Below are 114,860 nucleotides of genomic sequence, written 5' to 3'. Positions count from 1 at the left end.
GCTCCCTATTTATAGAAGAGTTTTGCCTCTCAACTTACAACATATACAACTTGTACAAGTTGCTTTACAACTTGGACACAACTAAGATACAACTTGCAACTACAAATTGTATTTATCACTTTAAGTCAAGTGGTACAATTTACACTTCTACTTATATAATCATTAATAATACATCCAAAATATAACTTGACAAAATGGTTTATAACAAATCCTTACTCTCTTTTTCCTTTTCCTTCTTTCAACTTCAACATGACCCATCTCTTGTATTCCATTGGTTCTATTTTTCTTTTTCTTTCACTTTTTATTCAATTTTGCTCCGAATCTATTCATCTTCACACCGTTTTATTTTTACTCAGTAAAAATATAATTTTAAGCACAAGGTAATGTAATTAATACTCAAAAGATGATAAAAAGTACTAAAATATGAGGCAACAATGGATAAATATATGTATGTTTGGCTGAACATCATGGTGGTAGTAATTTATATTGTGGTTCCGGCCACATGGGATGGTGTTGTCATGGTGGAGGCTCTAACGGCGTAGGGGTATGTTTGCACCCCAATTCTATGGTCGTTTGGTAGAAGGTATAAGTTAGGATATCCCAGCACTAATTTTTGTACCATATTTGGTAGAAGGTATAGGATAAATTTATACCTTGTACCAAATAAAGTATAAAATGCATCCCATGGTATAAGCTGGGATATACCTTCTTATACTACTTATCTTGGGACTATTTTATACTATCTCCTAAATGGTATAAAATAGTCCCAAGATATGGGATAAATTAGTCCCGGGATTATAGTCCCGGTATAATTTTGGCCATGCACCAAACGACCACTAGGGGGGAGCTAGAGTGTCTATTGCAGGATTCCGTCAAACCTAATAGCTTTGATTCAAACCATGTATTTAACTTTAAGGGGTCGTTTGGTTTAAGGACTCATTAGTCCCGGGATTATAATCCCGGGACTAATTTATCCCATCTATTGGGATTATTTTATACCATCTAAAAGATGGTATAAAATAATCCCAGTATAAGTGGGTTAAGAAGGTATAAGTTGGGTTATCCCAGCACTAATTTTTATACCATGTTTGGTACAAGGTATAAATTTATCCCAACACTAATTTATACTTTATACCAAACATGGTATAAAAATTAGTGCTGGGATAACCCACCTTATACCTTAAACCAAACGACCCCTAAAAGTGTATTGAATATGTACAGATTATAAATTTAGAATCTAGCAACTTATCAGAACTCATAAAATTCAAATCTCAAGCTCCGCCTCTAACAAGGTCGGGGTAGAAATTGATGGATAGTATAACGGAGGGTATAAATTATCACTGGCGCATGATATCGAGATATTCTTTTACCTTTCTGTTTATTAAAACAAATATCGAGATATTCTTTTACCTTTCTGTTTATTAAAACAAAAATCACTTGTACTTAATTATGTGGCATTCTTATCTTTATCTTTTGGTTAACAACCAGCCCGCATAGCTTTGACAAATATTTGACGTTGGAGTACTAAGGAACAAATTAAACGGTCGAAATCATTGATTTTCATTTAATGTCTTTCACGCAGAAAGAAAAACCTCTTACGTTAGAATCTCTCGAAAACACTGGAAGAAAAGACGTTTCCTTAATTATGTGGCATTATTTGTACCGACAATAATGAAAATTGAAAATGTGTATTTGATTGGACATCAAATTTAAGAAAGAAATGAATTATTTTAAAATTTGTAATTTGAAACAAATCATAAACATTTGGGTGAGCTATAAATCATTTTATTGAATATAAAATGAAAAACTTAAAGTTAAAATAATTTTTAAATAAGGATGTATAACTTTTCTCATAGATTTATTAAAAAGAAAAGTACGACACACAAAAAATAATAATACAGGCTAAACTCAAGTTGAACCGAACCAAATTTGCTACAATTAATAGAACCGAGTCTTGATCATCCTTGAACTGTCTCTTTAATGTTGTTTTAGCTTGTGAAGCTACACCTTTAGGATAACTATCAATTCTGCGATAAATATGCATATATAATTATTATTTTCAAATTTGATCATTTTAAAGTACTTTAGTAGTGTAGGGTCCAACTTTCTCATCACCACATTTTTGTTATATGGATATACTCAAATCACTTAGACGTTTGTATGTTGCATATTTGACACTATGTATCTAAATCCAAATGCTTACCAAGATTAAATATTTTCATTTCGATGTACATTTCATAAACCACTTTCATCATACACCACTCTTTCTTTTATCGAATAGCACGTAATTGACATACACTATGCTAATTTCAATAACACATCACAAGCCAAAATTAATAGTTCCCGCTATAGTGACACCTCGGGGTACTAAACATCTTTCTGACATAGATGATCAAGGGAGTCTTCGTTTCCAAATTCCGATAATAATGTTTTACAAATATAATTCTTCAATGAAAGGCAAAGATCCTGCAAAATTTATCAATGATGGATTGTCTAAAGCACTAGTGTTTTACTATCCATTAGCTGGTAGGCTCATCGAAGGGCCTAATAGGAAGCTTATGGTAAATTGCAATGGTGAAGGAATTTTGTTTGTTGAAGCTGATGCACATGTGGAGCTTGAGAAATTAGGTGACTCCATTAAACCACCATGTCCATACTTGGATTTACTACTGCACAATATTCCTGGTTCTGATGGAATCATTGGCTGCCCTCTTTTGTTAGTTCAGGTAAACAACTAATATATATCCATTACCCTTTTTCTTTCAAAAACTTCGGGAATCATTGAGAATTGTTTGATCATCTTTTTCTGAGGAAGTATCAAAATAGAATTGACTTGAACTGGAGCCTGTTATTCGAAATCTTAGAAAAACAAAGAGGGAAGAAGAAGGTGGAGTCAAACCCACACCTATATATGGTGTAGGATACTCATGCTCAGTAGCGGAGCCAGAGACTCAGTTGAACCTTCTTGATTAAAATTAGCTCCACGACTACTCCCAGTCCCCGAGATAAGAAAGGAAACAAAGTACATGGTACCTTTTTTTTTTTTTTTTTTTTTTTCAAGTTATTAGTCTTCCTCCTTTTATAAAGGGTTACTTGTAGTTATCTTTAAGTGAAATTTATACCATTAATGCATAAGAGTTAAATTCTTAAACTAATATATCTCTTTGCATAGGTGACCCGTTTTAGCTGCGGTGGATTTGCTATCGGATTCAGACTTAATCACACTATGATGGATGCCTATGGCTTGAATATGTTTCTAAATGCATTAAGTGAATTAATTCAAGGAGCATTTGCACCTACTATATTACCTGTATGGGAAAGGGATCTCCTAAGTGCTAGATCATCGCCATGCATTACATGTATTCACCATGAGTTTGATGAGCAAATTGAATCAAAAATTGCATGGGAATCTTTGGAAGACAAGTTGATCCAGAATTCATTTTTCTTTGGAAATAAGGAGATGGAAGCCATTAGAATTCAAGTTTCTCCAAATTGTGAAATAACAAAATTTGAGCTACTAGTGGCGTTTTTATGGAAGTGTCGTACAATTGCTCTTGATTTGCACCCTGAAGAAATTGTTCAGTTGACGTATCCTATTAACATACGTGGAAAATCACTAAAATTTGAACTTCCATCTGGATATTATGGGAATGCGTTCATTAGTCCATTTGCAGTATCAAAAGCAGGACTCTTATGTTCAAATCCACTGATGTATGCCGTTGAATTGATCAAGAAACTTAAAGATCATATGAATGAAGAATATATAAGATCAATAACAGATTTAATGGTGATTAAAGGGCGACCAGAGGTTACAAAATCATGGAATTTTATAATCGCAGATAATAGATCTGCTGGATTTGATGAATTTGATTTTGGATGGGGAAAGCCCATTTTTGGAGGGGTTCCTGATGCTATATCTCACATTAGTTTTGGTGTGCCAGTTAAAAATGACAAGGGAGAAAAGGGTACTTTGATAGCCATAAGTTTGCCTCCATTGGCCATGAAAAAATTTCAAGAGGTTGTCTACAAGATGACTTTAAAAAATGTGGAAGGAGTCGACATAATTTCAAAGATGTAAGTTTTGTTCTTCGTTTCTACCTCACCAATGCGTCTTTTGGTTTCATCCTTTTTATATTAGAAAGTACGTGTAAGTCATGTTTGATATTTTATGAATCAAAGTATCTGTTTCAATATATGTGATTGTATTCGATCGAGTACAGAATTTAAGCGACTTTTTTTTTTTTTTTTTGAAATTTGTAATTTCTAGTCATCTGATAATTGCCTGTCAAACGGGAATAGAAATCAGTGACTAATTCGTGAGTGTTTAGTAAGAAAGTTCAAGAATTTTTTTTATCTACTAATACTTCCATTCTTTAAAATAAATTGGGTTAACGGAGTAAGGGTAAATTTGAGCCACTTTTATACTTTAATGACATAAAAAAAATAGTACAACATCTATGGGTCGTCTGGTAAGATGTATAATGAAAATAATTATAATATATAATTTGGTATAATTTTATCCAATGTTTGGTTGTAATTTGAAGCATGTACTATAACGTAATCCTTGTATAACATAATACACCAATTGATGTATAATATTACACCAACAACATGGAATAATTAATCCATATATAACTTGGACATGGCTAAAGTACCAAAAGAACAAATTACCAATTTGGTTGAGTGATTTTATAAGAGAAACACCCTGAGTTGAGTGATTTTATTAATACAAAACAAAATTGAATGTTTTTGCTACATAATTCTTCATAATTGAATGATCTTTTGACATATTTACTCGATAAGTGTTTGGTTAATGATTGATGTTTGAATGTTGGTTCGCTCGACAAGAATGGATAGTCGAGTCAGTCTTGTATTTTCCCCTAAATTCGAAGCATGAGCCTAACCATAAAACCAATTGAATACATAATTGATACTCTCTGGTCCCAAATTATCTGTTGTAATTAAAAAAATAGTTATCTCAAATTATTTGTCCTTTTAGAAGTCCAAGACAAAATTAATCATGTTTTTCTTGTTTTACTCTCAGTAGCTATTGTTTTTTAAGACTACAAACACCTCAATTATGGATGATGTTATGATTTTTTAAATATCAAGTAAAATAGCTAAAATTCCTCCTAATTATTACTATTTTTTAAGGGACATGTAAAAAGGAATCATGACAAATAATTTGAGACGGAAGGAGTAATTAACACCATATACAGTCAAACCTCTCTATAATTACGATTCGTTATAACAACATTTCACTGTAGCAGCCAGATTTTCTCCATAACTAATTTTTCATGTTATATTTTACTTCTCTATAACAGCATTGTACCTATAACAACAGTGACATTCATTATTGTGGTACCTTCTTTGTAAAATTACCTCTCTATAATAGTCATACTCAAATATTGTGTAAGAAATATATTATGTATTAAAATAAAATATTAAAATATTTATGGTAATCATCGTTAGGTTCATGCACATAGTAACTATCAAGTACGTATATCTAAAAGAAAAAAAAATCAGAGTAATCTGATCTAGTCTTGCAAAAATTCAAATTCACCTATTTCCTATCTACCGATTTTGTACAATTTTATACTTATTTCCCTGATTTTGGTACGTAGTTAGTCTATTTTAAGTTTGAAAGTTTGCAAGACTAAATCAGATTACTATGATTTTTCTCCTTTTAATATATGCAAACAACAGAATCTTACAATTTAATGTAGTCTTAATAATGAATTGGTATGATAATATCTCTGATTTTGTATTTGCAGAACTTTAATTTCGCCATCTTCCTTTTATAATTTGAATTAATTTTGAATTTTGTAACTATGTATACTGTTATATTTCTAGTCAAAAATAACATTATTCATCACATATTCTTTATTCACGCAATTTGGGGTCGAGACTTGAAATATTTAATTTTCAACTAATTTTAAATGCATATGTTCCTTAGATTTTAATTCTTTATCGGTACGGTACATTTAGTTATGGATTTATTAGTGATTTATTAATCTTTTCAATTTTAATTAATGAAATATGAAAATCAATTGAGATTTTAAAATTAACAAGTATTTTGTTTTCTTTTATAACATAAAAAGTATAGGAAAATAATTTTTTGTGTACTTTTGTTTATAACAGCTAAATGAGATTTAAACATCAAATGTCATATATATACATAACAACACCTCACTATAGTAGCACTAAAATTTTGAGACAAACAATGCTATTATAGAAAGGTTTGCCTATATAATAGAGTTACCAAGTTGGACATTAATGAGAAACTATAAACTATTCAATAATAGAAATGCGGACTTCAGCGCCATGTCCTCATTTTCAAGAACTTTTCAAGTTTTTATTTCTATTTTCAAGTTTTATAATGTTAGACCTTTGCCTAATATTTTAGAAGTTCAAATCCAATTACTCAAATATCCAGATATGTTTAAAAGTTTTTTGCAATAAAAACCAAGGTTGTGTATTGAACGATATGTCTTAACATTTTCTAACTTAAAAGAACCGTTGGAGATGTTATTTGTCAAGCTCACCTATATTTATAATAATAACAATAAAATTTCTATTTTATATTACTTTTTCCATTTCAATATAAATAAATTTCTGACACTTTTTTTATGGTCCAATATGAATGAATTATTCAAAATCCAAAGATGTCTTAATTGGCTTCCATTATCTAATAAGTACCTGCCAAACGCGAATAGAAATCAAAGGCTAATTCGAGAGTGTTTATCTAAATTAAGAAACTTCCATGAATTCTTTATCTACATACTTCAAAATAGTTTTTGCACTTGTACATTCCTCAATTAAGGTCATGCATCCAACTTCTTCTCCAAGTTGCACATCCATTTATTTAGCGACATCACGAGATGTTTCCACTATCCCCCGTGGCTGGGTACATGCTGTCTTTCAACAAAGCAAAGCTTTCCAGGTATCATACAAGCATCATGCTCCCAAAAACCCTGACTTGAAATTTTGGTGTGGATCTTTTCTGTTACGATGGGTACCATTTTACTAGTATATTACAAATTGGTTCATCCACATGAACACAAGGCACTAGCAATTTGTCATGTCAAACATAGCCACTTAGATACCTAACCCCCACCCCCCTTCCCTACGCACACACTCTGTCTCTCTCAAATATGACCCAATTGGTCATAAAAATTACCTCATATTAATGTAATTGATATTCTACACTTTTATAGGAAAAAGTGGAACAGATGAAATGTGTGAAATTTGTCTACAGAGAGCGTTGTGCCAAAAAAAAGTGTTACAAAGATCCTTATCCTAATCACCAGGTTGGTTCACAAATTTGACTTTCTCATTTCAAACACACTATCCGGACTATTAAGCAAAATTGAAACAGTACATCCAACCAAAAAATTCCCTATTTTCTTTCTCACTAATTTCTTTACTTTTTCACCGTTTCAGAGGCTTAAGTTTCTAACATTCAAAATTTCAGTAAATTAAACTCAAAATCAAGATACATAGAATTAAATCAAGAATGGTGATTTAAGGCATCAAAATGATAACACAAAATAATGGATATAAATGGCATGGATTTTTCCGTTGATCATCATACCTTTGAGTTCACCGTGACTATTTGGAGCAGTGAGCTAGAATTTGAATTTTGAGAATGGATGATGTTGTTAAAAATTTGACTGACTATTCATATTTCCTTGCTAGTTAAATCTTGATACACTATCTTTGTAATGGCCAGTGATTATAGATTGTTGCTAAAAGAAAATGGCAGAAATATTTTTGTGAGGAAATGACCGGAAGTAACTGAAATATGTCTTTTGTTCAAGAAAAAGGAAAAATGAAGAAGAATTGATTTGAATATATGGATGAAGAAAGAGGCAGCAAAATATGAATTTGGAAGAACTAGAGGAAATAGAACAAAAATGGCTGCATATTATGTGTGTCGTGTGGGTCGGGGCTGGTCGGCGCCGGGTTTGAGTATCTATATCTATATCTATATATATTAGTATTAAAAAGAGGATAGTTTGTCATCGGATTGTGACAAGTGGCAGCGTAGGATAATGCCACGTGATAGTTTTAGGACAAAAAATAATTAATAGTTAGTAATTAGTTGTTAATTATTGTTTTTAATTTAAAAATAATTAAATATCAATATTTTCTAGGAAACATATACCTCTATATATTGGATTTAAGTTAAATTAACAAATAAATAATTTAGATTACAACATAAATTATTTGAATTTGATTTGAAAACTAACCCCAAGTGCACCTCACTTGCCCCATTTCCCCCACTAACTCACAAACACACGCATGCACGCAAGGTTAAATTTTTTAAAAGTTTAAAAAATTTTAAAACATGTTTTTTGGATTTTCTTTTTATAGTAAATTTTATTTTCAGTAAAATATAAGAATACTAAACCGTTTTTTGGGCTCCTTCTTTGTAGCAAGTAAAATACAAGTTTTTGTTTCCCTTTTTTATTTTATTAAATTTGTATTTATCCAAACCACTATCCTAAGCAGTTTAAGTTTTTGAATTTGGAATTACTTATAATTATTTTTCATAATTCAAATTTATCATTATCAAGACACAATCACTTTCAAAATATAATAAACTTCAACTAGGTACATGGAAACATTATTTTGAAATGAATTTTGCAAATATTTTTCATGAGTCACATTTTAGACCTTTATTACGTAAATTTTGTTTACATTTTTCAAAAAGAAAGAACATTTCCAAGAGTAACCCCATGTTTTCATTAGTTTTTTTAATTTAAAATTGATTACAACTGATGTTTTACAGTTAAAATATTTGTTGTCCGTGATCACAAGTTTTAAAAATATCTAAGTTTTTAAGGAAACATATACATCTATATATTGCAAATTACTTATTTTGAAACCTATTTTGCTTAAATGCCTATGTAGATTGTTCTTCTAAGATTATTACATGAGGAATTTAAGTTATTTGTATAGTAGTAACTTCAACAATCGAAGCCTTCCCGTTAAAATTTTATTTTCTTCTTTATACTATTTGAAATATACACATATAAAGAAATAAATCTCTTTATAGTAGCAAAATGGATTGTTGTCTATTGATTAAAAAAAAATTGTTTATAACCAATCAAGTCTTTAAAGCCCTTTTGACAATAACTGGTAAGTTTTAAGTGTAAAAATTGATATTATAATTATAAATAAGCAATCACATGTTGGATAGAAATGTTGAAATTGAGTTGAACTTATGTTCTATTATTTCACTTCAGATACTTTTTCGGGCAATTGTGCAACTAACATGTTAGTAAATTGATGTGTTTGGTAAAACAAATTCTAGTAAGTTGTTCTTTTATTAAATAACTAAAATATCCTTAAAATTTTATAAATATTATAAGTCTGGAAGTATCTTAATGAAGAAAATGAGGACCGATAGGTATGGAGTAAAGATGATTTTATTAACCTTTGCATTGTTATTTTGCAGGATTCCACTGACAACACTGATATATCTATTGCAAATACGCCTACCAAGATAGGTATATAAGATACTAGAACAGTAGTTGATAATGACCCAAATGCACTACTAGCCGGAAAGAAGATCAAGAGAGTATTGAAGAAGAAGAAAATTGCATAAGTTATTGTATGTGCAGGTCTTGGAGAATCATTATTTAGTCATGTTTATGGTTTTCTTTATCTTTTGTTCCTAGGAAATTTCTTTTGGTTATAAACAATATGGTACTCTATAATATCCAAGTTTCTGATAGGGGTCAATTTTTTGGATATACTCTAATTTATGCTACATTAAACTGGTGTTTCGATTGATATTTTGAAGCCTATTATACCTTATTTCTATTAAACGGCTAGCATGTTGTCACCTTGAAACTGAGGATGTTGGCGAAATGGAAGTGAGAAACATGTTGGTCTAAAAATAATAATAATGGAGTCATCAAATTGACAATGGTCTTTGTTGAATTGGATATTAGCAAACCAATTTGCAAGATTATTGTCCAGAAAACTTATAAAATGGTTATCTATTAATTGAATTTACAGGTATCTAGACTGAATTGGGATGCACATATAAAATTACAAATTCAGTGTCTTCAAGAATACATTTGTTAGATTTGGGGGATAGAAATGAGCAAGATTAACAGTATATTTTTGGAGAAAAAGGTTCACAGCAACATTGACCTGAATGCAAGTTATCAATGAGAGAAAGCAAAAAAGCTGAATTTGTAAAGATACAGGGCTGTCATGAAGATATCATATTTCATTAACAAGGCAACTAATACTTACTGTATTTTTTATTTTATTTTTGCCGTAAAGGACAACATTTGCTCCATCAATAATAGCTTTAGATGGTCCATAATAATCAAACAATTTCTGCAGCCATTAACATTTGTTTTACCCTAATTAGAGACACAAATGATCTCTATACTATTTAAAGAAATGGTCAGTAATGAAGCAATAACAACTACATATACCATAAAAAAAAATTAATATGTAATAAGATTGATAAAAAAAAGATGAGAATATAAAATCTGCAATATGTCACACATGGTGCATATATACATCTGTTTCTACTATCGATGTGCGGGTACATATACTAATTTTTATTTAAAATCGGATAATTTTATGGGAATTGGGGTTTTCCATCCAATTATGGGTGTATACTTATTAGACAGCATGGGGTATTTTTGTTCACTATCACTAACTGAAAATATGAATTTATTTTCCGTATTCAGTATGATTTGATATCACATGTTGATCCAGCCATTTGGTTTGCTCGGTCACATGCAGTCAGGCACCGTGTTCGGGACGTGACATTATATGAGGGTATTTGATTAGACACGAAGTTTAAGAACTTCTGAAACTTATGGCGTAAAATAAACCCTAAAAATTTGTATGACTAGAAATTATTTTATTAAGGGTAAAAAGATAAATTTAAAGTTGAATTGTTACTAAATATAGAAAGATGTTACATTCTTTTTTGGACTGACTAAAAAGGAAAGCGTGTCACATACATTGAGACGGAAAGAGTATAATATACACGAAAAAAATTGTATGAATCAAAGAAAAACTTGTTTGAATCTCAAAATCTATAAGCTAAGGTGCCACATAAACTGTGACGGAAGGAGTAAAACCATACTTTTTAAAATATTCATGAGGGCTAAATGGGAAATAATCAAATAAAAAGAGGAAACTACCAGATAATAAAACAAAAAAGAGATGAAAATATTAAACAAAAAGACACTTAGCTGCACCTGCATTTCGGTGGTCACCCCACCGTATGGATATGCACACGTGCATTTCTATGATGACGAGCAGCAACTATAGTATTTAAATTTAGTGGGAGTTTAATATATATATATATATATATATATATATATATATATATATATATATATATATATATATATATATATATATATATAAACACTTCAGCTTTCGTTAAAAGGATAAATTTGAGGTTATTTTTTGCAGAAATAAACTACTCTATTCAATTTATTTTTCATTCTAACTTGTCTAGATCACATTGCATGTAATTTTCATACTACACATCCATACTTGATATATGTAATTTGATTATGTTGTTATGCATGATCAAGAAAAATTTAATTACGATAAGTGTAACAAAAATCTCCTTAATTTTATACTAGCATAATCGATTATGGAAATTGTTTGGTGGTATTTTAGATTATGTTAGCAAATTGTTTAGAAATTTTGACACTGTTAAGAAGTTATTAAAAAGTATATCCCAAATATTATTAATTTGGTCTCTTTCCTCTCTTCCATAAACCAAAATATTCCGGTAATTTCTCTCTAGATACTTCCGGATTCGTCTTCTTATTAGGCCAAAGGGAGGGAGTTCTGTTTTGATTAGTTTTGATACTGAACTTGCCGCTTATTCGGATTGTTTATTATATTGTGGTGTTAGTTTAAATATAATATTTATTTGATTGTTATTTAAATTTTTTGTATCGTATTGTTAAATACATTTGTTTCTTAAATTTTACTGTATCGTATCGTTAAATTCATCGTAACGTAACGACGAAAAGTCTCATTTACGTAACAACCGATTTGGTGTAATCGCTTCTTTGCCTTATTTATTTTTTCTCATTTTGTCTTTACTTATTATCTACTAATCATATTTTATCAGTTATCATACCTTAGGTGATAAGCTCTACACCGTGCCCTACTTTTCTTATAGGTTATCCTTCAAATTATTGATGTCTAACATTATGTAGCGACAGTCAACGGGAAACGATACAAGCAATCCAAACATTGTATTCATCAAAACAATACAGTACAATACAACACAATACGATATAATATGATACATTATGAACATATGTAACAATCATCCAAACAAAGTGTTAATAGGATAGCCTATTTGGTTTTTTTCAAAAAAAGACTTATTTTAGAGAATTGAGGTATTTGACCAAGCTAAAAAAATTACTTTTAAGTATAGTAGCAAACACTATTTTTAGAATCTAAAAGGAGTAGCTTTGCCCAAAAACACTTACGGAATCTTTACTACTCTAATATTGATAAAAGGGCTTTTGAGATTGATCGTCAAACACAAACTGCTATTCTTCAAAGGTATTTTTTTCATAAAGCGCGTCTCATAAAAACATTTGTTAGAATAAGCAGATTTTGAAAACTTGGTGGTTGTTTTTTCTTTGGCCACCATATATATATAGTGCTAAAAATATGTCATGTTTTATTTATTGCATGATTATAAAAGAAATTCAATATTTTGAACTCATAATATAATCTACAATTATAAGGTTATATATAATGCATAATCCAAGTGGAGGTTGTGAGAAATTATGGACTTGCACATATTGTGTGTATCTATGCTGTCATTAAAAAGGTATACTAAGGTTTAAAATTGAATGGCCCTAAGATACCTCATAAAAATATGAGCTTTTATATGTAGATACATGTTGTAAATTCTAATTTGATGTTTAACAAATTAAATTTACAATACGTAACTGTATGCTATATAAAGAGGGTTTTGATGACGTAGGGTTTCTTTTCTTATATTGCTCTTTCTTGGTTTGGAAGAATAATAATCGCAAGATCCAGAATTTCATTCTCTCATGAATTCAAGCATACGTTTCCACATCTAGTTATTATCTTGTGATATAATTTGGCTTTCAAGATCCTGAAAATATGACGATTTTCATCTTAAAGATTTGTTCCAACATTGCATACATTTACCAAAATGTCCGTATTTTGTTTTTATTAAAAGTCGGCTAACGTAAAGATTCGGGAGGAAAATATACAAACACAACAAAAGCAATATATACACTAAAATAGGTACCCACTAATAGCAATATACAACAAAACATAGTGCGTGCGATCTCACAAGTGGGTTATACACTAAATAGCAATATATACACTAAATCATCAACACATATATTTACATGCTAAGAGACTTCTTTGTTCCTCAAGTTCAATAATTTGTGCAATATAGAAGGTGAAACGGCCATGACGTTTTGGTTATGTTCTTTAGCATGGAGCTCAGCATGAAGCCTACAAAGGGCTGAACCTGCAACTTTCCATGCAAAACCACATTTTTTGACGTCGCCTTTAGCTTTTGCATAATCATAAGTCACGCGATAAATAGCAAGCGCATCGTTAAATATGTCCAATTTACTCCTTACGCTCTCCTCCATATCCGGCGCTTCATATAGCAGCTGCACAAGAATTTACAAAAACAAGGTATAAATGAACACTCATGGTGAAAAAATCTGTTACATTGGGAATCACGAGAGAGGAAGGAGGAATGGGGACAGTGAGAATTGAATTCATAGTTATTGTCTTGAAAACTCCCATCGATACCAATAGATTGTAAGCCTTGGTGGTACTCATAATGACTTCTTACAAGGGAAAATGTCCAAATATTAACCTACTATACAGAATATCTAGTTTAACCCTCTGTACTTCGGGGTCTTGCCTTTATCGGAACATGAACTGAGTTACCCTCCATTATAATTTAGTTAGGATCCGTGCTAAAGCTCCGTTGGAGCCCAAGGGCAATTACGATCCCAAAGTATAACACAAGGTAACATTAAGATATTTCATATAGTAGAGGGTATTTTTCAACTTTTTCCCTTGATTGTTGAGTTTGTTATGGACCTTGCGCCTAACTCAATCCCAAAAACTAGCTCATGAGGGGAGGATTACCCAAGACCATATAAAGAGACCTCTCATCCCTCAGTGAGCCGATGTGGGACTCAACACCCCCAACATGTCCAGGATTGAATATCTGGAGTGTGGACAATATATGATGTGGGCCCAACATCGGGTGAATAATTATTGAGATGGGTCTAGCTTTGATACCGTGTGATGGACCTTGGGCCTAAGTCAACCCAAAAGCTAGCTCATGAGGTGAGCCGATGTGGGACTCAACAAAGGTAATTTCTCAAAGATTGATAGAAGGTGGTTTTACCTGTTTGTACTTTTTGATAACCTGGTCAGCTAAGTCATTTTTTGATTCACTGCCGGTGTTCAGCGCTTCCGTCATCTCACGTCTGTAACTGCTGTACCTTTCTTTCCATAACCTCCAGTATGTCTTGGGGATTTCGACCTCAAAAACCGAAAGTTTTTTAATTTCTGGACATACAAAAAGCAAGATATATCAAACCCATAACCAGTCAGCAATTGCAATATTCAATCGGTATATGGATCAAACACTTGCCTACAGCCGTTGGTTCTTCAGCTTTAAATTTATCAACCCGGTCATAAATTTCTCCTAAGACTGAGGTAGAGTGATAGCTTTCTTTCTTTTGCAAGAAATGTGGAAACTTGTCTACCTTCAACCTCTTTGGTACGGAGACCTGTGGATTGAAACAAGAGTGGTAAGTCAAGAATTTGATAAGTCAACAAGATTAAAAACATTAACAAAACGTTTATCTTTCAAGGGTGTGTTTGGTATGGAACATTTTCTCTAGGAAAACATGTTCCATTGTGGCATTATGCATTGATTGTCTCCTCCCCACACTTTCATTACATCCTACCCCCTCCTCCCATAGGCCTCCATCCCCACCATTCCTCATAGTGTTTGCCTAGAACTAGATTATGAGCCTGTTTGGATGGGCTTAAAATAAGCAGCTTATAAGCTGGAAACAGCTGAGCCCGGTTGGATTGACTTATAAGTTGCCTATAAGCTGTTTTCAGCTTTTTTGAGTGTATGGTTGGCCAGCTTAAAGCCATTTTGTGCTTAAAATAAGCCCAAAAAATTAATTGGGTTTGTTTGGTTTAACTTATCTAAAGCAGCTTATAAGCTGGAAACAGCTTATAAGCCAAAAAACAATAAGTTGGTTAAACAGCTTATAAGCCAAAAAAAAATAAGTTGAACTACACCAACTTATTTTTTTTTGGCTTATAAGTTGTTTCCAACTTATAAGCTGCTTTTTTTAAGCCCATCCAAACACGCTCATAAGCCAAAAAAAAAAAAGTTGGAGTAAGCTAATTTATTTTTTTTGGCTTATAAGCTGCTTTAGATAAGCTAAGCCAAAAGGGCCCAATTATTTTTTTGGGCTTATTTTATGCACAAAATGGCTTTAAGCTGGTCAGCCAAACACTCAAAAAAGCTGAAAACAGCTTATAGGCAACTTATAAGCCAATCCAAACGGGCTCTATATACAAATGTTTTGGGAAAATATATTTTTTTTTTGTTCAAGTAAAACGTCCACTTATTTTCTAGGAATACATTTTCCTTCATACCAAACACACCACAAATATCTAATCTAGCTTCGGAAGCTAGGTATATTGTGAAAAATCACTAACGGACTAGATATGCATATTTTTCTTCAAAACATGATAGTGAATCTGAGGTTATCAGGTAAGAGAGACATCAAACTGGTATTAAAAGATAGGGAACAGATAAGTAGAAAACACTCACATAAAGAACACAATGATTGAGTATAGAATTGTTAATAAGGGCTATCAAACAGAGATCAGGTTAGAGCAAGTAACCTTATTCCCACTTTTTGGGGCATCTATAGCGTCATAGTACAAATCAATCAACTCGGACAACTTTTCTGTCACAGACCTCGTCTCTTCATTCTCGGTGGTGTTATTTTTCCCCAATATCAGAAGTCTATCCATGAGCGCATACCAGTTAGCAGAAGCGTCAGCCATGCTATAGCTGAAAGAGTAAACTAACTCTCGTGAATAAAAGCGAAACATGAGCATTTAATTTAGTACACAGAAAGTTTAACTAGGTCAAAATGAAAATAACTTATCAACCACGATCTTTCAGAAAAGATTTTTCATTGTCATCTGCTGCTGATTATCTCGGGGACTTCCCGAGAATGAGCAACTTTTACCATTCAGACATACTAGAATTGTATGTCGCACTCTTCATGGAGCCGAGGAGACATATGTTTTGACAATATCAAAGAAACATATTCTTATTTTGCAAGTCAAAAAAGGGCATTCTAGACTGAGAAAGTACTATAATACATACTTCGATTAGTATATTATAATACATACTTTGGCATCCTAGTTTTTAGAAATGTCCGAAAGAGCTCGTGCTCCCTTTCCTCTGCAGAGAAGTTGTTGGGCTCCCTATGCGATGTCTTCGGCGTTGAATAGATTCGGCTCCACGGTGTACTCGCAGTGTAATATTTTAACAGCTGAAGACATACAACATAACATGCTCAAATTGGACGGAACTCATTGACTATTTTCATTTATTCAACAAATGAAATGACATCACAATACGTTCTTTTCTATTTTCATTTATCGATTTTCAATTATCAATTCTAATTGGACATGTAAAGTGCAAATGAAGGACCAATCTGAAGCAGTTCAATTAAATCATTAAGCAGAGAGATTAGAACAATGAGCTGGTAGTGGAGATAAAGTTGACCTGGGGGTTTTGAGAGACCCAATATGTATCTCCATCAAAATCGCCATTAGCAATTTCAGTGGCCGCGGATCTTGGACCTTTTGTCGAGAAAAATATTCCATATTTAGCATTTCCAACTATGTCTCCGAGGTTCTTCACAGGGACAGCACGTAGTCTGTGGATATCACCAAAATGAAGCCCAGGATTCCTGTATACTAGTACCTCTCCAAATATTTGCCCATGTTCACTGCATAAAATGGCGTAGCTTACTTGGTAAGTTTCCAGTTAAAAATACAGGCTCAGCAACCTTGTCATTAGACTAATGTTGCAAATGTTCATCGAAATTGACAGCGTCAAAACAAACAAAAAAAGTTTTTTTAGTGAATCATCAGCATATAATCCTTCCTACGGTTTGGACGACAAGGATCACATAAGATATATATATATATAAACAGTATACTTACAGAATAACACAGACTTCACGAGGATTTAAAGTATCAGTGGGATCAGCTGTGCCAATTAGATAGAAAGTATCAGAGATAGGAAGTCTTCCTGCTTTCAGCCCATTTCTTTCTTCCTTTGCCAGGGAAGATAAACAACACCAAAGATATGGTTCAGTGAGAGGTACTCCAGCCATTATCATACTTGTGGCAATAGAGGCATCATCACGATCTCTATGGTTCACTGTAACTGCATGGAGACAACCAATAAAAGTAAGAGTAAAGGTCTGATTAGATAAAGCAATACAGAGACTTAAAACCGAGTCATGCTACTAAGATCAGTGCAGGTAAAGGAATGGTTTGATTAAAACTTCTCTACCATATCCACAAAGACGGCTACAGGATGTTGATTTAAAATCGGTATTGACACCAGCATGTTCATTGTTCAAATAAACATGTAATGCTTTCAAAAGATTACACAAAAATGTTCACATACTGAAATTTAAGCCAAATTGCACATAAGTTTAAAGTTGTCATGTAACTGTATCTGAAGGTCAACACTTCTCCTGGCATATGCTAGATTATAAACCATAAACAGTTGCAGAGAAACTTTAGTTTTATTATATTCGTTTTGTAAAACTAGAGTTACCTTTTAGTGCTGTCACCTCATCTGAGTATAACCTTTGTGTCTCCTCCAAAGTATTCTTAAGTATATCAAAGAAATACTCCATGGGAACACCTCCATAAGTCAATAGAGCAATAAGAGTTCTTGATAGATAACTATTCCTAGGTTTAACACTGAAAGAACATAAAAGGTGTCAGTTTCAGGTAAGCCCACGCAGACATATCTACCTGCGATGTCTGTAGCTGAAGAAATTTTAACAGAAAATTCTGTAATACAGAGATAGCATACAAGAATTCCTTTTAAAAACTAATCATTGGAAGGGGGACGCGTCGATTTTTTAGAGCCAGTCATAATAGGCAAGTTGGTCCTTCAGTCTCCATCAAGGAATCCTACTGGTAAACCTTGCTGTAAACCTTGTTTTTCTTTTTCTATTTTATTAGGAGACCTTTTTGCTTTTTTTAATACTGTAAAAATCTCACAAAACAATTCACATCCCTCATTTAGGATCCGATCCTACAGCCACGGATATGATCAGATTAGCCAATTTCCCCTACGCAATAAAAAATGGATACTCGATTTTCGACCTTAATCTTGTGGTTTCTCCTACCTCTGGTATGATTTTAATTTGTTTCCAATTTTACTTAGCATCTATGAACTCTAATTACTGTTAGCATCCAAATTCTATGGTCTTACTTACTATTATTAACTAATTATGGAAATGCTTGCTACCAATTTTTCCTCATATATATGCACATGTACCTGCAGCTCTAAGTGTTCAAATTGAGTACGATATTTCTAAAATAAAGTGAAAGGGTGATAAAAGTAGAATTCCAACTTTCATGGTTAAAAGAAGATTCCTACATTGAATTAACTAAAAAGTCCGAATACCTGGGTGTATTTATTTCCAATGAGTTAAACGTTGGAACTCTTGACAGATTTGGATCTGCCTTGACCTTGATCATTGAGTCCCTCCTAATCTGAATTGTACGCTGTGGCAACTAATATTTAAGAACAGAGCATTGTATACTTCAGGAAGTTGATTTGGAGATCAGACAAACTAAGTAAATAACAGGGTAAAAAGCTGCTTTGATAATGCCATCACAGATAAGTTTAAGATATTTGGCCATTAAGATGGAACAGACTATGGTTTGGATTGACAGTGCTTAAAGGAAGAAAGTACCTTTCTATTGACTAGAAGGGTTCCCTTTACAGCAAGACCATTGTAGAATATACGGCACTGCATCAACAGAGGCTAGAAAGAGAAGCATGAAAACTAAACAGCTAAGAATCAAGCTGACCATGTTTAGTGAAAACAAAATCCAGCAATTTGGATACCGAATCAATCAGTAAACATCAAAAACATTTACCGGTTCCCCATTCTGAAACTCCACCTCTCCCAACTCAAATGGATTCCCCCCAAGTTCGACACCATTGGGATATTTCTGAAATGGTTAGTTCAAAATTTAACGGAAAGTTCTTCAAGAGAGACGAATGGAAACTGAGAACTGAACAATGGATCTGTCAGATAGTTTAAATCAGTACTAGCATGCAAGAGACAATTTCTTGTGCACTGCCTACAACTAAAGAAAATAAAGGAATCAAATGAATTTAGAAAAAAGAAGATAAAAAATATGAACTACCAACACATTTTTCCAAATTTCTGCTACTATATTTCATCTGTTTGCCTGCTCGGGAAGCTAGCTACAGTCCTCAATTGTTTATAAAATTAAATTGTTCGAAAAACTTCGCAGATGAGCACACTCTAAATTTATAGGTATTTCCAATAGCTATGTGACTGAGTGCTGGAAAAAGCAAAGATATGCTGATATGGTAAGTTCAACAAGAAATCATTTGTTTGATAATTTTTTAGGATTATTGTTCCTCGCTTAAGCATTTTTCTTTCTCTAAGACCTTCAAGAAGAAATCATTTGTTTGGTTCTTTTGAGATTAATGATCCCCTCGTTTAAGCATTTTTTTTTCCTTTAAGACCTTCAAGGAATTGTAAACTGCACCATTTATGATGTTATCAATGTTCTGCAAATTCTTGTTGGGGACAGGGAGTGGATTATGAACTGCTATACTACTAGTGCGGGATCAACTTGCATGTGCTCGGTTAATGAGATAAATTAGATGGATTGCATCTTTATTCCTCAGATGAAGGGGCACTGGAAGTACATACAAACAGACAACACATTTTGAAATTAAGCCAAATTATGTGCTTCTTGGACCTCTAGACTTGAAAGGAGAGCACTTACTTCATTGTTTACGTTTACTGGCTTTTAAAAAAAAAAAAAAGGCAAAATCAACCTCAAGAAAATGCTTAGTGAACTACGTCTAATGAGATTACCTCTAAGTTGGCATACTTATGCTTCACTTTAAAAAAATCTTGAGGGCACTTTCTTGCCAAGTCTTCTGAAATATATCCAGTCCCATCTGTGTGTACAAGGGGTTTCTTATCTTCATCATAGAGAATACATCCATTCTCATCCTACAATTTTTTTGTCCAAAAGAGGTGATTAAATGACGACAAGAGTTTATTATCTTGAGACCATAGAAAAAGAATAACTATCAGGAGATGGCATATCGAAGAGCACAAAGAAAAAGAAACAGCAATGATTATAGATACACGCATATTATATGTTTGATAAGTAACATACATGACAATATATATCTTCGATTTCTACAATATTCACTGAATTCAGATCAACTTGAAGCTTTACTGTCGTGGATAAAATTAGAGAGAACCTGCATTATCAGAGTAACTATGCAGTTCAGAAAGAAAGAAAGCAAGTATTCAATAATTATTAAAAAGTTAAAAGGGTTGGGAAAATAGCAAACCTGGCCATGTATTTAGCCATGCTAGAGACCGTGTGTACATGCATGAAATGGCACCTTGCTTCATGGACTGTCTTGTCGTGCAAAATGTAAGTTTCTTCTTCACAAGGATTAAGAGATTCCATCCGAACAAAGTAGCATTTGACAGAATCAATCTTTTCCTCTTTGTCCTTTGAACTTTTCTTCTTCCCCTCATTCTTGTAAACTGATCAAGTACCACAATGAAAACAAAGCCTCATTGGCATCATAAACACTTAAAAACAGAAACGTTCAGGCTAATGAGCCTTCTGCATAAAATGAAAGGCCAGGTACTTAGGTGATTAAGGACTTTAGGTTTTTCTATTCAATACTTTAAAAGTCACATAGCTATGATTTCTCCAACTACCAAGTTTACCCAAATTAGAAGGAAGCTGCCAAAGCTAGGCATATTTGAAACAAATGAACTAGATACTGTTAACAGGATAATATGCAACAGCCTTTGAGAGTCAATAGCCAGCTAAGAAGAAAGCATTACTTGAGTTAAAAGAAATATCAATCAAGCACAACATTAAATGGACTTGAGGAACCACTAAAGCAGCAGCACAAAAATAGAATAATGTCGTCACATGCATACTGAAATAAAATTCATAAAATGCACCGTCCATTGGCGAAACTATCTAAAACTACAGATAATAAGGGTGAATATTTCTTCTATATTTCAAAGACGAGAATGGAAGTTTGAAATACTTTCTTGGCACATAGTAAAGGTAATTACCAAAAAAGCGATAGCGCCTCAAACCAACAAGAATTCCATTCTGAACAATCTCTTCTGGACACCCTGGGGCGTTTTCCTCAAACTTGACAACCAATACATTCTCATCTCCTAATGACTGTTGCAGATGGGTTCTTTCTGCTTTCAGGTACGGACCCTGAGGAGGAGAGAAAGAAAACAAGTTAAGAAATGGATATTAATGCTTAGGCGATATGATGCACCGTCCAAAGTGAATGATTGCCGCCCTAAATCTTGTTTGGCCAGTTCAATCACAGGAGTAACTCTGGATACTTACATTGGTCAATGCATATATTCACAAACACTTCAAAGGCTAAAGGAGTTATCTTGGACATTTTTGATAATACCAAGTTTTGAACCAGAAGAAGAACAGACCTTAAAAGTGTAGCTTCCATCCGAATGAACATGGCAATGGTAGAGATGAGTCTTTCCTGAATCCCAATCAAGATACTGGAAGACACACATATAAGGCAATTATTTGATTAGTAATTCAATAGTTTAGTGACTATAATGTGAGTACCCAGACCAAGGTACTACTAGTCGCTCATCAGTGGACACTAACGATAAAAACACAGCAAAAGCAAAAGCAAAAAAAAAAAAAAAAAAAAAAAAAAAAAAAGGGGGAACGACAGAAATATAAAAGCAAAATGTAGAAGTCTTTAACTCTGGAAGAACAACATCAGTGGTTGGAACTAAGACTTTAACACCGAACTAACGGATAAAAATAAATTATACAAGAGTGGTAATTGAATAGCAAAATCACCTGCACTCGTTTATTATCTTCACAAAGATGACCATATTTATTCCAGATATATGACTCAAAATGAGACATAGGGTGATATATCAGATGCAAAATGTCATCAACATCATGGAGCATAATAACATCCTCCAACTTCCTCCTGCAATGGAATCAAGCAAGTACAAATTTTTGGCAATATAGAAGTCAAAATAAATATTTGATAAATGCTAACTTTTACCTCCCAATGTAGTTTAGGATCAAAAAGAATTTCCTGAATTCAAGCTTACTAAGTGCCAGCAACTGTTCACTTATTCCTCGTGTGTTGGCCCTCTCTCTAAATTCAGATGGCCTAGGATCGTACTGATATCTTTGAAAGCTAGTTGTTGCTGGACTCATTGGAGGTGATGGTATTCGTGAAGCTGATGTAGGAGAATCAAATGCATCACCTAAAATGTCTGCAGGCGATGGAAGACAGTCAATGGAAAACTAGAGTTCTTGAAAGGTCTGAGTATGTGTACATGTCGGAATCGTTTGGGAGAAGGTATTAGAGAAAATAATACATGTATTAGCTTTAGTTTAATCATTTGTTTGTTAGTGCTCTCAACCTATGCATAACTAATACATGTATTAGTTATACAACATATTCAGTACTATTCTTATACATAGTAAACCATGTGTAACTAATACCAGTACTATTCCTATTCTAGTACACCGTATTCATTTAATACAACAAACCAAACAGTCGATAAAAAATAAAGTCAACATGATTAATCCCAGCATTACTAATACATCCTATTTAGTACTATTCTTATACACCCTACCAAACGATCCGCTAGAGTTGTAACTATGCAAAAAAGAAGAAGAGATCGCAACAAATAAAAAATTTGAACAAGTTCTTCATTAAGCCTAATCTAATGTCCAGAAAAGTGTGCTACATGGAGGATTTTAGAGCTTGAAAAGTGGAGTAAGCATCCAAGAAGCACATGCTACTAAAAGATAGATGCTATGTACTGGTAGGGAAAAAATTTCAGTTCAAACTTGAGAAACTAAAACTAAATGGTGAGCTAGAAACAAAGAAATGGGAAGTCTTTAGAGAGAAAGTAACAACTTGATGAGTTCTAAAGGCCCACCTAGCCCCTTTTTTATTATCTTTAAATGGAAAAACTTACCACCTTGGTGATGAATAATTCATATTTGCACATGTTCACAATCCAAATGTTTCTAAAGCAGCAAAGATGAAATTCACATACTATGTTTATTAGCTTATTTGTAGTCCCTCTTATTTAACCAACTAATTGTTTGAAAAAGTTCTACTTAACTAAAAAATTTCAAGTACACCTTTAGTATAGAATCTGTTAATTCCCTTGCTTTTTATGACTAGATTATACTTCAAAACATGCATTGATTAATGGCCAAACCAATTCAAAAGACTCAATAATGACAATCAAAGTAAGCGGGCAATATATTACTACTGAATAAGGGATGGTACCTGAAGAATAATTTTTAAAATTCAACGGGAAAGGAAAAAGAAGATGCTATTATCTCAAATTACTTATTTTTTGTCTAGAAATGGCACCTTTCCAGACCTCATTTTTATGAAGTTAATATTATTTACACATCTATATAAAGGCAAACATAGAACAAATTACTCCAAACTTTCATGTATGAGCCAATTTTTGAATTGTGAGGAAAAGCAAAGGTGCACCTAGGACTTTTTGTGAACACTTATATGGGGATGGACACGTATGTTTCTACGAATTTGTCACTTTAAATTTTCTATTATGTGTAACAAAATAATCTTCTTTTTATTTTAATTCTTTATCAAAAAAGAAATTACATGCGCATTTTAGTTTTTCACGCCCTCAATGTTTTCAATAATGTTTGTGCACAAAAAAAGATAACCAAAAAAAAAAAATGAAAATTTAGTAACTACGAAATAATAAGCAAACTTTTTTTTCTTCCTTTGGTTAATGGAATCCTTAGTTTTAAGTGTGAAAATATTTTAAAAACTCCACTAGAGAGTAACGTATAGGCCAATCTAAAAATAAATACTCACAATCTAGACTCCAAACATAACCGCATAAAAATTACTCCTCTTATAAAACAAAAAAATTAACTTCTAACATGATATTTTCACATTATTTACCCGTTTCGAAGGGAAAAAAAGGTGGAAAATTTTTTTGGCCAAAAATAATTTCTGAAGTTTTGCCTCAACTAAAAGATGACTATAGGTTTATTAAAAAATGAGACTAATAACTTAAAAAAATAAGATAATTACCCGCTACTCGATAAAAAGCACAAAGCCACAAACAGTGCAAAAATTACTTTATGCTATCAGTGCATTGATCAAACAACATAGAAGTTCAATGAGAACATTATTGATCCTCCTTGCCAAAAAAAAAAGGCTAGAAAAAACATACATGCAATAGTCATATGAACTTAGAGCCCTTTTGGATTTGCTTATAAGTTGATCAAATCAGCTTATATAAGTTATTTTTAATTTATTTGAATGTTTGGTAAAACAAAAAACACCTTAAATTAAATTAAAATGTACTTAAAATTAACCAAAACCAAAAAATTATTCAACCCTAACTTTTTTTTTTCTTTTTCTTTTGCTTAAATGACATTTTGATTTAACTAATAACTTTAACCTTTTAACCCTCATATTTTTTATTAATTTTAAAACTACTCTTACTTTTAAAAAATAGCACTTTTATCCAAACACATAATTATTTATTTATAAAATAACTTTCAGCATTAAAAAATGCTTTAAGCAATTATGTTTAAAAGTCACATTTTTTCCGCTAATCCAAAAAGGCTCTTAAATTTATAAAGAATCAGTCTCCAGGTTCAAACTTTTAAACTTTGACAATCCGGACTAAAAACTTTAAATTTTTTGAAATAAAATTTATGTATTTAAAAACTACAATAAATCACAATAATTAACTACTTAAAATATTTAAAAGGAAAATAAAGAAAACTTGGTTAACTCTCGAAATTCTAATTATACCGGTATAAAACTAAAAATAAAAACCATAGATGCATGATGCAACAATCATATGTAACGAATTAATTTAAATACACTGTGCACGTAAGGAAAAAAAAAACACATTTGAAAAAATGGGAAACTTTTAACTTACCATTATTAAGACCAGTGCCCGGAAAAAGTGGCACATTTCTAGGAGAAAAATGAACTGAAGAACAAGAAGAATTTGGAGAAGAAATAGACATTCTTTGTATCTGAGGCGAATGATAAAAACTCTCAGCAGAACTGACTTGTTGTTGATCATAATTGTGTTGTTGAGTTTGAGATGGATAGTATTTTTTTACCATAAAAACAATAAATGCACTTAGTGTTTTTTTAATCTGACAATCTGATATTTGTCTCAAAATATCAAGTGAAGCTTCTTCTCCTATGGTGGAAAGGAGTTTTCGTACTTTGTTATCAGGTGGATTTTGTCTTTGTTTTTTACAGATTTGGTGTAACATTAGTTCTACTTTGAATGGAAGTGTAATACCTTCTTCTTCTTCTTCTTGTGCTTCTACTTCGTTGTTGTGACAGTAAAAATCTCCCATTTTTAACTTGTCTTTTGTTTGATAGAGAAATTGAGATTCTTTTCAGTGAGATTTTGAGGATTTATGGAAGTTTGGTTTGAATTTTTAAGGTGAGGTGTAGAGTGGGGAATGTTTTTATACAAGCACAAGTGAGCAAAGCAGAATCTTTTGTGAAATGACTGTGATGCCCTTGATCGTCCAAGTTCTTCACTTTCTGAATAGTAGAAAAAATTTGTGTTTGTTTTTTTTTTTTTCTATCCTTTTTGTTACTTATGTATCATTTTTGTGTACATCGATTAAAACAAATCTGAAGAGAATCTAAGAACGGAAGCTTTTGAGGGGAAAAAAAATTAAAAAGAAAGGATAAAGCCCAGTCTTTAAAAATAAAATAAAAGATGTGACCATACAAGATTACAAGCAAGGTGTGACAATTCAAAGTTACAGTGAAAGATCTCGTGTTCTAATTCTTCTGGACTTTTGAAGGTTGCAGACTTGCAGTGTCATAAACCTAATATTGGTAATCCAATGTCAAATCTAAAAGGAATATAATGGCCTCTGTTTATAAAAAGTTTGAAAAAAAAATCAAATTATTTTCAGCTGTTGTAATTTATTTTATTTTTTCAGGTTGTGCAAAACTTGAAAAAGAACCTCTACTTTTACCTGTTGCAAATTTTGGACCAATTTCTGATAGCAAAAGTGATGAGTAAAAATGAATCAATGGGAGAAACTTTCTTGATCTTAACTCTACTCCACACCATGAATTAGTTAATTATAGATATATCCATATGAAAAGCATGTACTATAGTAATTAAGATGAATGTAACTATAAATTACCAAAACTGCACCAACTAAAATTGTAAAAATGTTGGACAGACATGATCACACATTACAACAATTTTATCGTATATTGATGTGTATTAGAACACAAAAGGGTTTGTTTGGTTGTTGGTTAGAACCCAACTCACCCCCTACCCCTCATCGGCTCATCCCCTCCACCTCCACACCCAACCTACCTTCATAATATGTTATCTAAATTATAGCAACAAATATTTTTAGAATGATATTTTTATTTAGTATCAAATACTCCCTTCATTTCAATCTAGGCAAAAGGGTCAAAAACATCCCTCTACTTTCATAAATTAGCTACATTTACCCTCCGTTATAAGTTGGGGCCAAATCTACCCCTCCCATTACAAGTTGGAGCCAAATATACCCCTATCGTTAGCAAAGTATTCAAAAATACCCCTCATTTCATACATATTCCCACATAAGCAAGCCTAGTCATTAGAATTGAGTGGCATGGATGACACATGGCATTTAACTTATTATATGTGGTGCCGATGATAACGTCCAAATTCACTCCTCAAAGAGAAAGTGTACACGGTCGTATGCAATATAATTTACCCAACTATGAGTCGGGGTCGATCCCACAAGGAACAATATACTAGGCAATTTAAACAAGTAAGGAATTATCACTTTCTACGCTAAGCCAAACACTTCAATATTTGGGTTTTTGATTTAACAACTAAAAAAAGATAAAACTAATTAGAAAGCAAGTAAAATGATCAATGGCCACAAGCATGGATACAAGGGAATTTACTCTCAAGTAACGATTCAATGTATTTCATGATTTTACAACTAAGAGTGAGTTTATGCTAATTAGATAATGATCTCTAAAATCTCATCGAAAGTCTCTCGACCAAATAGATGAATTTCACTCTAAGCTTTCTCAAGCCTTAGAGTGTGATATTAAGCACAATCAATATAATCTCAAGTAACTTTTCTATCTCTAACTCAAGTTATTAGATGGGTTTAATGACCCAAATTCTTGTTAATTAATCTTTCTCAACCTAAATTTCCTCTTTCGAGCTCAATCAAAGTAAATGGGCGGGTCTTAGGGTTAGTTAATCCCTTAAGAAACATTAAAGAACAAGATCAATTAAAACAATAAAGACTCACTTCAATAGAAATAAAAATCATTCAATACATAAGCAAAACAAGAGGTTCAATCCAAACTTTAACAATGTATACATCCATAAACAAGGTTCAAGTATATAAATGAAATACTACACACTTAGATATGCAATACATAGCAAGGAATTGAAGAAATGAGTCAAGGGTTAAGAGATTCTTATCAAAACTTCAAATCTTCAATCCCCAAGTGTGGTGTAGGAACCCTAGTCTCCAAAACTTGTGTTTCTGTGCCAAAGATAATCTATTACAAAACCCTTGAAGAGTTTTTATAAATCCCAAAAACGTGCAAGACAACTGGACAAAAATACCCCTGCGTGCCTCCTCTGTGATTCGCGGGATGAGCCACGGGCACAGCGTGCGAGTCGCGCGCTTCACACATGTCTCGCGCGTTGCACGTTCAGCTTCTTAGTCTTCTGGCAGAGCGTGTGACAAGTTCATGATTCACGGGCAAGACGTGCAAGTCAATCGCGTGATTCACGGACGATGCTTTTCCTTTAAAGTTCCTATTCTCCTTTGCTGACAAGCCGTGCGTCAACTGTGCGAATCACATGACACTCCTGCGAGTCACACACCTTGCTATCCTGTGTCCTTAACTCATTTTTGCTAGTTTTCAGTTGGTTTGATTCCAATTCTCTTCATGATTCAATGCACCTGAAATAGTAGCAATACACACCAATAATAGCCTCATATCATAGATAAAGGACACACAAACCAAAGCAAAGAGGTTGTAATAAGTGGTAAAATCTCCACTTATCAACACCCCCAACTTAACGTCTTTGCTTGTCCTCAAGCAAATCAGAACCAAAATCTCAATGAGGATCCATCAATACAAGCTTAGGTTGTACTACTATTATTTCAAAACACATTCTTCAATTAAGCACAACTCTCATGGCTTTGGTTGGTACCAACAATTAGGCTCCAAGCTTGTGACCTTTAACCAAATAACTCCCTCATTTCAAAATACAATTTCAAGAATGCAATAGAGATTCAAAACAATCAAGCAACAACACTCAAGCCTCAATAAGTGACTCAGAACCACTAGCTTACTAGATATGCTCATTTGACTTAACTTAGAATTTTTCAACATCACCAATCTTTCACAATCCATATGCCCTCACAAGAAAGAAAATCCCAAAATCACTATATTCACAACAACAACAACAACAACAACAACAACAACATAAGGGAAATATACACAAAGTCACTCACACTCAATAAAGAAATTCTAGTGCTAAAAAATATCACACCATAAGCTTGCCCTTATTTTCATTCATCATTAACTCAAGAACATTTGGTTGGAGATCACATAGGGACTTTTTAAGCTTGTAATGTAGGCTTAGGAAAGGGTAGGATAAGTATTTGAGATACAAGTGACTACGCCCTCCTTGAACACTGCACAATACCTTTTGTCCACTTTCCTCTTCATTTCAAAACATCACTTCTTCCTTTGCTACTAGTTTCCCCAATTATTCCAACTTCTTTTTGTGCAACCATTTTCTTGATTTCTAATGTTTTTGTTCTTTTCCAATTCCTTTTTCACAAAGACATATTTTTTTTGCACAAAAATTTTGCAACCTATTTGTATTTTTCAAATTTTCTTCATTTCTTTTGACTTTTTCACAACACCAACCCTCACCACTTCTCAAGCGACACTAACACCCCCAACTTAGGATTTTGGCCTCAAATTCACAATTTCATGTTCAAGGAGGAAAAGGTTCAAAAGAGAGAGAGACTTTTCATCAAAAAAGTAAAGGCTTGTAATGTGGCAATCAAAGAAAAGGTCATAGGCTCAAATGAGGTCACTAGTGATATATTTATGCAATGGTAGGCTAGAAAGGCTAAAGAGGCTTTTTCAAAAATCACAAAGATAGCCCAAGGTCATCTCTCCAACCAACATAATCAAAATTAGCATTTAAAGACTAACCGGGAAAGTTCTAGATGAAAAACATAAGCACAAGAATTATTCAACAAACACTCACACACATGGCATATGAACTAGTCAAGATAGCTCAATTTCACTTCCTTAGCAAGAACAAATAGAACAATATCTCATAATCCAAAGTAAACCCAACTAGTAGGTAAAGTTGTCACAAAGATCATTCTTTCATATGCACCTTGCTTTTTAACTTTCACAAATAATTTGGAGGGGTATTCGCATTTCAACATTGCACATGCAAAAGACTAACTCTATTAGTAACAAACAAGACAAGAGTTTCCACATTTTTCCTTAAAGGAGCACCTACACTTAAAATTTTGAAAACGACTTAAAAATTTTAAAACGATGGGTTGCCTCCCACCAAGCGCTAAATTTAACGTCGCGGCACGACGGTTACCTTTACCATTTTTCCTTCCACTTGGAGGATATGAATTTTCACCCCAACTTTGAATCAAAGTTCCGGTGATGCTCGTGAGGCGGTGATAGGAAAGCAAAGAGGCCAACTCTCGAATGTCGCATTTTGCACTTCTTGGCTTTTAAGTGAGAAATGTCATTTTGTCTTCTTGGAATTACAAACTTCAAAATGAAAACACTTTGTTCTTCATCTCCAAAATTCTCCATAGGCTCGGTTAGTTCAACTTCCATTTCACTAACTAAGCATAATGTTGAAAAATGGTTGGAATGCGCTCTAAGTTGCTCCATTTTCAAATTCGCTCCATTTTTGACATCCTCACTCACAAATGAACTAGAGTCATAAAAAATTATTGTGTGAACCTTTTTATTCAACTCTAGTATCATTTCTTCAACTTTGGCATCTTGCATTATTTTTGGGTTGGTCGGTTGGCAATTCATCATTAGATCTTGAAAATCAATCTTGACCACTTTTTCATTGGAAACCAACTTAAAACTACTATCCATGACTATTTGATGTTGAGTATTGCATACCTCAACTTTTGCATTCAATTCGGCTTTCAAGTCACGGATAGCAATTTCAAGTTTCTTCAACTCTTGACTTTGCTCAACATGGATTTTTAAAAATTCTTCCATCATCTTCGAAATGCCTTCACAATGATCCCCATAGGCTCCAAGTTGTTGAGCTTGAGTCATAAGCCAATCTTGGCTCACAATTTCCACTTTGTCAAGGCTTTCTTCAAGTTGAGAGTCATTCAAAGCTTTTAAAAATCTACCCTTGGAGAAATTCATGTTTTGGCCACTTTCTTGTCTACTTTCAAAACCCTCAAGTTGGTGAGCATTATGAGTCTGAACCAATAATTTCATTTGATCCTCCAAGGTGTGAATAGCTTTGTCATTGCAATTAATTGCTTACCTTAAGTCATCAAGTGGTTGCCTCAATTCCTTAACCGCTAAGTCCTGTTTTTCCACTTTTTCAAGGATGGTCTCCAACATGAGCATTATCCTCTCATTTTGAGCATTTGAGGCTTCTTCCACTTCCATATCCCTACTATCATCAAAATCAAAACTAGAATAGTCATAGTGGGGGTTCGGGAAAGGGAAGGACAAATAAGCACAATTATCTCAATGGCCATTTTGGCCACCACACCTATCACAAATTCTCCACTCATAGGTTTGGGATTGTGCGCACAATCCGCCCCCCTGGAGAATTCAAACAATTTTACCATGAGTGTGGTCCTCCACAATAAAGACAAGAGTCATCAAAATATGAATAACTACCATCTGACCGATTTTCATTATAGGATGTCATTTACAAAAACTAAGAAAATAAACAAAGACAAAGAAAATAACTACACAAATATTCACATGTTTGGAACAAGGCAAGTAAGATTAAATCTCAAACTAACTCAAATACGCCAAATTGTTCCCCGGCAGCGGCGCCAAAATTGATAACGCCCAAATCCACTCCTCAAAGAGAAAGTGTACACGGTCGTATGCAATATAATTTACCCAACTATGAGTCGGGGTCCATCCCACAAGGAACAATATACTAGGAAATTTAAACAAGTAAGGATTATCACTTTCTACGCTAAGCCAAACACTTTTTCTTCAATATTTGGGTTTTTGATTTAACAACTAAAAAGAGATAAAACTAATTAGAAAGCAAGTAAAATGATCAATGGCCACAAGCATGGATACAAGGGAATTTACTCTCAAGTAACAAGCCAATGTAATTCATGATTTTACAACTAAGAGTGAGTTTATGCTAATTAGATAATGATCTCTAAAATCTCATCGAAAGTCTCTCGACCAAATAGATGAATTTTACTCTAAGCTTTCTCAAGCTTTAGAGTGTGATATTAAGCACAATCAATATAATCTCAAGTAACTTTCCTATCTCTAGCTCAAGTTATTAGATGGGTTTAATGACCCAAATTTTTGTTAATTAATCTTTCCCAACCTAGATTTCCTCTTCCGAGCTCAATCAGATTTTTCAAGGCACAATTTACAAAAGAGAAGGATCTTGAGAAGTTTGAAATGCTGGATCATGTGCCTACAATAATTTCTGAAGAACAAAATGAATACATTCATGCAATGCCAACTCATGAGGAGGTTAGAAAGGTAGTTTTCAGCTTAAATGGGGAAAGTACAGGAGGACCTGATTGTTTTACTGGTCTCTTTTTTCAAACATGCTGGGAAATTGTTGGGGAAGATATTACTAACATGGTGAAAGCTTTTTTTCTATGGGGCAGACCTTCCAAAGTTTATAACTCATACTAATTTGGTCTTATTACCAAAAAAGGATGTGGTAAATACCTTTTCTGATATGAGATCAATAAGTTTGAGTAATTTTGTGAACAAAATATTCTCAAGATTGTTGCATGAAAGACTGGCTGATGGTTTGGCAGATATTATCTCTTTAAATCAGGTTGGTTTTGTTAAAGGAAGAAGTATCGTGGAGAATGTGTTGCTGACTCAAGAAATCATTGCAGATATTAGACTTAGAACCAAGACTGCTAATGTAGTTCTGAAACTGGATATGGCTAAGGCCTATGACAAAGTGTCTTGGTTATTCTTAACTAAGGTGTTGAGGAAGATGGGCTTTTCAGAAAGAATAATTGATATGGTATTTAGAATAATCAGTAACAATTGGTATTCTATTCTTTTAAATGGTCAGCAACAAGGCTTTTTCCAATCACCAAGAGGGGTCAAGCAAGGAGACCCATTGTCCCCTACTCTTTTCATCTTGGCAGCTGAGGTATTAACAAGAAATTTGGATGCCTTATTGCATATAGCACAGTATAAAGGGTATGGGATGCCTAAATGGAGTCCTAAGATTACTCATTTAGCATATGTAGATGACATGATCATAGTTACTTCAGCTGATCTGTTTTCTCTAAGGTTGATTGTGGAGGTGTTAAAAAACTATGAGGTGACTTCAGGGCAGAAGATCAACAGGGAGAAAAGTTCTGTGTACATTCACCATAATGTTCCAGGTGATATAAAGATTATGGTAGAAGTGGCAACAGGAATAATCAAAAAGGATTTTCCATTTACATATTTGGGTTGTTCAATTTTTTATTGCAGAAGAAAGAAAGAGTTTTATAATCCTACTTTGATAAAGATAATGAACAGATTGCAATCTTGGAAGGGTAAGATGCTATCCTTTAGAGGTAGGGCTATATTGATTAAGCATGTCTTGCAGAGTTTACCTCTTCACATGCTTTCAGCAATGAATCCACCAAATTGTGTCATTAAGGAAATGCACAGAATGTTTGCTCAATTTTTTTGGAGCAATAATATTGGGGGAAAGAGCAAACATTGGTCAGCTTGTCACAATCTTTGTCTACCAGTGAAAGAAGGAGGATTAGGTTTTAGATCTATGCATGATGTATCTATGACCTTATATTGCAAACTTTGGTGGAATTTCAGAACTAAACCATCATTATGGAGTGTTTTCATGAGCAACAAATATAACAAGAAGGTGAATTCAGTTGTGGCACAATGAAAGTATGGATCACAAACATGGAAGAAGATGCTACGGGCAAGAGATTTGATAGAGCATCAAATTTGGTGGCAAACAAAAATGGGAAATTCCCAGTTCTGATTTGATAATTGGACAGGATTGGGGTCTCTATATTATGCTACCTCTGAGGAGTATTATGATGTGAGGATTCAAAATGTGAATGAAGTCAGTCAAGATGGGAGATGGAACACAGCTCTGCTTAATGAATTGTTACCCCAGAATATAGTTCAGCACATTACTGATACTATACTGCCACCATCCTGGGAGAAGGGCATGGATAGACCTTGGTGGCTCTTGGATACTAAAGGGGAATTTTCTGTAAAATTAGCCTGGGAGTACATAAGGTTGAGAGGGCAGCCAAATAAGACCTATAAGCATATGTGGATAAAGGGGCTTCCTTTTAAATTTTCCTTTTTCTTATGGAGATGTTGGAAATTCAAGTTGCCACTTGATGATGTTTTGAAGAAGATGCACTATAATATGGCTTCAAGATCCTGGTGTTGCTCAACTCCACATGAGGAAACAATACAACATCTTTTTGCCAAATCCTTTTCAGCTAACAGGACTTGGTCCTATTTTTGCTCTTTTGCAGGTATCAATGTGGAAGGATTACAACTACAACAAATAATATTGAAATGGTGGCAAGCCCCTGTGACTGGGAGGCTTAAACCAATTTTTCAAGCATTACTTGCTATAGTTGTATGGGAACTGTGGAAGAGAAGAAATTCAATCAAACACTGACGACATCAGTCTGTGGGTAGAGTCATTTATCAGGTGTACTTAACAATTCAAAGATTGGTGCAAGTTAGAAATCCTTCTATGAAACAGGTCCCATACAGATGGAGAGATATGATACAAGTACTAGAGGAAGGAACAGCTAGATTAAAGGTCACTAAGGTAATATGGAAATTCCCTCCGGAGGGATGGATTATGTGCAATACAGATGGGGCATCCAGAGGAAATCCTGGTAGGAGTTCTTATGGTTTTTGCTTAAGGAACAATTCAGGAGATCTAATGTATGCTCAGGCTGAAGAGATTGGTTACACTTCAAACACCGAGGCTGAAACTATAGCAATTTTGGAGGCAATCAAATATTGTAAAAGCAAACATTTAGATTGCATTATAATACAGACTGACTCCAAATTGTTAACACAGATTCTTTCAGATGAATGGAAACCACCTTGGAACATAGTTGAATGGGTAGAGGAAATTGTTGAAATGAGCAGAGATATACAAATTAGATATGAGCACATGTTAAGGGAAGGGAATAAACTTGCAGATTCCCTAGCAAACCAGGCCTTGGACAAGGGCAATTTGAGATACCACAGTTTTATGGAAATGGAGGTGGAACAAAGAAAGATCATTAACAGTGATAAATCCCAAATACCTTATCTAAGGATTAGAACTGTAAGTTAACAAGTACCATGGAGAACATTCATAAGGGGAGGACAGAAATGTCAACACAAATTACCACAAGGAAGAGAAAAGGAAAGTCACATAAAAACCACTCAAAGGGCATCAGAATACACAGGAAGCAGGAAGATTTACACATTGAGAAAAAGCAGAACACAGAAATGACTTTCAGATCTGGGTACAGACAAAAGTCATCAGTGAAGAATCAGAGAAATCACAGGGAAAATATCGAACAAACAAATACCAACATGAAAGGGGTTCTGCGAAATATACAAAAGAGATGAAAAAGAGCGTACCAGAGCGAATTCAAGAGGATTGGAGCAAAAGAACACTTGATTATTTGAAGGAGAGCTCCGATTTGGGCGTCAACCACAGTACCAACAAAAAGAGGAAATTCATGAAGAAGAGTGAGATATTGATATTTCAACCAGAACAACAGCACACAAACAAAAAGTGGAAGGTTATCTTACCTGAGGTGGAACGACAACGATGGTTGCAGATCGGAGGAGCTTCACTGTTGGAGCACACCTGAGATGGAGGAGACAACATAAAGCAAAACAGATACAAAGAGAAAGGAGAAGAGGAACATACCTGGAAGAAATGGAGAAGCATAGAAGAGTAGCAGAACCTGGATTTCACCGGAGATGGAGGTGGCATTTTCATGCCAACTTTGTTGAAGGAGAAATGCAGACAACAAGCTTCAAATTAGGGATTTACTTTCCTAATTCCCAAATGTGAATTTTATTTTGCTTTTTAGACCTTATTTCCATTTTTGTTGCACTTTGAACCTTTATTTTTTGGATAATTTACAAAATCAGTCCTTAACAGGACTATAATTTTAAAAAAAATGGTGAAGGACTACATTTAAAGATAATTTGAAAAACAAAAGTAAATAGGCGGGTCTTAGGGTTAGCTAATCCCTTAAAAAACATTAAAGAACAAGATTAATTAAAAAAACAAAGACCCACTGCAATAGAAATAAAAATCATTCAATACATAAGCAAAACAAGAGGTTCAATCCAAACTTTAACAATGTATACATCCATAAACAAGGTTCAAGTATATAAATGAAATACTACACACTTAGATATGCAATACATAGCAAGGAATTGAAGAAATGATTCAAGGGTTAAGAGATTCTTATCAAAACTTCAAATCTTCAATCCCCAAGTGTGGTGTAGGAACCCTAGTCTCCAAAACTTGTGTTTCTGTGCCAAAGATAATCTATTACAAAACCCTTGAAGAGTTTTTATAAATCTCAAAAACGTGCAAGACAACTGGACAAAAATACCCCTGCGTGCCTCCTCTGTGATTTACGAGATGAGCCACGGGCACAACGTGCGAGTCGCGCGCTTCACACATGTCTCGCGCGCTGCCCGTTCAGCTTCTTAGTCTTCTGGCAGAGCGCGTGACAAGTTCGTGATTCACGGGCAAGACGTGCAAGTCAATCGCGTGATTCACGGACGGTGTTTTTCCTTTAAAGTTCCTATTCTCCTTTGCTGACAAGCCGTGCGTCAACTGTGCGAATCACATGACACTCCTGCGAGTCACACACCTTGCTATCCTGTGTCCTTAGCTCATTTTTGCTAGTTTTCACTTGGTTTGATTCCAATTCTCTTCACGACTCAATGCACCTGAAATAGTAGCAATACACACCAAGAATAGCCTCATATCATAGATAAAGGACACACAAACCAAAGCAAAGAGGTTGTAATAAGTGGTAAAATCGCCACTTATCAGCCGACGTGGCAATTTTTTAAAAAGTAATCTGGAAAATTGATTTTTATAAAAACAAATCTGGATAAAATGATTTTTATTAAAAATCTGAAATTCTTTTGATTTTATAAAACTCGTTTCTTTTAAAAAAAATTGAAAATTTGGATTTTTTTTTTAATAAAAAAATCTAGAAAATGATTTTTTTTTTAAATCAGTTTTTCAGTTTTTTATTTATATTAATCCAGATTTAGAAAAAAAATTAGGACACTTTAAAAAAAATACTTTACAGTTTTCCAGATTAAAAAAATCATTCTTCAGATTTTTTAATTAAAAAATCCAATTTTCTAGAATATATTTTTATAAATGTCACATAGGAACCATATAGAATAAGTTAAATATCATGTGTCGTCCATGTCATCCAATTCCAATGACTAGGCTTGCTCTGCAGGAATATGTTAGAAATAAGGGGTATTTTTGAATACTTTGATCACGTTAGGGGTATATTTGGCCCCAGCTTGTAACAGAGGGTAAAAATAGTCAATTTATGAAAGTAGAGGAGTATTTTTTACCCTTTTCCCTTCAATCTATGTGAACTTATTGGGTGAAAATCATTTGCACCCCCCAACTATGCTTTAAAAATTAAACTCCCCCTTAACTTTGAATAATAGGCATCCTCCCCCTTTATCCTACTTGACTTTTTTAAATGCCTTTTTTACCTTTACATTATCAACTTTTGTCTTCTTTTTTTTACTTCTTTAAAATTGTGATATTTACTATTTTTTAGTTTATGTAACAAGTTTCTTTATAAAATAAATATTATCTTCTAGGTGAAGAAAAAAGTGAGAAATACTAACTAAGTATATAAATTAACAAAATAAACAAAAAAATAATTTTATTAGCAATAGTCAAAACTTTAATATAAATTCATACAAGTGAAAAATAACAAGTCATAATAGCTTTATAAATATATTTATATGCAAGCAATGCAAAAACAATTAAAAAATAGAGGCAAATTTTTAAAAATAATTTATTTATATTATAAATGAATTTTACTATTAGAAATATTCCATTAGCAACAACAAAACCTTGTTTATTTATATAAAAAATAGAGTATAAGAGAGAAGTGAAACTTAAATATACACACATGCATGTACATACCTATATAGATCTTACTGCATATAATATTGAAATAACAATCATAAAAAATTGCATTAGATTTTGTTACAAATTCATAAAAGTATTATTCTACTTATAATTCTAATGAACTTAAATAAGAATATATAAATACCTAAATTAATAAAATAAAATTATATATAATATAAAAATGCATTAAATAAATGGAGGATTAAAAAAATAAGGGTGAAATAGTCATTGAATAGGATAAATGGGTTTTGGGGGTGGGGGGTGGGCGGGTGGGGGGAGGGATGTCTATCATTCAAAGTTGATGGGGGAGTTTGATTTTTAAAGCAAAGTTGGGGTGAAAATTATTTTTACCCGAACCTATAAAAATTACCCATTTCTAAATAATAAATTCACCTTTTGAAATGATTTATCGCCATGCAACTATCTATGACTTGTTTTAAACTATAAATTTTAAAAGTCTTCCCTTTTTTCTTAAAATTTGTGCCAATTCAAGTTCACATAAACTAAAACAGGGGGAGTATAAAAGATACTCCCTTTGTCTCATAATACGTGTTACCTTAGCCAAAAAAATGTGTCCCATAATAAGTGTCACTTTAAGAAACCAAGACATAAATTGATTAGTTTTTTCCAGTTCTATCCTTAGACAATAAAGTAATATCTAAATGATGATTGAAAAAGTCATATAGTAACTTGGTATTGTTGGATTCTCAATGTCAAAAGGTTTACTTCTTGTGCATGCTCTAATTAAAAGGTAAAAGCAATTTATTTTATTATATAGGGGTAATTTGGTAAAATTCACAATACATTATTAGTTTCTTAATATGCGTGTTTCTGGCTAAGGTGACACTTATTATGGGATAGAGGGAGTAAATAAGAAATTATGTTTTTTTTTAAAATATATTACTCTTCGTAAAAAGTATTTTCTTCCGTACCAAACACACCCTAGATATCTATATCTTATAATATAAATCTAGGCATAGAAAAGGTGATGCGGCATATCTCTATGACCTAGAATACTATTTATCTTTTTTCTCTTTTTTTTTTGGCCTTTTCACTAATTATAAAATGAAAAATTATATCTTAATTATTGTGCTCAATAATGGACAACTAGAAAGACATTTAACAATTATTTCTTTAAGATTTTCACATTACCATCCATCAATTAACAAATTATAATTAGAGGTATATTTATAAATTAGGAGTTCTTTTTCCAAAAAAGGCTTGATAATGGAGGGGGGGGGGGGGGGGGGGGGGAATGAAGTTTTACAATGTTTTATGAAATGGAGCATATGAGATGAAGCAAGGGTGCAGGCCATGGAGGATTACGTAGGTGTGATAACGTCCAAATACACTCCTCAAAGAGAAAGTGTACATGGTCGTATGCAATATATTTACCCAACTATGAGTCGGGGTCGATCCCACAGAGAACAATATGCTAGGCGATTAAGAAAGTAAGGAACTTTCACCAACTAAGCTAAAGCCAAACGATGAATAATATTTTGGGTTTTTGAGAAAATTATGACTAATGCGGAAATGTAAAATTACCTAGAAAGCGAGTAAAATGATCAATGGCCACAAGCATGGATAATAGGAGATTACACTCAAGTAACGATCCAATGTATTTCACGATTTTACAACTAAGAACGGGTTTATGTCAATAGATAATGATTTCTAAAATCTCATTGAAAGTCTTCCAACCAAATCAATGAATTTCACTCTAAGCTTTTCCAAGCCTTAGAGTGTGATATTAGGCACAATCAATTTAACCTCAAGTAACTATCCTCTTCCGAGCTCAAGTTATTAGATGAGTTTAATGACCCAAATTCTTGTTAATTAATCTTTCCCAACCTAGATTTCCTTTCCCAAGCTCAATCTAAGTAAATGGGTGAGTCCTAGGGTTAGCTAATCCCTTTGGAAACATTCAAGAACGAGATTAATTAAATCAACAAAGACCCACTTCAATAGCAATAAGAATCATTCAATACATAAGCAAAACAAGAATTTCAATCCAAACTTTAATCAAGAATATTTTCATAAACAAGATTCAAGTCTAGAAATGAAATACTACACACTAAAATATTCAATACAAAACAAGGAATTGAAGAAAGGTTTAAGAATTATCTCATTAAAGTGCTCCAATCTTCTCCTCCAATGGTGTAGGTGAAAACCCTAGCCTCCAAAACTTGCAAAATGACCAAAGATGGAAAATGTTTTGCCCTAGCCTCTCTTTTGTAGCTCCCCCCAATTTTTTCAAGTCCAAAAAATGTCAAAATCTGCCCCCATATTTCTGTTTTTGCAATTCTGCCCGTTTTTGCAAAACTGTCCACTTTTGACAGTTTTGCAAATCTGTCCCGTTTTTACAAAACTGTCCAGTTTTGACAGTTTTGCAAAAATGTCCAGTTTGACCTCTTTTTGACTTTCTTTTCACTTGGTTTCTTCCGATCACTCATTTCAGCTACTTGGCTTGTTTTGCTCTATTTTGTTCCATTTTGGTCCATTTTGATCCATTTTGCTCTTTTATGCTCTCCGGGCATCTTTTCCTACAAAACAACATAAAAACACAAAAAGTAACAACAAAAGTGCTTAAGGAGTCACAAAAGCTTAAGGAATTAGCGTCGAATATCGCGTAATTTCACGACTCATCAAGGTGTCAGGCGATGACGAAGAGAAATTTGGATAAATGAGGTGAGGGGAAGCCTTTAGTTTGATTTTATTTACGCCTTTATAATTAACAAATTATGGCTAGAGATGTAGTTATAAATTAGTTCCTTTTTCCCCAAAAAAGCTTTGATAATGGAAAGAAAGAAAGTTTTCCAAGGTTGGATGAAATGGATTACATGAGATGAAGCAAGAGTGTAGACGGTGGAGGGTTACGTAGGTGCAGACGACAACGAAGAGTAATTTGGACAAATAAGGTGAGAGAGAGCCGTTATTTTGATTTTATTTACGTCTTCACAATTGAATAAACAATACTCAAGGAAGAGTGGAGTATGCAAGAGAGTGAAAATAAAGAATTGAAATAGATATGCTAAAAAACAAAAGTAAAGGAACAAATATGAGAGAAGTAAACAAATTGAGATCAGAATTAAGCGAGAGGATATAAAGGAGGCATCGGAAGAGGTTTTTGACAAGACCAACGATCATTAAACATATGAGGCGAATAAAGTACTTCCTCCTTTATCAAAGTTTGTTCTTTTAGCGTAGAAATGATACACTTTTTATAATTAGTAATTTGAAAATTGTTAGTGCACCAGAGTATCATGCTGACCAAGATTTTTATTTGTTAATTTTCCTTAATCTTCTCATACGAGTATTACATTTACATGATCATTTGATTCCAAATAAGAATGTGTAAGCTATAACTTTCACTTTCAAAAAAGGAACTAAAGAAAACCAAAGAAACAAGGAAAAGGAGTACTATAATGCTACGAAATATTATTAAAACGGGAAAAATGGAAAGAAAAATAAAAGCAAAAAGATGAAAAAAAAAAAAAGGTGAAGACGAGGAATAGCCAAAAGGTGCGGATTTATTTGGTTTGTATTTTTTATTATTATTTTCACATATCTTCTTTATTGTTCTTTTTAAAATATGAGAAACATCGAAAAATCTTTTAGGAAATAAAATCCAATAAGAATTTATTAAATATATCTTAGTCAAAGACATCATGATTTCTAAGAATAAGAAATTCATTATTATTTTTTTAAAAAAGAACGAGCTAATTAATTAATAAATGTTTATCAAGTTCACATAACAAGATTTTCCCATTTAGAGGAATTGTATGTATGGTGCTTGAAGTACTGAAATTACACTTATATTGATATGATAAAAAATATTTAAATTTTAATTTAATCAAATTTATAGAATTACACATATAGAAGATTTAGTTTATCATTTAAATTTGCAAAAAAAAAAAACATGTATATCAAGATTTTTGCGAGAAGGTCATATCATGAACTTACTATTGTGTCTTCGCGCGGATAAGTTTACTAGTATAATACTCTCTCCATTCCAAAATAAGTGTCTCTTTTAGCTCATGCACACCCCTTAAGAAATTACTCACTCCTAGAAAATTAGGAGTGTTTTTACCAACTTACCCCTAATTAATGTTTAGAAAAAAAATTATTTAATGATTCTTGATTATAAATAAGGGTAAGTTTGGAAGAATACGATTAATTTCCTCTTGAAATCCTAAAGCGACACTTATTTTGGAACAAAATAATAAGCCTAAAAGGACACTTATTTTGGAATGGAGGGAGTATAAAGTTAGACATAAATAAAGTGATATAACACCTCTCTGTGACCACTATTTCTATTTATTTATTATTATTTTTTGCCATTTTTCTTTATTTTCCCCTTATTTTCTAATTAAGGATTAATTATATTCTACCTATTTATTGAGTTTCATTAAATTTTGTAACAACCCCATTAATTTAAGGCCCCGTTTGTCCATAGAAATAAAAAAAAAAATCATTTTTTTTGGAATTTGGAGTTGGAGTTGTGTTTGGCCATAGTTTTTGGTGAAATGTAGTTGTAAAAAAGAAAAAAAAGAAAAAAAATTGAAAAATAAATTTTTAGAATTTTTAGTATTTCGGAATACAACTTCAAGTTATATTCAGAATTCTTATGACCAAATGCTAAAAAGTAAAAAGAGTGAAAAAAAAAATTCGAAATAAAGTAAATAATTCTTACGGCGAAACGCCAACAATTGTATAACTTTTACTATATTACTCACGTATCAAAACGTTTCTCCACTCTTGGCGAGTAATCACACACTTATTTCAACCTTTTACTATACCCACGTTCACTTTTCCTTTAAATCTCATTACTTTCATCATTGATAACGTAATCATAAGTGTAATTTGCATCAAACCTATAAAAGTTACTACTTTAGTAGCATCTTCTTTCAAGCACTGTTCTTTCAAAATCAACTTCGTTAAAGTTTTAGATTGCTGTCCCACCTCTTTTTCTTGTGACTATATCCTTTAAAGGATTAGTGAGAAGATGTGAAAAGGATCACATAAAGAGGATTTACCATTTTCCATTTCAAAACCAACTTCGCTATGACTTTAGATTTCTGTCCTGTCTTTTTTTTCTATGGCTCTGTCCTATAAAGAATTAGCAAGAATGTACGAAAAGAATCACATTAAGAGGATTCGTCACTGTTTCTGGAAAGCGTGCCTTCGCAGTAGATTGTGTCAACGTTAATTGATGAATATGAGGATGAACGAGACATGTTGATTAAAGGTTTGGATAGAAAAATGAGTTTGATATAATAGCGGAGGAGAGTGTATTTACGATTTTTTGGACAATTTTTTTAAATTTTGTTCTAAAGAATATATACGCTATAAGGTTAACAAAAGAGTAAATGAGAGTTTTATTCTCCTCCCGTTGTCCTCCTGCTGTTTTTGTTTTTAATTTGTTGGACTGTTATAAATTATAGTTATACTATTATACTATGTGTGATGAATTTATAGGATAAAAATGAAAGTTTTGGGATGGTAAATTAAATATAAAAGGAAGAAGAAGAAATGTGGGAATTTTACATCAAATTATTTGGAGTGAGATGTGAATTTTTCCGATTTTATGCGAAAATCAGAACTAACGAAATTAATAAATTACTAACAAAATATGAAGTTAAAATAACTGTAAGTGGCAATATAAGGAGGTTAAAGTGTTGTGATAAGTTATTTTAAGGAGAAAAAAGGGATTAAGAATGTAAAAATAAAAAGGACTAAGGAAAGAGAGGAAAAATAAAGAAGGAGAGACAAAAGATTTGCAGAATCTCCCCATCTTGATTGCATCATCTATGTCCATTTGTGACCTGTGCTTGTGCATTTCCTCAATTTGAGGGATTGATAAGTACTACTCGAAATTACTTTCTTTTGTTTCTCTTCATTTTACTTTTTTTTTTCTTCCTTTTATCTTAGATTAAAGAAATGTTTTAAAGAAAATTATATTTTAACTTGAGAAAGTTAAATTATTTCACTGAAGGTTTTCTTATTTACTTTGAGGTTTTATACATTTTTTTCAATTAAAAAATAATAAAAAAGTAGCATGCCTACATACCTTCTTTTGTGAATGGCAATGGCTACATACCTCTCAAGAAAATTGATGGCGAGGAATATTGTATCGTCTGAGGATCCGGAACAAAAATAACCCCAAAAAAGACCTTTTGAACTAAAATACCCCAACCATAAAAAAGGGGACATAAGTATCTTTAGCGCAGTAATTTACTGCTCCTAAAGAATTCTTTGAGTTGATTTTTAATGGGTACTCAAAAATCCCGTTGGATGGAATTAGAACAGGGACTAGGCCTGTTGTAATTGATTTTTTCATAAAAATAGAGATGAAATATCCTAAAGATTGATGGAAAAATATTTGTTAATATCTCCAAAAACAAAAAATTATATGTCTACAATTACAATTGTAATACTACTGATTCTATTTTTGAATAGTCTAATACTCCCTCCGTTCGCTTTTACTTGTCCATTATTTCAAAAATACAACAACAACAACAACAACAACAACCCAGTGAAATCCCACAACGTGGGGTCTGGGGAGGGTAGAGTGTACGCAGACCTTACTCCTACCAAGGTAGGACGGCTGTTTCCGAGAGACCCTCGGCTCAATAAAAATAATAAAAGGAGGTCAGATACGGATAAGAGATTCAAAGCGATATGGAAATGAAGTAACGCAAGCGACACAAATAACATAGAATAATCAAAGCACGGGAAATAACAGATAATAGCATAGTAGCATAAATCAGAGCACAAGAAATTATACTACGATAATGCGACTACTAATAAGACAGGATAATGAGACTATCTACTAGCCTTCTACCCTAATGTGGGTCCTCCAAACCCCTCTATCTAAGGTCATGTCCTCGGTAAGCTGTAATTGTGTCATGTCGTGTCTAATTACCTTTCCCCAATACTTCTTTGGCCTACCCCTACCTCGTCTGAAACCATCCATGGCCAACCTCTCATACCTCCGCACTGGGGCATCCGTGTCTCTCCTCTTCATATGCCCAAACCATCTCAATCTCGCTTCTCGCATCCTGTCTTCCACCGAGGCCACTCCCACCTTGTCCCGAATATCCTCATTCCTAATCCTGTCACTCTTGGTGTGGCCACACATCCATCTCAACATTCTCATCTCAACAACTTTCATCTTTTGAACGTGAGAAATCTTAACTGGCCAACACTCCGCCCCATACAACATAGTCGGTCTAACCACCACTTTGTAGAACTTGCCCTTAAGTTGTGGTGGCACCTTCTTGTCACATAGCACTCCGGAAGCAAGCCCCCATTTCATCTACCCTGCCCCAATACGATGTGTGACATAGATTTTCACTTTTACTTGTCTACTTTCGCATATCAAGAGAAAAATAATTTATTTTTTCTGTTTTACCCTTAGCATAAATTACTAATTCCAAATTATTTTTTAAATTCATTAAGAAGATTAATATGGATATCATGGTAAAATATGTCCTTCATTTATTACTTCATCCGTCCCATAATAAGTGTCACCTTAACCAAAAAAATTTATTCCATAATAAGTGTCACCTTAGGAAACCAAGACATAAATTGGCTAGTTTTTTTCAATTCTACCGTTAGATAAAAACTGATAAGTTAAAGTAACATCGATTGGAAAAGCCACATAGTAACTTGGTATTGTTGGATTCACGATGTCAAAAGGATTACTACTTATGTATGCTCTAATCAAGAGGAAAAGTAATTTATTTTTATTATATAGGGGTGATTTGCTAAACTTCACCTTGAATTATTATTTTCTTAATATACTTATTTTTGGCTAAGGTGACACTTATTATGAGACGGAGAAAGTATTTTTTAAAGGATGTGTAAAGTTTATAGTGGATAAATAAAAGCGAACGGAGGGAGTAGCTTACATTTATTTCCCCTCCTTGAATATTCTTGATTGGCCATCATTCTAATAATTAATTAATGCTCATAACGTCTAACTTTGGCTAATTGTAACCGATTCGTTACTAGCTATATACACACACTCACACATTTACTAAAAAACATATAATACTAATAACAATAACAAAGTAATTTATCCTAAAATTAAATATCTATTGATATATAATTTTTAAATGATGAAAATTAGTGAAAATATTTTCGAATTTTATTTTACAAAAATGATATAAAAGAAAAATTAGCTTGATCCTATTATGGTACTTCATGTTTTCATAAGATTGTGTTTGGTTTGAATTTTTGGCTTCGTTTTTTAATTATTGTATGAAATACCTTTGAGTTGAAACTATAAACCGTATCTAAATTAGGGGAAAGGGTCAAAAATGCCCCTCTACTTTGAAAAACGGGCTAAAAATATCCTCCAAAATAATTTTGGATAAAAAATATTCCTCCCGTTATTAAAGTTTTCAAATATATTCCTGTCTTAACAGAAATTCGCAACATAATTCGATTTTATTTTTAAACCCATATCGTTTAAAACCGATCCAATTATATAAAAAAATTCCTATGCGACTAACTTATTTTCGAATTCTATTTTCGGTGAATATTTTTAATTCTTTTTCCAAAATTATCTATTTTTACTAAATTTGAGGATATTTTTAGTTGTCGCACCGCGCGAAGTGCGGCCCAGTAACTTTACTTTAGTACTAGTAAATAATGTTCACTGACTCAAATTTCCACGTTTAAACAGTTCCAAGACAGGAAAGCTTTCTTTTTTTTATATAGGGGGTACAAGCTATTTTTTCCCACTTTTCGTCAGTTTCACATAGGTTTCAAAAGTAACAATAATGGAGCCATTAGTGCCTTATCTGAAATCAAATCCAAGCAAAGCAACTTTCAAAAAAGAAGGGGCAATTTCAGGATTTTGTACGTGTTGAGTTCTAGCCTCACCGCCATAATTATTATGAAGAGATTTTTACTGCATTAAAAAAAGCAAGCCTGCACGTGAGGATGAAAACGAAATTAGAGGATGCAAGGGGGTTTTATCCCTTCATCTGAAAATTACATTTTACATATAAGTTTAAAAGTTATTTTTATATTTCTAATATATATAAGTGTGAAGAGAGGACTAACATAGTAATACAAATTTGTATCACAAGTTATATAAATGGTACATTTTAACCAATTACTTTTTGTTTCACATGATGTCATAGTACTGAATATTTATCTCTTCTCATGTATACATGTATGCACTTCAAATTTATTTCTCTGACACATTTATTTCCTCTGTGCATTCATACTTGTTGACTTTTGACTTTTCAAGTTCTTTAAGAATTAATAAATGAAGTACTCCCTCCGTCTCATATTACTTGACCACATTACTAAATTACTTTTTTTTATCCCAATCATAGTACTGAATATTTAATCTCCTCATGTATACACGTATGTACTTCAATTTTAATTTTCCAACATATATTTATTTTCTACGTGCACTTTTACTTGTTCATAAATGAAGTACTCAACATTACTAAAAATATATGTCCAAATTACTTGTTAATTTACAAAACCAAGATAAAATTAATTAAATCTTTCCCATCTTATCGTCTCCGTCCCATATTACTTGGCCACATTACTAAAAATTTATGTCCAAATTACTTGTTCATTTAGAAAACTAAAATAAAATTAATTAAATCTTTTCCATCTTACCCTTAGTAATAAATGTTCTTGAAAATAGTTAATTTTGATTAGAATGTATTTATTGGAAAGAGATAGGGGTAAGATAGTAAAATACATCTATTATTTATGATTCTTAAGGGGCGTGCAAAAGGGAAAGTGACAAGTAATATGGGACGGAGGGAGTATATATTTTACCATAACATTCATATTTATTGGTGTAATAGCCTTAAAAAATGATTTGAAAATGAGTAATTAATGTAAAGAGTAAAATTAATAATAAGAACAAAAATTTCTTTCTCTTGATATGTTAACGTGGACAAGTAAAGTAAATAGAGGGAGTGACTTTTATCCCCGTTTTTCTTCTTTGTCAATACTTTAAATGTGAAGAGAGGACGAACAATAGCAATGCAAATTTGTACCAAAAGTTATGTAAATTATACACTTTAACCAACTACTTTTTTATCCCACTTGGACATATGTTATAGTGCTGAGTATTTATTCTCTTCTCATGTATATACGTATGCATTTCAATTTTAATTCTCCTACACATAACTTGTCAACTTTTGACTTTTCACGTTCTTTAAGAATTAATAAATGAAGTATATATTTTATCATAATATTCATATTTATTGGTGTATAGTCTCAATAGCCTCAGAAAATGATTTGAAAATGAGTAATTAATGTGAAGAGTCTAATAAGAAGAAGAAAAATTTCTTTCTCTTGATATGTTAACGTGAACAAGTAAAAGTGAAGGGAGAGAGTGACTTTTATCCCCGTTTTTATTCTTTGTCAATACTTTACTTATTTTACTCTCCCATGCAGTCTCTGATTATTGTTTCTTTACATTTATAAAATGTATTACTTTATATTTTCATTTCGGAATTAAAATTTGGTGATTTACGATATAACATATATCTTTTTAATTTTGATTTCTTTGTAACAATTTTTTTCTATCTATAACTGTTAATATAAAAAATTATAATATATTTTTTAATTAATTTAATAAAAATATTTTATTTGTTTTGCTTTTGAAAAAAAATCCAATATATACAACAATGGTTCTTATGTTTGGATCTGAACAGTTAGTTAATTGAAATGGATATCAACCTGTCGGTATACATATAAGATATTAAAAAATTTAAAAGAAAAAATCTAGAATCAAATTATTAATTTTCCCTCATATTCTTATTAATTATCTTTTTCACATCGATGAACAACTTTCATTGTCATGACAATGAGAAACAAGTCTGATTCTTTCCATCTCAAAGACTTAATTCCATCATATGTTTTAATTTTTAAACTCCATTTTTTAATTATAACTAAAGTGATGGTACATAAAATACATTTTGTATATGTTGCTATATAGAATAACAATTAAAATGTTTTTAAAGTTATTTTCAAAATACAAATCTTAAAGACTGGCTAATTAAAGTGAATAGGCATGCTCGATGCACGGGCATGTATTGCTAGTATATAACTATATATAGTAGATTCAATCCCCTTAGCTCTTTCGTTGAGTTTACTTTTATAAATATTTTGAATCCCCTTAATAAAAATTCTAATACCAAAACTGCGTGAAAGAGTATGTTGAAAACATAATTAAACAAATAAAAGTATACTCCCTTTGAGAGTTCAAGTTTTTAGATGAAATGATTACCTACTTTGATAATTATCCCCAAATTTTGATGAATGGAAGGGTTGGCTCCAGACTAGTTTCTCTATAAGAGTTCTGTCAAACAAGAAAATAACTTCATGGAAGAGCTCTCTTTGTATTGTTTGCTTTCTCAGTTGATTCATATAATGAGAATCCTATATAAACCACGAGTACCAATCAAAGAAGTGAAAACTCTTTATTAAAAAGATTCCTAGTCGTAGTATTAAAGAATATACCCTTCAAAAAAAATTACACCGTATATACATTCATAGCAATGATTGAAATCCTTTCCCTTCCTTACAAGTTGAAAAGACAATTTCTGGATCAAGTATTTGATAGCTTACACCAAGTGTTCATGTATTGACAATTCCAATCAATGGAGTGTCATATTTTGTCACAACCACTGAGTTTGTTGCGTAACTCCCCACCCAACAACAAAAAACAAATGAGTGTGTTGTATTTACTTGATGCTCTCCCCGTCAATTTTCAGCTGCAAACACGGGTACCAAACTGTAGATGCTTTAACGTTCGATTACTGAAGAAGAAGCAGTTGAAACCTAACTAGACTTTTGGTTGATGTTCAATTTCTTTTTTAATGGACTCATCACAGAAGAATAGACTGCAGATACAGTATAACTCACACTATCTTCCAAGGAAGCAAACCAAATGCAATCTTCCTCTTCACGCATTTTGTGAATTCGCGATGTTACTGATGCTCAAATGAGATTTGGCTTTATCAAGCAACTCAGCAGAGCAGAGAGAACCTGAATGGTCCTCTAGCAGGATGGCTCATGGTAAGGTTTGGTTGACGAGCCCCATTGATATTGCAACTTCTTTGGATGCAAAAGCATCAGCTTGTTCCTGCAATGTCACGGAAGCGATAAAATGAAACGTAATGAGATCATATTTGTTTCAATGTCCTCACACTACCAGTGAAAATAATAAAAGAAGTGGAGAAACACTAGAGCAGGTGCATCTCTGCTCAGATATTTATATATCAGAAGATAGATTGACTAAATGAATTCTATAAGAATCCGTAAAACATAAAATGGGCATGCGAACGTACATGCACTTCTGCCTATATGAGAATACAGAACATCATCCAAAGATAAAGATATTTGCTGTATAATGTCCAAACCCAGTCTAAAATGCAGGTTTTATATATATATATATATACACACACACACACAACAAGTAAATGGTAAGCGAAATGGATTAAGAAATGTGTCTTTTTCATACAACACCAACAACTATACCTCAATCCCAAGCAACTATCGGATCGACTATATGAAAACATAATATCCATTTCACCCTTCCTTCCATGTAATTCTCGGCCTATCTTATTCATTTTAACTCCCTCAATCAGCTAAGTTTTCATCAATTAACACAATATTATCCACAGAAATCGATGATTAAAAAAAGTCAACCACATAAATTGTGCACCATGAAACCTCATTAGCAGACTCTCAACTATCAAACTTGAGCGAAGCTCAAATAAGCATACCTGAAGGCGATGCAAGAGATACATCAAGAACAAATGGACAAATACCTGTCAACAGTAAAATATACCTCATTAAATAGAAGGTACAATTTTACATCAATTCGCTTTAAACATTCAACAGAAACTAAGGTTTTTTCAGAGTAAATTATCTGTTCTAACCAGATAAAAAAGCAAGATAACTCGAGCAGTTGGATATCGCCAGAGAAATCGTGTTGCCCTGACAGCCCCGGTATCCAGAAGCTTCGCCGCCTTCTGTAACTGCACAGGCAAGTTTATGTCATATACAAAAATAAGATAAATATATGGCTCTCCTTCCGGGTAAGTACAAAACTTGTACTCTTTTTTTCTTTTTTCGTGTTTCTTTTTACCCCCTAGGCGTGGGGATGTGGAAAAAATAAGAAAGAGCTTACCTGTATCGTCGCCGCTGTCATGTGGCGGTGATGCAAAGGGAGAGGCCTGTAATGTTAAATGTTACAGAAAAGCACGTCATGCTCAGAGGAACTTAAAAACTGGGAGTCTTACTTTGTTTTCTGATAAATAAACTGTGGAGGCTCGCTGAACTGCGTAATGAATTATGATCTCTTGTTTCAAACTATAGAAGTCTCATAAAGAAATAATTCTGAAGCAAATGAATTACCCATTATTGTGACATATTTTATATATAACATGACAGTTTCTGTTGTCCTTCATTTTAAATTAATGCTGGTAATAAATTTGAAATTTTCTTTTATTTTCCATTTCTTATTTTTGATAGTAGTGTATCCAACCAATTAACCCACCTCGACTATCGCACTTGGATACTTGGATCCTCACACCGTGCCAATTCGGCATATATATATCTAACAATTTATTTCTAGTTCTTTGAAAATTTAGATTGCACCAAGCAATTAGTAGATTCTTTACAACCACACAGTTCCTCCCTCACTCTTCCGTTCAACCAGGAAAGAGATGCAAATTTCTTCAACTTACTTTGTTCTTAAAAAGAAAGGCCTGAGCTGGAAAAGTAAGTTTAAGAACCAATTTCACATTTTCCTAGTGGACAACGGTGCTGAGGTTTAATGGGAAGCAGGGTCTTATAATAAAGGCAGAGATTCAAAAGTGTTTCCCAGAAGCATAAAGTAAATTCTTAATAGTAACATACTCAAGTGCTTTGATGTCAGTGTCTTCCTCCCATGAGGATGATGCTCGACGAGAAACTCTGTTTCTTTCAGCTTCTAACTGTTGTAAGAGAAATTCGTAAGTAACTTAAACTTCTTGATCAAACTGCAACTGTAAATACAAGGACTAGAATAAAATGCAATGCTAAAATTCTTATAAACTAAAGCACAAACCTGTACTTCCTGAAAGCGCTTTGCTTCCTTCTCCAACTGAAACTCAGCCGCAGCTTTTTCACTGGCCATGGCTTCAAGCTGTGTTTGCTTGTAATACTGAACTTGCAGGAAAGAAATACAGCTTATTAAGTTACTACAAGTTATAAAGGGAACTATATATAGCATGCATGAGTTAGTCAAAGTTTTACTTACCAATAGATCAGTTAATTCACGATACCGCTTTTCAAGTTCCACATGTTCCTGTTACCAGCAGCAATAGATTCCAGTATCAATATGGATTAAAAGATTGATAAACGAGGATATGCAAGTGGGTCAGTCACAGAAAGCCCAAAAGAAAAAGAGGCACAGCACGACACATTCCTGTGTTAATACCTAAAAGCACAGACTTGGCGATTTACCATATAGGGAAAAAAAAGAACATAGAAGGCACAGCACGACACAATTATTTTAAGATGATTGCTCAATCATTGACATATATAAGACCAAAAGAGCAGGGATGGGCACCAAAAATTGCATAGCTTCTATGCTGTTTTTGCTCAAGGAAAACACACTCTTTAAGTAACTTCATGTCGCTATTTCAAAGTTTGTAATAGAAAATGATACTGCGTGAATGACACAGTGATAAGATAATTAATGTCTTTCCAATATCTCTTCTTCTATTTCCGCCTTGCAGCTTAATATTAGCTATAGTTGTGGCCCTAATACCATGTTAAGAAAATGAACCTACGGCATGACTCAACTCTAAAGTCAGCGCAGTGGCGAGAATTCTCCAAAACTATATCAGGAGACTACAACCTATACACTTAACCGATATGGAATCTAACACTCTTAAGCACCTTATAATTCTTTCAGGCAACATGCATGGGTATTTCAATCATGAAAGAAACACCGTAAACACCCTCATAACTCTTTCAAGCTAAGTTGATTGGAATCTTCCAAAATACCGTTGGATGAGTCGGATCCTCCAAAAGCTATGCATTTTTGAAGGATCCAACAAGGGTGCAGCATAATTTTTGAAGTGTCTGAGCAACATAGCTTTCAGACAACATGCATTGACTATTTTGATCATGCTACTCTTCACTTTGGCATAGCTTAATTTACTACTACGCCACAAAAACTATATGAACTCTATATACTTCTTAAATTTTGAATTGACATTGGAAGCTCAGTTTTTCTTCATTTTTGTGGTATCCAAACATATAATCAAGTACGCTATTAAGATTTACTTTATATTTCTAGCTTTTGAGACCAACAAATGTCGGGACTACTAAATTAAGCTAAATGAAGGGTACTATTGGAACCAAAACTGATGATCCTTATCCAAAAAAGGGAACCAAAACTGATGATGATCTATTTGCATCTAACTGAATAAGTGATACCCGCTTAAAAGTTGAAAACAAAGTAGAAGGCGGGCTGTGTGGAAGATCAGGAGGTCCAAATCTTATTGAAAAGGGCAAAAGCAAGAGTTTAATCACCTGGCGAGAGTAATGTTCAGCATCCCTTTTCATGGCAGCCGTTTCAACTCTTAACTTTTGCATTTCAGCCTACAGTCAATAGAAAAATTACCCCTTAATGATCATCATTAAGGCATCAACTTAGAGCAATAGCTCATTTTGTTTACAAACAAAAACGAACAAGTACAATATTAGCACACACTAGTTAAGAGATTGAGCCAAACTATAGAGCAATAAACTTGCCTCCAAAGAAGCAAGCTTGCTTTCAGCCTCTCTCTGACCTTGGCGTGCACGCTCCACTTCTTCTTGCCATGCCTGGACCTGCATGTTCAGAAAATGAGGTTAAAACAGACATCTGGCGTGTGTCTGTTTTATCTAGCTGACTGTGACGTTTCAGTTTCAAACAGTCTCAGGCAGCAAATTAGAAAAGATCATGTTGTGCTGCAACTGAACAAACGAATATGAGGCTTGATGGAAACATCTATGGATATCACCGATCCATTGCATGTGTAAACTTTTTAACTGCAGCAACCATGGTTGATGATGTCAAACAAATGGTCCCTTGTCTTAGTTAAGAATTGTAAATTTCATATTTACGAGATGCCAAGACAGTTCTCCAAGCATAATATGTACAATAGGCATAAAAACACCTAATTTTGCATGCATTAAAACTTTAATATCAGGAGCATAACAATTTACTTAGTAAGATGAGAATATCAGGATCATAATCTTTTTCTAACTCAAATGTCTTGCAGACACCAACAATTTTAAGTTTACTTGTATTTTCAAATTCCTGATTCTCTCATGTTACTTCAAAATGCATTCAAGTGAATAACAATTATAAAACCTGAAGCACTTGATTTGCCTCTTCCGAGGACTTCTTTTGTCCACGTCGAGTGCGAGCTTCCATGTCTTGCAGTTCTTGATTTAGAGTTGCACATTCAACCTGCCAGATTCGGACACCCTTGGATAAGTTGACAAGTGCTGAAGAAATCTTTTCATTGTTCTTTTAAGGTGTCCTTCATTTCCAATTAAGCCAAAGAGTCGCATAAAGGATTTTCTTTTTTTGATAAGGAAAGAGTCACATAAAGGATGACATCAAAAAAATATTATTTACCTCAAGCAGTGCCACCTTCTGCTCAAGCTCTGTTGCCTTTGCAGTCCTTTCATCAGCTGTTCTCTAGTACCAATAGTCATACAAAAGTTTAAAGATATTTACTTAATTGAATAATGAAAATCACGCATGCATTAGTAATGAGAGATTATGTGCTGCCAAACAGAAGAAACTTATGATGTACAAGTACAAACAATAAACCAATTGCTAGTAACTAAAGAGAAGTGAATTTCACTTCAGTTCTTTTAGATTCCTGCTTAATACCAAGAGGACAAGTACTAGAATCTAGTCCAATTAAGCACGATGACTTAAGTGGTATGATCTAAAGTGCATCAGTTGGGGGAAAATGAAAGTAAAAGTCATCCCTCTTCTTTTCATAATTGACGACAATGTCTGAACAATGGGTGGTAAATCAGAAATGGCTACAACAAAATTAATGCTACTCGAATTACAACATAGACAATACGTTCACGCCACAATTCTAGCTCTTAGAGTCAGCTCAAAGTCTACCTCTTATTATCAACTTATCACTACCATAAATTCAATCCCTAGAAAATACAAATTCTCGAAGAGCAGGATACTGCATCACAACCCAAGCAAGGCATTACAAGAAAGCTAGAACTTTTCAGCAAAAGTTCACGTATTATTCTCTTCAGGCTAATACTGTTCTGGCTTGTCATTATATGTTGAAGCAAACAGCTAAATCCCTATGTTATAAAAGCAATAGCATGCAAGAACCAAAATACCATAAATGTATACTTCATTGCAATTCATGATGTAACAGCATAAGAGAATATACTTGCAGACGGAGAATACCTGTGCCCTAGCCAAGGCTGTGGATGCCTCTAAAGATCGGTGCTCCAGTTCTACCTCCCTTTCCATAAAAGCCTATTCTTACAGATGACATGAATTATTAAATTGCAAACAGCACATCTCCATTATCCACAGCTTCCCTATAGGTGGGGTAGCTGTGGATGCATTTTAGAATCAGAGAGGGAGCAGGAGAGGGGCGTTGCAAGCGCATCTATAAAGTTTAAAACAGAAACTCTATATCAGGGAGAAATGACAAGTTCTCTGCTATTGATCCACAGACGTGTGGTAAAGTTGTTGGCAGATTTCAGGAGATAAACTTGTTTGTTGCTAAAGACTTCAAATCATTTTTCAAAATCCTTGTACAAATATTGAACTACTTCTTTTTTAGAATGCTCAGCAAGTAAGTTTCAGTTATTAACCTTTTTGGTAGCATTATGAGCAGCACGCTCTTCTTCTGCTCTTCGCTCTGCAGCACCAAGCTCCTCTCTTAAAGCCTGAACACATAAAAGTTTCTCACCCCCGTCAGAAACTTAATAGTAGTAAAGGTGTTCGGTAGCAGCTAAACAAAGCAATAATATCCAGAAGTTGTTGTGAATAGAGATCCACATACTTGCATCATCCTTGTCTCTGTTAGTTCCCTGTTTCTCATTAAAGCCTCCATATTAGCCTGAAGAAAAGCAGACAAATTTCAGACTTCCTTTCCATTTAACATAATTGATTTCTGGGCGCTCAGTGATAAAAGTGCTGATAGTTCAACAAGATTAGAATGGTAAAACTATAGAGTCCTCGCGGAAGTCCTTTTAACTATAGAAGTTTCATTTGTATTGGCCCAGGTAACCACCAATAGACACATAATTCCAAGTACCAGAATTTTAAAGTGAAGTCATAACAAAGATCAGACTGACACAGATGATCCCAGAAACAAAAACAGATTCAACGAAATGCCACTTCGCAAGTGTGGTAGTGCAAGGCTGACAGGTTGTTTGAAATGAACCTGCAACGATGCCAGGTTTCCTTCGGAGAGTGCAGCTTGCTTCTTAAGTGCATCCGTAGAATTAACAAGAGCCTCAATTTCAGCATTCTTTGCCGCAAGAGCCTCAGCCATACCGGACTCCACCTTGGACACCTCTTTTTTGGCTACAGATAAGTCTTTCTGAAGCTGCTTTATCCGAGCCTCGCAAGATTTACTCAACTCCCTCTGTCACATCAGAGTAAACGGCATATAATCAACACTTGAATGCAGAGATTTTAAAAACCCAGTTACTCTCCAATCAAATGCTCATATTCACCTCTGCAACAAGAAGCTCCTCTAGCTGAGCATTTTCAGATTTATACTCCTGAAGACGTGATGAAAGTCCAGCACAAACCTGACATTTGAGTAAAAGCACAATAAGCTGTGAAACATAACTTTCTGCAGAACAAGAATCTCTTACACTGCAGCTGATTAAAAGATCAAAAAAGATAAAAATGTTAATTATTTTCTGATCATTAATGAATCTATTCAACCATTTACGCCGCTCACATATTTTATCAAGCAAAGCAGCCTCCCAACTTACCATATCAAGAGTTTAACTTGCTTTCATCTCTCATGACAGGTAAATTAGGATGTGATGAGATTTATTATGTTCATAAAATTTAACATATTAACACTTCAAAAAACAATATTACAGCATACTCAAATTAGCAAGGAATACTGCTCTCTCCATTTTTTTAGTGAACTGGAGGCCTTCAACTGATGATATTAATGCTCATTAATCTTTACAATATGAATATTACACGTACTTCGAACTTATAAGAAAGCAACATTGCTGAAATGACGTCTTTGAACAAACCATATTCATCAAAGTTTTTTTTGGGTTCACAAAGGTTCATTAAATTAAAATTTGAAGGGAAAGACAGCACAACATTTACATGTACTTAATCCAGCACCATTTCCCAAGTATTTGGTGGAAAAAACCAAAGCGAAGGTAAATTCAGAAACTAATTGCCAGATTAAATTCTAGTTCTCTGAGTTAACTAGCAGCTATTTCTTTGAAAAACACTGTAAAACCTTTTCTACAAAAAATAGTTTTTTGGAAATACTTTCTGGGAAAGCTTCTTTAAAAACTTTAAAAAATAGGAATGTTGAATTTCCTTTTTCATTAATTTGAGAAAAATATGCACAAATAAAGCACCTTAGCATTCTAAATCAGAGGATAATGAAGTAATGAACTCTTACACGGGCTAACCGTGCTTCTTTTGACTGACCGGTAGAAGTTGCATTCTTAAGCAATCCCTGAGCCTGAAGAAATACATGTAGTCAAAAGAGCTTATCAAAAGACCTAGAAATACACCATAAAGTTAGCTTATAAAACAGACTCTACCTCTTCAAGTTGCTCCTGTACTTTCGTGGAAGAATTAACAGTTTTACGTTCCGGAAGCTGCTTCTCGCCTGGATTAACAGTTTTCTGTTCTGGAAGCTGCTTCTGGTCTGAATTAGGTTCAGCATTGGTTTTAACATCCTTCATCTGCCTGTCCGTTATACCAGGTTCATCTGCAGTTACAGAGTTGGATCTTTCCTGCTGAAAGTTCGCAGGAGATCCTGCATCAAGAACTGTGTTTTGACTAGAATCCACTGGAGATTTGTCCTGCAAAGTATCAACCACCTGTGCAGCAGGCAACAGAGGAGTCTCTCCAGGAATATCTGAGGTGTTTCCACCTGTATGCTCACCAGTAGATTCTGAACTCACGGCTTTTACATCAACTGGTTCTGCTGCTTCCAAGTGATCAGCATGATGATTTAACTCATTGTTAGAGGCTGTTTCAGACATAGGAGCATCCAACGAGGCACCATCTTCAGAAACTATTAGCTTATCTTCAGTGCTAGTTTTGCTGCTAGGACTACCTGGATTAGTCCTATTGTTTTCAGTAAGTACGGTAGCTTTATCTTTATCAGAGGCCCAATCTGACTGTGACGTCCCTTGGCTAGCTTTTTCCCTTTCAAAATTGACAGTTTCTGAAGGTTCATTAGAAGAGAGTTGTTTTTGAGCCTGCAGCGAACCTCATTGTTAAAATTCTGAAAACTCTCAGTAGATAAAATATAGCATTGTGTTGGGAATGAAAAACACTACCTTCTTTTTTTGCCTTGACCTTTTTGTTTGAGATCCTTTCTCATTCGGAACTAAGCCAAAGAAAAGAAAAAAAAAAAGAGATGATTTATTCCCCATCCGCAGAGGCTACTTTAAAAATAATAATGTAAAAATATGAAAAGTTATAGGACACTTAAATGAACACTTTTCTTTTCCAATCAGCATGATCACAAATAGAAACAAAAATATGCATCTTGAAATATCCTACTGTTTTCAATTAGTGTAGCTTTATCTTTTCTTTATTAGAGATAAGATTTGATTGTGATATCCCTTGGTTAGCTTGTTGCCTTTTCAGAATTGACTGTTTCTAAATGTTCATTAGAAGAGAGTCATTTCTGAAGGTAACTATAAGAAGTCTTATTTCTTAAACAGGAATGTCCTAAGCCAGTCAAAAGCAGAAACCAAGAGGTGCATTTTGAGATTGAAAATTTTATAATCATCGAAGCAACCTTATAAAAGTTATACCTGGACTCTGAGCATTGGGCGGTTCATCAGAATTCTCGCCGACTACACTCTTTGCCCTCTTATCTACAACTTCAAACAAATCTGATGCAACAAAGTACATTTCAGCTTGTTAGGAAATTGTACAAGATCTGGAAAGATCTTCCATGTTGATGAGTCAGAAATCAACATAGTTCAAATGTGCTCCATTCATCCATCCAATAAAACATGACTCTGAATAAGACTTACAAGTCAATGGGGTACATTGCTAATAGCGGAAGCTGGTTGTGAATTAATAATTTCTCATTTTTCTAATCAGATTGGAACAACAAGAAGTAGGAAAACTTTGAGAATTCATAATAGCAGGGTGTATTTAAAACAGCGCTTTGGTAGTGAGAGGAAACTCGCTTTTTGTATGGTATCAAGTTCCATTTACGACTACGAGAAGCATGCACGCCAATAAACTTGCAATGCAGTAATCAAGCTAAAGGAAAAGAAAATTTTTGAGCAACTTATAATTTATCAACATTAAAAGGTAAATGGTCAAATTTCATCTAACATCCCGCTATCAGGAAAAGGTCTCTTTTTTCCTTGATCCCTAACAGAGCTCCAAACTTAGGATAATTTTCAACAATAGTCAAAAGTTAAGGGGTAAATCTAGACCTTTTTTCTCGAAGACTTTGGACATGTAGCTTTCATTTCGAGATCCATTAAAGGTAAGGGAAAACATAAGAAAATTTGTTAACGACAAGGTCTGAAAGTGAAATGGAGGAAAAAAATTGAGCACTTCCGGATAGTACATGGGCAAATTTGGCCATTTTACCACATTAAAATAGCCGGAGCTGTCTATTTCACATCTCATAACTCAATTTCAACACGTTAAGTGAACTCAAACTTTATGCATCCCAGCTCGAACTACTGAGTTGGAAGCAGAAATTGCATTCACTAAAGAAGATACGCCTTATGTCATGTATGCAAAAAAGCATTATCCTTGAATTCATTGTCAAAATGAAAATTTAACACCTAAACAAACACTACAAGCAGTTCGAAATTCAGATCAAACTACACATACAGACGCACTAAAATTCCAATCAAATACACTCGCTAGTCCATGTCAGGTAAGTGCATTTCTACGAAATCATCTTAAATGTATACTATACCAGCACATTTACCTCCTACTTCGGGCTCGGACTACACACACACACACACACACATATATAAGAATTTATCAAAAAAAAAAATTGAGGTATCTGTATACACACATATATACATCTAAGACATCCAGCATAGAGACTAAGCTCACATGCACCTACCTTGGGCTCGGACTACACACACACACACATATATATAACAGTTCATCAATAAATTCGAGAAACCTACATACATTAAACAGCGCATCCACTGATCTCTGCATTCTGGATCAGCCTAAGAGCCTGTTTGGATGGGCTTATGCCTATAAGCTGCAAACAGCTTATAAGGCTAAAACAAATAAGTTGGGGTAGTCTAACTTATTTTTTTTGGAGCTTATAAGCTGCTTTAGATAAGCTAAGTCAAACCCAATTATTTTTTTGAGCTTATTTTAAGCACAAAATGACTTTAAGCTGGCTAGCCAAACACTCAAAAAAACTGAAAACAGCTTATAAGCCAATCCAAACGGGCTCTAAATAATGTCACTTCTATAAAGATCGAACAACTCATACCTTCACCAGCTTGGACTATCTACACACACACACACACACACACACATATATATATATAACAATTCAGCAAAAAAATAGGGAAACCTATATACATTAAATAGACATACATCTGTCAGGTAAGAGCATTTCTAAAATGTATATATACCAGAGACTAGGCTCACATGCTCCTACAATCTCTAGCTCGGACTATATATATATAAGAATTTATCAAAAAAATAAGAAACATATATAAATTAAACAGTTATCCACTGATTTCAACATTCTGGATCAGCCTAAATAATGTCACTTCTATAAATACACAAACATATATGAAACAATTTATCAAAAAAAACTGAGATATTTATATATAAATTAAACAGTACATCCACTGATCTCCACATTCTGTATCAGCTTAAACAATGTCACTTCTATAAAATAAAAATCGGAAAAAAAAAATTACCTTCAGCGGCTCTAAACCACGAAGCCATTGGTGGAATAACTGAAACAGTATATATAATAAGCTTCCTATAAATCAATCATCAAAAATACATATAATTCGTAATTTTTTTAGGAAAAAATGTAATTTTGAGAATTTTAACAAATGAAAATGGAATTTTAAGATTTGTTTTTGTTTTTGTTTTTTTGGGAGATCGTTAGTTAGGGGGTCTCTGTTAACAAGCAAAAGAGGAAGAAGGAAAGAGGTATGATTCGGTGTGGTCGCGTGTATTGTAATGAGGTAGGGAGCTGTATCTGAGCCGTTAGATAGATTTGGGTAGACCCGAGCCCAAGAAGAAATAAATGGGTCGTTGTGAGCCCAGATAATTGGGCCTTGATTTTGTATAAATAACCCAATTACACTTGTTCGTTGAGCTTATGTTATTATAGTTAGAAGGAATTAACTTAAATAGCGGGTCGCATAAAATATCCGGTGGATGTATAATATATAGAGAAAATTTCATAAATAGCTATAGTTTTATATCTTACTTACGAAATGTAGCTACAACTTTATTTCAGAATGTAGTGATACAGTGTAACCGCACATGTGGAAGAGTTGTATCAGTCATACAGTTGCGTTAGATTAGCTGAAATCACATGTGTCAACTGAAAATCGCGTGACAAAATTGTATCAGTGCATATAGTTAGAGGCATGTATTGTGTATTTGCTATAACGCCCAAACTGTAGCTACATTTCTTAATTTTGTTAAACTATAGCTATACATCGTAAATACAGTCTAAATGTTTGTCAAGTCACATAATTCCGGCCTAACTTTTTGTGTAGAGATCCCTTTCCTTTTTGTGTTTGCTTATTAGAAATAGGAATAGCAACAAACTAATAGCTAACAAGTTGGGATTATACAAGGACATCAAGAAAAAAAATAAGTGTCTACTCTAATTTGAGAATGAATTTAATCAAGTTCTATGCATGATTATGGTAGTCAGATTACTTATCATTTTTTCTAAGCTAATAATTAATGTCAATTGCATAGAATTATCAGAAATTACCTTTTAGATGAGTTGATTGTTACAATCAGTGCATAGAAACCTAAAGTCATTTCCGAATTAGAGTAAGGCAACTAGGCAAGACACTATTTTTCTTCTTCTTAACGTCTTCAAATTAAGAGGAAGAAAGAAGGAAGGGCATTCCTTGTACTTAGCTACTTCCACTTGGTAAAACTAGCTTCAATTGTTACATCATTTCTTGGTTTATCTTATATTAAAATTGACCAATGAAATGAAACTTGGGACATTATCAGCCCAATCTGTTTCCAGGTGGGCTTGACCACATTGTGGGATCAGTAAGACATCACCAATGGACTGGTGTTTTAATCATTTTTTTGCGCGGATTGCCCTTCTTTTGGGGTGGTCTTTAAATTTTGTCCCTCATATTTGTGGTCTTTAAATTATGCCCCTCATATTGCTGGTCTTTAATTTTTGCCCTTCACATTGCAACTCTGAGCGTTCACGCAGAAATCATGAGGTTCTGAGTTCGAACCCTTGCTCAAGCATAAATTAAAAAAAATTGCAAGGCAAGGTTTAGGTCGCGTGCATGCCGGACCCGGCATACTCAAGCCTTATGGGCAGACTTGGCATAAATATGCCGGGTCCGGCATAACTTTGGTAATTCCTTAACAAGTTTATGCCGGTGGGGGCATACTTATGGGCAAACTTTTAATGGGCAAACTTTATGCCGAACCCGGCATAAACTTGTGAAGGAATTACCAGAGTTATGTCGGACCCGACATACTTATGCCAAGTCTGCTCATAAGGCATAAGTATACCGGGTCCGGCATAACTTTGGTAATTCCTTAACAAGTGTATGTCAGTGGGGGCATAGTGAAATTTAAACTCTACCTTTCGAATTTTTTTAAAAATTTTGATTGTATGGGGGTTCGAACCTGGAACCCATGAGTTTTAGCCGAAGGGCAAAATTTAAAGATTTCAAATATGAGGGGCAAAATTTAAAGATCACCCCAAAGAAGGGCAATTCTGCGAATTGCCAGGCTAGTCTTTAATTTTTGTCCTTTAAAATTAAATTTATGTCTAATGGAGCGTAATTATTTTAAGGACACGGGATATGACCTCGTGAATATTACAATGCGAAAATATAAAATTTAGCCCGGCAAAAAAAGTTATTTGTCTTGAGGGGTTAAAACTAAAGACTGGCACGAAACAGGGGCAAATAGGCACTCGACCACAGACCACTAATTAGCTAGTGTTTCAAATTATTTAACATATTGCCGCTTTTTAATATAGCAATAAAATCTAGACACAATATTTATGAAGTTTGTTCTTTTCTCAAACTTCAGGGCAATGTAAAAATTAGTTCGAATGACCAGTCTTTAAAATAGCAATGACGAATTTAAAATTTTAAGTTAATAAGTACAATAAACTCTCAGCTTCATTACTCTTATAAGGAAGCTAGTATGAACTTCGCATTGGTATATATTAATTTAAATAGTGAATTATATAGAGTAAGATTTTATTCATATTGGGTGTTTCTTTTACACCAAACCAATTAAGTGCAAAACGTGTATTTTTAAATATATTTATTACTTAATCATGATAGAGTGACGAGCATGCTTGATTTGAATTTTAATTGTTATTATTTAATTTTGTGTAAACACTTGTTGCCAATAAGTATTTACCAACTTATGTAAAGCTAAATTATTTTTGACTCTCATCTTGTTGCTCGGAGCTTCGATATATCCAAAATCAATTGAGTCACGAAGAAGAGAAAAATACCGACAATACATGTCAATTCAAAAGTAAAAGGAGAAGGGAAAAAAAGGTGATTAAAGTCAAGACGACAATACACTAAACAAAATAAAGGCGAATTACAATTGGTACGACAATTAACAGCCATTGAACATTATCTTTTTGCCTTTTTCATTTATTAGCCATTGTCTCTCTTTACTACCAAAGTTATAAAATGGTCCTATATGTTTGATCAAAGGAAAACAGCTTTGAAGCTTTATAAAATACTCATATAAAAGTACATTGGTCAATGTGATGGGATGGTCGAATTATTATTATTATTATTATTATTATTATTATTTGTGGATCGCCCTTCAAAAGCACTTGTCTTTAATTTTGTTTTCCCTCAAATTTAAATTTTTTAGTTTTTGCTCGTTGTCTAAAAACTCATGAGTTTCGGATTCGAACCCCCGCTCAGATAGGCAAACTATGCCTGATGGCTTGCAAAACTATGTCTGAGGCCTAACTTTGCTACAAAACCCTGTCATGCGATTTTTTTTTTTTGACTAAGCCGAGGTTCGAACCCCAAGTCTCATGGTATTAGGCGAGGAGAAAAAAATTAAAGACCACCCCAAAATAAGGGCATTCCTGCGAATTGCCCAAATTAATTCAACAACGAATTCAGAATTTAAAATTTGTACTGGTGACCTCAAGTTAATATATAGTAATAAAAATTGGGTTTGCAGTCAATATTTAAATATTTAGTAAAAATTTTAATGCAAATACATGATTTGGTCAAAAGCTACGTAATTCACGTGAATCCAGTGCTTTGAGTTTAGATCTGCATCTATGAGAATATCTCTATCAACCTTAACAAGAGGTTTTAGGTTTGATAAGCTCTGAAAATGAAGAATTTTTTGATAGAAAGTGTTTTACCCATAATGAAACTATTCAATGTGAATCTAGATTGACGGGCTCCAAATACCGAATGATTTTAAAAAACTACTCCGTAATAGTATTACACTTATCAATCAACACTCCAAAGACAATAATGGAGGAGCCATGCAGAAAGGGACGCTCTTTTGTGTAGTTGAGTTGCATGTTTCTTTTATTTAACCAAAAATCACGTAGAATATTCTCTGTATTAAAGGTAATTGATAGCATGCACTAGTAAAAGTCCAAGAAAAAAGCACTTTATTTTGTTTCAACCCTTTTTTGTTAAAGAAAAGTGAACTATAGTGCATTTGATTCAGATATCCACATGTAGATCTATGGAATCCAAGACCAACAAAAAAAAAGGATGTATGTTATCAATTTGGAAGCAAACAGTTGCATCATGCATGCTGCATATTTCGAATATGCTTCTAATTAAATTCTAATGAAGAAATTTATAATTTTCTATCAAAGATGAGGTCCAAATCGGGTCCCCTCAAAAGTATATAAGGTTTTCATCAAGAGTCAAAATATTTATTTCCACTGATTATTCTTCTTTTCGAACAATATTATAATGTGATCTATATTAGCGGTACCAAATTGATGCTCGAAATAACACTAAAAATTACTATTAGAAACAAGAAATACTCGATCAATATGAAAATTCCATTATTTTCTAAAACTACTCACAATATCTTTACTAATATGATTATATTGTAGTAATTCGAGGTATATGACAAATTAGCTTGAACCTTTTATCTATTTTTGTGTCGTTAGTAGCTCGTAGTCTTTCCGGCAATTGCAGTGATTCTTTATTTCATCATGTTAAATAAACTAAGATTGTTTAGTTTTTTTTTTTTCTCAATGGATTCTACTGTTTTTAATTACACAAATATCGTCATTGCTTCTTTGCTATTGTTATTATTCTTCTAATAATCCGAACCTCAACTTTAGAAAAACAAAAACCAAAAAAGAAATATCATTTTCAAAAAGCATGATTGCATACAACTTGAAAGTGAATCTTTGATGTAGAAATGTAGGCTAATCAATTGGATGAACATTGATTACAAGAGTAGATGAGGGATTCATAATGTGGGAGAGTATAATAAGTGTGCATCCATGACACATGCCACTTCACCATATTAATTCAATTATGAAATGCTAGATAGAAAGAAGCCTATACTACAACCAACACCACAAAAAATATCATAATAAATATGAGCATTTGGAAATTAAATCTTAGCATACTGAAGTTGAACTGTGTAGTGGATAAACATCAAAAAAGCTAATCAACTTTGAGGAAGAGAGAATGAGTATATAGCACTTAAGAGAAAAAGACCATCTTTAAATGCATGAGATAGACTCTTTATTAATCATAGAGAATCACAACCACAATTTCTCATTTGCTCAACCTACCACTCTCTAGTCTCTCCTAAATCTCTGGTTGTGGTTTGTATGCTATTCTCTCCATCCCAATTTACAGTGGCGGAGCCAGGATTAATGCCAAGGGGGTTCAAAAATATAAAGAAGCCATAAATGAAGAAGCTAAGGGGGTTCAACGTCTACTATATATACATAAAAAAAAAAATCACCTTGTATATATAGTGCAATTTTTCGCCAAAGGGGGTTCGGCCCCTGGGCTCTTACTAGGTCCGCCACTGCCAATTTACATGGTACAGTTCGAATTTTGAGAGTCAAACTTTTTAATGTTGACTTTGAATTCAGACATAGAAAAATAAAAGTAACATATTCAAAAACTATGTAAAAAGTACTATAAGTCACAACTCACAATTCAAAATGTTGTAAGACATATGAAACTGCAATAAAAAAAAAAATGATTTCCAAAATCCAAAAGATGCCACGTAAAGGGACAAATGGAATAGTTGATTGAGGTTCACTTTGTAATGAGCCATCTTTTCTTTTTCTTCCCACTAAAGGGAAGGTTACGTTATTGTAATAGAGTTTCATTTTTATACATTTATAGCGCACAATAATTTATATAATCAGGTCATCTAATTTTTTTTTTTTTAACAGATGACTGCCCATAAAAGATGGAGCTAGTAACATGAAAAAAGGACGTATCATTTGTTGTAATACACTGATAGTATAATATTTTTTTTTACTCCGTCAATATATATGTGTGTGTGTTAATCCCTTGCCGAGGATCTATTGGAAACAATCACTCTAGCTCTCAAGATAGAGGTAAGGTCAATACATATTGTGTCTAAAGTTTTTTTTACTCAATCAATATATATTTGTTTATACGATATTTACCTATAATTACCTGTTAAGTGACCTAATTGGTTAAAAATATTTTGCTATATAAAACGTAAACTTTTTTGAATTACCAAGCTGATTTCGTACTTTTGGCATTCCCGTATTTTCTTGCAAATAATTTGGATATGCTGCACAGGAACAAGCACTTAAGCATATGTAATTATTTTAATTTTCACCTAATGACAAATAAATTAATAGGAAAAGGTAGGTCTCCCACGTAAACTTAGAAAATAAAGAAATATCTGCACGACTCGTACGGTGGGTACATTTACCAAAGTGTTTTTTCCTTACAATTCCTTTTTATTGTTTTTATAGAAGTATTGCATGATTGATCCGACAACATTACTCCAATATTCAAATGAAGTCGTTTTCAATAATTTTCAAATAAGTTGATAGGACTAAATTATTTGGCTTTTTCAGGACTTAGGGTGCATATAATGTGTGTATCATGACTGACTTTGATTTTTCCAGTTGTAAATGAGATATATAGCAAGATATTTTGATGTAATTGCTAGCATGAACTTAGAGCCTGTTTGGATTAGCTTATTTTAGGTGCTTTAAGCGAAAAACACTTTTAAGCACTTTTGTAGTGTTTTGATAAAATAAAAATATCTGTTTTTAAGTCAAAATAACAAAAATAAACTAAAAGTTATAAGTTAGAATTCCAAACTTATGACTTTTAATTATAAGCGTAAGTCATAAGCCCATCCAAACTGGCTTAAACCACCTCAAGAAGATATTAAGTTCATTCTAGTAGGATTCGTATAGAAGTAGTAGCAATCGTAAAGTGGAGAATTTTCATCTATTTGTTGTATCGTTCGCTACCGCTCTCTGGGATCAACATTAGGAAATTTGCCAAATCCAGTTATGACTATAGCTGCAATCCTAGATTATTGCGAATGAAAATTTTCAATCTAGAAAATGTTTTATTTCTTCATTAGCGAATTTAAATCAGTCAAACTAGTAAATTTCGCATAGTGGACGAGAAAACTCCAAAAAATATTCACTTCAAAATGTATTCACACGGAATTTCACATACTTAAAAGTTTTCTGAAGTGATGATTACATTTGACATGTCCAGAAGATTGTTTCCTCTTTTGTAAGGTTACCAATTAATATTTATATACAAAATTGAGTTCTAATACCATGTATCGTTGGTATAAAATTTTCTTACACAATCAGGTGACTAATAATATAATTACATGAAATATTTTGATAAGCACTAATTGGTGACAAATATGGTAACTAGACGGTCTTCAAAGATTAAAATCCACTGGTAGTGTGAACAAAATTAAGAGGCTAGTATAGCTGTGAATTGTGATTCTTTAATTCATTGCTTTGGTGATTAATAAAGAATATTAGTTACAAAAAAATTACGTTATCAATATATATAACTGAAACTTTATAAATTATCTGTAATTACAGTAACCTAATTACTCCAATTTATATATAGAATTATACTCTTACCTAATTGGCCGTCAACCCTATATATGTCGCTTCACTATGAAACTATCCACAAATTAATTCAGCTACAATTTATTTCTTTAACATTTACTAGAAAATGACTGAATATCTCACATTCAGTGTTACATAATAATAATGGCAAGGTCCTGCTCCAACTAATAATTAATTGATGAATGCCATATAACCACATATAAGTTTGGTTGGCTGACATTTACAAAAAAATCGTTTTTCCACTGGTTTTTTCTCGCAACTTGTCAGAAATTTAATAAACCTACATTCTTGCACACAAACTTCAAATAAATACACACACGAGTTCAAATGTTCAACAACATGTACTATCAGTATCAGATATTCAATCCGCTTTATTTTGTGTGTTTTAATTTGAGTACCGGACACAAAATTTAAGGTACTACAGATATTTGACTATGAATTAACTTATTGTTATAATATTAGTTTTAAGTTTTCGCCATAAAAAATCATAAACTTTAAATTTGAATGCGTCTATGATCATATGAGATGCTAGAATTAAAGTACTAAATATAAAAAGTAATATTCCTTAAAAATATTTACGTATGAAGTAAAATATATATTAAAATGAAATTTTAATTTTGTTCAAATAAGGATTTTTATACGGTATACATTGGACTATTTTGAGCTTATTTCTTTGTTTTCTTTCTTTCTCATTTTGTGTTTGATCTCAAATGACATGTTCGATACGTGTCAACACATCTCATTTAGATAAACTTAATTAAAAAAAGGTTAATTTACTGCTTAAAAAAAGGATATATTACTTGTGAAGTGCATGTGAGATTTCTAGATCAGTACCACTAACACTGATTGAGGTGAAGTGGAAAGTACTCTTTCATTCTAAATTATTGGTTTCGGGTTCGAGTTTTCTTGGATACATAGTCGCTTTTGTTAGGGAGCACTTTACTCCCAAATGTGAGATTTTCTAACGTAAATTCGGATTTAGTCGGGCCCCAGATCATTATGTTGATGAATTTAAGTCTTAAAGTTCAACTAGAATTGCTCCTCATTATGATTTTATGTTCCTTTCACTAAGTGAATGCCTATGACAATGTCAAGTACAGTTAACACAAAAAACGAATTTTATTTCAAATTCAATATGATTAATTCATGTTCTTTTCACCAATTGAATGTCACAACTCACAATTAACACTGATCACAAAACATTTTTAGCGGCCGGGGACACCGCATAGATGATAGAACCCATATTTTTCTACGAAATTAGTCCATATTCTGCATATGAATACATTTTACCACTATAAAATAAGGCACAAAAAGACAACTCGAATAATGTATTTTGTATATATACATTAGGGACATTTGCCAGTACATTTGTATTTTCTTCTCTTTTTTCTACTTATCCTTTTTTCTTTTTTTGGTTGGCCAATATAAACGGAGTAGAGATTTGAAGTTTATAAGTTCTGAACCTGCCACCATTCGTTGCTCGTTTTAGTTACTGCGTTCTCAATTAAGTATTTATATATATGTAATGGATTTTCTAATATAAATAGAGGGTCTAGGCAAAAGTTATTGAATTCGTTGGAACCCGTACCTAATAATGTAGCTCTGCCCCTGATGGGGAGCATGAAAGTCTAGATGTGAATCCATGATCTAGAATCTGCGCGTTTAAAATAAGTGTGATTTTTTATATACACTCCCTCAATTCCAGTTTATGTGACACTATTTCCTTATTAATTCATTTAAAAAAGAATGACACATATCTACGTTTGAGAACAATTAACTTTGCAAGTCTCATTTTACCCTTAATGAGAAGCTATTGTAGCCACATAAATATTATAACATGCTTTAGGCTATGAGTCTCAATATTGTTTATATCCACACAAATGCTATGACATATATTTAGGGTCACGAGTCTGAAAAGTTTTCATCTGTTTCTTACGTCGATTCAAGCTATGTCGCTAATTTTGTGAGTTTAATAAGTTCAGTTAAACGCACATAATTCCCCTTAAATTTGGGTCCGGTTGCGATGATGGGGACAATGATATCTCACCAAATTATTACTTTTTTTTTTTTAAAAGTACCCCAGATCAACTTGTGATTACCTCGATTAATTTCATGGGTTACCTGTTAGCTTTTGTCAATATAGACATCGAAAAACTTTGTCTAACACGAAAAAGGTCTCACCAAATTATTAGTTTTTATTTTTTATTTTATAATTGTGATGTACAACTACGCGCACTTCAATTAATTTTACAAAATATCTGCTATCTCTCAACATCATAAATATCGAGTAACTATGTCAGATAGAAGAAGTCTTTTCAAATTTTTAGTGCGTGTGGGTATATTGACAAGCTGGACGCACCAAAAACTGACAACCTGACCAATAAGAAGACTTGTTAACCTTCTAATTATAAGCTGTACATAGGACCAAACACAGATTCTTTACAACCTATATGCCACTAAGAAAGGGTATCCTACTTACCCCATAAAAGGTCTCTTATCAAGTTACTTACCCAACAAACATGGATATAATAAATTGATAGTATTTTGTTTGGTAAAGTGTTTTTTTATAATATTATCTAAAATCCTTGTCTTTATTTTTTTTTTCTTTTTGGAAACTGACTTGTTCCTATAGCACTTAGTAATGATTTTTAGATCAATTCTTTCACGCGTTTGTGGACACATTAATACCAACAAATTTGTACTTCCTTAACACTTTTCTGGATTTAATTTTATATTTGAGGGAAATGACAATCATTGCGAAAATAGTACCCTACTAGTATAAGTGAAGAAAAGGGGAGAAAAGGACCAAAATCATCCATAATGTTTGGGTTTGGATCAAAATCATACATATTCTTTCACATGGTGCACTAATAGTACATTATGTTTGCATAAGTGGTGCACTTTTAGTCAAAATCCCAAATAAATTTAACGGAAAAGAACAAAAATGCCCCTGAACTTTTAGAAAAGGTATAAAAATACCCTTTATTCATCTATTTTGCTAAAACTACCCCTCAATTCAACTTTTTGGCTCATTTATTCCCCTTGACTAACGGACAACACTAATTTTTTTAAAAAAATAAATAAAATAAATTGCACATGACATTTTATTACTGAAAAATTGATTTATTCTTTTAAAAAGAAATCTGAAAAATCGTTATTTGTAGAATAAGGAAAAATAATTTTTCAACATCCATTTCTTTAAAAAAACAAATGTAGTAAGCCTTTTATATATATATATATAAAAAAAAAACAGAATTGGATTTTCATTTAAACATGTGGAATTTTTAAGTTTGGAAAAAAAAAATTAACGGGTGGAAACCCCATTTTTTTTTTTTAGAAAATTCAATTTTTAAATCTGAAAAACTGATTGTTTTTTTAAGTAAAATGTGCAAAACTAATACTCCATAATTTTCTTCTAGATTTAAAAAAAGATAGTTTTCTGGTTTTTTTTTTAAACACAGTTTTTCCATAAAAAATTTAATTTTTTCAGATTTTTATAAAAATCCAATGTTTCACATTTTGAAAAGAAAAAAAATTAGTGTTGTCCGTTAGTCAAGGTTTTACTCGTTAAAAAAAAGTTTTCCAAATTTAAAAAAATTCCAAGGTTTCAGATTTCTTTTTAAAAGAATAAATCAATTTTTCAGTAATAAAATGTCATGTGCAATTTATTTATTTTTTTTTTAAAAAAAATTAGTGTTGTCCGTTAGTCAAGGGGAATAAATGAGCCAAAATGTTGAATTGAGGGGTAGTTTTAGCAAAATAGATGAATAAAGGGTATTTTTATACCTTTTCTAAAAGTTCAGGGGCATTTTTGTTCTTTTCCGTTAAATTTATTTGGGATTGTGACTAAAAGTGCACCACTTATGCAAACATAATGTACTATTAGTGCACCATGTGAAAGAATATGTATGATTTTGATCCAAACCCAAACATTATGGATGATTTTGGTCCTTTTCTCGACTTTCTGGATTTAATTTTATATTTGAGGGAAATGACAATCATTGCGAAAATAGTACCCTACTAGTATAAGTGAAGAAAAGGGAGCAACAGGGGTGGGTTCGTACATATTATAGTCATGAGAGAATTAATAATTCAATTTAGAGGAAATTGTCATTTACAACTTTGAATAGAAAAAAAGGCCAAAGTCATAGATGGACCCTGAATTTATCATGATTTTTCATTTAGACCCCTTAACTGAAACGTTGATCATCTGGATCCTCGAACATAAGATAAAATGTGTCATTTGAACCCCTCGTGCCAGCTGGGCACACGCGTGCAGTGCACTGCTTTAAACAGAGCGTGAGTTACCAAATTTTTTCTTTTTTTAAATTTTTAATCATTGAAAATTAATTTTAACAAAAACTCTATTTTAAAATCTATTTAAATAATTAAAAAAAATTGAAAAACCCAACCCATCCTCTCCGATAGCTCACTTCGCCGCTGCCACTGCCTCCGCCATCGCCACTGCCGCCACCGCCTCCGCCGCTACTCCACTTCAAAATCTATTTAAATAAATCTCCGACAAAAAACGACACGACAAAAAACGACATCATTTTTTTTAATTATTTAAATAGATTTTGAAGCGGCGGCGGAGGCAGCAGCGGCAGTGGCGGCAGTGAAGTGGGCTATCGGAGAGGATGGGTTGGGTTTTTTAGATTTTTTAAAATTATTTAAATAGATTTTAAAATTAATTTTTCTTAAATTAATTTTTTTTGTTGACATGACTTACATGTCACTGGTCTATTTTTCCATGTCACTAGTCTATTTTTTCATGTCACTGCAAGTGGACTGCACGCGTATACCTAGCTGGCACGAGGGGTTCAAATGACACACTTTATCTTATGTTCGAGGGTCCAGATGGTCAACGTTTCAGTTAAGGGGTCTAAATGAAAAATCAAGACAAGTTCAGGGGTCCATTTATGACTTTGGCCTAGAAAAAAAAATGATCTTTTAAGACATTGTATGTAAAAATAAAAAATCTCTAGTAAAAAGGACATAAAACTAAATAAAATTGTAATAGATTAAAAAATCAATTATTAATTGCAAGGCTTATGGATGTTATAGTATTTCTATGTTATGTTATTTATGTGTCACCCTATTTTTTTTAATTTTTGAAAAGCACATCAAAATTCTTTTTGAAAATGCGTGGCAATGAGATTCGATCGCTAAGACATATGACTGTTCAGATACCATGATGGAGTGTGTGACTATATCATCTAAAAGTTTAAGTTATTAGAGAAAGCACACTTTTATTTGCTTGATAATATTCTCAACAATTTAGAGGGTTTAACAATAAGTTTAATTTAGGAAAATATCATCATCCTAATGATTTTTCCCACCCATTGTTTGATAGCCACTTTGAAACCAAGCAATTAAAATTTGTGCCGGAAATTTCACTTTGAGGATAAAACGCTTCAGTGCTCGAACCGGAAATTTCTAATTAAGATGAAGTCTTACTTAATACTTACCGAGCCTCCACAAAATTAACCTTTCGTGGTCATCAACCTAATTCTTAATTATCCCTTTAATGATCATTTCAAAGAGGATAACGCCACAAATTAAAAGAGAGCTAACAGTTATGTATGAGCCCTTATGTCTAATTAATGAGATAATTTAAGTAAAATTGGCTGAAACAGAAACGATTTCTCTTTTAATACACCAATAAGTACACTATAGATGTAGTTATCTTTCTCATATTTGTCTATTGAATTCCCACTAAAAACGCATCCATCATATTATGACTTCTTTGAAAGCTTAGGGGTTGTTTGGTTCAAAAATAAATTATGCTGGGATTAATTACGTTGAGATAAGTTAGGCTGGAATTAGTTATTCTAGAGTTATTTTTTATTGATTGTTTAGTATGTTGGACTAAAAATATTATACATTGGATAATTTTAAAAAAGAAGAGGTTTCTTCCTTATCCCGGGATAACTTATTCGGGAATAACTTATTCCACCCTATGGCAGGTATAAGTTGTCCCAGCACTATTTTTACTCCTGCGATAACTTATCCCATGATTAATAACCAAACAAGGGATAAGAAATTGCTAAATTCTTATCCCAGGACTATTTATGTTTATCCTTCATACCAAACGAACCCTTAGTGGTCGTTTGGTTTGAGGTATAAAATGGGTTATGTCAGTACTAGTTTTTATACCACGTTTGGTATAAGGTATAGATTTATCCCGGGATTATTTTATACCTTGTACCAAACGTGGTATAAAAATTAGTGCTGGAATAACTCAACTTATACCTTCTTAACCCACTTATACTGGGATTATTTTATACCATCTTTCAGATGGTATAAAATAATACCAACTGATGGGATAAATTAGTCCCGAAATTGTAATCCCGGGACTATTTTGACTAGCAACCAAACGACCACTTAGTGTATATCAATCATAAGTGCTAGTAGTAATTAATATTATTACTATTGCTTTCTATGCATGACAGGTGACCTTCTAACTACTCAAATTGACTACCACTAGAGGCACAAATTAATCATTAATTGACCGTTACCAATGCAGAAAGCAGAAAAAAGTCACAAAATTTTCATGATTAATTCCAAAGCTATAGTTTCTTCTTATAGGTTAATTAATTTTTTTCAAATGTTCTCCTCTTAGCAACAAGAATAATATAATATAAATTTCCTAACCTTAATCAGAAGTCTCGAGTTGGAGTTCTGAGGATGGAAAATCCCGACTGGAAATCCATCTCCCTTAATGGGCCTTACACGACACTAATCCGAATTAGATGGGATTCTAATAAGGGCACTAACACCGGATTGGAAACAAGAATAATATAAGTAAAATTAAAAAGTTTAAGAAAATAAAAGCATTAAGGAGAACAAAATATTACTTCTTTTATTACCACCATGTTCATTTAGCTAGACAAAGAAAACACACTTGAACTACACAAAAGAACCCCACCCAAATTTGAGAAACAAAACGTGTATCCCTATCCAGTATCCACCACACCAACCAGAGGCTCAATGTCATAATTATTGTGTAGGAGGACATTAAAGAGTTGGCCATTGTTGGTTTAATATTCAAGCATATACATCTCTTTAAGCAAACTAATGTCCCACCTTCAACTTCTAACCGAAAAAAAAAAAAACTTGAAAAGAAAGAAATGAATAATTAGTACTTCATCCATTTTACTTTATACATATTAGTTTGAATGAGCACAAAATTTAACCATATAAAGAGAGTTTGTTAATCTATGATCTTAAAATTAAATATATGCATAACATATCAAAATTATCTTTTGAATCTTGTGTTTTTTAACATATCATTCATGTTATTCCTATAATTTAGAAAGTGTCATTCAATGTAAATTAAGAATGTAATAACTGTCATTCAATGTAAAATAAAAATGTAAGAAATAAAAATTTACTTAATATAAAACGTGACATTCTCTTTTTAACAGATTTCAAAAGAAGATCATAAAAAACACATAAATTAAAACGAAAGAAATTATATTAAAGAGTTGGCCTTTTTGGTTTACATACATCTCTTCAAGCAAACTAACGCCCCACCTTCAACTTCATAACACAGAAAAAAAAAACTTGAAAAAGTGAAAAAATAATAGTAATATACTACTTTTTTATTTTTCATCCAGTATCTTGTAGATTCGACTAATCCAATTTCGTGCCAAAAAGTTCATTTTGAAGGTCCGTACCAAATGCTGACTTTGTGAGACGTTGAAGGTAGTCAATTGTTGCAGGCCATGGAACCACTAGTCCCAAAAACTTAAAAAAAAAAAAAAAAAAAAAAAAAACTAATTTCTTCATCTAGCACAAACATGATAAGGAGATGGAGATTCAAGAGCTGCTATCTTCTTTTGTTGCTTTAAATCCTTGTAAAAATTCTTAATAAACTCTTCAGCATCCTTATCAACTTGTGAATTATTATTCTCCTCTGAATCTTTTAAAGGAAATGGTGAATCAGTCACTCTTAATTGTCTAACATTTGGAGTTTTTCCAAATCCAGGCAATGCCAAAGGTGAGGCAACAGCAGCATCATAATTTGTAGTATTAGTAGTAGTATTTAACATCTCAAATACTTTTTGCATAACGGCAATTTCCTCTGATTTGTACCTATGATTTCTTCTACGTTTGTTGGCAAAATACAGAGGAAAAGCAGGGCTATTGCTACAACTGAACTCATATTCACGACGTGTGACAAATGACATGGCAACATCGTTGTTAGATTTACATGTGAAGGAAGATGATGAATAGTGAGGGTGTAACATGATGTTGCTAATGGCCTTTCCAGCAATTTTTCCTCTTTTTAACATGTCTTGAAGAGCAATATGTATGCTCTTTGACATTCCTTTCCTCAACATATAGAACACAATTCTCACTATGTTCCATAATTTTTTTACCACTAATTGAGGTACACTCAACTCAATTTCCATTATTATCCGGGTTGGATCGTACGTAACAATATACGTTTGTCTAATTGTGAGTAACGAAGGTATGAAAAGACAAACTCAAAGTTAAAGTTCTGTTCGTGAATATAATGATATAGGTCTGTCTGAATGTGAAACCGACCGGTTTCTACGAGGGGAGAGAAAGAAAAGAAAGGAGAAGAGAAGAGGAGAGAGAGAAGTGTTTGTTTGGTTGTGAAGAGAGAAAGGGATTAAAGAGGTATATATAGGACTATAAAAATGAAGGTGAGAGGCCACAATAAATTATTTTTTATTAATATTGGTTTTCTTTCTTTTTTTTTTTGAGAAAAAACAAATTGTTATTGCACTCTCTTTCAATGATAGTGAGTGGGTTAAAAATAATATTTTAAAAAGAGAAAAAGGTCGTAAACTGATTAAATTAAATCAGTCCAAGATATGCTGCAAGTTCTCCCGAACTTAGAGGTATCTTCCTACTCCCTTCATCCCTTTTTGGGAAACAAAATCTGTTTGAGGAATAGCACTTTTGATCCTTCAATTACTAATACATTTTGTTTTTGGTTCCTTGTAATATATGATTTTATATATTTAACCTTCAATTAGCTAAAATATATTATTTTTCACTTCATGATGAAAATAGGTTATATTTGACAATTTATAGAACTATATAATTGTAGTCACATATGGAATAACAGTAAAAACTTAACATAAAGCATGAGTAATTAAGTCGTGAAACAACTAACAATTATGGTAAATCTGTGGATATTCATAAGCAGAGAGATCAAAAGTGCACAATGCAACTAATTGCAAGGTTTGAGGTGCAAAAAAAAAAGGGTTTATAATATGCTTCGCATATGTCATAATTTATAGGGACTAAAATTATAATTAACAATAATTGAAGGATCAAAATTGCTATTTACCCGAACTACTATTAGAATGCAAATAAATGTCTCTCATTTTTTTCTTTGATTTTCTTGTGACTTTATGTATGCCAAAGAGAGTGAGTATGTTCCATTTTTAGTGCAATTTTTTTTTCCTGAAAAGGACTTTGCATAGTTGCTTTTGGAGAAATAAAAAGAAGTGACAAGGATGGGAAACACACACACACGTAATTTTTTCCCCCTCAATATAACTTGTTTATAATTGTAAATATAGGAAATTCCAATCCAAAATATTATTAGTCTTTGAAAATTAGTTTGTCCTTGTACATTAAATTCGCTGTCCCTTGTTGCATATTAATGTTTAAAATAAATAAATAAATGAAACCCATTATTTAGATTAATTTTAGATGAATAAGACACATGTTCTTGCTACTTTCAATTTTGGCTAATTTCCCAAAATTAAACAAATGTGTAAATAGTTTAGACTATAAACCAAGAGGAAAAACATTATACAAAGACATGATTGTGATATACATATAACATCACACACACACACATGAAAGCAGAAGTGGGCCAGAAACATATCATATGTGCCTGTGTGGAATTGTGGTGAAAACATCTTTAATTTGAGTTTTTGTAACATTAATTATTTGAAAGTTGTTTAAGATTACTACACTACTATGTACAAATGCAGATCTTGAGTTTTTAGTCATCATCACAGGGGTAGGATAGTAATTTTGTTTGATTTTTGATGCAATGAAGTGGCTACACACGGCTGCTGAAGTTGTCTTTTCTAAACTTATGGCAGTGGATCCCAATAGCCAATTTGTTTGTCCTCTTTCTTCTTTCACGGTAAATCCTAAAAAAGCACACCACCTCCAAGCAAGACATTCACCTTCATCTTTTTATTTTCTTAAAAACCCAATGGCCCTGGAAAAAAAAAATTGGCTTGAAACCCATTAGAAAAATCACATACGTAACTTCTCATCTAATTTTAATGGTGTTACCTTAATTTACTATAAAAAATAATAATTTAATATATCGATAGCCTCTTAAAATTGTTGTAAAATTTCATTTAAACATTTGAACTACAACTTATTCCAACTGAACATCTGAATATGTGATAACGTCAAATTTTGAAAAATACTTTTTTGCGCGTTTTCAAATGTCAATATGTCACCTCTTTTAATAATACACATTAGCCTCAACAAATCATAAAATGTTAGGCATGTCCTGATTTAGGTTGTTGTGTTTAATAAAGGAGATGTCATATTTTATGTAGTTAATTACCTAACAAATGCTAGCACACGCAAAAGTTTTTAAAAAATTTGAATCGAATGTGTCTAATAAGATCACTTTATAAGGTGATGTGCTCAATTGGAACAAGTTATAATTCAGATGTCCAAATGAAATTTACTGACAAATATAATGAACTATTGATATATTGAGTCGGGAGAGATGTTTACGGCCATTTTGTGCAAGTTATCTTGCCAATTTGGCTAATGGGTACATGTACACCAATCATTTAATACTCGCTTCTTCTCAATTTATGTATAACACTGTTTGACTATGGATAAAGTTTAGAAGAAATTAAGACTTTTAAATTTTGATGTCTAAAATATTTGTATGACTACAACTTATTTTATTAAGGGCAAAGGAAAATTTTATAATAAGTTATTTTTATTTAAACATTTGAAGTTAAATTTAGGTCCGGATTTAGCACGGACGCACTGTCCTAAAGCCACTAGTATTATTACAAGCTGTCTTCCAGCTTCAAGGATATCTCAAATAAACAATGCCAAAATTGCCTCCCCCAACCAACACACACCCAAAAAAAAAAAAAAGGTGGGGGGAGGGATGGTGGGGTTAATCATTAAAAATACTTAGAGTTGTCTAAAAATAAAAAAAGAATTAGCATATGACTGCAACACTAAAAATGACTAGTAACATAGAGGAAGCTGCTAGGTTTCAATGATTGAAAGTAAGTCACTGCTCAAACATTTTTTTCTCGAAATTGCACAAATTTTGGGTCTGATTTCTTTTTTTTCCAATTTTTTTGGACGGGGGAGCTTGGGCAAGGAAAGAAACAACTTACTTCCTCGAGTTATTATTGGGAAATTTTAAGAAAGCACTATACTCTGGTAGCTAATCACTCCTTGTAGCTACAATTTGGATATTTACCATTCATAGCTAGTATTTGATTACCAGTCGGGTGTATTCATTGTACTCATGATAGCAATTCGGCTGTATCCATGAATATAGTTCATGAAAAAAGCATTCAGTGTATTCATGATAGCAATTTAGTTATATCCATGAATACAGTCCAAAGGCGAAATACAGTGTATACAGGGATACAAATAACAAAATATACAGGGATTTGCCGAAAATTTTCTCCTTCGAAATGCAGAAATATGTGTGAAAATACAAAATACATTGTATTTACACTAAAAAAAATGAAGAAGACACTCAAATTCAGCCAGATTTGAGAAATACAATTACAAAATCCGGTGAAAATGCAAAAATACACTTATTTACACTCATCTTGTTCACATTCAGATCCCATCACCGGAGAATACAGTCAGATCTGAGATATGCACTAAGCTCGCATCACTAGAGAAGATTGCGTCACCGGAAAAATTTGATAAATGCACTCTTAACGCGTCACCAGATAATACAAGAATCGATATCGCGTCACCAGATACTATAAGAACCGTTCTTTCTTCTTCTCCTTGGCTGACAACCCCCAGTCAACTCTCTTGGCTTCCAAGCTCCGGCACCATCAGATCACCGGCGGTGACACAACGATCGTGCCGATCAGATTAAAATCAAATACAACGACCACGCCAATCAGATTTGAAACAGAAGAAACAAAGATCGCTGGTGCTCCACAACGACAAAAAAACAAGTTTGGGGGGGGGGGGGGGGTTGGGAGTCAGCGGTTTTGGAGAAATGAGGGAGAAGAGAGAAGCAGTGAAGTTTAAATGTGAACTTGCTATGAAATACACAGTATAGTTACTTATTGTAATTATTTTAAATTATAGTTGTGAATGGTAAATACCTAGTACATGTTAGTTACACCATGTAAATTTTTCTTTATTTAATATATTACTCACTAAAAAAATTGGTAATTTGTGGAGGTTGAAAGTTGCAATTCGCGGGGGTTTTACCCTTCGCTATTTGCTAAAAGAGGCTAAACCTCTGCGAATTGCAACTTTCAACCTCTGCAAATTATCCATTTTTTTTGTAGTGATTCTTCTATTTTTTATTAGCATATATTTATAAAATTGATATTTTTTTTATATTTAACAATAAATATACTTTAAATTTCTCATTTGACGACATACTTTTATAACCAAATAAATGCAATGACATATGCAAGACTATGCTTTCAATTTTTTAAACAAAAATCGTGTTGAGTCATACACTATAAGAAACGGAGGAAAAATTAGACCGAAAAGAAATTAAATCATGTTATAAACTGCTTGTACATATTGTCCGCTTTGGCGCACCTCACGGCTTTAAAACGCGTATACAAGTAAAGGCTTCAGGCCCAGCTTATAAGCACGCACACAATCCCGTGTGCGAGCGATGTGGGAACTTCAAGTTCACAACACACCCCCTCATCGCGAGCATCGTGCTGATAACGTGTTATAAACTGCTTGTACATATTGTCCGCTTTGGCGCACCTCACGGCTTTAAAACGCGTATACAAGTAAAGGCTTCAGGCCCAGCTTATAAGCACGCACACAATCCCGTGTGCGAGCGATGTGGGAACTTCAAGTTCACAACAAATCATCATTTTTTCGTTTTATTTGTCGAGAAATATAGACTCAAACTGTTGGAAAACATGCTTTAGTACGTTTTCATTTTTAGAAATTTTTAAAAAAGAATGTTGTTCGAATGACATCATAGTACGGATGTCTTCAAGTATGTATGTTGTATGTTTTGTATAGTGGAGTAAATGTTTTATCTGTCAGTGGGTTTTAAAAAGCATTTCATGTAGGTCATATAAAACAGTAGTGGCAATTGATTAATGTACCGTGATAATTAAGTTGTGTAGAGTACTTTTCATTTTTAAATACACAATTTAATTACTAAATTCTATTTGTTTTTTGACTTTTTATTTGAGGAGGAAACTGGGATCGATGATTTAGTAAAAATAAATTTAAAAAGAAAAAGAGTACATTATTGGTGATTAAAAAAAGAGCACCTTAAATGTTCCCAAAAGTTAAACCATGTATATTCTTATTATGCATCTTTTAATGTATCGAGGTAATTTCTTCTTTTCTTATACTTATAACTGCCTAAATGAAAGACAGAATATTTTAAATAATTGGTTGGTGTTCCATAAATAACTAATTAATTCAGAATTCGTTGCTATTAAGAAGGATTTATTATTTTTTAATTCAACGTTGATCAACTTAACGAGAAAACATTATCATAATCAATTCAGATAGTATTAATTAAACTCAACCCAAAGATTTCAGGATAAATGTTTTTGAACAATGTCAACATATATATATAAAAAAAAAATGAATTTAAAAGTGATTATCTTCATAAACTCACTTACTAGCTTACGGTGCATCAGGAAAAACTATAATCATATGTGCTTAGACTAAGTACAATATATAGATAAGATATTAATACTTCAAAATATAATTCAGTTTACGTGGAACTAGTTCAGATTTTGTTTCAATGAACGTTGTAAGAGATATATAAAAAAGTTCACCTAATGAACAATCGAGATATGTCCTAAGCAACTCGAGAAAAATTGGAAAATATTATTTCTCAAGTTGTCCTATATGAATATATTCACCAATATATGGACAATCATTTATGATAGTAATAAAACTAATTTAATTCACAAAAAAATACATTACGCCTTCAAAGAGCCCGTTTGGATTGACTTATAAGCTGTTTTCATTTTTTTTAGTGTTTGGCTGACCAGCTTAAAGTCATTTTGTGCTTAAAATAAGCTCGAAAAAATAATTGGATCCGTTTGACTAGTTTATCTAAAACATCTTATAAGCTGAAAACAGCTTATAAGCCAAAATAAATAAGTTGGGCTACCCCAATTTTTTTTTTTTAGCTTATAAGCTACTTAAAATAAGCCCATTCAAACAGGCTCAAAGTCAAAGACGGTTGGAATCTAGAAAATCAAGAGGAAAAAGATTTGAAAAATATTCCCTCGGTCGATTTTACTTGTCATGTTTTTTTGCACGCCCTTGAGAAACATTAACTAAAAGAGTAATTTAGCCAAATTATTTTTATTTATTCTTTACTGTAATACTAGTATACTACTCTCTATTCACCACATTAATCTCTCTCCATATTAGTTAAGTAATGTTAAGGTGAAAAATAATAAGAGTAGTTAATTATAACTTAATTTTCTAAAATGACAACTCTATTGGATTATATTTTTTTCGTAAGGATGATAAATAAAGTGGATCGAGGGAGTACCTTTCAATCCACGTAAGCGTCTGGACATACTACCCAGATGGTATTTGCAAATAGTGAAATACTACTATTTACAAATCAAAGTCGAAACTAAAATTGCTTGAACAACTTAAATGAAATATGAATAAAACTGACAAGACAAACATTCACTATCTTTTTAAACTCTATATTTTCCTTTTCAAGTGAATTTTACATTATGAACTAAATTATAAAACAGACACTCATCTGAGAATAATTTTCAAATATTATAAATTCATGGGGAACAAATGCGGAGTTTGCATTTGAAGTTTATAGGCTCGAACTTCTTATTTTCTTAAATTATCGCGTTCTAAATTAATAATTTATACGTATTTAATAAATATTTTAAGATAAATATAAAATTTAAAATAAAATTACTGTGTTCGGTCGAATTTGTCAAACAGGAAGTTGCTTGCCACTTGCCAACCTAAAGCAGTTGGCAGGAAAACGAATGGCGGCAGCTAGTTTCGACACGTCGTACGGCATTAGAAATTCTGTGGCCCAAAAATTTGACAATATGATTTGTTTATAAGTTATAATCACATAAACTTGTTGGTTTTTAAATATTTAAAGAAGATATTTTCAAGAAATTTGACATGATTTGTTTGATTTCAAACAAGCTTGATCCTGAATAGCAACTCAAAAAATTTCCTCATCAGAAAAATGATAACCCGGTTCATTATTTTTGAGTATTTGCGTTTCAAATTATGTTTTATGATTGTTATTATCATTTTTCCTTTTTTTCAGATTGTTTATCATGGTATTTGATCTTGCACTATTTCATTTTCATACTGCTTTGAATTGCTTGTTCTTATATGACATTTTTTGCCATGCTTTCTCTTGAACCGAAGATCTTTCGGAAACAGCCTCCCTCCATTGTAAGTGTAAAGTCTGCGTACACTTTACCCTCCCCAGACCCTACACTGTGGAATTTCACTGTATACGTCGCTGTTGTTGTTGATTGTTATTATCATTTATAAGGTGGTTTGGGTTGAGGTCAGAAGAAAGTGAATTGTGATTAATGAGGAGAGTTGACTGGGAAAGCATTGACTTCCTCTCGCAGTAGTAGTGATTCAAATTCGATCATTCAAAAGTTGGAGAAGGTCGAATAAATAGATATTCAAAATCTTTCCAGTTAGCGCTAGCTAAGCTTATAATAGTTGTAACTTCTTAAAACCTTGTCTGACCTAAAGATAGGACATATCTTATAAAAAGTCACTATCATTAATAATAAAAAAAATTATAACTTCAAGACATCGTGAATGTAAAGCAACTGTTTAAAAATTGTCCCGATCAGTTTTATTTATCATAAGAAGAAATTTTAGAGATAATTAAGATTACCATATTAATGGGATCTCTAATAGTATGCCAAAATCCGGAAGATAAGTGAGTCTGATGGAAAAAATCTCTCCAAAATCCAATATCTCAAATAAAAAGAAATTTTGGAGAAAAATCTTTGTTTATAGAAAGATTACAATATTAAGGAGCAAATAAGGAAAAGTTAATGGTCATTCGCTGCATCTTTCCATTGTGGTACCTTTTTCTTTATTACTTTTGCTCTTTTCTTTTGCCATCGTGGTCTTGACCTGTTGTGGATGTGTTTGCGGGAAAGACGTATGTTTCCTAGCTTTAAGGATTAGGTTTAGCTATTGTTGTTATTTTAGAATAGGATTTATGTTTCCTAGCTTTAAGGATTAGGTTTAGCTATAGTTATTATTCTATAATAGGATTTATGTTTTCTAGTTTCATAAGGATTAGACTTTCTATTGCTGTAATAAGACTCTCTATTTAAAGGGGGATTTGGGGAATAAAACAGCAAGCGTATTTTAACCAAAAATAAGAGATCGGAGTTTTCTCTTCCATCGATTTCCCTTTAACGAGCTGAATTTATATTCAAAATAGGTTGATTTAGGAATTCGAGCAAAGGCAAGGGAAAGTCTAAGTTAATTGATTTAGATTTTCTTGTTCATCGTCATGTGACTCGATCCTTCACTAAAAGTCTTAACAATTCTTTCCTGAAAAAATATAACCGGGCCATAATCCAAAAAAAAAAGTTTAAATAAACGAATTAAAAATATAATAATTTGAAATCTTTATTTAACAGATACACCAAAGCTAGTAATTTAAATATTTTCCAACCATAATAGAGACCAGGTATGGTTATAGATTTTATGCTATCAGTGGGAACGATGCTAGGGACGTAAGTAGAGACGGATTCAAGATTTAAGTTTTATTAAAATTATAGGTTCAAACCTAATTACTATCATAAATTTGTCCCTACAGCGAAAGTACTGAATTCAGCTGAACTGGTGCCGCAACGCTACATGACTGCATTTGTCTCTTTGTGTGCTTACGTTTTTATATTTTGAATCCCCTTAATTAGTAAAAATTCTAACTCTACAAATGCTATCACGATAAGTTAACCTACAATAACTAGTATTTTTTGGGAGCCTAATAAGTAAGAGTAAATATCTCAAAAGGTTACTCAATTTTGAGTAATTATGTGGCAAAATCACTAAACTTTGCTATATGTTAATAAAATCACTCAACTTTGGCCTTTACTCTCATAAAATCACTCAACTAAATGTGTCATAAGAGAAATTTGACATGACAATATTAATCAATTTTTTATGTCATGTAGACATGGACCCCACAAATAAAATAAAATAAATTCATATTTCAATTTTGGATATACATTTCAGTTTTTGCTAAAATTTAATGTATAAAAATTAATCTACTACTTTAGATACTTTATGTGAGAGCTAAGTTGTTAAATTTCAATTGACTCACTGAAAACACTAATGTCAACGGATTTATTTTTAAACTTAGTTTCAATGTATATTAACCAAAAAAATTGTTGTTGTTTTTTTTGGTAAAAAAAAAAAATGTTGTTGCTTACAAAGGAAAGGATCCAACCGGTCTTATGTGGCCTCTTCCTTTCAGCCAGACCAATAATAACATTCACGTGTTTCTATATATTCTTTTTAATTATGATTAATTAATATGTATTTTTATTTTATTTATTTCTTAATTATAATAAAAATCATACATATTGATTTGGTGTAAATATCTTGTATGAGTAAGTCTTATTATTAAATAGATATACGTAAACAACGTAGAAAGATAAGACAATAAAGACGAAAAGAAAGATTGTAGAAGCTAAAAAGAAGGACAGTGCAATAAATAAATAAATAAGAAAATAATTTTAAGAAAAATAATAAGAGGAAACATAAAAATAAGGTAGAAACAACAAAGAAAATGAGTTTTAAATGAAGGGTTGGTGGGTGGATGTTGAGGTATTAAAATATAATTTTTTCTTTTTAAATTTGTGGGGTCTATTTCTAAATCGCATAAAAAATTAATTAATGTTGTCATGTCATATTTTTTTTATGACATATTTAGTTGAGTGATTTTATGAAAGTAAAGGCCAAAATCGAATGATTTTATTGATATGTAGCAAATTTCAATGACTTTGCTAAATAATTTTTCAAAGTTGAGTGATCTTTTAAGATATTTAGGCCCCGTTTGTCTATAGATACCAAAAAAAAAATCATTTTTTTTGGGAATTTTGGAGTTAGAGTTGGAGTTGGAGTTGTGTTTGGCTATATTTTTGAAATTGTAGTTTTTGGTTAAATGTAGTTGTTAAAAAGTGAAAAAAAATTGAAAAATAAATTTTTTGAGTTTTTGATATTCCGGAATACAAGTTGTATTCGAAATTCTCATGGCCAAACGCTGATTTCCGAAAAAAAGTAAAAAAAAAATTCGGAATAAAGTGAATAATTCTTATGGCCAAACGGGGGATTACTCTAATAAGTAACTTGAAAAACAGAGCACTAACTCACTACACTCAGTCAAATTGCATTGATATTAAATACGTACAAAATTTCTTTACAAGTGTGAGATATATAACTTAAATCTAAAAGGATAAGTTTTTGTGCACGATAAGAGCAGTACAACTCTATACTATTGTTTACGTCATTAGAGATTGTAATTAGATAAAGAATGACATAGTTAACATCTAATTGTCTTAATTAAACTGTGGGCTATGTGGTCAACAAAACCTACTAAGTCAACTAATAATAGTAGTGGACATATCTTCTACTAGTTGTTTTTAATTAACCCATGAAGCTCCAAAGACTCAGAAACAAAGTGTGTTTGTTGCTGCATTAGGTTCTACTAATAAACTCAGCCCTTAGTCTTGAGAATTGAGTAGTTTGTTAAATTAATTAATCACTAGACTACTAAATAAGTACCTATTTATACTAATCAAATAAAATTATGCAGTATTTTATATTAAATTGATAGGATCACTTTCGTCATGGAAGTATGAAGAAATCGAAGAAAGGAACTTGGTTTAGGATCAACTACATACATCTCTTCAAGCAAACTAACCCCCCCCCCCCCCCCCCCCCCCCTCCTTAAACTTCATAACACAGAGAAAAAAAAACTTGAAAAAGTGAAAAAATAATAGTAATATACTAATTTTGTTATTTTCCATCCAGTGTCTGGTTACCGTGTTGAAATTCAACTAATCCAATTTCGTGTCAAAAAGTCCATTTTGAGGGTAAAGCTCTTCGTACCAAATATTGACTTTGTGCGACGTTAATTGTTGCAGGCTATGGAACCCCTAGTCCCAAAAACTTAGAAATTTTTTCACTAATTTCTTCATCTAGCACAAACATGATATGGAGATGGAGATTCAAGAGCTGATATCCTCTTCTGTTGCTTTAAATCCTTATAAAACTTCTTAATAAACTCCTCAGCATCTTTATCAACTTGTGAATTATCATTTTCCTCTGAATCTTTTAAAGGAAATGGTGAATCAGTCACTCTTAATTGTCTAACATTTGGAGTTTTTCCAAATCCAGGCAATGCCAAAGGTGAGGCAACAGCAGCATCATAATTTGCAGTATTTGTAGTAGTATTTAACATCTCAAATACTTTTTGCATAACGGCGATTTCCTCTGATTTGTACCTATGATTTCTTCTACGTTTGTTGGCAAAATACAGAGGAAAAGCAGGGCTATTGCTACAACTGAACTCATATTCACGACGTGTGACAAATGACATGGCAACATCGTTGTTAGATTTACATGTGAAGGAAGATGATGAATAGTGAGGGTGTAACATGATGTTGCTAATGGCCTTACCAGCGATTTTTCCTCTTTTTAACATGTCTTGAAGAGCAATATGTATGCTCTTTGACATGGCTTTCCTCAACATGTAGAACACAATTCTCACTATGTTCCATAGTTTTTTTGCCACTAATTGAGGTGCACTCGACTCAATTTCCATTGTTATCCGGGCTGGATCGTACGATATATGTTTGTCTAATTGTAAATAATGAAGGTATGGAAAGATAAAAGTTAAAATTATGTTCGTGAACGTAATGATATAAGTCTGTCTGAATGTAAAATCGACACGTAATTATATAAGTATGTCTAAATGTGAAACCGACCGGTTTCCGGGGAGAGGAAGAAAAGATAAGATAAGAGAAGAGAAGAGAAGAGAGAGAGAAGTGTTTGTTTGGCTGTGAAGAGAGAAGGATTAAAGAGGTATATATATAGGACTGTAAAATGAAGGTGAGAGGCCACAAGAAATTATTTTTTCTTAATATTGGTTTTCTTTCTTATTCTTTTTGAGAAAAAAACAAATTGTTATTGCACTATCTTTCAATGATAGTGAGTGGGTTAAAAATAAGATTTTAAGAAGAGAAAAAGGTTGTAAACTGATTAAATTAAACCAGTCCAAGATATGCTGCAACTTAGGGATATCTTCCTGCCCCCTTCCACCCTTTTTGGGGAAACAAAAACAAAATTGAGGAATAACACTTTTGATCCTTGGGTTATTAATAAATTTTATTTTTGATCCTTGTGACATATGATTCAATATATTTAATTTTTAATTAATTAAATTGTGTTGATTGTTCATTTTTGTTGAAAATATATTATATCTGACTATTTATGAAATTTTATTATCACCAAATATCGACAGTACTAACTCAGCGTAACTCATGAGTAAGTAGAGTAACTAAGTTATAAAATAATTAATAACTATGGTGAATTTGTAAATATTCATAAGCAAAGGGACAAAAAATGTACAATGCAACTAATTTAAGGTTTGATGTGCCTGGAGAAAAGGGTTAATGTGCTTAGTTAGGTACATAGTGATTAAAATTATAATTTATCATAACCAAGGATAAAAATGCTATTTATTCAAATTTCTATTAGAATGCAAATAATGCTCTCCTTTTCTTTTTTGCTTCTTTGATTTCTGGATTTTATGTATGCCATAAAGAGAGTATGTTCCATTTTTAGTGCAAAATTTTCTTTTTTACTGAAAAGGACTGCATAGTTTCTTTCAGAAAAATAAAAAGAAGTGACCAAGTATGGGAAACACATGCATGTAGCTTTGTTTTCCTCTGCACCAAAAATGTTTTTTTATTTTCCTCGATGCGACTTGTATATAGTTGGGAAAATAGGAATGTCCAATTCCAAAAGTTATTTGTGTTTGAAAATTACTTTGTCCATGTACATTAAATTCGATGTCACTTATTGCATCTTAATGTTTAAAACAGACAAATAAAAACCAGTTGTTTAGATTAATACTAGATGAATACGACGCATATTTCTGTTACTTTCAATTTTAATCAATTTCCACAAAATTAAACCAATGTAGACAAAACCAAGAGGAGAAACATTAAGGATCACATTGATGGGAGATCGTTTTTACATATACAAACTATAATGACACAAATACATGACGGGTAAAATTAATAACCAAGCGTTTACACTATAGTAATAAATATATGTTCTAAGGCGGATATAAAATTGGATGAACCCATCAATGTACCATATATGTTACAAAATCAATAAATAAGTATAAATGATAAATCTCAAACCCAGTGAATCAAACGTTATGGCATAATTCAGAACTCGATCAAATTCTTAATGTTTAAATCTTGAATCTGCATCTATGCATGACGTGTTTGCACATATATTTTTTCACTAAAAATAGTGAAACATCGCATATTTTCACCTCATTAGACCACTTAACCATAATGAGTTAATATAATTTGATGTAAACACTTGTTGCCGGTAAGTTTTTAACCATACACATGTCACACACAAATTCAAATATTTGCACATATATTTTGCTCAATAACAGTTAAAAATAAATTATTGGGACACAATCAAATCGTAAAATTGAATCAACGGTAGGTTTTTTTTTTTTTTTTTTTCTTGTCTAATTAGAGAAGTGGGCCAGAAACATTCATGTGTGGAATTGTAGTGGAAACCTCTTTAATTGGTTTTTTTTCGTAACATTAATTATTTGGAAGTTGTTTAAGATATTAGTAGAAGCTGTCTTCCAGCTTCAAGGATATTTTAACTAAACAAATGCAAACGTTCCCAACCTCCAAATAAAAAATAAAAATTAGCATATGACTGGAAGACTAAATGATTAGTAATATATAGGATGAGGCTTGGGATTCAATGATTGAAGTAAGTAATTGCATAAAAAAAAATTGATTTTTTGCGTACACCAGACCCCACCTGGTGAAATTATATTGAGTATGTTGTTGTTGAGTTTGGAGAGAGTAACGTGTACGCAGACCTTAATCCTATATTGGGAGGTAAAAAGACTATTTCCGGTAAACCCTCGGCTCATGTAAGGGCATATCAAAGCAGGCCGAAAAAAAAAAATGAAAGTGAAGAAACCATGGCAAAATACTATTGAAAGCATGATAGAATATTCTAAGACAATGACAGTAACAATAACAAAAGAATGCGATAATATTTAAAAGTGAATTAACTTCGATAATTTCGTTTTTTTTTTAACTTCGATAATTTCATTAATGACTTACTTTTAAAGTCAGATAAATGATATGACAATTTTAAAAAATAAGACTCAATTTTTTTGTCTTTTTAAATTTTTTGTAGAATCAAATACGTCACGTGAACTGGAACGGGAGAAGTTAAATCATCATTTTTGTTTTTCGTTTGCATTTTGCGAGAAATATACGTTCAAGTTGTTAGAAATCATGCTTTGCGTTTTTCATTATTTTAACTAAGAAATTATTATGTTGTTCGAATCACATCATAGTACGGATGTCTTCACGTTTATATTTATAGTGGAGTAAATGTTTATTTGTCAGTGGGTTTTAAAAAGCATTTCATGTAGGCCATACAAAAAAGTAGTGGCAATTAAGTAATATAATGTAACGTGATCATTAAGTTGTGTAATTACTTTTCATTTCTTAAATACGCAATTTAGAACCGTTTGGATTGACTTATAAGTTGCTTATAAGCTGTTTTCAGCTTTTTTAAGTGTTTGTCTGACCAGCTTAAAGTCATTTTGTGTTTAAAATAAGCTCAAAAAAATAATTTGGCCCATTTGACTTAGCTTATCTAAAGCAGCTTATAAGCTGAAAACAGCTTATAAGCCAAAAAAATAAGTTAGAGTACCCCAATTTATTTTTTTAGCTTATAAGCTGCAACCAGCTAGCATAAGCCATCCAAACAGGCTCTTAATTACTAAATTAATTCTATTTGTATTTGACTTCTTATTTAAGGAGAAGTGAGAACCATGCTTTAGTAAAAGGATAAGAGCACAATATTGGTGATTAAAAAAAACACCTTAAATGTTCCCCAAAAGTTAAGCCATGTATGTATATTCTTATTCTTATTATCCTCTTTACTCTTTACCTAGAACTAGTTTAGATTTTCTTTCAAATTAACATTGTAAGAGATAAATAAAAATATTAAACCTAATGAAAAATCGAGATATGTTCCAAGCAACTCGGAAAAATTGGAAAATATTATTTCTCAAGTTGTCCTATTTGAATATTCACCGATCTATGGACCATCATCTATGATAGTAATAAAGCTACTTTAATTCACGGCAAAAACCAATTAAATTTTGCAATAAAAGTCAAAGACGGCTGGAATCTAGAGGATTAAAAGGGAAAAGATTTGGAAAGAGCTTTCAATTTAGCAACTTAGCGTTTGGACATAGATGGTATTAGCAAATAATAAAGTACACTCCCTTCGGATGAAATCCACGACTTTTGTAGGACAAAAAAAAAGTTGAACTAAATTAACACAAAAAAATAAAAATATAAGTAGGTTTCACGCACTAATTTAGTGCGTGAAAGGACCAAACTGCAAAAATAAGAGTTTGGCCTTTCACGCACGAAATTTGTGTGTGAATGAGGCCAACAAAATATTAACCACAATGTGAAAGCAAAGACCATAATGTATATTGACTTTGATGGGTCCAGTGAGTTGAATAGGCTTGACTGCTAGTTCATGAATTTTGTGTGAATGAGCCCAACAAAATATTAACCACAATGTGAAAGCAAAGACCATAATGTATACTGACTTTGATGGGTCCAGTGAGTTGAATAGGCTTGACTGCTCCCAATTTAGTGCAAGGAAGAGAAACAGTTTTTAGACTGTTGAAAAAGGTCGCCTTTAATAGTTTAGCTTACTCATGCTTTATTGTTATAATTGGTCCAAAATACGTCCTTCACGAAAAGATATTTCTGCTCAATTTTGCATGCTTTGAGGACACATTTGAACCTATTTCATTTATTAATAAGCTAATTAGGCTAATTCGATCTCCAGTTAAATTAAACGCATACTTCAACTATTGAACCGTAAAGGAATGAGTGAGTTACACTATTAACGAAAGACATATTTGCTCAATTTCGCTTACTATGATGCATATTTGGCCCTTTTCAGTAAAATAGTATGAGATTTCTTTACCTTTGACTAGAATTTCGAGTTTGACTGTCGAGCTTTGAATAGTTTAACTCACTCATTCCTTTACGGTTCAATAGTTGAAGTATGCGTTTAATTTAACTGGAGATCCAATTAAACTCGACAATCAAACTTGAAATTCTAGTCAAAGGTAAAGAAATCTCATACTATTTTACTGAAAAGGGCCAAATATGCATTATAGTAAGCGAAATTGAGCAAATATGCCTTTCGTTAATAGTTTAACTCACTCATTCCTTTACGGTTCAATAGTTGAAGTATGCGTTTAATTTAACTGGAGATCCAATTAGCCTAATTAGCTTATTAATAAATGAAATAGGTTCAAATCTGTCTTCAAAGCATGCAAAATTGAGCAGAAATATCTTTAGTGAAGGACGTATCTTGGACCAATTATAACGGTAAAGCATGAGTAAGCTAAACTATTAAAGGCGACCTTCTTCAACAGTCTAAAAACAGTTTCTCTTCCTTGCACTAAATTGGGAGCAGTCAAGCCTATTGACCTCACTGGACCCATCAAAGTCGAGTCCGGAGCCTAAAGGGTATAAAAATACACGGTATAAACTAAAAGGGGGTACCCAAAAATTTAGAGACCAAAACGGGTGTAACGTGGACTGATCCACGTTATACCCCAAAAAAAAATTCCATTGTCAGACATATTCACGAAAAAATTAAAAAAATAAATAAATTAAAAGGTATAACGTGGATCAGTCCACGTTATACCAAATTATTGTATAACGTGGATCCGTCCACGTTATATATTTCATTAATTTTTTCCCCCGCGTTTTACAAATACTTTGTAAGACGTTGCCTCTATTTAAGTCATATTCGGCTGTGTTTTTAATAAAAAAAAATTATTGATTAACTCAAATAAATATTTTAACACATGCAATAATTAAAAATGTGTTATATATGCGAACAAAAATAAAAAATAAAATATAAGTTAAATAAACGTCACACATTAACTGAGTAGTAAATATTAAATTACATACTAACTATTAAACGACACAAGACATGTTATATATTCTTGGAAGATTACATAAGGAAACAACAATCGTACAACTTAAGAAAAAACATAAAAACCAACAAGCAACAACAACTACTGATTTCTGTCGGGCAGCGATTCTTGTTATGACCTGTTTGCTTGCACGTACTACACTTTCTAGCCATGAGAGCAGGAGCTATATCCATTTCATTCCTCCTTCTAGTTGTAGTCCGCGCTCCTGAACCCGAAGTAAGTTTTGTTTGAAAAAACTTAGTGTTTGACTGTAAGGTTATTTTAGTCAACTTTATACGTCGAGAAAATTAGTCAGCCTTATTTTCAAAAATTGAAACCGCAGAAGTGAAATTGACATTCACAGCTACATTACCCCGGGATTTTTACATTGAAATCTATTGCGTATCATTATTCTTATAAGTACATAAAACTGAAAATTTCAGGCCAATTTGGGGAAAAATTGAAATTGAATGTGATAAAAGGTGTTTTTTAAAAATCGGCTCGGCCTAAGTCGGTTTGTCCGCGTAGATCTCGAAAAAATACGCAAGTTCAAAAAAAAAAAAACGCGTAAAACGGACGTCCGAGCGCAAAGTTATGACCATCTAAAGTTTGACCATTTTACAACTAGTTTTTCTCCCTATATTTTTTTAGAATTATATTTATATTCAGAATAAAGTTATGTCTTGATTAATAGTTAGTATGTAATTTAACATTTACTACTCAGTTAATGTGTGACATTTATTTAACTTATATTTTATTTTTTATTTCTGTTCGCATATATAACACATATTTAATTATTGCATGTGTTAAAATATTTATTTGAGTTAATCAATAATTTTTTTTTATTAAAAACACAGCCGAATATGATTTAAATAGAGGCAACGTCTTACAAAGTATTTGTAAAACGCGGGGGAAAAAATTAATGAAATGTATAACGTGGACGGATCCACGTTATACAAATAATTTTGTATAACGTGGATGTCACGCCCCGAACCATGGCCTGGACGTAACACGGCACTCGGTGCCTGACTGCATGTGACCGAGCGAACCACATGGCTTGCTGAATCATCATGATACATAACATAAGCGGAATATAACATGAATGCATGATGAACCTTTATAAAACGTAGTAAGTCATAATACTTAATAAAATACTTGTTTAAACATGAGTGTGGAAATAACATGAATGAGCCAAGATGGCTATACGACTCCGAGTGTCTGACATGACATAACTGACTTGTCTAGTCTATGAAACCTTTATCATGAGTCTGACTGGAAAACATACTTACTGGGACAAGGCCCCCAGCATACCTTAGATGCATAACTAATCATAAACAAAAGTTAACTAAACCCCGAATGAGATGGGGCTCACAAATAAGCTGGTACGTGTAGATCTTAATGAGCAGAGGCGTCGTCCTGTAAGTTCGTACCTGCATCGTGAAATGCAGGCCCCCGGGCAATAGAAGGGGACGTCAGCACATTGAATGTACTGGTATGTAAAACAACTGAAAGAAAGAACATGGGAACTGAAACTGAAAACCTGGACATGAACATGAGCATGAGTACATATATATATATATATATATATATATATATCATAAGTAAAAACATAATAAGTAGGGAGAGCAATAACTTATAACTGATCCATGGTCTGGTGCTTACGTCCCGCCAGCAGAACACTCAGTCCTTGCCAGGGAACATAAGATTTGATAAAATATGAAAGGATCCAGTCATTATGAGAGATCGTCCGGGACATGGGTGGAGCGATCCTCATCCTACGGTGGCTACGTAGTTTCAGGCTATCTGAAGCCCTCCTCGGTAATTAATGCAACTCCTAAAACATGAACATGTAAAATAGTGGCACTTGCTGCCCATGGTATATCATGAATCATAACTTGCTTATACATAGTGTTCATGAATCATAACTTGCTTGTACACAGTGTTCATAAATCATAACTTGCTTGTACATAGTGTTCATGAATCATAACTTGCTTGTACATAGTGTTCATGAATCATAACTTGCTTGTAAATGGTTTTCATGAATCATAACTTGTTTGTATAGTTTCATAAGATAACTTGTCATAGTCTTGCAAAACATATTTTTGGTTCATGAGTAATAACAATAGTTCGAAATCATATATATATACTTGTCTTGAAAACATGCTTGTAACTTGCTGGATGAAATCATAAAGTTTCATATAAACATAATGCGAACACATGAGGAAGAATTCATGATTCATGGATTAAGCTAGGATTCCTAATATTCGTAATGGAAGATTAGGAATACAATAACGAACATAGATACAAAATTCATGTACATACATACATAATTACGGGCTACCAATATATTGGGTTTAATGCCCTAGGATTTGAACTTCATAGATTTTACGAAACGGATCATGGGGAAGAACGTAGAGATTCCCACATGTGGATGGAAATTCAACATATCTTAACTTCCTGCTTTTGAGCGTATCACAATGTCCTTCAATCCCTTGAACTTTAATCCATAGCAATACATGTCATAGGGACTCTATATTAGCAACAATATCCATGCTTTGTTCATCTAAGCATTTTATCAAACATTTGGTGGGCATGAAGCTCCACAAACTTCATTAAAGGTGTTTTCTTCACCCAATCTCCATTCTACTAGTTCTAGTTGATTCTACAATCTCAATTAGATGCAATTAACATCATTCTTCATCACCCATATGAATACAACAATCCCAAGTCAACAATCCAAAAACTCTAGCATAGTTCATATAATTCTCTTTATCAAACCCATTTATTATTCTGCCAAGAATTCATCAATTCACAACTATAAATGATTAGGGAGTATAAACATTACCTTTTATGAGTAGTCACCACGAAAACAACATCCCCAAGTTCGATTTTTAGCTTAGAACGACGGCAACAACTTGTACTACACTTTGTCCTTCACGAGCCTCGGGATTCGGGGCCTTTAACTTGATTGATTCTCTACTTTATCTCTCTAACTCTCCTCTCTCTATATTTATCTCTCTAAAATCTGAAAATATGAGAAAATGGGGCTGCTAGGGTTGAGCATTTCCCTTAAATACCAAGGGGAAATGGGTTTGACCCGACTTGAAATCGGGTTGGGACCCTTCTGTCTTAAAACATCCATATCTCTCTATCCCGATGTCACCTGTGGGCCCACGACCTATGGTTGGAAAGGTATTTCAATTATCTACAACTTTCATTCTTTGAGTTTTCCCAAATTCCCAATTTATGATAGGGTTATGGCCTCTCGAACTCAGGTGACCTGAAACGTACTTACGGACCAAAAGACGCCCCATGTTACGGCCCCGTTTCACGTAGGACGGACCGTACCTTAGTGAAAATTTTCAGTGAGGTTCTGGAATTTTTTGGGACGTTACGGTTCACTGTTACGGTCCCGTAACACGTGTTATGGCCCGTAACGTCCACCGTAACACAGGCAGAATTTCCAGCGAAGACAGACTTGAGTAAAATGGGCATAACTCTTTGCAAAGATGTTCGTTTGACCCCCATAATATACCGTTGGAAATCCATTCAAAGGGCTACAACTTTCATCAAGGAAGTTTTCCCACATTCCAAATTAATAATGGGGTTATGGTCGTTGGAAGTAAGACCTTCTATAAACTCACTTGCAAACATGCCCCGTAGAGTGGTTTTCAACTTTGCTTTGCCCAAAGACTCTTCTCATGTCTTGATTGGGTTTCAAACACCATTTATACACTACTCAAATTGGGTTCATTATACCCCCATCTTATAAGACAAATTGTAATCCGAATGCACGAGGTGTTACAATATCTCCCCCTTGGGATCATTCGTCCTCGAATGATGGGTCCTTGTTAAGGATATGGCTGGACATAACTTGAATATATGAACGTGAAGAAACATGACATGGAACATGGAAAACTGACATGACATAGTTTCATGAAAACATGAGTGTTAAATCGTGAGACATGAATAGAGAATACATGAACTTGAACGTGAAAAGTGAGGCATGAATACATAAGGGACATGACATGAATACTAAAGGTATTTACCTTGAAGTCTATCTGCTTGCTCTTCAAACAAGTGAGGATATCTGTTTTTCATGTCTTCTTCGGCTTCCCATGTAGCCTCTTTAACCTTCTGGCTCCTCCATAAGACCTTTACTGAGGCTACTTCCTTAGTTCTCAACTTGCGAACTTGACGATCAAGAATGGTTACAGGGATCTCCTCATAAGTCAACCCATCCTTAACTGTTATAGTATCAGTAGGAACAACCAATGATGGGTCTCCTACACACTTCCTCAACATGGACACATGAAACACGAGATGTACAACAGCCAAGTCTTGTGGAAACTCAAGTTCATAAGCCACTAGATCGACCTTTCGTAGAATTCTGTAAGGTCCAATATATCTCGGACTTAGCTTCCCTTTCTTGCCAAATCTCATAACACCTTTCATGGGTGAGACTTTAAGGAACACCCAATCATCAACTGAAAATTCTAAATCCCTTTGTCTCACATCTGTATAAGACTTCTGGCGACTCTGAGCTGTTTTCAAACGCTCCTGTATTAACTTGACTTTATCCATAACCTGATAAACCAATTCTGGTCCTAACAACTCTGCTTCACCAACTTCGAACCAACCAATTGGTGATCTGCACCTTCGCCCATACAGAGCTTCAAATGGTGTCATCCCAATACTAGCATGATAACTGTTATTATAAGAAAACTCAATGAGAGGTAAGTGATCATCCCAATTACCTTTGAAATCCAAGACGCATGCTCTCAACATATCCTCCAGAGTCTCTGACCATCTGTTTGTGGATGAAAAGTTGTGCTGAGGTTCACCTTGGTACCCAATCCTTTCTGAAAGGATTTCCAGAAGTTCGTTGTAAACTGAGCACCACGATCTGAAATAATGGACACTGGTGTCCCATGCAATCTGACAATCTCATTGACATACAGCTTGGCATAATCTTCTGCTGAATCTGTGGTCTTGACTGGCAAAAAGTGCGCTGACTGAGTAAGCCGGTCAACGATCACCCAAATGGAGTCATGTCTCCTAGCTGAACGAGGTAAACCTGATACAAAATCCATATTGATCATTTTCCATTTCCAAACAGGAATATCAATATTCTGAGCCAAGCCACCAGGCCTCTGGTGTTCGGCTTTCACCTGTTGACAATTCGGGCACTTAGCTATAAAATATGCCACATTCTTCTTCATCTCGTTCCACCAGTAAATCTCCTTGAGATCATGATACATCTTAGTGGAACCTGGGTGAATGGAATACCTGGAATTGTGAGCTTCTGACATGATTCGCTCTCTGAGCCCATCTACATCTGGGACACATAATCTACCTCGGTACCTCAAGGTACCATCATCTCCCCCTTGTTCGAAAGCCGTCGTCTTATGCTTGTGAATCCCCTCTTTCAGCTGCAACAAGTAGGGATCATTAAACTGTTTCTCCTTGACTTCCACGACTAAAGAGGAAAGAGCTCTATTCTGAACAACCACACCACCATCCTCGGAGTCCAAAAGTCGAACTCCAAGATTGGCCAAACGGTGAACTTCCTTTGTCATAACTCTCTTACCTACATCCACGTGGGCTAAACTTCCCATGGAACGCCGACTAAGAGCATCAACTACAACATTCGCTTTCCCCGGATGATAGAGAATATCCACATCATAATCCTTAACCAATTCGAGCCATCTCCTCTGTCTAAGATTTAGCTCCCTTTGCTTGAAGATATACTGCAGACTTTTATGATCTGCGAAAATATCAACGTGCACTCCATACAAATAATGACGCCATATGTTAAGTACAAAAACTACAGCTGCCAACTCTAAGTCATGAGTCGGATAGTTCTTTTCGTGAACCTTGAGCTGGCGAGATGCATAAGCTACAACCTTACCATTCTGCATCAAGACACATCCGAGACCAACTCCTGAAGCATCACAATAAACCACGAACCCTTCAGTTCCCTCTGGCAAAGTCAAAACTGGAGCAGAAGTCAATCTCTTCTTCAACTCCTCAAAGCTTCTCTCACAAGCATCTGACCATTGGAACTTAACTTTCTTCCAAGTCAACTTAGTCAACGGAGCAGAGATAGAAGGAAGTCCTTCTACGAAGCGTCGATAATAGCCTGCCAGTCCCAAGAAACTTCTTATATCGGAAACTGAGGTAGGTCTGGGCCAACTCCTTACGACATCAATTTTCTGAGAATCAACTTTAACACCTTCCCCTGAGATCACATGGCCTAAGAATGCCACTAATTTAAGCCAAAACTCACACTTCGAGAATTTTGCAAAAAGTTCGCGATCTTTGAGAGTCTGAAACACTATTCTGAGATGTTCTGCATGATCAGCCTCATTACGGGAATACACCAAAATATCATCAATGAAGACAATGACGAATAAGTCGAGATAAGGCTTGAAAATCCTGTTCATAAGATCCATGCAAGCAGCTAGCGCATTTGTCAACCCAAATGACATAACACGAAATTCAAAATGGCCATAACGGGTTCTGAAAACGGTCTTCGGAATATCAACTTCCTTAACCTTTAACTGATGATAGCCTGTTCTGAGATCAATCTTGGAATAGCATTGGGCGCCCTGCAGTTGGTCAAATAAGTCATATATTCTAGGAAGAGGGTACCTGTTCTTAATGGTGACCTTGTTCAACTGACGGTAGTCTATACACATACGTAAGGAACCATCCTTCTTTCGGACAAATAAGACTGGCGCACCCCAGGGCGAAACACTAGGCCTAATAAACCCTTTATCAAGAAGATCTTTCAACTAGGCTTTTAATTCTTTTAACTCTGCTGGAGCCATTCTGTAAGGCGAAATAGATATCGGCTGAGTATCGGGAAGTAGATCAATTCCAAATTCAATCTCCCTATCAGGAGGGACTCCTGAAAGATCTTCGGGAAAGACCTCTGGAAATTCATTTACAACTGGGACGGACTGGAGAGTTGGAGTCTGGGAATTTGAGTCCTTGACTCGAACTAGGTGGTAGATATGTCCTTTAGAAATCATTTTTCTGGCCTTTAGGTAAGAAATAAATCTACCCCTGGGTACCACTGAATTACCCTCCCATTCTATGACTGGCTCGTTAGGAAACTCAAATCTTACAACTTTAGTTCTACAACATACTGTGGCATAACATGAAGCTAACCAATCCATACCCATGATCACATCAAAGTCTACCATTTCTAATTCTGCTAAATCAGCTATGGTTCTACGGTGATAGACTAAAACTGGGCAACCCCTATAAATACGTCTAGCTATGACTGATTCCCCAACTGGGGTGGACACCTCAAAGGGTTCATACAATTTTTCAAGTTCAATACCAAATTTCTTAGCAACAAAAGGGGTTACATAAGATAGGGTGGATCCTGGGTCAATAAGGGCATATACTTCAAAGGTGAAAACTGTGAGGGTACCTGTGACAACATCTGCTCTAGCCTCTGTATCTTGACGACCTGTCAATGCATACAAACGGTTCTGACCACCACCTATATTGTCGGACCTTGCCGTTCGACGCCCCTGTTGGGCCTGATTGTGACGAGGAGCTGCTGAATTTATGGACTGCGTCACATTACCTCCAGTACCCTGTCTGGCGGATGGACAGTCCTTCTGAATGTGGACCTTCTGGCCGCAACCATAGCACACATTTGTATCCATACGACACTCACCTAAGTGTCTCTTGGTACACTTGCTACAAGCTGGAATAGTATAGACTGACTGCCCCACACTGGCCTGAGAATGAGAATTCGATGGTCTAAAGTTCTGCTTCTTGTCATTTCTGAAATTAGAGACTGGGGCACTAGCTGCAGATGGAGCGGGTCCTACCTCCTCCCTGACTAAAGTTACTTGAAGATTTATCCCTCTTGTTGAATTCTCTATCCTTTTGTTTCTGCAGAGCTTTCTCTTCCTTCAGTTCAGATTCATTACCTTGCACAAATGCCAAGATCTTAGAGATAGTCATCTTATCATTCTGAGCAACAGTCTTGGCATCTCTATACAATTCGGGTTTCAACCCCAGTACAAATCTCTAACCGTTGCCCTCATGTCGGGAACCATGTGAGGAGCATATCTTGACAACGAAATAAATTTGAGATAGTACTCTTGAACGGTCAAGCTACCCTGCCTCAATCTCTCAAGTTCCATAGCCTTTGCTTCCCGGACCTCGATAGGCATGAAGTGGCCAAGGAAAGCGTCAACGAACTCATCCCAAGTAGCAGAAGATGCATCCTCCCCTCGAGATTGTTCCCATGTCTCATACCAAATTTGAGCAACATCCTGCAGTTGAAAAGCACCAAACTCTGCTGCCTCAGTCTCAGTGACATGCATAATACGAAACACTTTCTGTAGGCCATCAATATAGTTCTGCGGATCCTCCTCAGCCTTAGTCCCTGTGAAAGTTGGAGGTTTAATTCGCAAAAATTCCTGAGTTCTTGAACTATTTGACCCACCACTAGCACTTAAGCTAGGGGCTGACTCTTGTCGCTGCGCCTAGTTGGCAACGATTTGAGTAAGCAGCTGGATGGCTCCTCTCATATCCATGTCCGAAGTGTTAGGAGGTGTAGCTGTAGGAGCAGTGGGGACTGCTGTTTGAGTCGGAACAGTCTCTTTGTGAGCTACTTCCGCGGCAGACCTTTGGCTGGTGGCTGTGTTTCTCTTCTTGTACTTTCTTTTATAGGGCATTTTCTGAAAAACACGTACACACACGAATTAGGAAGCCATCCTAGAAATACTGCTCTAACTGCACGATCTAAAATATGAAAGAAGTGAGACAATCCTGAATGTCTTGGTGGTCAACTGTTTATATGTATGGGGCCCTCACACATATAAAAGAGACCCAACTGGACACGGTTTCATAGACTTCCTAAAGATCCTTGAACCTAGGCTCTGATACCAAGCTTTGTCACGCCCCGAACCATGGCCTGGACGTAACATGGCACTCGGTGCCTGACTGCATGTGACCGAGCGAACCACATGGCTTGCTGAATCATCATGATATATAACATGATCGGAATATAACATGAATGCATGATGAACCTTTATAAAACATAGTAAGTCATAATACTTAATAAAATACTTGTTTAAACATGAGTGCGAAAATAAAATAAAATGAGCCAAGATGGCTATACGACTCCGAGTGTCTGACATGACATAACTGACTTGTCTAGTCTATGAAACCTCTATCATAAGTCTGAATGGAAAACATACTTACTGGGACAAGGCCCCCAGCAAACCTTAGATGCATAACTAATCAAAAACAAAAGTTAACTTAACCCCGAATGAGATGGGGCTCACCAATAAGCTGGTACATGCAGATCCTAATGAGCAGAGGCGTCGTCCTGTAAGTTCATACCTGCATCGTGAAATGCAGGCCCCCGGGAAATAGAAGGGGACGTCAGCACATTGAATGTACTGGTACGTAAAACTACTGAAAGAACGAACATGCGAACTGAAACTGAAAACCTGGACATGAACATGAGCATGAGTACATATATATATATATATATATATATCATAAGTAAAAACATAATAAGTAGGGAGAGCAATAACTTATAACCGATCCATGGTCTGGTGCTTGCGTCCCGCCAGCAGAACACTCAGTCCTTGCCAGGGAACATGAGATTTGATAAAATATGAAAGGATCCAGTCATTATGAGAGATCGTCCGGGACATGGGTGGAGCGATCCTCATCCTACGGTGGCTACGTAGTTTCAGGCTATCTGAAGCCCTCCTCGGTAATTAATGCAACTCCTAAAACATGAACATGTAAAATAGTGGCACTTGCTGCCCATGGTATATCATGATTCATAACTTGCTTATACATAGTGTTCATGAATCATAACTTTCTTGTACATAGTGTTCATGAATAATAACTTTCTTGTACATAGTGTTCATGAATCATAACTTGCTTGTACATGGTTTTCATGAATCATAACTTGTTTGTATAGTTTCATAAGATAACTTGTCATAGTCTTGCAAAACATGTTTTTGGTTCATTAGTAATAACAATAGTTCGAAATCATATATATATACTTGTCTTGAAAACATGCTTGTAACTTGCTGGATGAAATCATAAAGTTTCATATAAACATAATGAGAACACATGAGGAAGAATTCATGATTCATGGATTAAGCTAGGATTCCTAATATCCGTAATGGAAGATTAGGAATACAATAACGAACATAGATACAAAATTCATGTACATACATACATAATTACGGGCTACCAATATATTGGGTTTAATGCCCTACGATTTGAACTTCATAGATTTTACGAAACGGATCATGGGGAAGAACGTAGAGATTCCCACATGTGGATGGAAGTTCAACATATCTTAACTTCCTGCTTTTGAGCGTATCACAATGTCCTTCAATCCCTTGAACTTTAATCCATAGCAATACATGTCATAGGGACTCTATATTAGCAACAATATCCATGCTTTGTTCATCTAAGCATTTTATCAAACATTTGGTGGGCATGAAGCTCCACAAACTTCATTAAAGGTGTTTTCTTCACCCAATCTCCATTCTACTAGTTCTAGTTGATTCTACAATCTCAATTAGATGCAATTAACATCATTCTTCATCACCCATATGAATACAACAATCCCAAGTCAACAATCCAAAAACTCTAGCATAGTTCATATAATTCTCTTTATCAAACCCATTTATTATTCTGCCAAGAATTCATCAATTCACAACTATAAATGATTAGGGAGTAGAAACATTACCTTTTATGAGTAGTCACCACGAAAACAACATCCCCAAGTTCGATTTTTAGCTTAGAACAACGGCAACAACTTGTACTACACTTTATCCTTCACGAGCCTCGGGATTCGGGGCCTTCAACTTGATTGATTCTCTACTTTCTCTCTCTAAATCTCCTCTCTCTATATTTCTCTCTCTAAAATCTGAAAATATGAGAAAATGGGGCTGCTAGGGTTGAGCATTTCCCTTAAATACCAAGGGGAAATGGGTTTGACCCGACTTGAAATCGGGTTAGGACCTTTCTGTCTTAAAACATCCATATCTTTCTATCCCGATGTCACCTGTGGGCCCACGACCTATGGTTGGAAAGGTATTTCAATTATCTACAACTTTCATTCTTTGAGTTTTCCCAAATTCCCAATTTATGGTAGGGTTATGGCCTCTCGAAGTCAGGTGACCTGAAACGTACTTACAGACCAAAAGACGCCCCATGTTACGTCCCCGTATCACGTAGGACGGACCGTACCTTAGTGAAAATTTCCAGTGAGGTTCTGGAAATTTTTGGGACGTTACGGTCCCGTAACACGTGTTACGGCCCGTAACGTCCACCGTAACACAGGCAGAATTTCCAGCGAAAACAGGCTTCAGTAAAATGGGCATAACTCTTTGCACAGATGTCCGTTTGACCCCCATAATATACCGTTGGAAATCCATTTCAAAGGGCTACAACTTTCATCAAGGAAGTTTTCCCACATTCCAAATTAATAATGCGGTTATGGTCTTTGGAAGTAAGACCTTCTATAAACTCACTTGCAAACATGCCCCGTAGAGTGGTTTTCAACTTTGCTTTGCCCAAAGACTCTTCTCATGTCTTGATTGGGTTTCCAACACCATTTATACACTACTCAAATTGGGTTCATTATACCCCCATCTTATAAGACAAATCTTAACCCGAATTCACGAGGTGTTACAGTGGATCAGTCCACGTTTTGCAATATATATTTGTAAAGCGTGGACTGATGCACGTTATACAAAATTATTTGTATAACGTGGATCCGTCCACGTTATACCTTTTAATTTTTTTTTTAATTTTCCGTGAATATGTCTGACAATGGATTTTTTTTTTGGGGGTATAACGTGGATCAGTCCACGTTATACCCGTTTTGGTCTCTAAATTTTTGGGTACCCCATTTTGGTTTTTACCGCGTATTTTTATACCCTTTAGGCTCCGGAACCTATCAAAGTCAATATACATTATGGTCTTTGCTTTCACATTGTGGTTAAAATTTTGTTGGGCTCATTCACGCACAAATTTCGTGCGTGAAAGGCCAAACTCTTCTTTTTACAGTTTGGTCCTTTCACGCATTAAATTAGTGCGTGTAACCTACTTATGTTTTTTTTTTTTTTTTTTTTTTTTTGTGTTTGTTTGGTTCAATGTTTTTTGTCCTACAAAAGTCGCGGACTCCCTTTCGGATAAAAAAGAGTGTCCACTTAGCCATTTACACATCTTTAAAAAAATACTAATTTCTAGATAAAAATATGTAATATGACTAAACTATCCCTAATTAAATAGATATTGAAATTTGATCACATAACACTTAATAGAGGTAAAATTGAAAAAATAAGGTTAATTCTTTCTTAATTTGATAAGTGGACACTCTTTTTGACCCAAAAAGAAGAGTTAATGGACACTCTTTTTAATCCGGAGGGAGTATTTTGTAAATCAATGTATGTTTTGAAGTTTTATTTTAGTTTTCAATTATTCTCCAAAGTATCAAAGTTACGTCTTTAGTAGAGGTAGGCATGGTACGGTATTAGAAACTTCGGTATAGTAGTTTCGATTTTTGGTATTTAAAAATACTATATCATTACCATACCAAATTAATTTGGTATGGTTCGGTATTTTAAATTTCGGTTTCGGTATTTTCCGGTACAGTAAATCGGTAACCATAGTCTGTTCGACTTCGACTTTCATATACTCATCTAATAGAGAACTATAACTTCGGCTATTCAAGAAACGTCTCAATTATATCGTACTAACACCTTATACGTGTAAAAATGTTCAAAAGAAAGTACAAACAATCTCTTTCGTAAATCAATTACATAAAAGAGCATTTCCCAGTCAAGATAGATTAGTCAAAATTACAACGTCTAGATAATTCGTTTTGTGCTAATACTAGTTTATATATTTGTTAGTATTATAATACTAATATATATAAATTGTATATGTAACGATATACTTCAGTACAATATTCGGTATTTCGGTATTTGTTTTATAAATACCGAATTCCGTACCAAATATCAAACTTTTTAGAAATGCATACCACATATCGTACCATAATACTGAAATTGTGGTAATAAGTATTTCGATTTCGGTATGGTAATCAGTATATACCGTACCATGCCCACCCCTGATCTTTAGTACGAAAAAAAATGCTTTAATGTAAAATAAGTTACTATAAACTAGGCAAACACAAACACTATAAACTTATTTTCCTTAATTTCACCTGAAAAATCATTTTGAGCTGAGGGTCGATCGGAAACGGCCTTTCCACCTCACAAAGGTAAGGATAAGGTCTGTGTACATCCTATCCGCCTCAGATCCACGCGTGAAATTACATTGGGTATGCTGTTGTCCACCAATTTTTTTTTTTTTTTTTTGTATTATTATTAAAGAACTTACTTTCTCCAAAAAACAAACAAAAAAATAGAGAATCGTGAAAAGAAAATGACATAAAAATGGCCATAAATCATTTAATTCGAATTCATAACATTATGGTCCCTGCATGTTTATGATTATGATCTATTATAAGTTCCTTCATTCTTAAAATATGTAAAACCTAAAAGGATGAATTTTTGCAATATGATGGCGTCATCAGTACCCTTCCGTACTCTTTAAGTCTCTTTCATGCGTTGTAATTTATTAGTTGAAATTCAAAAAAAGGAAAAAATATATTCAAAGTTAAAGTTAAAAGAAAGAAATCTATTCGAATTCGTTGTGTTTGAACATCATTTCATTAGAAAGAAATTTTGAAATTTTGTGAATAAAAAATTATTATTCTATTTAAAATACTCCTCAAATCAATGTTTCAATTTCAAACTTCAAATTCCTTAGTTGCATGTGATTCCTTAGTTTGAAATTATTGGATGTGATTCTAAACCAAATACTCTCTCTGTCTCAATTTGTGTGACGCGCTTTCCTTTTTAATTTGTCCTAAAAGGAATGACACCTTTCGATATTTATAAATAATTTAACTTTAAAATTTTCCTTTTATGATCAGATGATTTACAACCACAAAAATTTCTCAGGCTTTTTAGATCACAAATTTCAAAAATCTTACTTTCTTTCTGAAATACCTGTGAAATGGTGTTTCATAAATTGGGACGGAGGGAGACTTAGAGCCCGTTTGGATTGGCTTATAAGTTGCTTATAAGCTGTTTTCAGCTTTTTTGAGTGTTTGGCTGGCCAACTTAAAGTCATTTTGTGCTTAAAATAAGCTTAAAAAAATAATTGGGCCAGTTTGATTTAGCTTATCTAAAGTAGTTTATAAGCTGAAAACAGCTTATAAGCCACAAAAAATAAGTTGGGCTACCCAACTTATTTTTTTTAGCTTATAAACTGTTTGCAGCTTATAAGCTGCTTAAAATAAGCCCATCCAAACAGGCTCTTATTTGAAAAATGATTTTTTCAAATATTATATATAGAGAATATTTTCTTAGAAATTAATTTAGTCAAATAGGAAGTTGCTCAGCCTAAAGGAGTTGGCAGGAAATGAATGGCGGCAGCTATTTTCGACACGTCGTACGACATTAAAATTCTGTGCCCCAGATATTTGACAATATAATTTGTTCATAAGTTATAACCACAGAAACTTTTTTGGTTTTTAAATATTTGAGGAAGATATTTTCAAGAAATTTGACGTGATTTGTTTTATTTTAGACAAGCTTAATTCTGAACAGCTACTCAAAAAATGTTCTTCATAAAAATTGACCCATTAGTTTTGAGTATTGTGTTTCGAATTATGCTTTGAACATGCTTATAGTTATTAGTAAGTACAGTAACATAGTACTCCTTTCATCTCAATCTATCTGGCGATGTTTGATGAAAACTGAGTTTTGTAAAAAAATGAAGATTTTTTAAAGTTGTTGTATAAACCAATTAAGCTATAAATATTTGCATGGCTTAAATTATTTCATTAAAAATAAAATAAAAAGTTTAAAGATAAATTGATCATTTCTTATATAAGGAAGTGTGACGTTCTTCTTGGACAAATTTAAAAAGTAAATAGGGCACATAATACAATCCAGACCGTTAGCATTTTCACGCTTACGGAGAATGAATTTAAATTGCAGAGGGTTGACTTGAGCAGCGTTGACTTTCTCGCGCGCGGTCACGATCGAATGGTCACGATGACGGTGGTATGAATCGAGCTCAATCTCTAAAAAGGCGAAGCTTAATTAAATGGTAACTGCGAGCACTACTAAAAAATGACTATTTTCCCGCTGAAATTTTTCACTGAAAAATATTCGTGGTTATTCCCAAATATATTTTGATTGAATCAGTGAGAAAAGAAAAAATGGTAGTGTTTTCAACGCAAAATTAGAAATATTTCAAGCATTTCAATAAGAACCTATTTCACACTATACATTTTTTTATTAAACTGATTCGTTAAAAATAAAGAGAAAAAATTATATTTCATAATATAAATTTCTCACTAAATGTCTGTGTCTCTTTTGTAATCGTAGAGGGTCTAGTCGAGGCCTAATATCACGATCGCGAAAAGTAGCCAGCACTGCAATAAAGCCCTAGATATAAAAAGTCAGCATTTGTGAGTTCTAGACTTATCCATTGAAATAAAAATTGTTGCCAGGTTTCTAAAAGTAAAAATTGCAGCAACACTTCCATTAAAAAAGAAAAAAAAAAGAAAAAAGAAAAAAGAACTAGCTGAAAAGAATTTCTAAAACCATTTTTACTTGGGTGTAATAGACTATCAGAACTTAAACCAATAAATAAGAAGATATTACGGAGAAACAAATCTTTGTTTCCAGAAAGAATAAAGTATTAAGGAGCAAATAAGGAAAAGTGATTGATAATTGGCTGAATCTTTCTGTTGTGGTTCCTTTTTCTTTATTACTTTTGCTCTTTTCTTTTGCCATCGTGGTCTTGACCCTTTCCTGAAAAATATAACTGGGCCATAATCCAAAAAAAAATAAAAAATTAAATAAACGAATTCGAAATAGAATTTGAAATCTAATTTTCTTGTTGATATAGAATGGCAAGACTTTGGCCTAACCCATACCGCCATACATTGTTCTCTATAATGGTTGGAAAGAATTTATGTGTATTGATAGTATATAGATTCTACACTATCAGGCAGGGACAGAGATATCGGGTGTAAACAAAGGCGAATTTAGAAGTTTTATAAGTTGAATCGTTAAGGTTTTTCGTATTAAACTCATTATATTTTTAAAATTATGGATTTAAATGTATTATATATTGTAACTTTAATAAGAAATTTTTACACATAAATTTGTCCTTCCATTGAAAGTAGTGGGTAAACGCTGCATGACTTCATCCGTCTATGTGCGTAAGGGTTCATCTAAACCCTCTTTGTCGGAAAATTACACTGTATATATAAGGTCAAAATTATTATTACTATATTTTTATGGCTTTATAGTAGATAATGAATCTTCTTGACTATGAAGTCAAAATTATTATTACTATATTTTTATGTCTTTATAGTATATGATGAATCCTCTTGACTATTTCGCGTGCTTACATTTTTATATTTTAGATTCCTTTAGTGAAATTCTAACTCCACAACTGCTATCAGGATAAATTTGTTGGGAAGAAACAAGCAATAACCAAATTGCACGACGAGGTAACAGCGGAAGAAATACCCAAGTCGAAACTTTCCACACTATTTGAACCAAGAGAAGATAGTAAACACTAGCACAAATGGAAATCCAGGCACTAGCTATACCAACAATAAAATAGCAAAACAAGCAAAAATAAATCGAATAGAAGAGACACCAAATTTACGTGGTAAAACCCCTTCAAGATGAAGAGGAAACATCCACGGGACCTCCGGCCCACAAAAGCTCCACTATAATCAACAAGAGTTACAACAATGTTCTCTAAATGGCTACAACAACAAAGCCAAGCACGGAGCAACAATACATAAAAGATAGCACCAAAACTAACGAAGAAAGGAGAGAAATCACCCCCAAAAACGAGCTACTGTTCGTACTCGAAAACTGGAGCTACAGACCACAAAATCTGATCTTTACTGTTGAAATCGAAGAACCAGATGTTGAGAATCCCCAGTTCAAGTTTCAGCACGATTCAACGGTTAACGAATCGGGAAACGCAATTTAAAGCGGACTGCTGTGGCAGAAAATTTCTGGACAAAAATCTATTTTTTCTCTCACGTTTTTCTCTCTATATGGCTGCTATAAATTCACTAGTGTTATGAAAATAAGACCTAAATTGATCCTATATATAGAGGAATTTTTGGGCAAAATTGGCCTGATCCAAATTGGATTAGATTTTATTAATCCAATTCCACATAGGAAGGGAAAACTCAAAAAACTAACAAAATTGACCTACAATAACTGATAATAGTTTGAAACAAACCTAATAAGTAACTTGAAAAATCGACCAACAACTTACTACATTCTGTCAAATTGCACTGATATTACAAAATTTCTCTACACGTGGGATATGTATAACTTAAATCTTAACGGAAAGAGTAAGTTTTTGTGCACGAAAGAACAGCAACTCAATAGTACTATTCTTTACGTCATTAGAAGTTGTAACTAGATAAAGATTGCCATAATTAACATCTAGTTGATCAGGTCAACAAAACCTACCATTAGTTTTCTTCTTCTATTAATTAATTAATTTACTTAATGAACATATCTTCTAGTTGTCATTAAGGTTGATATATTTTAATATTACTCATGAAGCTCCAAAGACTCAGAAACAAAGTGTCTTTGTTGCTGCATTAGGTTCTATTAATAAACTCAACCACTAGCCTTGAGAATTGAGTGGTTTGTTAAATTAATTAATCACTAGACTACTAAAAGTACCTATTTATCCTAATCAAATACAATTATGGGGTATTTTAGATTAAATAGATAGGATCACTTTCCTCATGAAAGTATGAAGAAATTGAAGAAAGGTACTTGATGTTAATCTCCCAATGATTCATGTTCGAGAAGCCTCTGGCAGAAATGTAAGGTAAGGTTGCGTACAATAGATCCTTGTGGTCTGACCCTTCTCCGGACTCCGCGCATAGCGGGAGCTTAGTGCACCGGACTGCCCTTTGTTCATGTTCGAGAATTTGCTTTGTGGCTTTTGCTTTGGTGAGGTGCAAAGTATACACTAAGTATGTTTTATTTAAATTAACTCATGCACGTTACGTGATTGGTCTGATTTGAACTTTATACTGTGGATTTTTATTTTTATTTTTGTAGAATGGATTGTTTTCTGGATACTAAAGATCCTAGGTTTTGTCATCAATCTAACAGATATTTATTTTTGGTTACACTAAAATATTGTCATCAACCTAGATATTTATTTTTGATAATATTAAATAGATACTCCTACAGTAGCACCAACAAGGGAAAAAAATAGATAATACATTATCAGGAGTTAAGTTACAAATAAAATGTTTTATATGCAATCAGTGTTTTGGATATATACTACAGTATTAATCATGTGTATATAATAGTAGTATATAATAGTAGTTTATCTAATCATAGCTATCGTTTAAAGTTTTAAGTGGAATATTGTTGGATATATACAACTAACTTGCGTTTAAATAGACTAATATTTATTCGTCCTTTAACTTTAGCTTGTTTTAGTGAGATATTGTTTACTTTTTAATAATATACTAACAATAGATTTTTTCATTTCTTTGTTCACTTTATTAAATCGAGAGAGAATTTTCTTCTTTTTTTAAAAAACTTTACCTTCTCATTAAGCAATCATTTTCCAAACTAAATAAAGCATTTTTATAGTCAAATTCAGATTTTTAAAGTACCCAAAATACAAGTTGACAGAGTGATGTTGTATATACCCTCTCTACTTCCTACCTTATTTTTTATACACTTGTAGCCACTTATTTCCTGACGATTTTTCTTCCCCCACAAAGAGAATTAAAAAAAAAAAAAGAGAAGAAAATAAAGTATATAGTCCATTAAGAAAGAGTCACTATTAATTATAAAGATATTAAGGGAGCTGAATTATAATATTGGTGGTCAGTTCCAAAAGACATGTTGTTTTCAGGTCGTTTTCTTTGTTCTCCCAAACTTCTTGGTAAATCCCTTCTGCCTTAAAGCCTTCTCATCACCAATGTTCAACAACTTGCATTCATAGGCCGCACAAAAAAATGTAGCATGAAAAACTTAAAAGTTTTGAACAAATAACAGAACATTGATATTGAGTTTCTCTAATAATTGTGTAATTAATGTTGGTGTGGTGCGATGTATGAAATCCTTCCCCTTAATCAGAGGTCTAGAATTTGAATTCTGGAAATACAAAAAATTCTGGTGGTATTTGGGGATTTTTCAGCCCCTTTAATAGGCACACGTTACAAATCTGAATTAATCGATCTGTGAGTTTTGAATATCGAAGACCTATGGAAAAAATGTGTAACGCTTCTGAATTGTCCTTCGTGTTCATAACCTTTAGAATTCAGGGTTTTTTTTCTTGCAATTTAAATTACGATGGAAATTGTACCTTTAAGAAGTTCGAACTTGGTAATTTCTTCAACCTTGCATAGTTTATTATGCTTCCCTTTACAACAACGGTTAATTAATAGCCTACAATATTACTTCACAGATCGTGAGATTTCTGCAACTGCTGTCCAATGGCCAAACATTACCTACACAAAAGGAGTCATTTATGGTCCTATCTGCTAGTCATTGAACCCATAGTCCAGCATAACAGGACCTTCAACATATACTAAACGATAAAATGTAGAATGTATCAAGATACAAGACGCTTATGGGTGTGTTCAGTACGAAGGAAAATGTTTTCTAAGAAAATGTTTTAGAAAAATAAGTGATTTATTATTTGTTTTCTTGTGTTCAGTATGTAAGCAAAAAATAACATCCTAAAATATTTGTATATAATCTAGATAACTACTATGGGAGGTGAGTGTGGGGTGGTAGAGGTGTGGGGTGTTTGGGACGGAGGCTACGGGGAAGGGGGTGAAGATGAGATGTGTTTGAGGGTGCGGAGGACACTATCAGCATGGAGTTCCACATGTGGAACTTGTTTTCCGAATTTCCACTAAGGAAATCATTTTTCTCATTTTTAAGAAACTTATTTTTATAGAGAACGTGTTTTCTAGAAACTTTGACCAACCGAACATAGAAAAATTGGAAAATATTTTCTAGAAAGTATTTTCCTCCATGCCAAACAAACTCTATAGCTCGAGCCTTCGAGCTTGAAAGCTTATCAATGATCATCAATAAGATCTTCACAACTTTCAATTTATATTTTTGTCTTTACATTACAGTTCATCAAATGACCTCGAGATGCTAATCCACGAAAAGGGTGAACCTTCTCACGGAGCTACAATTGTACCATCTTTAATCCTAATCCATGTGTTAATAAGCCCAAGTTAGGCCTCTCACAGCTCACTGTAGTATGTACTTCTAGCCTAAAAACAGGCTAAGCAGTTGAATTTTGGGAAAAGTACATAAAGGAACTATTCCCACCGGTTGGCGCATGTTTCTCCAAACCCAAAGTGTAGCCAGCGCGACCTTTTGTGGCGACATTAGGCGCCACTAAAGTCCGCTGCAAAAAAAAAAAAAAGAAAAAAGAGGACTATTTGTGGCGACTTTAGTCGCCACTAAAGATCATTTTTGTTTCTTCCGTAAAAGCCACTAAAATCAACTATGTATTGAAAATGTATCGTACGTATAAAAAAGTGTCATTGTTATATAGAATATGTATCCCTACTGTATATCTATATAAAATGTATCATAGGTTTGTATCATTGTTGTGTAATTTGTGTCTAATAAATGTATCATCAACGTATACTCACTAATCATACAT

At 33.3% G+C, this 114,860-nt stretch overlaps 5 protein-coding genes across 9 annotated transcripts; 1 reads left to right on the top strand and 4 right to left on the bottom strand.

Moving 5' to 3' along the window:
* Positions 1-2,049: 2,049 nt before the first annotated feature.
* On the top strand, positions 2,050-4,193 carry LOC132636819 (methanol O-anthraniloyltransferase-like). The gene is made up of 2 exons (XM_060353851.1): positions 2,050-2,726; positions 3,173-4,193. The coding sequence occupies exons 1-2, from the start codon at positions 2,301-2,303 to the stop codon at positions 4,076-4,078; spliced, it is 1,332 nt and encodes a 443-aa protein (XP_060209834.1). The 5' UTR covers positions 2,050-2,300; the 3' UTR covers positions 4,079-4,193.
* Positions 4,194-13,198: 9,005 nt separating this feature from the next.
* LOC132636818 (probable RNA-dependent RNA polymerase 3) lies at positions 13,199-25,923 on the bottom strand. 3 transcript variants are annotated; one of them, XM_060353850.1, is made up of 19 exons: positions 25,770-25,923; positions 22,490-22,706; positions 22,276-22,411; positions 21,888-21,962; positions 21,498-21,651; positions 20,747-20,948; positions 20,566-20,653; positions 20,256-20,396; positions 19,276-19,350; positions 19,089-19,160; positions 18,797-18,906; positions 17,933-18,081; positions 17,308-17,533; positions 16,865-17,090; positions 16,486-16,628; positions 15,967-16,138; positions 14,687-14,825; positions 14,438-14,601; positions 13,199-13,682 (listed from the first exon to the last, which is right to left on the bottom strand). In XM_060353850.1, exons 1-19 carry the CDS (start codon positions 25,825-25,827, stop codon positions 13,413-13,415), a joined length of 2,817 nt encoding a protein of 938 aa, XP_060209833.1. In that variant the 5' UTR covers positions 25,828-25,923; the 3' UTR covers positions 13,199-13,412. The 3 variants fall into 3 exon arrangements, with proteins under 3 accessions (XP_060209833.1, XP_060209831.1, XP_060209832.1); XM_060353848.1 differs by having other exon boundaries at positions 25,392-25,921; XM_060353849.1 differs by having other exon boundaries at positions 18,797-18,897; positions 25,392-25,921.
* A 23,445-nt stretch (positions 25,924-49,368) lies between these two features.
* On the bottom strand, positions 49,369-61,362 carry LOC132636817 (golgin candidate 1). Of its 3 annotated transcripts, none has more exons than XR_009581437.1 (22): positions 61,119-61,362; positions 59,004-59,084; positions 58,521-58,570; positions 57,774-58,439; positions 57,629-57,691; positions 56,700-56,777; positions 56,405-56,608; positions 56,021-56,077; positions 55,830-55,904; positions 55,414-55,485; positions 54,601-54,663; positions 54,331-54,429; positions 53,727-53,804; positions 53,505-53,573; positions 52,222-52,269; positions 52,030-52,125; positions 51,840-51,916; positions 51,109-51,154; positions 50,858-50,956; positions 50,702-50,746; positions 49,839-50,058; positions 49,369-49,707 (listed from the first exon to the last, which is right to left on the bottom strand). XR_009581437.1 is itself a non-coding variant. In XM_060353847.1 (21 exons), the coding sequence occupies exons 1-21, from the start codon at positions 61,144-61,146 to the stop codon at positions 49,987-49,989; spliced, it is 2,166 nt and encodes a 721-aa protein (XP_060209830.1). In that variant the 5' UTR covers positions 61,147-61,362; the 3' UTR covers positions 49,369-49,986. The 3 variants fall into 3 exon arrangements, 1 of the variants encoding a protein (XP_060209830.1); XR_009581439.1 differs by having other exon boundaries at positions 49,369-49,687; XM_060353847.1 differs by having other exon boundaries at positions 49,369-50,058.
* Positions 61,363-75,977: 14,615 nt separating this feature from the next.
* LOC132638783 (uncharacterized) lies at positions 75,978-77,161 on the bottom strand. The gene has a single exon (XM_060355553.1). The coding sequence runs from the start codon at positions 76,933-76,935 to the stop codon at positions 76,306-76,308; it is 630 nt and encodes a 209-aa protein (XP_060211536.1). The 5' UTR covers positions 76,936-77,161; the 3' UTR covers positions 75,978-76,305.
* Positions 77,162-87,126: 9,965 nt separating this feature from the next.
* Positions 87,127-88,809, bottom strand: LOC132638782 (uncharacterized). Its single transcript, XM_060355552.1, has one exon. It carries the CDS (start codon positions 88,575-88,577, stop codon positions 87,948-87,950), a length of 630 nt encoding a protein of 209 aa, XP_060211535.1. The 5' UTR covers positions 88,578-88,809; the 3' UTR covers positions 87,127-87,947.
* Between the last annotated feature and the right edge of the window lie 26,051 nt (positions 88,810-114,860).

The sequence above is a fragment of the Lycium barbarum genome, chromosome 4 (genome assembly GCF_019175385.1).
Source record: "Lycium barbarum isolate Lr01 chromosome 4, ASM1917538v2, whole genome shotgun sequence".
In the NCBI taxonomy this organism is placed as follows: domain Eukaryota; kingdom Viridiplantae; phylum Streptophyta; class Magnoliopsida; order Solanales; family Solanaceae; genus Lycium; species Lycium barbarum.
This window is presented reverse-complemented; position numbering and strand designations above follow the sequence as displayed.

What these genes read in the sequence shown, in the direction of transcription:
- LOC132636819 (XM_060353851.1), top strand. Translation starts at nt 2,301, where the DNA reads ATGCTAATTTCAATAACACATCACAAGCCAAAATTAATAGTTCCCGCT. An exon ending in GCCCTCTTTTGTTAGTTCAG is followed by an intron (nt 2,727 to 3,172) that starts GTAAACAACTAA and finishes CTCTTTGCATAG; the next exon opens with GTGACCCGTTTTAGCTGCGG.
- LOC132636818 (XM_060353848.1), bottom strand. Translation starts at nt 25,827, where the DNA reads ATGGGAGATTTTTACTGTCACAACAACGAAGTAGAAGCACAAGAAGAA. An exon ending in CTAAAAACTAGGATGCCAAA is followed by an intron (nt 16,139 to 16,485) that starts GTATGTATTATA and finishes TTACTCTTTCAG; the next exon opens with CTATAGCATGGCTGACGCTT. An exon ending in CCCCAAAAAGTGGGAATAAG is followed by an intron (nt 14,826 to 15,966) that starts GTTACTTGCTCT and finishes TTCAATCCACAG; the next exon opens with GTCTCCGTACCAAAGAGGTT.
- LOC132636817 (XM_060353847.1), bottom strand. Translation starts at nt 61,146, where the DNA reads ATGGCTTCGTGGTTTAGAGCCGCTGAAG. An exon ending in GTGGTTTAGAGCCGCTGAAG is followed by an intron (nt 59,085 to 61,118) that starts GTAATTTTTTTT and finishes TTGTTGCATCAG; the next exon opens with ATTTGTTTGAAGTTGTAGAT. An exon ending in TTATCTTGCTTTTTTATCTG is followed by an intron (nt 50,747 to 50,857) that starts GTTAGAACAGAT and finishes TACTGTTGACAG; the next exon opens with GTATTTGTCCATTTGTTCTT.
- LOC132638783 (XM_060355553.1), bottom strand. Translation starts at nt 76,935, where the DNA reads ATGGAAATTGAGTTGAGTGTACCTCAATTAGTGGTAAAAAAATTATGG.
- LOC132638782 (XM_060355552.1), bottom strand. Translation starts at nt 88,577, where the DNA reads ATGGAAATTGAGTCGAGTGCACCTCAATTAGTGGCAAAAAAACTATGG.